Source organism: Trichosurus vulpecula, chromosome 9, assembly GCF_011100635.1.
Source record: "Trichosurus vulpecula isolate mTriVul1 chromosome 9, mTriVul1.pri, whole genome shotgun sequence".
Lineage (NCBI taxonomy): Eukaryota > Metazoa > Chordata > Mammalia > Diprotodontia > Phalangeridae > Trichosurus > Trichosurus vulpecula.
The window spans coordinates 2,187,591-2,314,315 of NC_050581.1; the positions used below are offsets into that span (position 1 = coordinate 2,187,591).

At 41.9% G+C, this 126,725-nt stretch overlaps 2 protein-coding genes across 12 annotated transcripts; one reads left to right on the plus strand and one right to left on the minus strand.

Annotated features, from left to right (window-relative positions):
* Window positions 1-41,433: 41,433 nt before the first annotated feature.
* Window positions 41,434-95,268, plus strand: NAA60 (N-alpha-acetyltransferase 60, NatF catalytic subunit). 5 transcript variants are annotated; one of them, XR_005009133.1, is made up of 8 exons: window positions 41,434-41,629; window positions 46,046-46,155; window positions 72,567-72,682; window positions 77,773-77,902; window positions 79,973-80,069; window positions 88,498-88,732; window positions 90,742-91,121; window positions 93,367-95,268. XR_005009133.1 is itself a non-coding variant. In XM_036738571.1 (8 exons), the coding sequence occupies exons 3-7, from the start codon at window positions 72,573-72,575 to the stop codon at window positions 90,896-90,898; spliced, it is 729 nt and encodes a 242-aa protein (XP_036594466.1). In that variant the 5' UTR covers window positions 41,481-41,629; window positions 46,046-46,155; window positions 72,567-72,572; the 3' UTR covers window positions 90,899-90,934; window positions 93,367-95,268. The 5 variants fall into 5 exon arrangements, 2 of the variants coding, with proteins under 2 accessions (XP_036594465.1, XP_036594466.1); XM_036738571.1 differs by having other exon boundaries at window positions 41,481-41,629; window positions 90,742-90,934; XR_005009132.1 differs by lacking the exon at window positions 46,046-46,155 and having other exon boundaries at window positions 41,441-41,629; window positions 90,742-91,158.
* A 20,266-nt stretch (window positions 95,269-115,534) lies between these two features.
* Window positions 115,535-119,886, minus strand: C9H16orf90 (chromosome 9 C16orf90 homolog). Of its 7 annotated transcripts, XR_005009090.1 has the most exons (6): window positions 119,767-119,881; window positions 118,678-119,037; window positions 117,477-117,587; window positions 116,600-117,130; window positions 116,056-116,195; window positions 115,535-115,926 (listed from the first exon to the last, which is right to left on the minus strand). XR_005009090.1 is itself a non-coding variant. In XM_036737405.1 (4 exons), the coding sequence occupies exons 1-3, from the start codon at window positions 119,810-119,812 to the stop codon at window positions 117,514-117,516; spliced, it is 480 nt and encodes a 159-aa protein (XP_036593300.1). In that variant the 5' UTR covers window positions 119,813-119,881; the 3' UTR covers window positions 116,575-117,130; window positions 117,477-117,513. The 7 variants fall into 7 exon arrangements, 3 of the variants coding, with proteins under 3 accessions (XP_036593300.1, XP_036593299.1, XP_036593298.1); XR_005009091.1 differs by lacking the exon at window positions 116,056-116,195 and having other exon boundaries at window positions 115,536-115,926; window positions 119,767-119,886; XR_005009088.1 differs by lacking the exon at window positions 117,477-117,587 and having other exon boundaries at window positions 115,541-115,926.
* Between the last annotated feature and the right edge of the window lie 6,839 nt (window positions 119,887-126,725).

Genomic DNA, 126,725 nt, shown 5'->3' on the forward strand with positions numbered 1-126,725 from the left:
CTGTCCGGGCGCATTTACCCCACTCCAGGAGAGCCACGGGCCGGAGAGAATATTGAGGAGGAAAGAGTTGATGGGCTCCGAGCCGGCCCCGTGTGCCCCTCTCCCCAGCGGCACAGCTCCAGGCCGAAAAAAACCTTCTCATCCTTCACTCACTTCCAGTGCAGAAACTTTCGATTCATACCGGCCAGCCTGGGATCTGAGATTGACATTAAACTGCTTCCCCAGCCACACACACCTATACACATAAATACATACATAAGCATGTACACGCACAGATAGATAGATAGATGGATGGATGGCAGTTTTATCCCCTTATCCCTACCCCATCCTACCCTTTTTTCCCTTCAGTTTAAAGCCCTTTTGATTAGATTTGCAAGACTCTAGGCAAATATATTCTTTCTGGCTCTTGTTAGATACATTCCATCCCAAGTCAGAAGCCCCTTACCTTATTCCAATATGTTAAGTTGTCCAGAAATCCAAAGCCAATTCTCTATCACGATCTTTTTTATTTAAATATAAAGTGTTGCAAATATAATAAAAATGACAATTCTACATAAGTTAATTTACTTATTCAGTGCCATACCAAACTACTAAATTTTTTTATAGAGCTAGAAGAAAAAATAATAACAAAGTTCATCTGGAAGAACAAAAGGTCAAGAATATCAAAAGGAATCAGTGGGGGGGAAATGTGAAGGAAGGAGGTCTAACAGTTCCAGATTTCAAACTATATTACAAAATGGTAATCATCAAAACAGTCTGATATTGGCTAAGAAATAGAGTCGTATATCAGTGGAATAGATTAGGTACATAATAGACAGTAGTGAATGGCCACAGTAATCTAGTGTTTGATAAACCCAAAGATCCAGGCTTTTGGGGTAAGAACACAACATGTAACAAAAATTGCTGGGGAAACTGGAAACTGTGGCAGAAACTAGGCACAGACCAACACCCCACACCATATACCAAGATAGAGTCAAAACGGATAAATGATTTAGACATAAACAATGATATAATAAGTAAATCAGGAAGCATGGAAAAATGTGCTTATCAGAGCTATGAATAAAGGATGAGTTTATGACCAGACAAGAGACAGAGAGGATTACAAGAAGTAAAATAGATCATTTTGATAACTTTAAAAAGCTTCTGCACAAACAAAACTAATGTAGTCAAAATTAGAAGGAAAACAGGAAACTGAGAAAAAATTTTACAGCAAGTTTCTCTGATAAAGGCCTCATTTCTCAAACATATAGGGAACTAAGCCAAATTTATAAGAATGAGAACCATTTTCCAGTAGATAAATGGTCAAAGGATATGAACTGGCAGTTTTCAGAAAAAATCAAAGCTAACAATAGTCACATGAAAAAAATGCTCTTAAACTATTACTGATTCAAGAAATGCAAGTTAAAACAACTTCGTGGTGCCACCTGACACTTATCATATGGGCTAACATGACAAAAAAGGAAAATTACAAATGGCTGGAAGAGATGTGGAAAAATTGGGACACTAACGCATTGTTGGTAGAGTTGTGAGCTAGCCTGGCCATCCTGGAGAACAATTCAGAACTATGCCCAACGAGCTATAAAAGTATGCATACAACTTTGACCCAACAATACCACTACTAGGTCCATATCCAAAAGAGATCAAATAAAAGGCGAAAGCACCTATTTTCACAAAAATATTTATAGCAACTCTTTTTGTGATGGCAAAGTATTAGAAATGGTGCAGATGTCCATCAGCTAGGGAACAAGTTGTAGCATATGACTGTAATGGAATACTATGAGAAGTGATAGGCAAGATGATTTCAGAAAAGCCTGGAAAGACTTATATGGGCTCATGCAAAGTCAAGGGAGCAGAACCAGAAAAAAATTACACACAGTAACAGCAATATTTTAAGGATGATTAACTGTGAAAGACTTAGCTACTCAGATCAAGACAATGATCCAAGATAATTCCAAATGACCCATGATGAAAAATGCTATCCTTCTACGGAGAGATGAACTCAATGCAGATTGAAGCATACTTTTTCTTACTTTATCTTTCTTTTATTTTCTTGTCTGTGTTTTCTTTTGCAACGTGGCTAATATGGGAATGTTTTGCATGACTTCACATGTATAATTGATATAGAATTGCTGTTCTTCTCAAGGAGGGGGGAGAGGTGAAAGGAAGGCAAAGAATTTGGAACTCAAAATTTTTTAAATGACTGTTAAAATTTTTTTACATGTGGTTGGGAAAGATTTAAATAAAGATGTAAATAAATAAATACAAAGTGTTTCAAAAATTTTAGTGCAGTTTTAAGCTATTCAGTATATGTATCAAATATATGACAAAGAACAAAAGAAAAGAAAACCCAGCATGTAAGCTGACAGCAAACAACCAATTATTACATGAAGATTGTATGTGTCTGAAACTTCCATCATTTTCTAATTACCTCCACCTCAAATGAAGAGTATGTTGACTTTAATGTTTTGGTGCTCAACCTAGATTCTCCCAGGTGCCACCTCCTCTAACACTCTGAAATGACTCTCTGTGTGTATTATTTACAAAATACATGTTTTCTCCATAGAATGCAAGCTCCTTGAGGGCAAGGCTGGTAAAAAATAGATCCGAATGTTAGTTGATGATTGAAACCTCATCCCCATCTCCATCCATTCATGTCGACTAGCAACCACAGGACAAGAATCAACAGGGACCATTGGTTTGAGATGCTCAGATTCAGACTTACACTGACACTAGATGTGTCCTCAGAGGAAGTACAGGGGCTTCAGGGGCACAGAAGATCCCTGAGCTCAGCAAAAGGGCAGAAAGATGTACAGTAGGAGGATAATGGAAACTTTGCAGTTCCTCTGGAGGTCTCTCCCTTGTTTTAGCACTTCTTGCTACCTAGAAAGAAAGTGAGAAGGCTCAAGCTTTGCCTAGCAGTGGACCTAGCCTATCCCTCCACACCCTCCAAACCTCTATGTTCCCCTCTTCTTCCTTTTACTTACAGAGGTAATATCTCTGCTTCAGTTGCTACCTTCCTTTGTCTTGGGTACAGCAAGCATCAGTTGCCTGTGGCAGGTTCAGAACTGAGGGAAGGAGGAGCCCTGTTATTTGTAAAACTTTTTTTTTCCCAAAGCACTTGCATGTCTATTAGCTTTTGGTAATTGATACCACCTTTTGTTTTCATCCTGAAGAGTTAACAAAGGGTAGGTACTATTATATAGTTTAGAGGAAAACTTCCTATGTTCTTTTCTCAGTTCCTTTGAAACCTGTTATTACAGCAATGAAAAACAATCTCTTCTTTAATCTTTTAAGATTTTTGTCTCCTACATCTATGTTCAGGAAACTGATGAAAGAAAAAATAGGAGGGACTGATGACTCAGGCTACTAATGTAAGAAACCAAAAAGATCTCAACAGGCTAGAATGTTAGACCGAATCTAACAAGATAAAATTTAATGAGGGTGAGTTTTAGTTCTTACACTAGAGTTCAATAAATCAACTTCACAAGTACTAGCTAGTAGTTTATCTGGAAAAATGTTGGGAGCTGTAGTTCACTGCAAGTTCAACTATGAGTCAACATTATGCTACGGCAGCCAAAAGATGAGATCTTAAGCAGCAACGAGAGTTATAGTATCCAGGACAAGGGAGGCAAGATAGTTCCAGTGTACCTGACACTGGTCAGACCTTATCAAGAACACTCTGTTCAATTCTGGATGTAACATCTTAGAAAGGTTCCAGCCTTTTCCTTTTTGAGGACATATTTCTTAAGTTCCCATTTTTCTTTCCTTTTATATCTCTTTCACATTTAGGATCAGCCCCACAATAGAACAGCCATGTAGGGAAACGTTGGAATAGGAATAGAGGTAGCGTACTGGCATTTTGTTTTAGCTAAGTCTCTTTGTTCTCAATTCTCAATCACAGTTTTAGTGATTGCTTAATTGGGTGGTGGTGCTATTCTATCTTACTACCAAAACGCTTATAATTTTTCCCCTATTCCCTTGAAAATTGTACCCTAAAATTGGGCATAGAGTGAATCATATAAGGTTCTAGGTCCTGATCTATTGTCACTCTTAGCAATGTTCATTAATTTTTTATATTCTCCAAGATGGCGGCTGGAAAGCAGGGACTAGCGTGAGCTCCCCGCCGAGTCCCTCCAAAAACCTATAAAAAATGGCTCTGAACCAATTCTAGAACTGCAGAACCCACAAAATAGCAGAGGGAAGCAGGGCTCTAGCTCAGGACAGGCTGGATGGTCTCTGGGTGAGGTCTATCCCGCACAGAGCTGGGAGCGGAGTGGAGCAGAGCCCAGCGTGGGCTGCACAGCCCAACCAGACCAGGAGCCAGGCACAGCGTGCCCTAGTGCCCTGAATCAGTGAGCTGCAGCAGTTACCAGACTTCTCAACCCACAAACACCAAATAAAACATAGAAGATTAGTGGGAAAAGCTGCGGGACTGGAGGGAGTTCGCAGTTTGGCTACCACCCCCGGGGGCAGAGGAGGTGGGGCAGCAACAGAACTACAGCTGCAGTTGTTTCTGGTCCCAGGCCCACCTGGTGGGAGGAATTAAGTGGCAGATTAGAGCAGGAGTACAGAGCGTGCTGAAGATCTAAGTCCAGTCCAGGTTGGCAGTTCTTGGGGAAGGAGGAGTGCTGGTGTGGCAGAGCTGGCACATCCCCCCAAGCTTGGAACATAGTTCTCTTAACTCCACCAGCAGTCATACCCCGCTGAAAAACTCAAGGGTCAAGTTAGTTGGCTGGGCACATGGCCAGGCAGCGAAAACACACCCAGATTCAGTCTCAGACTCTGGAATCTTTCTTTGGTGACAAAGAAGACCAAAACTTACAGCTGGAAGAAGTCAACAAAGTCAAAGAGCCTACAACAAAAGCCTCCAAGAAAAACATGAACTGGTCTCAGGCCATGGAAGAGCTCAAAAAGGATTTGGAAAAGTAAGTTAGAGAAGAAGAGGAAAAATTGGGAAGAGAAATGAGAAGGATGTAAGAAAACTATGAAAAACAAGTCAATGACTTGCTAAAGGACACCCCCCAAAAAACTGAAAAATACACTGAAAAATACAAGAAAACAACACCTTAAAAAATAGACTAACTCAAATGGCAAAAGAGCTCCAAAAAGTCAATGAGGAGAAGAATGCCTTGAAAGGCAGAATTACCCAAATGGAAAAGGAGGTCCAAAAGACCACTGAAGAAAATACTACCTTAAAAATTAGACTGGAGCAAGTGGAAGCTAGTGACTTGATGAGAAATCAGGATATTATCAAACAGAACCAAAGGAATGAAAAAATGGAAGACAATGTAAAATATCTCATTGGAAGAACCACTGACCTGGAAAATAGATGCAGGAGAGATAATTTAAAAATTATTGGACTACCTGAAAGCCATGATCAACAAAAGAGCCTAGATATCATCTTTCAAGAAATTATCAAGGAGAACTGCCCTGATATTCTAGAGCCACAGGACAAAATAGAAATTGAAAGAATCCACCGATCACCTCCTCAAATAGATCCCAAAAAGAAATCTCCTAGGAATATTGTCGCCAAATTCCAGAGCTCCCAAATCAAGGAGAAAATACTGCAAGCAGCCAGAAAGAAACAACTTGAGTATTGTGGAAACACAATCAGAATAATCCAAGATCTAGCAGCTTCTACATTAAGAGATCGAAGGGCTTGGAATACGATATTCCGGAGGTCAATGGAGCTAGGATTAAAACCAAGAATCACCTACCCAACAAAATTGAGTATAATGCTCCAAGGCAAAATATGGACTTTCAATAAAACAGAGGACTTTCAAGCTTTCTCAGTGAAAAGACCAGAGCTGAATAGAAAATTTGTCTTTCAAACACAAGAATCAAGAGAAGCATGAAAAGGTAATCAAGAAAAAGAATGAGAAAAAGAAATTGCAAGGGACTTACTAAAGTTGAACTGTTATGTTTACATTCCTACATGGAAAGATGATGTGTATGATTCATGAGACCTCAGTATTAGGGTAGCTGAAGGGAATATGCATATATATGTTTATGTGTATATATATGTATATGTGAGTGTGTATGTATATATGTATGTGTATATAATATGTATATATATATATATATACACACACACACACACACACATATATATATAGAGAGAGAGAGAGCAGGCACAGGGTGAGTTGAAGATGAAGGAAAGATATCTAAAAGAAATAAAATAAATTAAGGGATGAGAGAGGAATATATTGAGAGAGGAAGATAGGGAGAGATAGAATGGGGTAAATTATCTCGCATAAAAGTGGCAAGAAAAAGCAGTTCTGTAGGAAGGGAAGAGGGGGCAGGTGAGGGGGAATGAGTGAATCTTGCTCTCATCAGATTTGACCTGAGGAGGGAATACCATACACACTCAATTGGGTATCTTACCCCACAGGAAAAAAGGAGGAAGAAGATAAAAAAGGGGGGGATGATAGAAGGGAGGGCAGATGGGGGTGGAGGTAATCAAAAACAAACACTTTCGAAAGGGGACAGGGTCAAGGGAGAAAATTCAATAAAGGGGGATAGGTTAGGAAGGAGCAAAACATAGTGAGTCTTTCACAACATGAGTATTATGGAAGGGTTATACATTATGATATGCATGTGGCCTATGTTGAATTGCTTGACTTCTTAGGGAGGGTGGGTGGGAAGGGAAGAGGGGAGAGAATTTGGAACTCAAAGTTTTGAAAACAGATGTTCAAAAACAAACCAAAAAAAAAACAAAAAAAAATTTTTGCATGCAACTAGGAAATAAAATACACAGGCAATGGGGCGTAGAAATTTATCTTGCCCTACAAGAAAGGAAGGGAAAAGGGGATGGGAGGGGAGTGGGGTGACAGAAGGGAGGGCTGACTGGGGAACAGGGCAACCAGAATATACGCCATCTTGGAGTGGGGGGAAGGTAGAAATGGGGAGAAAATTTGTAATTCAAACTCTTGTGAAAATCAATGCTGAAAACTAAATATATTAAATAAAAATAAATAAATAAATAAAAATAAAGATAAAATAAAGAAATTTTAAAAAATTTTTTCATATTCTCATACTAAAGAACAGTGACAGTGACAGCAATTAGTGTTACCTAGTCATAATCTTTTAGGTATTACCTAGATATAATATTTTTCTTGCTTCAGAAATTCTTTGCTATGCAAAGCAAAAAATAAGATGAAGAAGATTATTATCAAAATTGTTTTTTAAAACAAATATTTTATTGATTTTTTTAAAACCTTTGCTATATTTGGAACTATGCTCAAAAGACTATAAAAGTATGCATACCTTTTGACTTAGCAATACCACTACTAGATCTGTATCCCAAAAGAGAGAAGAAACAAAAAGGAAAAGGGCCTATATGTGCAAAAATATTTATAGCAGCTGTTTTCTGATGGCAAAGAACTGGAAGTTGAGGGGATAACCATCAATTGGGAAATTTATTAAACAAATTGTGTTATGTGATTGTTATGGAATGCTATTGTTCTATAAGAAATGATGAGCAGGATGCTCTCAGAAAAACCTGGGAAGACTTACCTGAACTGATGCAAATGTACTGTGTACAAAGTAACAGCAATACTGTAAGATGATTGGCTGTGAATGACTTAGCTAATCTCAGCAATAAAACAAACCAAGACAACTGAAAAATGCTATCCATCCCCAGAGAAAGAACTGGTGCTGTCTGAACATAGATTGAAGCATATTTTTTACATTCTTTATTTTTCGTGAGGTTTTTTTTTTTGGTCTGTGTTTTCTTTCATAACATGTCTAAAATGGAAATATGTTTTACATGACTACACATGTATAACCTGTATCAAACTGCTTGCCTTCTCAATGAGGAGGGTGAGGAGGGAGGAAAGGAGAAAATTTGGACCTCAAAGTTTTAAAAACAGATGTTAAAAATGTTTTTACATATAATGGGGAAAAAATAAAATACTAAACAAAAATTTTAAAAATTAAAAAAAAGCTTTGCTATCAACAAACAGGTCTGTCATAGAGAAACAAAGAAGTCTAGTTGAGCAAAACAAATCAATACAACGGCCACAGTATTTCAACAGATGCCTCATTCTAGACCTGTATTCCACCATTTCTCTGCTAAAAAGGAGGCAAGCTTTACTACTAGTCCTCTGAAATCAAGATAGGTCACTGCAGTGTTCAGTTCTGGTGCCTTCCACTGTTGTTTTCCTTTGTGTTCCTATGGTCATTATGTAAATCCAGCCCTTGGTTCCACTTTGCATTGGTTCTTACAGATCTTCCCAAGTTTCTGTGAATTCTTAATAATATTAAGTACTTCTCACAGTCCCCACAAAAATCGCTTTTTTCATCATCCATCTTGCCAAGTTGATGAGGGTTGGGGGAAAAGCTGTTTTCATTTAAAGTGCTGTTTGTGCTTAGGTTGACATTTTCTTTCAAGTTTCAAGTTTGGCATCAGTTGGCTGAGGTCAAACTCAAACTCAAGCCCTTTGACCCCAACAGACTTGTATTAATGGCCAAATGAGATAAGCAGAAAAAAAGTAGAAGAAAGAAATTTAGCAAGATGTCATGAAAAGCCAAGAGAGATTTATTGAACTTGGAACTACATAGATTCTAGAAAAACATTTTAAATTTTACCACATAATATTAAAGAGATACAGTGCAGGAAAAGACAGCAAGAATGATGAAGACTGGGTTTATGCTCCACCTCTGATACACACTGATAAAATTTCATATCCAGATCCTCCCTGCCAAAAAATCACATTGCAAGTTCACACCTAAATAGAAGTAGTAAAAACCTGGCTTGTATATTAGCCAATCTTCAACATATTGTTCAAAGATGTAGAGGCCTTAAAATCCTTTTGAGAGCTTAAGTGTTTTGCCCAAGATTTGAACTGAGGTTCTTGTGACTCTAAATCTGAATGCTTTTTCCACTAGATCAATTTGCTTCTTTTTAAAAAAGGCCTTTTAAAAATCCTTATTTACATTACCCAGTTTGTGTTACTGTATCCTTTTGGAAGGATTAAAACTACAATTCATTTCAAATATTCTATAGCCCAGATTTTTATTCTCCACTCTTCCTACTCATGCTAGACTTTTTACATATACGCCAGCCTTCCTAAATGAGCTAGGTGACTTCTGAGATCTTTCCATCTCGAAATCTATATTCCTGTGATTATCAAATTTTTGGTTGGACCCCCATTTGAGGTTTTCTTGGCAAAGATGTTGGAGTAGTTTGCCATTTCCTTCTCCAATTCTTTTTTTTTTTTTTAACAGATGAGGAACTAAGGCAAACAGGGTTAAGGAACTTGTCCAGGGTCACACAGCTATTAAGTATCTGAGGCAAGGTTTGACCTCAAAGATGAATCTTCTGACTCCAGGCTCAGCACTCTACCCACTGCACCACCTACCTGTTTTTAAATAGTCCTCAGCAAATAAGACATTGTAACAATGATGAAGAACCTCATAGAGTAAGATGAGAGAATGAATACATATCTAATTCAGACCTGGGAGATGTAGGGGATACAAATGGGGGATGACTTATGATTCTAAGGTACCAACCATCAACTATACAAGAGAATACTCTGATGGCATAGCAATTTTTGCAGTTCAGGAGTACAGAGAAATCTGCATAAATAATACCAGATAGCAATTCTGCTCTGCAAGTTCATCATATGCGTGACTATGTAGAAAAGTGTGGAAGTCAACAGCTCTGGATATATTATATACTTGGGAGTTTTCAGTCAGATTATCTGATTTCCTTAATTTCTTAAGGTCCTTTCAAGAGACCTAGGAATTGCTGGTCCAAATTTGTGCTTTAACACTAAAATGTGGTTTCCTTTCATTTTCCCAAATACACTACATTTTACAGACTTGAACCAGGAGGGCACTACACTTCATTAAGATAAAGACAATAAACTCTTTTTCAGTGTTATTTGGAAAAGTCATATACTATGTTGTTGGACCTAGAATGTCAGCTCCATAAGGCCAAAGGCTACCCAGTCCCATATCAGAATTCACCTAACAAAGGAGTCTGCACAGAATCCAAGATCGATTTACTTAATAAATATTAACAATGAAGGAAGCTGGGAAAATTCACTGATTCTCAGACATGATTTCAACAGATACTCTGAAAAATTTCTACTTCCAGGTGAAAGACACCTTAATTTTTATAGTGTGAAACTAAGACCCACAGAGGTGGAATTGACTCGGCTATGATATGTTGATCCTGGATTAAGAACACAAGTCTCCTGACTTCTACCAGTGCTCTTCCTACTCTGACTATATGCTACTTATAACAGGTCACAGTACCTACAGAGCCCAGTTCTAGGCACACAACAACACTGAAAAAAGATTTGCTATTTTGTTTCACTCCTTCTGAAAGGATACAAACCTGGAGACTTAAAAAAAGTTTGATTCATTTTTTCAACATATGTTTACTAAGCAATAGATGCACAAAGTGCTGTTGGACGCCCTCCAAGGCCTTATGTGTCCCATTAATAATTATAATATCCAACTTATTCTATGAAATGAAAAATGATTAGCTTATACAGCACTTTAAAATTTGCAAAGCACTATACATTTGCCAGTTTATTTGATCCCCACAACCCTAGGACCTAACGCTACTACTAACCCCATTTTATGCTTACTGTGGACCAGGCACCGTGCCAAGTGCTGGTTAAGAGACTTAGCCAGGCTCCCATGACCGGTAAGTGTCTGGGGCAGCATTCTAACTAGGGGCTTCTTAACTCCAAATCTAGAGCTCCATGCATCGTGCAACCTGGCAGCCTCTCTGGGCAAGCAGGTGAGGAACAAAGTAAGGTGAGACGAACGTGTCACGTGGGAAATGCAAACAAGTCTAGGGAAGGAAAAGGCCGTCTCTCACCGCGGTGAAGAGGGGACGCGGAGACCTTCAATCTGAGACTGGAAGCTGGAAGGATACGTGAAAAACCCACAAGAAAGATCTGGGACAAAAAGAAACGAAAGGGGGCCTTTCCCAGGTAAGTCCTAGATAAACAGGTTTGGGTGCCGGAGTCTGCACGTGACTCAAAGGAAGGCTCCCGGGAGGCAGAGGAAAGCGGAGGTATAGGGAGACCTGGGGAGACAGTAGGGGACAGGACCGGACCGGACCGGACCGGGCAGAGCAGGGCAGGACAAGCCAGGACCGCCCCTCCCCCCCTGGAATTCCCCCTGAGGCCCCGCCCATTTCTGTCTGCATGACATCACTTCCTGGGGACTCCCCCTCTCGGGGCACTATTCTCCTGGGGGGGGGGGGGGGCGGGCGGCAAGAAGGCCCTAGTACGACAAGCCACCGGGAAGACAGGGAAAGAAAAGGATTTCTGTCCCAGATACCCTATCCATCTAAGGAAGGAAGCCCTGGAAAAGCCGCCACCGGCCTGAACAGTCTCCTTTCATTATTTTAGAACGAACGGGCGCGAAACTGCACAGAGGACCAAGATCGATCCGGTTCGTTCAGGTTTTTCCCTATCAGAACTCAACTGCCAGGGTGGCGGCTGAAAGTCTAGGAGGAGAAATGGGATGGGGGAAGGAGAGACCCTTCGCAGAGCAGAGAACAAATAGCTCACAGGAAGTTCATTATCTTCTAACATCAGAGAGAGGGGGGGGGAAGGGCATGCCTTCCCAAAATTACAAGGCCAAATCCCAGAACCTCTCCATTAGACATACCCTGTGAAGTCTTCACAATTATCCACGCCATACATTCATTTTTATTAAAAGTGCAGAAGTCATGTGAATAGAAAATTGCCTTAAATTACACCACAGACTTCCCTCAGCATCCACAGGGAACAATCAAAAACGTATTTGTAACCAAACAGCATTGGAAAAATACATGATAAGAGTTGAAGTTCATCAGGTCAGAACTAAAACTCTTGGACTGAGATCATGAGAATGAACATCAAGACTCCTGGTTAATAGAGAAAAAAGATTGAGAGGATGAACCGTCTCTGTCTGACTGGAAGGTCTCCCACTACATCTGGGGCCTTCTCCACTCATCCTGATCTATAGCTTGCCACTGGACCTCGATGGTTCCAGAGGAGAGAATGAAGCTAGTGACTCTGCACAGCCCTGCCTCACTTAAATTCATCACCCTCCTGGCGTCATTGGCTCTCTTCCAGAAGGAAAGACAAACAACAGCAAGGGTGTAAGGAACTCTTTTCTATCCACCCCACCTACAAACTGGGAGCTCCTTAGCTTTAAAAAATGATAGCTAATCTTATGGTTTCGATTTATTTGTTTGTTTTGATGAACTCTCACTCCCAAAGAAGAGAGAACCAGTCTCAATTTTTTCTGCCCTCAGGCTACAGTGAAGAAGTAGCAACGTTGGTGGTTTGGTGAGGGGGAAGGGGTGTCCGTAAGCCCCACTGTCTTCCCTGTTGCTTCCCTCTCATGCATGCTCAAGGGATTGAGGGCAATCCTCAATCTAAGGGTCTAAGTCCACCCCGTGGGAGGAAAAAAGATGTGGCTTGGAGGAAATGGGCGTGCTCCACAAAACAGGACCAAAAGAATACCCCTTCACTTGTTCAGTTTCCACTTAAAACTTCCAGATCCCACCGGATAGCACCACCGAGTGTCCACATGTTATTGCACCCAACTACAAAGTGCCAACGACAGAGCCTCCCACAAGCCGTCCTGGTTTTTAAGAGCAGTTGATCCATAGCAGTATTGTAAAGAACTTGCCCAGGAGGTAGGACACTAGACTGACTGAGGATCCTCCCACCAATACCTTTGACCTCCCTATAATCATTTTGGAGTTTTCACACTGCAGCAGTGGGTTCTAAGTTCTGTATAGAGACAGCCATCAGTTGGCAGCAGTTACAGTCATGGCACCATAGGACGCAGCCATGTGATCTCCCCTGAATTCTTATCTCTACATTGACTTCTTTCCTTAGAAACTCTCCATGTAATTGCTTTCTCTTTCCTCAGACTAGAAGACCCTTCACTGGAATCCTAGGCTCAGCCAAAGGGAGCAGAGTGGAACAAAAATAATTGGAAAAAGGCTTTTTTTTCTAGTGACTTTGTGTATTAAAGTCAATACATCCCCTCTTTTTTTTCAAATACATTTAAGTCAGAAGTTCCTAAAGGCAAGGGGCCATATCATATGATTTTTATAATTGTTATTACCAATGACAGTAATGATAGCTAGAACTTCTGGAATGGTTTGTAAAGTGCTTTACATGTTAACATGGGCAAGTGTCATACACACAGAAGCTGCCTAAAAACCTTCGTACTATAGTACTAGAATAGATTATTAACTTACTCACTCTACTCAGATAAATTCCAATTTCTTTCACTGACTTTTATTCAAGAAACATTCATTAAGTATCTTTTGTGTGTATGGCTGGTCTCCATTAAATGTAAGAAGACCTAGAGAAAAGGAAAGACTTAGAAGAAGCCTAAAACACATTAAGTAGATCTTTATAAGAGGTGGGGATCTCATGATAAAGCATGGATAGATAATGATCTTTACTGATGGAGGGAATAACCCACAAGAACAGATTCCAGATTCTTTCGAGTACAAACTATAACATCGCATAGAAGATAAAGAGCAGATGGTCACCAATAGGTTATTTCCCCTGAGGACAGAACAAAAGAAAATGGTTTTGAGCTGCTGGAGGAGACATTTAGCAGACCTTCCACACAGAGTTGTTAAATATTAAGGGAAATTCATAGAATAACCTTTCTTTGAAATGTTTATAACAGAAATAATCGATTTGTGAGAAATGATTTAGCAGATAATCCTTAATTTTCCTCTACTCCAAAATGGTTCTATTCTTCCCCTCCCCATTCTCCTTTATTTATACCTCCATTTTCTAAGCAAGCTTAGACAGACTATTATATTAAACCAAATGATTTATATCTCCAAATCCCTAAATGGTATTGTAGACCTTCCTCTAAGTCTTTTATTCCTTCCTAGTTCTTGTTATATTTAATAGCTACCAGAAGTCGAGCTATCTATTCGTTAGCTATGTCCACAGAAAATACTTAATAAATGTTTGTTGAATAAATGTTGGGGAAAGACATTGAAATTCATCCAAGAGAAGTAGATTGTAAATAACTTAACAATATATCCCAGCATCATAGTGCAAAAGGCTTTTAGGCATCTTTTGTAGATAAGATAAGGTATCAGGTAGAAGGGACAAGATAACATGGAAACTCACCTAGTAGTGCCACACATGCAACAGTCACTTAATAAACAAATGTAATTTGGATTTGATAACAAATGAATTTTGGAAAATAAATTTGAGTGATAACAAATATCAATTCTGATTCAGACTGAAATGTGCCATGAGCCAACAGGACTCCAATATCTAGGATTTACGCTGTAAAAAACATATCATTAGTACAGATCACATAGTTTTGTTGAGATAAGCAAGACAATCATCAGATTGTTGGAATGTCCGGCTTTAAAATTTTGATAGTTATTAAATCTCCAAATCCCTAAGTTGAGAGGAAAACTACTCAGAAAATATTCACAAATACTTAAAAAGAGTTTCCCTTGAGAAAGAAGGAATAGCACCATGAAAAATGTTAGTTATTAATCATGAGCAGTCTGGGGGGGCTCAGCAACAACAAAAACAGAAAACAGGTTCCTCTTGAGTTCCCCAGCTAAAACCAAGCATTTACCACAATGGGTTTCAGTGATTTTAGTTACCAATGTGGTATGAGTGATAGAGAGCCATCCTTGGCATCAAGACGATCTGGGTTCAGATCCCTTCACTTAACATATGTTGGTTTCTACAAACCTGGTCAGGTCACTTAACTTTTCACTATCCCAGACAATGAATGTTTTAACTTGCAGAAGAATTGCTGATCCACCACCTTTAGTAGGGGGAGTTTCCTAACTGGAAGTTTCCCTACATCAACAAGATCACAGACCCAAATTTAAAAAATGTGTATGTCTCAAACAGAATATGGATGATTGTACCAGAGTATTTTGTTGTTATTTCAGAACCTATCGGCTCAAGTTTGCCATGAAATTAATTTTCATTGGTAAATGTTTGTAAACTATGGACCCAATACTTACATCCTATTTCAGATCACACCCAACACCAAAGATAACGTGATTTAGGAGGGCCTCTTGCTACATCATGACCCGTAGCATATTTTACCGTATAGGATAAAAGGATACACCTTTGGTCGCAATAACCAAGTCTCAAAATTGTAAGCATCAGTAGCTATCTAATTCAACCTATAAATGAACAAGAACCCCTTCCTACAACAAGTAGCAGGTGATCATCTAGTCTTGCTCGAAGATATTCAGTGAGAGGGAGCCCACTACCTCCTAAGGCAGTCCATTCCAGCTGTCGTCATTCAGTCATTTTTCAGGCATGTCTGACCCTTTGTGACCCCATTTGGGGTTTTCTTGGCAAAGATACTGCAGTGGTGTTAGGGGCCGAGTTAGAGCCAAGCCCTGTCCTCCTCGGACCTCCAGGCCCAGGGGCCTGCTGAGATAGACTCGGGGCTTTGGGATGTGGGTGGAGCCAGGAGGAGGGGTCTCACCTTTGTTGCCTCCCTAGTGATTCCAGGTCTTTGCCCGGACCTGCCTGACCACATGGAACTTCCGGCTCTCTGTCTGGGCTTGCCAGAGCACGTGGAGTTTCCGGTTCTTTGCCTGGACTGCCTGACCGCAGGGAGCTTCGGGTCAGCTTGGGAAGAGAAGGGGAGGAGAGTAGGTGGAGTCGGGGCGGTCCTAGGACCCAGGTGTATTGATTTTTTACCTGTCCTTCACCCACGTAACCAAAGAATGTACCTGCGTCACTAAAGATATAAAGGTGCTGCTTGCTGAAATCAAATTCGGAGTCACTCACCATCTTTTCAGCTCCTGCCCCATTCATTGTCCGAGAGATCAGGTCCTTTGCCTAGGCAAAGGCCTGGGGCTTGGGGGGCATCCCGAGCATAGTTGCGAGGCTTCGGGAGCTCGTAACAAGTGGCGCCCAAAACGTGGGGCAATTACATGGTTAGGCCACGCCCGTGTGCACCCATGGCACCCAGGGTGCCTCCTTTGGGGAATAAGAAGGAGACGAGCAGGAGGGAAGACTACGCTGGCGCACAGCCTTGGGCCAGGTTCAACACACTCAGCGAGAAACGCTTTATCTTCTCGTCCCCGCGGACAACTCATTTTCAAAGACACAACCAAGTGTCAAAGCTGATGAGGTAGGAGGTCTATCTTCTTATCATGGGGCAGTGTGCATCCTTCACAGACTGTAAGGATTTAGAGACATTCCGTAGAATGCTTCACAAGCTTAGCAAGAAGCAAGGATGCATGATTTATTTGAGAAAAGTTAGGGGCATCACACCACAGCAGCAGCTGCAGCAAACACCATATACACTGAAGTTCCTCAAAACAAAAGTTTTACAGACTTTTGGGGCTATTGGAACAGAGCAAGAGGAGGAACTTGCAAACTTGGCAGACTTAAAGGACAAGATACCAGAAAAAAGCAACTTAGACTATGATCCAGAGGAAAGAATGAAATCTCCTTCGGCCCCTCCCTCAACTCCTCATTATAATTTCAATCCATGCATTTGGGAACTTAAAATACATTACAGGAAAGTTCGGAAGAAGCTAGTAAGGGAAAAATATCTCCTAAACAACTGGAAGAGACCAACGGGGATTTGCCCCAGATTATCTTAAGAGCAGGGTCTCCATGACCCTTAGTAAAGCATGGCACCTGGCCTCAATTTACATCAGAGGGCCAAGCACTTTGTGTATGGGATTCAAAAAATCCCCTCTGTGTCTCTGTGTCTCTGTCTCTGGGTCTCTGTGTCTTCCTCTCTGTGTGAGTGTGTAATCAGCCACCCTGTAATCTTCCTTATCTCTTTCTCTCCCTCCCTGAATCCAGGCTCTTCAGAGGAATGGGAGGGGCGGGGGAGAGAGAAAGAGAGAGAAAAATGTAGTTTTGGAAAATTGCTGGAAAATAATGCTCTTTCTTTTTCACTTCATTTCTTCAAATGTGGCCAGTTTGAGGGATCTGAAGAGAGAAAAGAAAGAAAGCGGGAACTTCTCCCTTAAAATTTAAGTGAAAATGTGTTCTAATTTGGCTTAAGATAAAGTCAGAATTTCTTATACCATTTGGCACTAAGGCAAATTCGGAATATGCGTGAATCTCTAATAAAGAGACACTCTGAGTCTTCCAGTACAAGGAGAGGGGACAAGGTACCACTGGATTCTCTTTTTTCCAGAGTCCTACTCACCTTTGACTGGCAAGTTCAAAGTTCTCACTTCCAAAAAAGTTTTAAGCTGTTGCTCATTTTAATCTTTAAGTTTTAAGGTGAAAAGTAAGCCAGCTGGGGAAAGGGAAAGCTGGGTGAGTGTGTAATTTATTTACTTGAAATGTTCAAGGTAGTTTGGGAAAGAAAGATTGAAATTGGAGATACAGAGGGTAAAAAGAAAAGAAAAAGTTAAGGTAAAAGTTTGGGAAGGAGAGAGAGACTGGTGTGGAGGAGTTTGATTGTGGGGGGTAGAGGCTGTGGCTTGGGGTCTATGTGCTTTGGGCCACCCCCTCCCCCCCCACTCCACCTTAGGAGCTGAAACTAAAAGAAACTTCTAACCTGTAGTTAATGACGAAAGGTTTTATTGTATCTCTGGGTATTTACTATAAGAAGGATTTTGATGTGTATACTCAATTAAGCTCTGTCTATGTAAGGTATGTCTGTGTTAAAAATGTTTAAATCTTACTGTTGGTCAAGGAAGCTCCCCGCCTGGGAAATTAACATAGGCAGGCTCTTTTGTTCTCAAAGGGACTTCCCGGCCCAAGGTAATTTACCTGTGGCTGAGATTTTTATCATGGATAATCCTAAGTTCCTCTTTAACTCACCTTTGTCAGTTCTGCTCAGCAACTGAAATTGTTTTAGCTTGCTCCTTTTGCTTGAAAGGAAGTGGCTCACCTCTTCAAAATTCCTTAGGTCTTTTGTTAATTCAAACCCTTTTTGTAAAAGCGGAAGAATTAGAGTCAGGGATTGGAATGCATAAGATGAAGCTTGGAGAAAGCTGGGTGCAAATAAAATTTTTCTTTTCTTTCATAAATTTATTCATGGCCAGGCAAATATTCCTAATGTGTATTTAAGATATTAATGCATTAATATATGTTATGCATGTATTTATGTATTAATGTATTAATATAGAAATACCAGAAGTCACAGGATCAACAATTCCTATGAAAAAGTTTTTCAGAAATTCCGTAATAACAAAGAATTCAGTTGTTTCAATACTTTGAAAATATAGGAGTGTGATTTTCAAGCCTGTATCATCTGAAGCTGTATTTATGTTAATCTGGAGGTTTATGGTCTAATTTGTGAATGAATCCAAATGTTTCAAGGTTATTTTGCTTTAAGTAGGAGACACATCTCATTTTAAAGCTCTCCAAATAATTTTTCTTCATGAAAGTTTAGTGACCATCCCTGTTTATATCACGATAAATTTTAAATTGTTTTTAAAACGCTCTGTAAACTCTTTTTCTATGATTTTCAGAAGGCCTGCTGAATTTCCACCTGTAAGCTAATTGGTTGCAGTTTTCTGTGAGTTATCCAAGTTCTGGGTGAGATGATATGATGCTTTTTTATGGCAGATCTCTGTAAGCAGAAATAAGCAGGTAGTGACAAAAGAGAAGTTGTAGAATATTTCTGTATTAATAGGAAAAAGTTAAATGTGGATTTGAATTCATTCCATCATCTAAAACACAAAGATAAAGTTATATGGCTCAATTCTTTCAGATCAGGCATAATTAGAGAAGAATAGGAAGATTGAAGAGAAACTGATGCAAATGTGTTAGAGCAGTAACTTATGATCTTAAGGGGAAGATTTTATGAACACGGGAGGAAATGCTTGCAAGCTATTTAAAGCTAGTTTTAAGGATGTTCCTGAAGCAATGTGAGATTATATTCATTCAATCTTGCCACTCCAAGACTTTATGGGACCATTAACTGACTGTTTTTCTGAGTCTAACTCCAGGTGTGAGCATCAAGGAAGGCTGACCCAAGATGCCAGCAGCCCTGTGAGAGGGCAAGCATGAGCTGCAGGTATGATTTCTTGGCAGAGTTGAGAGGGCAACTGTTCAGCATGTGCTGTGGAGGGACCTTTTTGACCTGATGCCTTAATTAAAACCTGGCAGTCTAAGCCTGACTCAATGCAGCTTGCAGTTTAACATGGCCTCTGCCTGGAGTTGACAGGAAGCTGGGGAAAATATGGTCCCCTTAATCTGTGTCCCTACTCTCTTGGTGGCAAATTTCTATTATCAGAAGGTTTTGTAAGCACAGTGAATATATATTAATATTAATTATGGAACATCTTAGATTACTGTAGGATTGGGATCAGTGTTTTTGTATAGGCATAAGTTAGATTTTCTCTCAGTAATGGTATGGAGACAATTAGGTCAAGGGTTTGTGAGAATATTATTTTGCTATTTGGTTAATATCAAGCTTGTCTAAAGCTTTGTTACAATTAGTAATGTTAAAAGAAGAAAGGCTTGTATATTATCCTCTAAATGCCATCAAAGAAACATGGCATGACGAAAGTTTATGACATAATATGTACTGTGTTGAAAATTGGTTATTTAATGTATTTATGTATGTACTGGAGTTTCATCCCTCTGGTGGGGAAATTAATGATGAGTAATGCAAAGTATAAGAATTTGGGTTCTGATGTGAATTTCTTAAACAGAACAATTGGTCAAGGTTCCAATTTTGAATTTGTAAAATGATCAGGGTTATAAGGATTAGAAATGGTAACTTAAAATTCTGCTAAGATTACTCTTGTAGGAGAATGGACAGAAAGCTGGTTCCTGCAAGAAGAGAAGAAGAAGAAGCCTCTGTGCTGGAGATGTCTGGAGCAGATGCCAAGAACCAGAAGACTTGATGCTCCCTGCTGGACAGCTATACGGGAAAAGACTTTGAATCTTAAAGGGACAATTACATCATTGCTTTTCCTTTTGGGTCTATGTATCTGTATTTACAAAGGGGACTGCCCTCTTTGATTTATCAATGCGTCGTTCAATCTTTCCAATGTTTACTTACAAGGGGATAGTTAAAGGACAAAATTCGGGTGTACCTGTAGTGGTGAGGTGTCAGCAAAGACAAAAAAGGGGAGTACAAGTCATTGAGTGGAATACTGATTGAGTGGAGTATTGAAGTAGCAGAACAATTATTGATTATTGATAGTTTCAAAAATTATTAGTATTTTCAAAACATTTACCCATTTCCTAATGTATTCTTGACTATTTTCCATACAGTACCTTATGTTCTTTGTTAGGTCAGAATAAGTTTTTGTCTACCTTGTGTCCTTAGGATAATGAATGCTCTGTTTAAGCCTTATTTCATAATCAGAACATTACAGCAGAAATTACCCAGGTGTTACAATTGGCCACTGAGGAAGGAGGGGCAGTGCATGAGAACTTACAACCTGACAGTGTTATAGATGACTTTCTGAGTCATTAAGACCTTTTCAACCCCCAATTGGCCTAGTCATGTTTTAGAGACTGTGGCCATTGTGGGGCCTTGCCTTTTTTGCTATGTTGTACTCCTTTAGTGACGAGTGTGTTTTTGGGGGCCCTGTATACAGCCATTGAGTCAGTACCCGTTGACTCTTGTTGCAAAACAGAAAAGGAGGAGATGTTAGGGGCCGAGTTAGAGCCAAGCCCTGTCCTCCTCGGACCTCCAGGCCCAGGGGCCTGCTGAGATAGACTCGGGGCTTTGGGATGTGGGTGGAGCCAGGAGGAGGGGTCTCACCTTTGTTGCCTCCCTAGCGATTCCAGGTCTTTGCCCGGGCCTGCCTGACCACATGGAACTTCCGGCTCTCTGTCTGGGCTTGCCAGAGCACGTGGAGTTTCCGGTTCTTTGGCTGGACTGCCTGACCACAGGGAGCTTCGGGTTAGCTCGGGAAGAGAAGGGGAGGAGAGTAGGCGGAGTCAGGGTGGTCCTAGGACCCAGGTGTATTGATTTTTTACCTGTCCTTCACCCATGTAACCAAAGAATGTACCTGTGTCACTAAAGATATAAAGGTGCTGCTTGCTGAAATGAAATTTGGAGTCATTCACCATCTTTTCGGCTCCTGCCCCATTCATTGTCTGTGAGATCAGGTCCTTTGCTTAGGCAAAGGCCTGGGGCTTGGGGGGAACCCCGAGCATAGTTGCGAGGCTTCGGGAGCTCGTAACACAGTGGTTTGCCATTTCCTTCACCAGCTTATTTTATAGATGAGGAAACTGAGACCAAAACAGGATTAAGTGACTTGTTCAGAGTTATACAGCTAGTAAGTGTCTAACGCTAGATTTGAACTCAGGAAGATTTCTTCCTGACTCTAAGGCCAGCACTCTATCCACTGCACCACCTAGCTGCCCCATTCCAATCATGGTCTATTCCAATTGTTAGGAATCAACATTTATAATGAGAGCTAATCATCACCCTCACTCTGACCCTTGAACTAAAATAGGGATCTCTCCCTACTCATTTTGAAATCCCAGTGTAAAATTAATCCAAATACCTCAAAGACTACAAAATTCAGGAGAAATCAATCCTGCCCGGTAATACCACATCCCTGAAATTTTCCTCAGGACATTCCTGCCAAGTGACCTCTGAGATGGGTATTTACACACTCCTCTAGTGAGAAAAAAGCAGTTAGATCTTCAAATAGCACTTCTGGGAAACAACGTCAGACACCAACTCAGTATTTCCATCCTCAATGTCAATCCCTACTAGTGTAGCGATTCAGAGCACAAACCAACACAGAGGTAGAAGGAGATTTTTGAAGATGAATAATTGTTTAAATAGCAATCTATGAGGAGCCATAAAGAATGAGTCTGATTTTTTTTTTCAAAAGTAGAAATGAGAAGGGCAGAGCCAAGATGGTGGCTGGAAAGCAGGGACTCGCTTAAAATCTCCTCCAGGTCCCTCCAAACACCTATAAAAAATGGCTCTGAACAAATTCTAGAGCTGCAGAACCCATGAAATAGCAGAGGGAAGCAGGGCTCCAGCCTAGGACACCCTGGATGGTCGTGGGGAAGGGTCTATTGCATGGTGCTGGAATCGGAATGCAGCCCAGCATGGGCCGTGCCTGGACCAACTAGAGTTGGGTGGAGCAGGCTTGAGGGCCCTGAATCATTGAGCTGTAGCAGTTACCAGACTTCTCAACCCACAAACACCCAAGACAACAGAGCAGGTTAGTGGAAAAACTGCTGGATCGGAGTGAGAGCCGTTGGCCCCAGCCTCAGGGGCAGCAGAGGTGGTGCAGTGTTGTGGGCAGCAGCAACAGGAAGCTCCTGTGGCTGCTTCCAGAGCTCCAATGTCAGCTGCTTCTGGCCCCAGGCCCACCCAGTGGGAGGAATTAAGTGGCAGATCAAAGCAGGAGTACAGAGCTTGCTTTTCCCTGCTTGGATCTGAGTCATGGTCTGGGTTGACAGTTCTTGGGGGAGGAGGAGCACTGCTGTGACAGAGCTTGCTGTGTAGAAGTACCTCTGAAAACAGCAGGGCAGACCCTCAAGCTTGGGACAAAGTACTCTCTACTCTACAAGCAGTGATACCCTGACAAAAAGTTCAAGGGTCAAGCAGTTGGCTGGGAACATGAACAGGCAGGGAAAATGGACTCAGACTCAGACTTTAGAATCTTTTTTGGTGACAAAGAAGATCAAAACATACAGCCAGAAGAAGTCAGCAAAGTCAAAGGGCCTACATCAAAAGCCTCCAAGAAAAACATGAATTGGTCTCAGGCCATGGAAGAGCTCAAAAAGGATTTGGAAAAGCAAGTAAGAGAAGTAGAGAAAAAATTGGGAAGAGAAATGAGAATGATGCAAGAAAATCACGAAAAACAAGTCAATGACTTGCTAAAGGAGACCCAAAAAAATACTGAAAAATATACTGAAGAAAACAACACCTTAAAAAATAGACTAACTCAAATGGCAAGAGAGCTTCAAAAAGCCAATGATGAGAAGAATGCCTTGAAAGGCAGAATTAGCCAACTGGAAAAGGAGGTCCAAAAGACCACTGAAGAAAATACTGCCTTTAAAATCAGAATGGATTTGCTCTTCTCAGAAACACAATGTGCAGAGACAGCTCCAAAGGACTCACGATGGAGAGTGCTATCTACATCCAGAGAAAGAACTATGAAGTATGAATGCAGATTGAGGCACACTTCATGCTTGCCTTTTTCTTCCCCCCCCCTTTTTTTCTCTCTTTTGTATTTGTTTTTGGGTTGTGGTTTTTTTTTTGGTTCTGTTTCTTCTTTCTCATGATTCATTCCATTGGTCATAACTCTTCTCCACAACTTGACTAATGTGTAAATTAATTCAATGTGAAGTTATACATGGAAGTTATATGGGATTCCATGCTGTCTTGGGGAGGGAGAGGGGGAGGGAGGGAAGAAAATCTGGAACTCAAAACTATGTAGAACCGTGTGTTGCAAACTAAAGAAGGAAAAAATTTTAAAAAAGGAAAAAAAATAAAAATAAAATGCAATAAGTCCCTATATTTCCTCCCCAAAAAAATTAGAATGGAGCAAGTGGAAGCTAGTGACTTTATGAGAAATCAAGAATAGATCCAGGAGAGATAATTTTAAAACTATTGGACTACCTGAAAGCCATGATCAAAAAAAGAGCCTAGATACCATCTTTCAATAAATTATCAAGGAAAACTTCCCTGATGTTCTAGAACCAGAGGGTAAAATAGAAATTGAAAGAATCCACCGATAGCCCCTTGAAAAAAGATCCCAAAAAGAAAACTCCTAGGAATATTGTAGTGAAATTCCAGAGTTCCCAGGTCAAGGAGAAAATATTGCAAACAGCCAGAAAGAAGCAATTTGAGTATTGTGGAAACATAATTGGGATAACACAAGATCTAGCAGCTTCTACATTAAGGGACTGAATGGCTTGGAATATGATATTCTGGAGGTCAAAGGATCTAGGATTAAAACCAAGAATCACCTACCCAACAAAACTGAGTATAATGCTCCAAGGCAAAATATAGACTTTCAATACAAAGAGGACTTTCCAGCTTTCTCGAAGAAAAGACCAGAGCTGAATAGAAAATTTGACTTTCAAATACAAGAATCAAGAGAAGCATGAAAAGGTAAGCAAGAAAGAGAAATCTTAAGGGACTTACTAAAGTTGAACTGTTTTGCTTACATTTCTACATGGAAAGATGATGTGTGCAATTCATGAGACCTTTCTCAGTATTAAGGTAGTTGAAGGGAATATACATATATATAGACAGAGGGCATGAAGGGATGATATCTAAAAAATAAAATTAAGAAGTGAGAGAGGAATATATTGAGAGAGGGAGAAAGGGAGAAATAAAATGGGGTAAATTATCTCACATAAAAGTGGCAAGAAAAAGCAGTTCTGTAGGAAGGGAAGAGGAGGCAGGTGAGGGGGAATGAGTGAATCTTGTTCTCATCGGATTGGACTTGAGGAGGGAATGGCATACACACTCAATTGGGTATCTTACCCCACAGGAAGGTAGGGGGAAGGGGTTAAAAAAGGGATGATAGAGGGGAGGGCAGATGGGGGAGGAGGTAGTCAAAAGCAAACACTTTTGAAAAGGGACAGGGTCAAAGGGGAAAATTGAATAAAAGGGGACAGGATAGGATGGAGGGAAATATAGTTTGTCTTTCACAGCATGACTGTTATGGAAGTGTTTTGCATAATGATACATGTGTGTGGCCTGTGTTGAATTACTTGCCTTCTTAGGGAGAGTGGGTGGGAAGGGAAGTGGGGAGAGAATTTGGAACTCAAAGTTTTAAAAGCAGATGCTCAAAAAAAGGTTGTTTTTGCATGCAACTGGAAAATAAGATATATAGGGAATGGGGCATAGAAATCTATCTTGCCCTACAAGAAAGTAAGGGAAAAGGGGATGAGGGGGAGTGGGGTGACAGAAGGGAGGGCTGACTGGGGAATGGGGCAATCAGAATCCATCTTGGAGTGGCGGGGAGGGTAGAAATGGGGAGAATATTTGTAACTCAAAATCTTGTGGAAATCAATGCTGAAAACTAAAAAAATTAATAAAATATGGAATTCAAAAAGAAAAAAAAGTAGAAATGAGAGAAATTCTGGATATTCCAAAGAAGAGACTGAATGAGGCCAGTTTAAGATAAAATTGTGAAGCAGGTGACTTTCTAGTGCCTTCGTCTAGCCAATTGGTGTCCAAATGCTGCTAGTGGCTCCATCAAAAACTGCTCTCTCCAGGAAGGATACCTCTTCCCCTAATCATTCCATCCAAACTTATTTCCTTCTCCCAAAGGCGCCCACTAGCTACGATGCCTGTAGAATTTCTGATGAACTAATTCCCATTAAGGTGTCACTGGGATATGCACCTTAATATTACTTTTCCAGAGGCATTAATGTGAGGAATCTCCATTGATGGCATTTAGGCTAGAGAAGGAAGTATTCGTAGATCATGAAACAGAGTGAATTTTAAAATTGGAAAGACTTTGAATATCACATAGTCCATAATAGAGTCCACTTTCATGTATAATCTTCTTTTTTGTGTTTTATGTAGGTGGAAATGCCCATTTTATTTGCCACAAAATTGAGGCTTTCAAATTGCGGTACTAGAGAAGACTTTTGAGAGTCTCTTGGACAGCAGGCAGATCAAATCAATCAATACTTAAATTAATTCAGGCTCTTCACCGGAAGGTCAAATGCTGAAGCTGAAATACTTTCACCACATAATGGAAAGACGGAACTCGTTGGAAGAGGCCCCGATGTTGGGAAAGACTGAAGTCAAAAGGAAAAGGGGATGGCAGAGGATGAGATGGATAGATGGTATCATGGAAACAATGAACATGAGCTCTGACAGACTTCAAGAGACAGTGGATGATACCAACGGCCTGGCATGCCATGGTCCATGGGATCACCAAGAGTCATGCACACAACGGCTGAGTAACAACAACGGTAAGAACAACGTTCCGAACAGAAAGAATCTTTTTAAAGGCTCATGTGGTCCAAACCCCTCATTTTATAAATAAGGAAACTGAGGCCCTGACTGAGGAGCTCAAGATCAATGCAAGCAGTAAATAGCAGAACCTACGTTAAAACTCAGATCTTCGGACTCCAATTTCAGTGCTCTTTTGACCCTAGGATCTGACAGCTTCAACTGACAACAGGTATAAAGAACCGGAGACACAGAGGTTGTCAAATCTCCCTCAGGAGTCAAGGAGGACACAAATTCTGCTTACCTTCAACCCAGCTGTACGTGTAAACATCATCTCTAAGTGAAAGAACTTGGGTATAGACAGCACTGAGTAAGAATAATAAAAAAGATGAAGAAGAAAATTACCAAGCACTTTAAGGTTTTGTAAAGCTCTTTACATACATTATCGAACTTTAAGAAGATTGTCAACAGGAGAGTTGTTCTTCCTTAAAGTTTTTCCACATCTACCTTCTCCCCCACCAAAAAAAAACCAAAAACAGAAAACCTCTGTCAAATTCAGAGACAATGTCAGCATTTGTTGGACTAGGAGATGTCTAAGGTCACTTCTCTGAGCCTTTGGATATCCCCCACCCCAGCTCCAACTCATCCAGGCCACCAACCAAAAACCCCACTGGGGTCCTGGAGCTCTCCTCGACTTTAGGGGTCTGAGCCTTGTCTTCCCTCGGGTCACCTGAGATCCACCTCTCTCTCTAGGTGAATTCAGATTCATGGTGCTCCTGGTGCTCCTGGTGCTCCTGGTGCTCCTGGTGCTATCTGGACCAGGACCTCCAAGAGCCTCAGCTCCACCCCGGGGAACAAGGATTTAGGACCCATCCCCGCCAGACTCTGCACGGGATCAAAGCCATCACAAAGGTTAGGACCAGCACGAGAATTAGAGAGGTGTTCATTAACCCAAAGACCACAGCTTCTAAGATAAGTCCTCAATATTCAACAAAAACTGCTGGGAAAACTGGAAAGCAGTCTGGCAGAGGCTACATAGAGACCAATATCTTATACCCTATATGCCAAGGTAAGCTCCTGATGGATACATGATTTAGACATAAAGAGTGACGCAAAAAAACAGAAAAGGAAGGAAGAAAATATGTTTCAGATTGGTGAAACAAGAGATCACAAAATGTAAAATGGACAGTTTTATTTCCAGAAAAAAGATGAACGTTTTTGTACAAACAAAACAATGTAACTACCTCAGGTTCCTCTGATAAAGGTCTCATTTCCTGAAGGCAATCTATGAATTCTTTCATTTTCTATGTTTAGAATTTCTGGGTGGTTTTCTTGTTATTTATCGCACTATAGTGTTCAAGTGTTTTGTCTTATCATGTTCTTCTGATAGACATACAACGCTTAGATTGTCTCTATGCATGCTGTCTTCCAGACAAGTACTTTTTGCTTGGGTAGCATTACTGTTTTTTGCTCTTCTTTTTGATTCTTCTTTACTTCTGTGTATTTGCATTCCCAATCTATTGTTTTCTTTTGTTTCTTTGGTGAACCTTGCCATCACAGATTCGGTTTTTCTCTGTTTCTACCTATTATTTTTTACTGTGGAGGCCATAAATTCTGCTCTCCTAATTCTAAATTCTCTTTTAAGCCACTCAAAAACAGCATATTGTGGCTTTATGTTCTCCTCCAATTCCACAAGTTCCTCTGTCTTAGCAAACGTTGGATCATTTTCCTTTGTTTTGCAGTATTTATTTAAACATGCTGAACTCATTCACTAAGTCTGGAAGCCATATTTCCTTTTGTTGTCAATATTTTCCCTGTCGATTTATCTGCTTATGTTCAAAGTTTTGGGGTTTTATTTTTTCTAAGATCTTTGGTAATTTCAGTCTTCTTGCCCTCCTTATATTCCTTTCTTGCTTACTTTCTGATTCTTTCTGCTCTGATCGTGGTTTCCTTGCGGACTAGGTCTCAAAGTATCTCAACCTTCTCCCACACTGGGCAATTAATTTATAATTCACCAGCCTAGACTTTTGAGGGGACAGAACTGGCCCCAGAAGGATGCCGAAACTTTTCCCTCAGACTTAGTGAAATGCTGCTCGCTGTCCCACTATAAACATGTACACACACGCACGCACGCACGCACGCAAGCACGCACAATATCCACAACATCCCTAGTGTTCTGCCCCACTCCCTCTTCTTCCTCAGTTCTCTGGCCCAACACTTGCAGTTCAGAGAACTACCACACTGGTGCTATGGAGGACTATGTACTAATGAAATTAATTTCTGTAGTTAGGGTTTCCAAGATTCTGGTAGGAAGGTAGTGCAGAGGGTGTGGTTGAGCTCTGTTTCAAGGCCAGACATGTGTTTTGTCCCTTTGCTACTGTTCCTTTACTCTTTTGCAGAGATCTTTTGTGGCACAGGATGCTGCAGTGGCATTGTCTGTCTCGGCCCCAGCAAGCTTCTGCAGCCTGAAGCCCAGATCTCTATGGCATTGGAAAGAGGAGGTTTTATTTGCAAACCGTTGTATTAGATCCTTGAGTTTTGTTTCAAGCCCATGTGTTGGTTCCTTGGGTTGGCTAGCGCAGCTTTGCTGCCAGTAGAGCAAGGTAGGCAGTGGGGGAAAGATGCTGATAGGCATTAGTTCATGGGTTGTTTTTTTCTTTTGGATTCTGGGTATCCTAGACCAGGGCTGTCCAACCTTGGGTTTTTATTGAAACAATAGACAATATATTTTGATTTGCCATTTTAGAGAGAGCTCTGTCGTAGCCAGGCTTCATTTACTAAAGCATTTATGTAAATTTCTATGCTTGTAGGTGGGCCACACAAATTGCACTGGGGGCCCATGCAGCCCGCAGGCCGCATTTTGGACAGCCCTGTCCTAGACCATGGAAACAGCTGACGTTGCTTTGTCTTTGGCACATAATTTCTGTTTTGGAGAAGTCTGAGGGATCATGGGAATCAGAGAAAATGTCTAGTCCCCATCTTGTTGGTCCTGTGACCTGGAATAAAGGTCTAATTTCCAACATCAATATGGAACTGATTCAAAGATGAAGCAATAAGTCATTCTGCATTTGATAAATAGTCAAAGGAAATGAAGAGAAAGTTTTGTAAGTATGAAATCTAAGCTATCAGTAGACAGATGAAGCATGTTCCCAATCAGAAATGCAAATTAAAGGGACTCTGAGATTCTACCTTACACCCATCATGTTGGCAGAGATGGCAAAAAAGGCAAATGACAATTCTGGGAGGGGCTGGGGGAAGATGGGAACACCAACGCACTGTTTTGGTTAAGTTGTAAATTGATTCAGCCGTTCTAGAAAGCAATCTGGAGCTATGTCTGAAAAAAATATCTCAATCGTCTATACGCTCTGACATAGCTCTACTACTGTTAGGCCTATACCCCAAAGGAATAAAAGAAAATGCAAAAAGACATACACATACAAATATTTATAGTAGTTCTTTTTGTGGTGGCCAAAAAAACTCCAAAGCCCACCAACCAGGAAACAAAGGGGAATGTCTGAAAAAATATGGAATATGAATATAATAGAATACTATTGTGATATAAAAAGTTATGAAAGACTGTTTTGACAAAACCTGGGAATACTTGTATGAATTGATATATAATGAAGTGAATGAAACCAGAACAATTTATGTAATAACAACACTGCAACAACAAATAACTCTGAAAGACTTAAATCTGAGCATTGTACACAGTAACAGCAAAATTAGGCAATGATCAACTTGGATAGGCTTAGCTCTTCTCAGCAATGCAGTGATCCAAGACAACTCCAAAAGACTCATGATGGAAAATGCTATCCACATCCAGAGAAAGAACTATGGAGTCTGGATGCAGATTGAAGCAGACTATTTTCACCTTTTTGTGTTTTTCCTTTCTTGTGGTTTTTACCTTTTGTTCTGATGCTTTCATAACATGACTAATGTGGAAATATGTTTAATATGATTGTATAGGCATAGCCTATACCAGATCGAATGCCCATCCTGGGGAGGGGGAAAGGGAGGGAGAGAGAAAAAAAATTTGGAACTCAAAATCTTACTGTTGAAAACTCTCTTTACATGTAATTGGAAAAAAGAAAGTGGGGGAGGGGGAAGAAGAGAGTGGGAGGAGAGAAAGTAGAAGCACCTGTTGGAGATGGTCTTTTCAAGGAGTTTAGCTACAGAGGGCTTTCTTAATTATCTCCTATTTCTTGTTATTAGCTCTCTTAATTATTTCCCATCTGTCCTATGTTTAGTTCATTTGTTGTCTCCTCCATTAGATTGTGACCTCCTTGAAGGCAGAGACTGGCTTTTGCCTCTTTCTGCATCACTAGTACTTAGCACAGTGTCTGGCCTGAAATAGGTGCTTAGTGTTGATTGATTGATTGGTTTGCGGATCAATTACAACTCAAAATCTTCAGTTAGCATTGGGAACTCAAAATCTTCAAATTAGCAAAAATTAGTAAACTTAGCCCTAGAGAGACTGTGGGGAAAAATGGGGCCAGATTGTGCACTGCTGATGGAACTCTAAATTGGTACAGCCATATATCGGAAAACAATTTGCAATCATGCAAGAAAAGATAATAATTTGTTCCTATTCTTTGATCCAGGTGCTACACCTGTGGCAGGTTGAGAACAAGAAAATACCCACTTTCTAGCAGCTTGATTTGTGAGGAAAGAAAGAGGAAAACCAAGTAAGTGCGTAAAGATTGGGGAATGACTGAACAAACAATGGCCTGAGTGCCTGGAATATCACTGAGCCTTAAGGAATGATGATAGGGAAGGTAGAGAAATATGGGAAGTGAAGCTGAGGAAAGAAAGCAGGGCCGAATGAATAAAATATGCTTCAATGTAAATAAAGATGGCACTGAGAGGCAGCCAAATCTGGGTCAAATACAAAGGAGAGTGTTAGCACCAACTTTCAAAGCTCACACATCATTGCATATGTATGTATATCCGTGTATGTATATGTGTGTGTGTGTGTGTGTGTAGATATATATGTGTGTGTGATATATATATATGTGAATATATATATATATTCATTTACACATGTAGTGTTAAGAAGCTACCAAAAATAATCTCTCTAAACTATACCGATGTAGATTGGAAAGGCTCTCAGCTTTTTACTTTATAAATTCCCTCAATTCCTGTGGCCTTCTACTCACCTTGGAGTATCCCTCCACCCCTGAGGCCCTCTTCCTCCATGCTCTTCCAAGAACTTCCATGGGGGGTGGTGGGTGGGCTGGGCCAACCATCCTTCATTCCTCTCCTGACTTTGCTTCTGACTACCCTGGACTTGCCAGAATGCTCCTTTCTCAGGCACTTTCTTCCCTTTTCTCCTGCCACTGGCCTTTTCAGCTTCCTTCTATGTGTCTTCTTTCCCTATCTGAATGTAAGTTTTCTGACAGCAGGATCTTTTTCTTTCTTTCTTTGTCTCTTTCTTCTTTCTTTCTTCCTTCCTTTCTTTCTTTCTTTCTTTCTTTCTTTCTTTCTTTCTTTCTTTCTTTCTTTCTTTCTTTCTTTCTTTCTTTCTTCCTTCCTTCCTTCCTTCCTTCCTTCCTTCCTTCCTTCCTTCCTTCCTTCCTTCCTTTCTTTCTTCCTTCCTTCCTTCCTTCCTTCCTTCCTTCCTTCCTCTCTCTTTCTTTTTCTTCCTTCCTTTCCTTTCTCTCTCTCTCTCTCTCTCTCTCTCTCTCTCTCTCTCTCTCTCTCTCTCTTTTTAATTTGCTTTTTCCTTTGTATCCCCAGTGCTTAGCCCAGTGCCTGGAACATACCAAGTACTCACTCAGTAAATGCTTTGTTGTAGTTGTAGTTATTGCACTACAAAAGAGGAGACTGTAAATTCAAGTATTACAACCTTTGTGGTACTGACAATAGTGTTTAAAAGTGGGTGCCATTGCATCTAAGATGCGAGGGTTGCTCTCTTGGAGAGTCATTAGGTGAAGAATTTCTTCATAACCACCCCCAGAGTCCCACATGCCTGCCTCTGCAGAGGCAATCAGTTTTATGTGGGTAAAGACTCAAGTGTAGGCACCACTGGCTGGTGATCACTGGCTGAACAGCTTCCCAGGCTGCTGTGGAGCTGAATCCTCTTAGGCAAGAAGTGGATAGGGTCACCGTTGTCTCCTGTCTGGGCTTATCAGACTCTCTCCAGTGGGTCTATGCCCACTTCAGAACATATAGTCTCGAACAGTCCCTAAACTCTAGGTAGTTCTTTTCCCTAGAACAAGGAAGCTACCCTCGTTCTCATTGGTGAATTAGCCATCAGTTCCACAGCCTTCTTTTCTATAAACTCTCGGAAATGTAGGCTTCAGAGTTCTCTTTTCACTCTTTCCAAGGAGAACTTCCTACCGGAAGATTACGCCAATCACTTAAAGAAAAGGGCAGGGAAAGTGGAAGCTTCCCTGTCAGAGGAGGATGATGCCCGGTAGAAGGAGCTGTTCTCTAGCTGGAGGATGTTGTCTCCCTTCAAGCTGGTCTAAACTGGCCTCGAGTGAGGCCTGGGTGTGATTCGCTCAACTTTAATGAAAAGCCTACTATGTGAATGCACTCTGCTCAGTACTGGAGAAGTCATAATAGTGATAGTGAACACTTGTATTGTACTTTGCAGTCACAAAGTGCTTTTTTCATTATTGCGTTTGAATCTCCTAACAGCCTTCCGAGTACTATTAGAACGACAAGTACTATTAATCCAATTTTGGCAGGTGAGAAACAGGTTCATAGGATCAGAGAATCAGTCTTAAAAGGGATCTCAGGTCATCTCATCCAACTCCTACTCTACTGAAAATCTCTTCTTCAGTATCCCAACCCCCAACCCCCTACCCTCCCCCAAAAGTAACCATTTTGCTTCTGCTTGATAGCTCGAGAACTTCCGGTGTCGGAATTCCCTTCAGTAAACATTAAGCACTTGCTCTGTGTAAGATGCCCTATTCCATTTATTGGTGGCATTGTATACAGGGTAAAGGAGCATGGCTAGACAGCAGTTACTAGGAGATGTACTGGAAGCCATATCAACAAGTTTGTTGAAGCAGTGAAAAAGGGCAATGTAAGTTTATCTTACATTAATGGAAAAATAATGTCCAGAAAAAGAGAAGTGTGCGGTCTCGTTGTGAGATGCTCCATAGCTCTCTCATTGGGTCCTTACAACAACCCTGGGAGGTGGGCGTCATTATTGTCTCCATTTTACAGCTGAGGAAACTGAGGCTGATAGAGGTTGACATCACATTAGCTAGTAAAACGTCTGAGGTAAAATTGGAACTCAGGTCTTCCCGACTCTAGGATGAGCACTCCATCTGCTACACCGCCTAGCTGCTTCTAGAAAATACTTGATGAGGGCAAGCTAGCTGTCTTCAGATATTTCACAAGACCACAGAATTGGAGCATCTTACAGGTGAGGAAACTGAGGCCCAGAGAGACTAAGTGATTTTGTCCAATGTAACACAAACAGTAAATGGCAGAACCATTGGCAAACTCACATTGACTCCGACTCCAGAGCTTTCTCTACTGTTTCATTGAAAAAAGTAATTGTGTGTTTTCACTGGTGAAGATGTTCTCCTTGAAAACCTCTTATAATCTGTATGCCCCCCCCACCACCATTTTTTTTAAGACTTTCTCCAGTCTTTTCACACTCTGTTCCCTATTCCTGGAAATCCTTTTCTCAGTACCTTCTTCCATTTCTACCTGTTGAAATCCTGCCCATTCTTTAATTCTCAAGTGAAAAATGATTGTTTTTTTTCTCACTCCCAGCAAAGTATTATTCTACCTTTCTCTCCTCCACCTCTTAGAAGCTGTGATTTTTTTCCCTAGTTCAGCCTCAATACTGCTTCCTATATGAGCTCTTTCCTGATCCCCAGCTGCTTGTATTCTCTTCCTCCCCAGCCCGGCTAAATGAGACTGGGGTACTGGAGGGTAGAGATGATATATAAGGGAGACACTAACTGTAACAATCAATTGATACTGAGAAAAACATACTAGAATGGGAGCTTTAGCTTGATAGCATTAGCAAATCAAATCACCTTAACCTGTCAGGGATACCCCTAGGTCCCTGAGGGAAAGATACGGCCTTATTCTTGGGAAATCAATTCATCACTGTGAGTGGGAGTTGGGGTAAGTATACCCCAGAGATGGTAAAGGCTATACTTCAGTTATGGGTTAGACTAGATAACTTCTGAGGCATCATCACACTTTGAGATCCTGTGATACATCCTCCTTGTCTAGGTCCTTATCGCCTCCCACCTGGACTGTTGCAACAGTCTCATGACCTCCTACTATCAAAAGGCAACATGGCGTAGTGGAAAAAACCATTGACTTGGATGAAAACTAGGTTTCAGTCCTAGTTCTACTGCTCAGCACTCTCCGGTCTCCACGAGGGTCAGTCCTGCTCAATGTTCAGCCTTCAAAGAGCTTCCAGTCTAGTGTGGAAGTCTTGCACGAGGTTTTGCATTTATTAATTCTGTGAATCGGAATATGACAGATGCTTTAGGGTGGGCCTCCTTAATCTGGGACCTGTGAACCTAATTTATAAAAAATATTTCGATAACCATATTTCAGTATTTTCTCGGTAATTCTATATATTTTATTTTATGCATTTAAAAACATTATTCTGAGAAGGGAGTCCATAGACTTCACCAAGACCGCTGAAGGGGTCTATGAAACACAAAAGTGCCCAAGAACCCCCACATTATTGGAATATGAAAATTCATAAAAGAAATGGCATTTTACACCTAACCAAAAAAAAGTTTTTCCTATCCATCCTTCAAGAAACATTTAAGAATCAAGGGTTGGTTCACTTTTTATTTCACTTTTGTCTTTGTATTCCCAGGATCGTAAAGGTAATCAGTGAATGGGCTTTGGGGGCGGGGCTCTCAGGGTCCTGGGGGGAGTGGCTAGGACTGGAGCCGATGGTAGGTGCCTGAGTTCTGGTCCACGTGATGACATGAAACCTGTGGTAGGCGGAGCTTGCTGAACGGTTGGAGCAGAGCTGAGAGGCGGTTGGTGAGAGCAGTTAAGAGATGAAGGAGAGAGGAAGTGGTCAGCTAGCTGGAACACAGCTTGGAGATTGCAGTGGAAGTGGCAGCAACAGCGGCAGGAGCTACAAAAAGGCAGGACTGACCCTCGTGGAGACCGGAGAGTGCTGAGCAGGGGCTTGAGGCCAGTTGGCAATCTTCTTGCTGGAGGACCCTGGCATTGACAGGGGAAGCACCAGTATGGCTTGGCTTGCTGGCATAATGTTTTTCTGCGGCTTCCTGGTCACTATTGTGAGACGAGCATACTGGTTTTGGAAGATTCTTGCCAGGATGTCGAATTGGGGACACTGGTCCATGGGTCTACTACTTTTGAGTTTCAATAAATGCTTTAACTCCTCTGCCGTCTGCTCAGGGAATTCCTTATATCCTGCAATTCTGGACCATTCAGGCATATTCTTGGTTATCTTTGAAGTCATGAATTCTGCCTTAATGATATAAGGACCTAGTGCAGTGCTTGGCACATAATAGGAGTTTAATAAATGCTTATTGATCCCATGTGTAGCCTTGTCATATTGAAATTGTTTCTTCTCTCTGCTTCTATAAGACTTACAGGTAGAGAAAGTGTGTATTAAATGCTATATGCCAGGCACTGTGCTAAATACTGGGGGTACAAAAATGAGAAAGCAAGATAGTCCCTGCACTTCAGAAGCTTATGTTCTTATGGAAGAAGTTGAGAAGTTGGAAAGGGTATGTATGAGGCAACATGATATGGAGATGGTTGGGAAATGGTGTGAAGGCCTAGTTTGGGACAAGATGAAACGAAAGCTCCCCTATTAGAACCCGGATTTCCAGGGAGCAGAGTCCAAGGTAACAGTGGGAGAGAGATAGAGATAATGTTGTGGAAATGGCAAGGAATAGATTTGGAAGCCTATAGGTGTGGAAGATGATGCAAAAGCTCATGTGTCAGGGTCCAGCTTCCCAGGACTACTATGAGGCTGTGTTGGAAAGAAGATAAAGATGGTGGCCAGAGTACAGGCAATATAATATAGAGATAAGAAGTGATAGGGAGCTCTGGAGGGGAAGTGCAGATGGTGGCTAGAATAGAGAAAGATACTGAAAATTCTGTTCTAAGTTCTGTTAATATGCTCTGGAATTATTTCTGTGGAAGAAAAATTACCTGTCCCCATATGCTGATTTATAATATACATTCAGTATTTCTATTGCTTTCTCCCTTTTGAGAAATTTGTGAACTATAACCTAATTTGCTAAAATTACATTTCCCCAGAGAACTGGGGAATGTAAAGAATCAGTGAGAAAAGAGAACCCCCTCCCACCAGAGGGCCAGTTTCCTCTGGACTGAACCCAATCCAAATGACATGCCTGGGTACTGGAAAGGGAAGAGTAAGTGCCCCAGGCCTGGTGGGTCCGGCTGAGTGGTATGAAAGGTAGACCTGTACCATCATCTCCTGGGTTGTTTCCCAGGAATCACTGGCACTTCATCACCACCTTCCCAAGCGAGAGAACTTGAGAGTGGTTTAAAATTTGTCACTGTGTTTTATTCTGTAAAACTGGCTTTCCTGTGACTTTTCCTCTCAATCATCTCCTTAGACAATTCCTGTCTTACTCCTGTCTTCTAATATTTCTCAGTTCTAGGCAGTCCTTAATGTTTCTGTCAAAGATTTTTTTCTCTTCATGTTGATTTTTCTGCACTCCCCACTTTCTTGATACCTTATAGTAGCTTCTCATTTATGTTTACCATTTAAGATCAAGATGTACATGCTGCTTGAGAGTATTTCACTAGGATGCTCTAAGTCATTTCCCTTACCTAGGTCCCTATTGTTGCACATAACCTCTTCTTTTTCCCAAATGTACACAACCATTCCATCCCTGCTATAACACCTTTTCCCAAAACTCATATACTTCCTATTATAACTTGATAAGCTTTTCTTCTTACCATTATATATCTTGAAATCCTGGAAAATATTTTAATTATCAAACTAATTAATTTAAATTACTATTATAATAAATTAAATAATTCTTAAAGTAATGTGAAAATCTGAAATAGTTTAAGAAAGAAATTTATTAGGTCAGAAAGGAAGTATGGCTCCCTCTCATCCAGGATCTGGAAGGTTGACATTACATAGGATTTAGAAAAAGGGTGCCCCCAAACAATCACACACACACACACACACACACACACACACACACACACACACACACACACACGATTAAGCAAAATTGCCGAGAGGGTAACTTGAAAGCAAGGTAGATTGAGATAGATATGTGTAACTGTAAACATTCGATAAAAATTGGGTGAGGCCAAAACATCAGGGAACTCAAAACACAAGCTTAAGTGAACCCAAAACAAGACTTGGGTGTGGGGGACCCAAAACAAGAATGCTTTGGGTGGATCCAGGATCTGAGAGAACCCAAAATACCTTGTAGCCATCTCCAGCATTCCTAGACAGTTACTGGGGCCTGAATACAGACAACTGTTAATCACCTAGGATTGGATTTATATAGTATAATAATTTTTCTGAATATAATAAATAATTTTTCCTACAATTCTTTGGGACATTCAGCTTTCCAAGCCTTCTATTTTTCAAATTATTGGACACTAAGTGCTGAACTTGCAGTTAGGAAGATCTCTGTTTGAACCCTGTTTCTGACATTTACTAGATGTGTGAAAATCATTTAACCTCTCTGAGCCTGTTTCCTCATCAACTGATAGTAATATCAGAAGCACCCACTTCATAGGGTTTATGTAAGATTCCAACAGATAATCTAAGTAAAAGTGTATAAACCTTGAAGTATCATATTGTGAGAAATGGGAGGAGGAGTTTTGTTTCCACAGAACTAAAGGTGTACTTCTCCCCCTCCCCCACCCCAGCTTTAGCAGAAACCAGGCCTCAAGGTCGGTCAGGTGAGAGGTCAGAGGCTTGTGCATGCCCATGCTTTTTGAGAAGACAGTCAGGGGAATTAGAGAGGCCAAACCCCTTGAACCAGTTCAAGCTTATCTAGGGTCTGGTCTTGGTCAAGAATCCAGGCCTACTGATTTGCATAATTTGCATATGTTAAAGAGGGAAAGTAGGGGAAGTAAAAGAATGTAGTTTAATCCTAAACTAAGACAAGGAAAATCCAATTAACTTCACTTTTGCTTCTGTATCCTTATTATCCTATCTCTATAAACTGTATAACTTAGGAAAACTATGTAAAAAATAAAGATTGTAAACTAACCATAACTCTAGCAGGAGTGGAGGGAATGGTTACACCTGCTCCTGCAGCTGTATCAGTGTGAGTATTACAGTGAGCACTACACCTGTTCTCTGGAGGAGCATAATAAAATGCCTTCTTCTGCCCACTCTGATCCTGAGTTCTTTGGGTGAGAATGGGCAGATCACATGCATCTTCCTAAGATCAACTGAAGGGAAGCAATGAGCAGTGGAAACATCCTGGGCTTACTCCTTGTCTTGGGGTATCCTGTGATCCCCACTGCTGTGTTAAGAGGGCTACCACTCCTGATTCCCTTGGGGAACCCTGTGGTCTGCACAGCCTTCTTAAGGGGACATCACTTTGGTCTTCTGGCCCTATCTTGGGAGCCTTGTGATCTTACCACCATTCTAAGGGGCCATCACTTGGGTCCTTCTAGGGTCTGACCCTAGGAAGCCCTGTGATACCCACAGATTAAGGGGGGGGGGGGCCACCACTTGGCCTTCCCCTGGGAGTCCTGTGATCTGCACAGCCTTCCTTAAGGATTATCACAGGGTTCTTCCTCAGGACTTTGGCCCTGCCTAGGAAGTCCAGTGATCCCCAAAACCGCGTTTCTCACAATATAAATCTCAATAAACATTATTTGTGCAAAATTGAAATACTTATCCCTATATTAGTGTATTTAATATTTATCTATCTGCATTACCTTTTTTTTTTTAACTGGACATATAATTAGTAAAGGAAGTTGGTTTTTCTGGGTTTTTTTTTCTCATCTGTCTTGATACTGAAAAGAAGGATAGGAATAGAAAGCAGCAGGAAATTCTTAAGTATGAGAAAACATGTGGTACAGTATTTGCAATGCAGAGAGAACCTCGAGTCATTGATAATAGGAGTGCTAAACAAAGATTTTATTGCTGTTAGGTATACTTAAGAACCAAGGGCAGAAAGTGAAAGTTGATAGTTTGACCTAGCAATTTCATCTGTCCCCAGACTAATTTTCATGCCAATTTGGAACACGCCAAGAAGCTTCCTAGGTTTCCTACGTGACGTAGGAAGATGTTTGTATGATAGTGAGGGGAACTTTGTAATCGCAGCCCCACAAGCTCCTTGATGGCTTTGTTGGGGGGAGTCACTGAAATGGTTTGAAGGGATCCAGGATGTGTGGACTAAAAGGGTTTGACCTTACATTTTAAGTACGGAAGTGTACCCAATAAGATCTCCTTTTCTTTTAAGAAACGTTAAGAATTAGTATTATGACAGTATCACGGTCAGAAGCCTTTCACCTCGCTTGAATGACAAACGTCATCAGTTCTCAATTATATTCCAAGGAAACAACGTCATGCTCTGAAGTTCTTGGTTTTATTCCTATCAAATATCTAGCTGGTTTGTAGGTTTCTATTATGAAGTTTGCAGGCCGGTCAGGCTAACTCCTTCACTAGAAATTGCTCCTGAATTCACCACGTCCATTCCCTCAGCCTTCTCATTCTGGAAGGTCCCCCATACCCAGCAGCCTTTCTTACTCCGGATGATTCTTCCGCCTCTGCAGCCTACTCCTCCTTTGATTGGCATAAATTTAGTGAATGCCCCTAAATCCACACTAGGGAGAAACACCATAAATGTAATGAATGTGGGAAAAGTTTTAGCAGCAGCTCAAATTTCATGAAGCATAAAATTTTGCAGGAAAGAAATCTTGTAAGTATGGTAAATAGGATAGCCTTGTATTATAACTCAAACATTCCTCAGAATCAGAAGCCTACATAAGAGAGATGCCATTAACAAAATGAATATGGAAAACACTTCATTATGACCTCTGTTGTTGTTAATAATTGGAGAATTCAAGATGCATGGAAATCTCGGGAATATGTAAAGTGTAGAAAAGTTCCCTTAAAGAAGAAACTCTGTACCAAGAAATCCCTATTGAAGAGAAAAGCACACAAATGGAATGTGGGAAAAGCTTCAAATGCACTTCTGGCCTTCAGCAACATCAGAGGATCATAAACAAGAAAGTCCTTTTGAATATGATGTATGGAAAAATTTTATTTGGAGCTCAGATCCTAATAGATATCAAAGAATCCATTTGAGAGATATGTTTATTAGTAAAAATGATTTTATTAAATGTGAGAAAGTCAACTACTATAAAGTCTATAGATTTTGGATCTTTCTCATTTCTTGCCCCTGAACCCTTTCTACTTGTACTCTCAGAGAGGAAAAGGTATACCCAAACTTATCAGCGAAGCCACCTGGCAACAGAACATGGAAGTCTAAGGTAGAGTGAAGACTGGTCAGTGAAGAAAGAATGCCCAGGAAGAGGTGGGGGGTTTACAGCAGAAGTCTGCAGAGGATTGAGAAGCAGATGAGAGGAAGTAGTGGTATCAAGCAGGTTTTCCAGGAGTTTGGCTGTGAAAAGAATGAGAGAAACAGAATAAGAAGATAGTGCTGTCTAGTGAAATTTAATTGTAAGGATGGGGATGACTTGGGCCTGTCTGTAGCTGTAAGGAGAGAAGCAGTGGAGAGTGAAAAAATGAAGATTAGAGAGAGAAGGGGCAATTGCCAGGGCAATTCATTCGACCCTTGGAGAGCTTGAATTCTTAGGAAGTATTTCCTTATCTTATTTCATGGAGTGAAAAAAAAATAACTGATGTGCAGAATTTATGGGAAAACCAGAGCTGCATAGGATAGGCAGGCACGGATGGGATGGGTTGTGGCCTGCATCTTGGAGGGAACTTCCAATGCATAAGACGGTATACAGTTGGGTGTGGACCTTTATAATGAGCTGACAAGTACCTCCTTGTAACTAGTCCTATTTTTGACCTTTGGGGTCAAGAACAAATCTAATCCCGGTCTCATATCTTTTACATCTTTGATGCATAAAAATAATTTTGTAAACTATCAAACTGCTACACAGATGTGAACTATTATTATAATTATCGACCAAAAGTATTTAGGCCAAGTAGCTGTTCCCCTGGGAGTAAAATGTGAGCCTTTATTATATAATTTCTTCGGTGAATAGTAAAAGCAAATTAAAAATGACCCGACGATTAACAGCCATCACTATGGTACAGCAGGTCCATCGCACTCCCCCCAGGTCTGAAGGAGCTAATGAATTCAAACCGTCATCAGCCTCCAGTGGTCACTCAACCAACACATGGCGGAACTCGGGGTTTGGACAGACTGCGTACAAAGAACTTGCTCAATAAGCAGAAGGGAGAGCGTGCGAAGCGAAAAGAGGCCGGACTGATCAATTACCACAAAGCCTCCCAGGCCGCCTTCCCCTCCCCCACCCCCCAGCTCCGGCCGTCCCGTTTCTTGTCTCGTGCACACGTGGCTCTGGCACGCAGGCAGGCAATCTGCCGTTCCCTTTCCCACTTCCAAGATGGCGGTGGCGGCAGCGACTGGGGGGGGGGCGGGATCTGGGCGGGGCCGCAGCCGCATCACGCGCCTGCCCAGTAGCCTATGGGCTTTGTCCGCTGCGCCGACGGGCGCGGGAGGCGGAAGTGTTAATTGCTCGCCGGCTTCGTCGGCCGGAGCTCCTGCCGGTTACATAACAACGCCCGCACCGGCTGTGGCTGCTTTCCCTGCGACGCCGCGTCGGCCCCAGGATGCTCTAGAAGCTCCCCCTTCCCGGCCGCCGGCTCCCCAACAAGGTGAGCTCCGCCGAGATGGTGGGGACGGTGGGGGAGGGGGCCCGGCATGGGGAAAGGGGGGAGGGACGGAAGCGGCTGGGGTGGGGGTTGGGATTGGGGGCGGAGGGCTGCCTGGGGGAGGCGGCGAGGAGGAAGGGGGGTCGGGGGCGGCTGGAGGAAGGAAGGAAAAGAGCGCATATAGGGTTAGCGCATGGGGAATTTGCGGGGAAGTGGCCGCGGGCTTCTGAGAGGTGCAAGAGGATGAGGGGAGCATGGGGGGGGGGCGGGAATTCCAGGTTGTCTAATGGGGATGGAGGCTGGGGGCCTGACTTAGGGGGGAGTCCAGCTGTTCCTTGAGATTAGTGGGGAATCATCTCCGCAGGTCGATGATAACCTTTCACCCCTCACACCTCACAAAGCGCTTTGCTCTCCCCTGTCCTGCTCTTATCCTGTAGGATTCGCATTATAGTTATTTGTGTATTAGACATAAACTCATTTAGAGCCTGAAATTGACCTCCTCTAAACTTTGTGTTAACTCTGGTGCTTAACTCAGGGTTCTGCACACAGTAGGAACTTAATAAACGTTTGTCGAATTGAACTGATTAAATGGTAGATTATTGGGGGTTGGGGACGGGGAGAGGATAAACCGCGTGAAGGTAGGTCGAGGTAATTCTGAGAGCATCCGAGCGAGCGCTGGAATCGTGGGGCTGAAAGGGCCGAGTGGGAAAGCTTGAAATGCAAGCCAAGGGTGATTGTAAACTAGGGTGGGCACTTATGTTTCTGCAGTGTCCTGAAAGTTGGGGTCTCTTCTGGAGAAAGTAAACTAGTTGTCTGTTAGTGTGAATTTAGGGGCCAGTTAAAGGTTCACGTTGGTAGCTACCACAAAAATTCAATGCCAGTCCAGCATCTGGTTTTACTGTCTTTCTGTTGAATAGAGAATGTACTTCTGTAATTGGGATGGTACAGGAGGAATAGAATACTGTACGAGTAAATTGGAACTTTTTTCAGTAAAATAAATGAATAGAATTAAAGACTTGATTACTAGAACAGATCTGACCCTTTTTTTGTGCAGGTGAGATACCTTATTAAAACTACAGTATTGAAGCGGTAGCATTGTTTGTGAAACTTAAAACTAGATGGAACTCAAACCTCGGAGATTGTAGTCCTGTTTTAGTGTTCTACCTGCCATGGGTCTGTTTCACCAGGTAATCTGTAACACTGCAGAATGAAGTGTGTTCTGGTAATGGACAGACCATGGTGAGAGGATGTTCCTTTCCAACAAGAAAACATTCTCTTTCCCAGCTCAGTATATATTTCTGCCTTTGGACATAGAGTCCCTTAGTCTTTGCATCTAATTAAAAAAAAACTTTTATTGATGCCTTTCCCTCACCTTTTCCTATCCCTCTCAGATTGAACTTTTCTGTGTAACAAGAAAAGCAATTAGGCAAAGGCACCCTATACTACAGTAAGCAAGATTTGTCGACCTTATACCTTATTAACTTGTCTTACTCCTTTCTCCTAAAATAATGTTTCTTTATTCTCTCAGACTTTTTTTTAGTTACTCAGTTTGTATTCTTTTTAGTGATCTTTGAAATTAACAGTTACAGTTATTGTATATGTTGTTCTCTTTCTGCCCAATTTTGAGATTTGCTGGAAGGGCTTGCCTGATTCCTAGAATTCTGGGTACTTACTGATGAAAGTTGTTAACTGTATTTCTAAGGGAAAAGGAGGGAGGCCTGAAGTTCATCAGAAGTTTTCTTTGTCAGTGCTTGTAAAAGATCTCAAGGAGGCATGTGGTAGAAGGCAAGAGAGAAACTTAGGCCTCAAATCAAAGTGTCGTGGAAAAATACTAAGGAGTCATACCACTGTTCTAGGTCTGGCCCTAATTAAATGTTTTGCCTCTTTGAACCTGAGTTTCCTCACCTGAAAAATAAGGGGGTTGAACGAGACCAGGGGTGGGGAACCTGTGACCTCGAGGCTTTTCACCCCAGAACTAGACTATTTGGAGGGACCTAGGTTTTCAGGCATAGAATTTCCTTGTCTTTAAGAAAATAAGAACTTTGTTCCACTATAAACATGAAAACAAAGTGTCATATAGATTTGTTTCCTCTGCCAGGTTCTCAGGCGGCATTATTTTATAAATTTCTTGTTCTCTTGGTTTTTACCAGATTTAATAGAGTAGGTTCATTCAGTTTAATGGTATTTAATCTGATATTTACAAAGAGAAAATGTAATGCCTGATGATATTGCAAATTTCAAATGTATCCATTAAGAAGGGTTCATTTATTCCAAGTGATACAGTCTGCGCTTTGATTCTTAACAGACTGGGCAGAGAAACAAATGTGACTCCCAAGACTCAGCCTGTAGAAACAACACAGCTAATGGGACATTGTTTCTGATAGAGGCATGTGAGTACTGGAAGTGTTTGAGACTTTGGAAGGGCATTGATCCAAAAGGAAATGGAAAGGAACCAGTACATAAAGGAAAAATAAAAATGTTTTAATCACATTGAACTCACTTTGAGAATACAGAGCCAGCAATAATAAGTGACATTTGTGTGGCACTGTATGTGTATTCATAGTTTACCCACATGGTTAATAGTAGAGCCTCGACTGAGGCTTAAATCTTCTGACTTCAAGTCCAGAAACTGTACTGTACGCCTTTGAGGTCGTGCAGTAAATCCATTAAAGCCCATTATGGGATTATGGAAGCTAATTGCAATACTAATTATTAGAAGCCATGAAACTGATATATCAGCTCCCCTCTCTATAGCCCTTTACAGAGGATTTCTTTGTAACAGCCCTGTGAGCTAACTATTGTGACCATCATAACACTCATTTTAATAAATGAAGAAATTAAATCTCAGAAAGACCAAGTGAATTGTCCAGGGTCACTCAGAGTTAGTAAGTGTCAGAGGTGGCACTCAAACTAGTGCTTCTGATTCAGAATCCTGGGCATTTCCCATGATACCAACCTGTCTCTTCTATCACATGAGGGATATGAAACTCAATAATATTTTCAAATGAACAGATCGCTCTCCAATAAAATGGGATTCAGAGCTGGAAGGAAATTTAATACAGCTATTCTAACCCCCTTCATTTTACAAATGTAAAAATTGAGGCAGAGAGGGGTTAAGGGACTTGCCCAAGGTTATTATAGGTAGTAAGCAGCAAAGCTAGGATTTGAACTCAGGTCCACTGACTTCAAATCTAACTCCCTGCCTTATTCTGCCAAGAAGTTACTCCTTTCTGTTACTCTCTTTCCTACATATTGACTGTACCCTGCTCTGGGATTTTGTGTTAGCTGGAGTGAAAGTAAAGAGAATGATGTTCTCTAAGAAAAGTAGTCTAAATGGTCCCCTGCTTTATTGACCTTGGAATATCTCAACAAGGATCTCAAACATAAAGACATAGAGCCCCTACCAAGTGCTGCCCTGGCTAACATCATTTTTCAATAACATTATTACTATATGGTGACCAAATCCAGCTGTCTTGAAATTTTGCAATAACATTAGATTCCAAGATGCAAGTCAGATGTTTAGTGACAGTTTGAGTGACTGCTTGAGCCTCAGTCTGTTAAGAGTTCCCATATTGCTTGCTCTTTGTCTCCGTTGTTGTCATGAAATTAGCTGCCCTCCAATGTTGTTTTGACCAAACAGCACGTTTTTATGAAGCCAATTAAAAACAGTTTGCATTGAAAACTTTATAGGCAGGTAACAAGGTCAGAGTAAGATCTAGTTTGAGTATCTCTCCTACATTGTTATAACTCCAAGGCCAAGGACTTACACCTTGAACATTGGGAGACAGGGCTCTGCAAGTAGCAAGTGCTTAATAAAGGGCTGTTGAGTATATCTCTAGAATTTGTCCATTTTTTAAAAACCCAGGTTGCAGATTTTTGGTCTGTGCCAGTTGTAACTTGACATAAATTTGGCACAGTGTTTATTTTAGACACACTCCCACACAGAAGATAGCAAATAGCTGTTCATGGTGACATCTTTGGCTATAATATATAAAAGCTGCTTAGCAACAGTATATTTATGACTGACTAGATGTGAAAAATTCTCATGCATAGTGAGAATTTACTATGGTGAAATATAGTTATGCTTAAATTAGGATTCGACTAGACTGCAAAGCATTATGCTGCTCTTGCTGAGTGCCTGGTTTTATCTGTAGTAATGATATCAACCTTCTTGCATCTTTATATATCCCAGGATAAATCTGTGCATGTAATAGTGAAAACATTTCATATGACATTGACCCCCCAAATTTCTCGTACGATTTGGTGACCACCAGTGTCTGTTTCCCAATCCATTTTTCTTTTGCTGCTACCTGTGTGCAAAGGGTAATATGCAGTCATTAATTATTACGTTTATATTAGGATAATTTTGTCTTGGATTCTGGAGTGGTAAGTAATAGAGCAAGTTGTTGGTGCTTTTAGGAGACAGAACCTTAAGCGGAGTTTGGAAGGAGGAAAACTACATGATTGGGGAAGAGTAAAAGGAAGTTCCCAAGTAGTGGCTGAGAACTTGGAGTGTTAGCATACCAAAGGTAAGTAACTGATGATAAATAAGTTTCTCAGTTATTAGAGCCCTGAGCAGAAGTTCAGTGTGTGTTGCTAAAGGCCAAGGAAGGTAGTAACAGGGACTAGTGGGGAGCCTTGAGCATATTGTAGCTGAAGAGGACCTCAGGTATCATCTAGTGCAATCCTCTCTTGTTCCAGGTGAGAGAGCAGAGACCCACAGAAGTCATTTGCTTGTAGTCACTTAGCTTGAAAGTAACAAGACTGGTACAGAGCTCAGTTCTTGGGACCCTAAGTTGAGCCTTTTCACTAAGCCACTCTTCCTCCCGATGAAACAGTCATAGGGCTAGTGATATATTTACAGGGATTACCTATGTAGCAGTTTGATACACAGTTTGGAAATGGGAGAAATTGGGGCAAGAAAACCATTTAGGAGGCTGTTATTTGTATAGCTAAGAAGAGTTGAGGACCTGAACTCGGTGCTTACCATAGTGCCTGACACATACATAGCAGGTACTCAATATATGCTAGTTGACTGACTGGCAGAACCGGCTTGGTTGTAGTAGAAGTGTAATGTGGTAAGAGAAAAATGCAAGCAATATTGCAGAGGTAGAATGCAACTGATTGGAAGTGGGTGGTCAAAGAGTAATGGTACAACCTCGAGTACCTAAGAGCAAGGCATGGTTTTGAGGAGGAGATGACTTGTTTTGAAGTGCCAGCGGGACTTGGAAGTGGAGATGTCCAGCAGGCAGCTGCAAATACTTGGCTGAAGCTTTTGACAGTTAAGCACTGGGAAAGGGGGGGGGGGACGGGGAGAGGGAAAGAAGTAGAGAGGGAGAGAGAAGAAGGGAGGGAGGGAGGGACGGAAAGAATTGAGCTTTGGAAGTCGGTGAGATCACCAAAGAAGAGGGACAATGACAGACCCTTGAGGCATATCCACATTTAAGGGGTAGGAGAGTCAAGGAGATCAGAGTAATTAGAGAAAGACAAGAAGAAAAAGAACATTGCCCTAGTTACAGAAGGCTTGAGAGGGGACAGAGAAGGTATCCTGAAGGGAAGGGGCTGGTTAAGTGTCAAATGCTGCAAAGAGTTCAGAATAAAAACTATTGAAACTGTGGAAAGGATAGTTTTAGTAGCACACACCAAGTCAAAGCAGTGAATGCAAAATAGAGATCCTCTGGCCACTGCTCATCTTGCAGATGAGGGAGCTGTAGCCTAGATTGGGGAAGGTGACTTGCCCAAAGTTAATCTTTTGCAGAACTGAGGTTCAAATGCTGGTCCTCTGACTTCCAATTCAGCATTCTTTCCAGCATACTAAGCTACCTATCAGACAAACAAACAAGTTAATCTTTCACTTACACTTATTCTATTCCATATATATATATAAATGTAGTCCTCATCACTAAAAATCAAATATTCCTTTTTATGTATCTAGGAGCAATTAGTACTTTGTATTCCAGAGCTGGGGTTGTTTGGGAAAGCATTAAGAATGGAAAACACCGTTGTGAGAGCACTTGTCAGAAATACAATTTTCACCTTGTAGATGATTTGACAAGTGCTTTTCTCTGTTGTCCTCTGAAAAGAATTCTTTTCACTGGAAGGCTAAACACTACGGTCACTGCTTCATGCCAGTGGCATTTAGTTTCACTTTAATTGGTCAGTGGTTACACTCTTCAAGGTCACCACGTAGTCCAAATATAAACTACACTTTTTCTCCTTACATCTGTCTTGTGGCATGTGATCTAATCATTTGGTTTTCAGGGCACACTTTTGTAGACATCTTTTTCTTTTTCATTGAGAACTTGTTTTAGGGATGCAGTCTATATTTAGTGTTGGCCTGTGTTCTCTATGTTGATTTCATTTTGAGAAAGAAGCTTAACAAATCACCTACAAGTAAGATGCTGTGTTAGTTCCTAGGAATATAGAGATGGAAAACAACAGTCTATTATCTCAGGAGTGTAGATTTCAGTTTCTTTTCTGCTGTGGTCAAAGTGTCTTTATATAATATTTCTTTGATTGAAGGATGCATTTTTCTCTATATGTATATACATTTTTTTTGTATAGCCTTGGACAAGTTATGGCCTCAGGGCCTTGGTTTTCTATCCCTAAAATGACAGGTTCGAACTAGGTGATATCTAAAATTTCCTCTTTAAATTTAAAATCTAAAAATTTTGTGAGTCTAAAATTTGGGAGTTTTCTTCAATGGCATCATATTCAGCCACTTTTAAATAGTGAAGCCAAGAACCACTAAGTGTGTCACAGGGCTGTTTATAGTACAGTCATATTCACTTTACCTTTTTAGGAATTTAGCTTTTGAATGTGGAACTCCCATGTAGTGTTTATCACAGTATCATGCTCAAATAGAGATAATAGAGGGCATGAATCTAGGGATCTTATTTCCTGGGGAAAGTCTCTAGGTATAGCCCACCCAAAACTGCCTTGATTACTGTGGTTCTTTTGTATCTATATTAGTTGTTGTTCAGTTGTGTCTGACTCTTTTTGACCCTGTGGGCATAACACGCCAATACTCACTATGGGCTTTTCTTTGGCAAGGATACTGGAGTGGTTTGCCATTTCCTTCTCCAGTGGATTAAGACTAACAGGGTTAAGTGACTTACCCAGAGTCACACAGCTAGTGTCTGAGGAGGGATTTGAACTCAGTTCTTCCTTACTCCAGGCCCAGCACTCTATCCACTAAACCACCTTACTTCTCTCCTTTAATACGTAATAACCAAACCCAAGTTCATTCTTAGACCTACTCCTTGCTGCCTACCTTTCTTTTCTGAGGCCAACTCTGGTACTTTGTTTCCTTTTAGAATCTTTTGGTCTCTGCAGAGACCCATTTTATTTTTAAATAAAAACAAAACTTTATTTTTTAAAAGTACACCAAAATTAGTTAACACATTAATCAATTTTAACAATAAATGAAGTGTTCCACATTCATAGCCCTTCTACCCCAGAACCATTTTAAAGAAGAAATGTATTTAAAGAAATGTATCTACCACTTTTAACTTTGTTTTGAACTGTCCTCCTATAACGTTTTAGCCTGCTTTGTGTTTTGGTGAAAACAATTAGAAACACCCGAGGGCTGTGCCTGTGTGAACCACTATGCAATATGAAAGGAGAGTCGATTGTTAACCTTTATTACATGCATTGATATGTAAGGTCTCTAAGGAGATATTGAGGGACCTGGGGATCAGTAAAGTGATTTGGCCAAAACCACATAACTTGGATTCGAACCCGGCTCTTTCAGCTCCAAGCCCAGCACTCTTTGTGCCACAACTCGAGAAGATATTTCTTAGAAAGGAATAAAGATAAACTGGTATACTTTGAAATGTAACACTGATGTTAAGCCACACCTGGGTCTTAAGCAGGCCGGTTTTTGAGGAGAAGTTTGGCTTCTATTTGGTCCAATATAGTCATTCTGCTTTTAATTTGAGAAGTAACTCCTGGTTCATGAGGAAGTTTTAAAAGGCATTTATACAAATGTATATCCCTGGGTGGTTGTTTTTTTTTTTTAAAGAACAGTTTAATCTAATAGTTTACCAAAAGATCAGGCGTTAATTTTAGCACGTTTCTACTAAACATTTACGTAGCTCTGAGGGGCATAAACTGTAATTGAGTGTGACCTAAGATAAACAGATGAACATGGCCAAGTTTGAGAAGGAAGAAGGAGGAAGATGAAGGCATCTTTTCCCTCGTCTGCTCTTTCTTTGGCTCCTGACGGGAGTTACATAGGGTTTTCTGAAATATGAGTCTGCTGTTGCCTGACTTCTTGCATTTAAACCAACAACTAGCTACAGGTATAGTTTCACTCTTTATATAGTAGCCAGGCTCACAAGCAGCAGTATAGTAGGATGCCTAAGGTTATTTGCACAACTGGTCCAAGATGAAAGAGGTCCCGAATAACTGTTTATTTCCATGGCACTTTATAACTCCCGAATGCTTAAGTATTATCATCTCCACTTTACAGATATGGAAACCCCAGCCTGAAACAGGGACCAGGGTTTATTTTCTTTTTTATTAACCCTGCAAAAAATCCACTTGTCTTGGGTACTAACCAAGAATATGGGTGACATTTATTTTGCTTTTCAGGCATTTAATTAGAGGGAGGAGAATGTGTGCTGTGTCTTTTTTTTTTTTTTTTTTTTGGTAAGATTGTCTTGACTGAATTAACTCATTTTGGGTAAGATCTTCTTGTACTCTGGGAACAGCCATAGTAGAACACTCCAACAGAGACCCCAAGTCCAGCTGTCAAATGTTAGATGTCCTTCACTAGTAGGGCATTATTCTGTCAGGAATTTGTGTACTTGGCCCACTCAGATCAACTTGCCAGTTTTCTCTGGATCCAAGCACTATCTTATTTTAACTTGATCCAAAGAGCTCTCACCCCTGCTTTTCTTCCCCTCTCCCCTCCATCTTCCCCCTTCTGCCCCGCCCATCCCCTATTTGGGTCAGGCCAACACAGTGCTCTGATTCCCTCCAGGAAGGTTCCATCACATTGGGGTGGTATGTGAAGGGTGTCCCTTTTCCATACACCCCCAGGGCTAAGAAGAGGATTGTGGTTGGCTGTTCTCATGGTGTATAATTTGAGGCATGTTGAAATGCCCCACCCCTCACCCTTACCCCTTGCCTAGAAGTATCTCAGGTGTTAAGACAGGATGTTATAGAAGAGTTTGTCATTAACCACTGTTTCTTTGAGGCAGCATGGTATAGTATAAAGAATACTGAAGTGGGTTCTAATCTGTAGTAACTCAGCCTCTGGCTTTTCCAACATAGTTGGGTCAGCAGGAAGCACTGTGGAATCAGTAGGGAAAGTTCTGGAGTAGGTTATGGGGAGAGGGCACAGGCCCAAATTTTGGAGGCTGATTGTGTTGGTAATTTTGCTAACCTCCAAGATTACATGTAGACCTCCCCAGCTTAGAATCTCTGCCTTTGTCTCTGACTTTCCAATTTCATCTCAAGTCTTTGGATGTTTGGCTTTGTGAGAAATCCAGCTATTGACAAAGCCTGACCCCAGGGTTTCTGATCATTTGTATCTCATTTTGGACCCTATGCCTCCTGCTTTAGGAGAGGGAGTCTTCCCTTCAGTCTTGGTGATGGCTTGCTTAATCAGCAATGTGGGTCATCCCACCTGTGGGAGATACAACATTTGATCTTGGGCAAGTCATTTCCTTTCTTATGTTAAAAATAAAGAGAGTAAACATGATTTCTAGGGTTTCTTCCCCCTCTCACACGCTATAATTCTTTGGTTCTTTCATTATTACAACCCAACATGTTTTCACATGAAAGCCAATGCTTCCAGTTTCCTATAGGAACTCTTTGTCAGAATTTGCCATGATGAAGTGGTTACACGTATAAAGATCCTCAGAACTACTACATCAGGAGTTCTTCATCTTTTTGGGTTCTGGACCACCCGCTTTGGCAGTCATTAAAGGAGAGCCTATGGACCCTTCCTTGGATTCATGTTCTTAAGTGCATAAAATAAAATACACAGGATTATGAAGGAAACCCATTATATTTAAATACAGTTTATCAGCCTGTTTTAGAAAAACAACTTTATGGACTCCAGGTTAAGAACCCCTGTATTAGAAGGTTTTCAAAGGGTTGGTAATATAACAGAATTAAATTGAGTGCCTTATACAGTAGTGTGGACACTATCTCTGTTTGTCTTCTGGTAGGGATACCTAAGAATGCCCAGAACCTTAGTGATCATCCACTCTAACTCTCTCATATTTTAGTTTCTTATAGCTCTTATGTATTTTTCTATTAAATTTTATTATTTTTCCAATAACGTGTAAAAATAATTTTTAACATTCATTTTTAAAAAATTTGAGTTCCAAATTATCTCTCTCCCTTCTTCGTTTGCCCCCACATTGATAAGGCAAGCAATTTGATATAGATCAGACATGTGCAGTTATGCAAAACATTTCCATATTAGTCATGTTGCAAAGGAAAACCCAGATCTAAAAAAAACCATCAAGAAAAATAAAATAAAAAAAAATGTGCTTCGATTGGTGTTTAGATTCCATCAGTTCTTTCTCTGGGGGTGGATAGCATTTTTCATCACGAATCCTTTGGAACTGTCTTGTGTCGTATCATTGAGAATAGCTAAATCATTCACAGTTGGTCATCCCATTTTATGGTGTTGCTGTTACTGTATACACTGTTCTCCTGGCTCTGCTCACTTCATTTTGCATCAGTTCCTGTAAGTCTTAGGTTTTTCTGAAACCATCCTGCTCATCATTTCTTATAGCACAGTAAAATTCACTAAAATCATATGCTGCAACTTGCTCATCCGTTCCCCAGGCGATGGGCATCCCCTCAGTTTCCAATTCTTTGCCACCACAAAAGGAGCTGCTATAAGTATTTTTGTATATATAGGTCCTTTCCCTTTTTTTTCCCCTTTTAAATCTTGTTGGGATACAGACCTAGTACTGGTATTGCTGGGTCAAAGAGTATACATGGTTTTTAAAGCCCTTTGGGCATAGTTCCAGATTGCTCTTCAACATGTTGAACTGGTTCACAACTCTACCAACAGTGCTTTAGTGTCCGAGCTTTTCCACATCCCATCCAACTTTTGTCATTTTCCTTTTTTGTCATGTTAGCCAATCTGATTAGGTGTGAGGTGGTCCTACAGAGTCATTTTAATTTGCATTTCTATAATCAATAATGGCTCAGAATATTTTTTCATATGTCTATAGATAGCTTTGATTTCTCTGTCTGAAAACTGCCTGTTCATTCCTTTGAGATTTATCAATCGGGGAATCACTCGTAGAAGTGAGACCTGTATCAGAGAAGCTCGCTGCAAAGGTTTTTTCACAATTCCCTGCTTTTCTTCTAATTTTAGTTGGTTTTATTTGTGCAAAGCCTTTTAACTTTAATATAATCAAAATTGGCCATTTTACCTCCTGTGAACCTCGCTGTCTCTGTTTAGTCATGAATTTTTCCCCTAGCCATAGATCTGACAGGTAATTTCTTCCATGCTCCACTCATTTGCTTATGATGTCACTCTTTATGTCTAAATCATGTGGCCATTTCAAGCTTATTTTGGTGTATGGTGTGAGATATTAGTCTAGACTTAGATTCTGCCAGACTTTCAAGCATGAAAGTATTTTTTAATGAAGCAATACTATTAAAACTACTAAAGTAAAAAGAGAGCAGGCCTTAGGATTTTCCTGCTTTTATCTTGAAGACCTGAGTTCAAATCCTGCCTCTGACACATTGGCTATGTAACCTGGGCAAGTTACTTAACCGCTTGGTTCTTCAGACCACCCTGTATTACTATAAGTGACCAAACAGTTTTGGATTTGCATTGGTAGAAAGTGTTATCTCTTGGGGAATTCCCTACACTTAATGAAATTCTAGGTGTGAAACTTTATCTCCCTTCTCCCCATTTTTTTGTTTTTTAGTCAACAGCTCTGGCACTTTTGCTATCCCCATTTTACAGGCAAGGAAACTGAGACTCAGAGAAATGACTTATCCAAGTGGTTAGCCCGAAGTCATATAGTGAATTAGTGGCAGAGCTGAGATTTGACCTGAGGCTCAAGTTCTTCCAGCTCTCTGTCTTTGGCTTTTCCATTTGGCATGCTGCCTTATGGGACTCTCATCCTTCAAATCTGACCGTTAATGGCTGATGCTATTTATTGAGAAAACCAGCCTGCTCCAATTATCCTTTGGTAATCATCACCGTTTCTGTCTTCTTCCATCTGATAGGAGTAGTCCACAATAACATGGCTTCCCCCCTCTCCCATTAACTCTATCTTAATATATCTCCCTCCACCAAAGAAACACCCACTAGTTGTAAGGGGGAGAAACACTTATTTTTAATGATTCACTCTGCTATGTATTCAACTGACTAAATCAGTGGTTTCAGGGGTCCCACAAGTAGGTTACTGGGAATGTTGGGTAGCTGGTTTTATTGCTAAAAAGGCGCTGAAGAATCATGAGCTTATCTTCTAAGTCCAATGTCTAGCATTGTGTTTGTGAGCAAGTCACTTAAGCCAGTCCTATTTTTCCATTACTAAGATTGTCCTATCTATTCCTGATTGGAGGAAAAGATTTTTTGGGGGGGAGATGTGCCATGTGAACTGTTAAGCGCTATCCATAGATGAGTTGTTAATAACCATTGTTTTACTGTACCTGACTGCTACCATTTGTATGAAGAATTTGGAAGCTGTTGCAAAAATTCTTCCATGAATAATGATATCCTGTTACCATTTTTATTTATGACTTCTGTTTTAATTTCCTGTATACTGTTCTTCATTTTGCTGGGATCCCATTTTAAATTGTGTCTATTAATGTGCTCTTTAAGTGTGCTGGGATGAGATTTAAGAGAAGGCTGTTTAGGTGTTCATCTTAAATCACTCCTGTTTTCTACCTTCTTAAATAAAATTTTGGATGACGTATGAGATGGCACTAAGGTAGTGTACTTGTTAATATACAGATCTTGTGAAAAGGCTGTCTTTGGATCGTATTTATAGCTAGATAATTATTATTCTGGCCCAGATAATAATCTTAACAGAAAAAATGTCGTTTTCCTTCTTTCCGTCTTACTACCTCTCCTATGGTGAATTCCAGTACCAAGATTATTATTTTATAGACGTTACCTTTCGAGTTTTTTTGGACCATCACCTTCTTGGGGCATGAGATAAAAGTTTAGAATTCATTGGTAAGAATTCATTTGTCTTACATGGTGGAGGACTTCAGTTTGAATCACAGCTCTGCCATGTTACTGCTTATGACCTTGGCACGTCCCTTCATTTCTCTGGGCCTAACAGGTAGATGGCACAGAAGAGATTTTCCTCATCTGTAAAATGAGGAGGTTGTATTAGATAATCTTCGAAGTCACTTCCAGCTCCAAGTCTGTGGACCTTTGGTCTCCTTTGCACAATACTTTGTTTTTACAAGTGGAGCTTATTTTTATTACCATAGAATTGGCTCTCTGATATTCCTGACAGTTGCTTGTCTAGTTGCTGATGGAACATCCTTCAAGATGAGACACTTGCCATCCTTGTGGGAAAGCAGACGTGCTAAGGTGCTGCTGTTGGAGCCGAGTTGATCTAATCATTGTGGAAAGCATTTTGGAACTGTTCCCCTAAAATCGCTAAACAGTGTATATATATTTTGACTGAGCAATTCCGCTATCACACATGTACTCCAAAGAGAACAAAGAGAGAGGAAAAGGACCCATACATATATACAAATTTAGAGCATCTCTTTTTGTTGTACTAAGGAACTGGGAACTGAGGAGGTATCCATCATGGGGAATAGATGAACGAATCTATGGTATAATGAATATAATGGAATACTCTAGTATTGTGTTTTGAGAAATGATAAAAGAGGCAGTTTCAGAGAAAACTGAGAAGACTTTTGTGAACCAGTGCAGCAAAGTGAGCAAGATCAGAATAGTTTATGCTATAACCATATTGTAAAGACAAGCAGTTTTGAAAGACTTAAGGACTCTAATGCCACCAACCATGATTCCAGAGGACCATTGGTGAAGCAGTGCTACCTGTGCCCAGACAAAGAAGGGATAGATTATAGTAAAAAGAAAAGTATGCTGTACATAATGGAGATCTGCATTTTCACGTGTAACCTTTTTCTCTTCTACTCTGTATATGAAAATGCTGATTTTATTTGCTGTCAAATTTGCAATAGTTAATAAACATTAAGTGCTTCCTATTTACCAGGTACTGTGCTAAGTGCCAAGGATGCAAATGTGAAAAAGAAAGCCAGTCTGTGACCTCAAGGAGCTTATAATCTGATGGAGGAAGACAACACACCAAAGGGGGTGGGAGCGGAGTCAGGAAGGTACTGGGCATGGGGGCATCATAGAGAGTTCAAGGAAATCCAAAATGAGCGCAGCTGGGTGGGAAATGTAGGAATGGGGGGCAAGGAGGGGTTCCTTTATGGTGGGATTTCATATTACTTGGGGGGTGGTGGTTGTGGATTTTTTCTGCTTTTATTTCCCTTTTGTCTTTTCTTCTAAGCTTCCTTCTTCCTTTTCCCTGTCTTTCGCTAAATTTCAGGACAGTTGTCTTCAACTTTGTAGTTGGACTTACCAAGATTGCTGCCTAATAGCATATTGGTTTCCTTCAACCTCTTCTTTTGAGGCTGAAGAGGAGAAAAGAGGGTTCAAGAGATATGTCCTAGATTATCACCTCTGCAAAGATCACTTCCAGATCTCCCTCCCTGCCCTGACCTCTCTCACAATCTTCTCCATGTCTAATTGTCTCTTACTTGGCTGTCTTACAGGCCCCTTACACTTAATGTGGCCAAAGCTGAGCTCATCTTTCCTTGAAACCTGTTCCTTCTCTTATATGTGTTGGGGGTACTTCTATCCCAGCCAACTAAGTTCAGAACCTTTCACTGATTTTTGATTCTTCCTTCTCTTTCACCTCTCATAACTAGTCATTTTCTAAGTCCCATCAGACTTCTCTCTGGCATAGTTTTGGAATCTCTCCTTTCTCTCTCTACCCCTAGTCTAGCAGAGCCCCCTTATCACCTGTCTAGACTGTTGCCACAGCTCTCACATTCTCTTCCAATCTATCTTTAATACTGGTGCAAAACTAATGTACATGGCCTGGTCATGTCACTAGATAGATAAGAAACATTCTTCAAAATTTGTTTTTGAAAATTTAATTTGCTTTTCAATGAACAAAAATCCATTTTTTCTTCCTCACTTCTCTCTCCCCATGATGGGGGGTGGGGGGAGGAAGAAAAACAAAACCTTTGTAACAAATATGTATAGTCAAGCAAAACAGATTCCCACATCGTTCATGTCTAAAAACTATGTCTCATTCTGTACCCTGAGACTATCACCTTTTTGTCAGGAGGTGAGTGGTAGACTTCTAGGTGAAGAATTTATTAAGTGTTTACTATATGTCAGGAGCTGTGCTAATCCCTGAGGGTACAGATCCAAGCAAGCAAGACAAATATAAGCTCAAGGAGCTTATATTTTAGCAGGGGAAGAAGGGGAGTTAGGAGGAGGGGTTAGATGAAGGAGGTGATGGAATCCAGAGAGTGAGTCAGGCTGGGTGTTAAATGAACATTGATGGGGACCCCATAAAATGGTCGACCAGACCAAGCACTCATTGATCAGGAGACCATACTTCAGAAAGAAGCTTTCTCCAGCATGGGAAGATAGCTGTTGAGGTCAGGTCTGGAGAATAGCCCAGATGGCATTCCCAGAAGTCTTCAGTGGCTTTCTGTTGCCTCCCAAGTAAAGTTTAGATTCTTTTGCCTGGCGTTTAAGGCCCTCCCTGCTACCTACCTTTGCAGCCTAATTCCTATTTGACCTTGTACATGCTCTACACTTCAGACTAAGCTGCTGCCCTTTGAACGTGTTCTGTGCTTTCCTACTTCTGGGAATTCTCTTATGCTGTTTCTTATGCCTGATAGTCCTTCCCTCCTTCCTCTTGGTTGAATTCGTACTTATCCTTTAAAGTTCTGTTCATGCCATCTTTTCCAATGACGCTTTCCCGATCTAATGCATTTATCATATATTTTGTATTATACTTGTTTGTGTAAATAAACTTCATGAGGCAGGGCTTCATTTCTTATTTAAATTCCAATACTTAGTATCTTTATAAAGTGGATGTTGTTAAACGTTGAACTGAATGGCCAGTGTTAAAGGCAGAGGGGATTTTAAGTGTGAGCAAACACTGGAAAGCCTGAGGGAGCACGTTAAGGGAATTTGGCCAAATCTTAAGATATATGTAGGGGTCTAGAAAGAGAGTGAGGTTAAAAAAAAAGGTAGTTTGGAGCCTGTCTTCAGCCATGCCTAACATATCTGCCCCTGATTCGGAAGTTCTATTAGAGACCTCAAGTCAAAAAGTCAGGGCAACAAATACTCATTTATTAAGCACTTACTATGTGCCAGGCCCCATGTTAAGCGCTGGAAATACAAATACAAGCAAAAAGAAAGAGAGCCCCTGCCCTCCAAGAGCTTATATTCTAAGGAGGGAAGACAGCATGTAAAAGATGGAGAAGAAAATAGCATGAAAGGTATGGAAAAGTCAGGAGAGTCAAGAGTGCAGTTGGGAGGAGGAGTAAAGAAGTAAGAATGGTTGGCCTGGAACTTTATCAAAATTGAAGTTCTGGGAGGGACTCAACAATTGAAAGAGGGGGGTCCCAGGAGCAGAGGGATCTTTCAGGATAAAAAGGCTGCCGGGATGTGGCAGAGAAGTCCACAAAGTCAGGAGTGGAACAGGGAGAGGAGTGAAGCGATGAGAATAGTTAAGAACTAGTCACCCAGGCATTGAAAGAGGATAGATTTAGAATTGGAAAGGATTGTAAAGGACAGGTAATTCAACCCCTTGATTTCATAGGTGAGGAACCTGAGACCAAGGGCCCGAAGACAAGTGATTTATACAAAGTCCCACAGTGAGTGGCAGAGGTGGAATTTGAACGCAAGTCGTCCGGCTACAAATCTAACACTCTTCCCCATTTCATAGACCTCTGAAAGTGGGTGCAAGATTCAAAGCAAGTCACTTTTCCTCCTCTCTGTATGTGGACACCTGCTGCCCACCAGATAGCTATCTTAGGACTGAATCTCTGTAGTCCCTCAAAACAGTTGGTTTCTTTTTAAGAAAAATTTTTATAATATTTTTTTTTCCCAATTACATGTAAAGACAATTTTAAATATTTATTTTGAAAAATTTTGAGTTCCAAATTTTCTCCCTCCCTGAGACAGTAATTTGATATAGGTTATACATATTAGTCATGTTTTGAAAGAAGACACAGACCCAAAGGAAAAAAAAACATGAAAAAAAGTGAAAACAGTATGCTTTGATATGCATTCAGATTCTATCGGTTCTTTCTCTGGAGATGGGTAGCATTTTTGCTCATGAGTCTTTTGGAATTGGCTTGGATCATTGTATTGCTAAGGCTAGCTAAGTCATTCACAGCTGATCCTTGTACAGTGTTGCTGTTAACTGTGTACAGTGTTCTCCTGGTTCTGTTCGTTTCACTTAGCATCAGTTTGTGTAAGTCTTTCCAGGCTGTTCTGAAATCATCCTGCTTATCATTTCTTATAGTACAGTAGTGTTCAGTTATAATCCTGTACCACAACTTGTTCAGCCATTCCCCAATTAATGGGTATTCCCTCAATTTCCAATTCTTTGCCACCAGAAAAGGAGCTGCTATAAATATTTTTGTATAAGTAGGTCCTGCCCCAACACCTTTTTAAATCTCTTTGGCATCTAAACCTAGTAGTAGTCTTTTTGGATCAAAGGGTGTGCACAGTTTTCTAGCCCTTTGGGCATAGTTCCAAATTGCTCTTCCAGAATGGCTGGATCAGTTCACAGCTCTACCAACAGTGCATTAGTGTCCCGGTTTTCCTACATCCCCTCCAACACCCATCATTTTCCTTTTCTATCATATTAGTTAATCTTATAGGTATGAGGTGGTACTTCAGTGTGGTTTTAATTTGCATTTCTCTAATCAGTAGTGACTTAGAGCTTTTTTTCCTGTCTCTACAGATAGCTTTGATTTCTTCATCTGAAAACAGCCTATTCATATCTTTTCAATGTCGTAGTTTCTCATGAAAGTCTCGAGCCTAACCCCAAGAATGACCTGTCTCTCCCATTCCTGGATACTCCTCATAGAATATGCTAAAACATTGCCTTCTGAAAGACATATTGTCTGTTTATTTCTCTTGCCTCATGAAGGACTCTTTTCCAGACTTCTTGCCCTTTGGTCTAAGCCCTTGTCTTAGAATTGATCTTTTTTAATCCTCGCTCCCTTCTAAGACCCGCCTTTGTTCAGTGGGACTTTGAGCTCTGCTTGCTGAACTTTCCTCTAATGAGTTACAGCTCATAGAATCGTAAATGGCTAAAGATGGAGTCTGCTTTATAGATATCATAAAAATAAGGACGTGAGCCCAGAGAGCCAGACTTGCCCAGAATCCTCCATTGAGTTATATTAACAAGAGCTGGACCCTGAACCCTGTTCTCTTGGTTCCTAAATGAGTACTCTGTGTACTGGACCCTCCGGCTCCCTTTCCACACATCCCATCCTATCAGTCTTCCCCATGCCCTGTTAATTTTAGACCCTCCGGCTCCCTTTCCACACATCCCATCCTATCAGTCTTCCCCATGCCCTGTTCATTTTCGGTATGTAATAACCAGCCATCAGAACTTCATGAGCATTTTTGGCCAAGTTTGGAATTGTTAACAGACTGGGCACGTAAAACCTACTGCTTTTTTTGCCTCCTTGACTGGCCCTTGGTAAAACGTGGCATTTTACTATTTTTAAATGTTCAAAGACTCTTGTCTAAATAAAGAACTGATCTCTGGAAATGTAGAGGCTTTTAATAGGGATGAGAAAGATGATCCACAAATAACCTTTGTTTAAGCCTACTGTTTTTCTTGCATATTGAATGTGGAACAGTTACTGTTTCCTTAGGTCAAAAGAGCTTGCCCCAAGGATGTAGTAAAAGTTTTTTTTCATAAAGGCTAGAAAACAGGATATGCTCACCTGTCACCAACATTACCACTGCATCAGATGTGCTCTACTGAAACATTCTGCTCAGAGCCTGCTTACTGAGTTTGTGAGTTAGCTAAGCTTCTGGTTTCTATTTTGACTGCTGCCTGGCTTTAAAATGTTTCCCTATTTACTTTTCTCTTTACCTGAGAATAGATACAGAATCATAGTGTGCACTGCTAATTCTCAGTTTCCCTCTTTCTATGAAGGTGACTGGTATCTTTCTAGTTATCCAGATTGCCAGGCTTTGGGACATCCTCAGCCTTTACCTCTCCCTCATCCCACGTTACCTCAGTCTGACTGTGTCTTGTCATTTTAGCTCCGCAACATCTCATGCATCCACCCTCTTCTCTACTCATAGCTGTCACCCTAGTTAGGGCTTCGTCACCTCTGCCTGAACTGTTGATCTCCCTGCTTAAATCTAGCCTCTTCCCACTTCAGTCCATTCACAGGGTGGCTAACGGGATTTTCCTAAAGTACGCATCCAACCATCCCACATCTGGTGCTCCCTGTTGCCTTCAGGATCAAATGTAAACTTTAATCTAGCCCCAGCCAACCTCTTCAAGGCAGAGACTATTTCATTTTCCTCTCTGTATCTCTTAACTCAGAGTGCCTGGACATACAGAGGCACTTTTAAAATGTTTGTTGAGTGATTTAGATAAAATCAAAGGCTTCGAAGAAAGCTCAGGAGTCAAGTGGCCAAACTTCTATCCAGATCCCAAATCTGTAGACTGTGTCTGTAGACTCTGATCGAGAGATAGACATCTGTGATGAGCGTAGGCACTATCTGTAGTAGTAAGATGTGCTTTTTAATAATGATAATGATAGTAATGATAATAGTAGTTAGCTTTTATATAGCACTTTAAAGTTTGCACAATGCCATTTTATGTTACCTCATGTGGTCCTTACAGCCCAGTGAAGCAGGTGTTATTATATCGATTTGACAGATGCAGAAACAGGTGGAGGGAGATTAATGCTTTTTCAGGGTCATGCAGCTAGTAAGTATCTGAGACCAGACTGGAACTCAGGTCTTCCTGACTTCTAAGTCCAGCACTCTTAGCTACCTCTTAAACTATCAGTAAGCATCCATTAATGCGTACTGTGTGCCAGGCACTGCAGTAAGCACTGGGGGTACCAAAAGAGACAAGAGACAGCCCCTGCCTTCAAGGAGCTTACAATGTAACGGGGGAGACATGCAAACAAATAGATATAGAACAAGCTATATACATGTATTAATGAAAACTTAGTGTCCCAAAGAAAGGAGTTTACAGTCATGCTGTCCTCTGTCACAGTGAGACTGCATTTGGAGAACTGTGTTTCATTCTTGAGTGCTACTTCTTTGGGAGGAGAGGGGTAATTGGGTATGTCTAGGCGAGATCAAGTGAGAGCACTTTAAACCCTGCTGTATGTGGATCGGCTGAAGGAATTAGGAGGGTTTGGTCTGGAGAAGTGATGGCTTAGAGGAGTTATATCATCCCTGTCTAGTTCAACAGATTCACCACCGACAAAGTGGAAGACAAAATAATATTTAATACAAAAATGAATAAGAAGACTGCTTTTCAAGAATGATATAAAAGGGCAGTGTTTATTGACCTCTGACATCTTTGCAGTTCTCAAATACTATGATATTTTCTCTCGTAATAACGCTTTACAACCTGAAAAGGTATAACCATTAGGAGTAGGAAAAGATGATCCATTAGGATTGAATCTCAGCTAAGTAGAAGTAGTCCTTGAGACTCTTCACTACTACTGGTCAGAGCAAGCTTGTTCTTAATGAGATTGTCCAGCAGAGTCCTACATCGAAAGAGAATGCCCCATGTCCAATGCCATTTCTAGTAAACCTTCATCATCTCCATTCCTCTGAAGAAATCACGTTCTTGTTTACAAATCAGTCTCCCAGGAACTGGTTGACCAGTTGGCAAGGCTTGATCATTCCTGTTGTGATTAATAAAAATTTGAACATTTATTAGGTACCTACTATGTGGAGAGCATACATAGGAGGAGTATAACACACACTGAGGTGTGATGAAGGAGATTATTTTAATTTTGGGTGTATGGAGGGGAGGGTGTCAAAGAGGACCTTCTGAAAGAGATGACATTTAAAGTGGCATATGCTCATTTAGTCAAGGTTGAGTAGGTTATTAGCAGGTGGAAATAATAGTTCTCAGAGGAAAAGAGCAATTCTGGGTACAGGAAATAGTGTGAGCAAAGCCTTAGTGGCAGCAGGACTTTTTATGGGGAAGAGCAGCTAGTGGAACAGAGGGACCAGACCCTGTTGCAGAGGTGCCACCCCACCTCTTGTTGCAGAGTCTGCAAATGAGATATATCAAGACCAAAAGAAATGTGTAGCTCTCTCCTGCTGGGCCCAAACCTACCGGTTTCAGTTTCCTCTAAGTTGATGACTAAAGAAATATACCACCAGTAAAGGATAAAGTTCCTGGGATTAATGTGTACAACTTGCTGAGAGGGCTAGGCCTGCAGAATAGTGCCCTGGGGCTGTGGTTAGAATTGGAAACTACTGGAACATTATGAATTCAAGAAGGCCTCCAGCTCAGCAGATCTTTGACCTTCCTGTGTTGCCTTTCCAAGATAAAAATAAGCTCAGGTTTTGGCCTCTTTTTCCTTTTCTCCAGGCTTCCTTCCTTGGATATTTTCCCCTTTGGGGTTGTTCGGAAAGCAAGACTAAATCTTACCTCCTTTCCCCTCCCCCACCAAATTCCAGTTTTTATTTTAAGTATGCCAGTGCAGTGTAATACATTATAGAGCGCAGGACTTGAAGTCAAATCCTATACCTGTTACTAGCTGTGTAATCTTGGGCAAGTCACAGAATGTCTCTCCACATTTGGTTTCCTTGTCTGTAAAATGAGGCTGATAACATTTACACGGCCTTAGAGAGTTTGTTGTGAGGAAAGCAGTTTGGAAACAACAGTAACCTGTACAGATTCATTGTTTCAGCAAGGATTCATTAAGCAGTTACTATTTGCCAGGCACTGATCAAGGCTGTAGAGATAGAAGCCTCCGTTCCTCTAGGGAAAAACACGTACATGGATAAATATAAAATCAGCCCGAAGTCCATGGAGGAGAGGGGGAGGAAGGCCTTACCTAGTCTAGTTTAGGAGGTGACACCTGAGTGGTGAGGTGAGGAAGGCGTGCTTTCCAAGCATGGAGGATATTCTAGTCAAAAGCTCCATGAGATGGAAATACTGCATATGGTGAAGTCAGTCAATAAACATTCTTAACAATAAGCTATTCTTTTGTTGTTGTTTTTCGAGGGGGGAAGGCCGGGCAATTGGGGTTAAGTGACTTGCTCAAGGTCACACAGCTAGTAAGCATGTCAAGTGTCTGAGGCCGTATTTGAACTCAAATCCTTCTGACTCCAGGGCCGGTGCTCTACTCACTGTGCCACCTAGCTGCCCCCAAAAGTTATTCTTACTAAGATTGTCTAGCAGAGTCCTAAACGGGAAGAGAGGGCCCCAATCCAATGATATTTATTTTAAATAATAGTTGTTTCCATCCTCAAAGATATCCTGTTATTGTTGACAAATGGCATTCTTGTTTACAGATCAGTCTCCCAAGAACTGGCTGATTAATTGGCATAGTATGAGCCTTCCTGCTGTAATTAATAAAAACATTGTTTATTTGACTTGAACGCTTATTAAGCACCTTCTATGTGGAGAGCCACCTACTATGTGGAAAGCCTTGTACGTGCATAAGAGGAGTATGAAATACATGGATCTGATGAAGGATGCTGTGGCAGGCATTGTGCTAATTTAGAGCAGGACATAAAAAAAGGTCCAAGTCCCTGCCCTCAAAGAGTTCACAGTCTAATGGGGGAGACATCATACAAATAATTATGTACCAACAAACTATGTTCAGGATAATCGACAGAGGAAAGGCACTAGAATTAAGAGGGATCAGGAAAGGCTTCTTGTAGGCGATAAGATTTTAGCTGGGACTTGAAGGGAGCCAGGAAGCAGAGATGAGGGAGAGCATTCCAGGTATGGGGGTCAGCCAGAGATAATGCCCAGGGGTGAGGGATGGAATGTCTTGTTCAAGTAACAGCAAGGAGTCCAGTGTCAGGCATTAAAGTGTAAGAAGACCTGAAAGATAGAGCCGGGTTCTAGGTTACGAAGGGCTCTAAATACCAAGCAGATGGTTTTGTATTTGATCTTGGAGGTAGTAGGGAGCCACTAGAGCTTCTCGAGTAGGGAGTGACATGATCAGACCTACGCTTTAGGAAAATTCCTTTGGCAGCAGAATGGAGAATGGACTGGAGTTAGGGAGGTAATTGGGGCCTGCACTAGAGTGGTGGCAAGTGGGAAGGAAAGAAAGGGCTGTGTTCAGGAGATGTTGCAAAGGTGAACTTGACAGCCCTTGGCAACAGTTTGGACATGGAGTGGGGAGAGAGCAGTAGTAATAGTGATATTATCATTAATATCAGACATAATTCAGACATTGTCTGAAACCTCAACTTTCCATTACTTCTGAAGGCAGCCCATTTTGCTTTTGGATAGTTCCACTTGTCAGAAAACTTTTCCTTATGTTGAGGCTCAGTTTGCCTTATTTGCAGCTTTTATTTATTGCATTTTTCATATGAAACGATTGTGAGCTTTTGCAGCCCTATTGTCCTCTTTTGGGTACTGTCTAATTTATCAGCATCCCTCTAAAATGTGTTCTCCACAACTAGCCATGGTATCCTAGATGTGCTGGGGACAGTGGAATTAGCATCTTCTCTTCTACAGGTGTGCCCCAGGAGTCTGTCCTGCATTGTTCTGACACACTGTTGTCAGTGATTTGGACAAAAGCACGGATAGCATGCTAACTGGACTTGCATGTGACAAGTTAGGAGGGATGGCTAGGGCTGCAGATGACAGGTCTGAAAACAACTTTAGTGGGTTAAAGTGGTGAGCTGATAACGCTAATAAGATGAAATTTTTAAAAATTTATTTATTTAATTTATTTAATATATTTAGTTTTCAGCATTGATTTTCACAAGAGTTTGAATTACAAATTTTCTCCACATTTCTACCCTCCCTCCCACTCCAAGATGGCGTATATTCTGGTTGCCCCGTTCCCCAGTCAGCCCTCCCTTCTGTTACCCCACTACCCTCCCATCCCCCTTTGCCTTCTTCTGTTGTAGGGCAAGATAAATTTCTACGCCCCATTGACTGTGTGTCTTATTTCCTAGTTGCATGCAAAAACTTTTTTTTTTTAACATCTGTGTTTAAAACTTGGAGTTCCAAATTCTCTCCCCTCTTCCCTTCCCACCCACCCTCCTGAAGAAGGCAAGCAATTCAACATAGGCCACATGCATATCATTATGTAAAACCCTTCCACAAACTTATGTTGTGAAAGACTAACTATATTTTGCTCCTTCCTAACCTATCCCCCTTTATTGAATTTTCTCTCTTGACCCTGTCCCTTTTCGAAAGTGTTTGTTTTTGATTACCTCCTTCCCTTATCTGCCCTCCCTTCTATCATCCCCCCTTTTTTATCTTCTTCCTCCTTCTTTCCTGTGGGGTAAGATACCCAATTGAATGTGTATGTTATTCCCTCCTTACGTCAAATCTGATGAGAGCAAGATTCACTCATTCCCCCTCACCTGCCTCCTCTTCCCTTCCTACAGAACTGCTTTTTCTTGCCACTTTTATGTGAGATAATTTACCCCATTCTATCTCTCCCTTTCTCCCTCTCTCAATATATTCCTCTCTCATCCCTTAATTTGATTTTATTTTTTTTAGATATCATCCCTTCATATTCAACTCACCCTGTGCCCTCTGTCTATGTAGATACACACACACACACACACACACACACACATATATGCATATTCCCTTCAGCTACCCTAATACTGAGGTCTCATGAATCATACATATCATCTTTTCATGTAGGAATGTAAACAGAACAGTTCAACTTCAGTAAGTCCCTTGTGATTTCTTTTTTCTTGTTTACATTTTCATGCTTCTCTTGATTCTTGTGTTTGAAAGTCAGATTTTCTATTCAGCTCTGGTCTTTTCACTGAGAAAGCTTGAAAGTCCTCTATTTTATTGAAAGTCCATATTTTGCCTTGGAGCATGATACTCAGTTTTGCTGGGTAGGTGATTCTTGGTTTTAATCCTAGCTCCATTGACCTCCGGAATATCGTATTCCAAGCCCTTTGATCTCTTAATGTAGAAGCTGCTAGATCTTGTGTTATTCTGATTGTGTTTCCACAATACTCAAATTGTTTCTTTCTGGCTGCTTGCAGTATTTTCTCCTTGACCTGGGAGCTCTGGAATTTGGCGGCAATATTCCTAGGAGTTTTCTTTTGGGGATCTATTTGAGGAGGCGATCAGTGGATTCTTTCAGTTTCTATTTTGCCCTGTGGCTCTAGAATATCAGGGCAGTTCTCCTTGATAATTTCTTGAAAGATGATATCTAGGCTCTTTTGTTGATCATGGCTTTCAGGTAGTCCAATAATTTTTAAATTATCTCTCCTGGATCTATTTTCCAGGTCAGTGGATTTTCCAATGAGATATTTCACGTTGTCTTCCACTTTTTCATTCCTTTGGTTCTGTTTGATAATATCTTGATTTCTCATCAAGTCACTAGCTTCCACTTGCTCCAATGTAATTTTTAAGGTAGTATTTTCTTCAGTGGTCTTTTGGACCTCCTTTTCCGTTTGGCTAATTCTGCCTTTCAAGGCATCCTTCTCCTCATTGGCTTTTTGGAGCTCTTTTGCCATTTGAGTTAGTCTATTTTTTAAGGTGTTGTTTTCTTCAGTATTTTTTTGGGTCTCCTTTAGCAAGTCATTGACTTGTTTTTCATGGTTTTCTCGCATCCTTCTCATTTCTCTTCCCAATTTTTCCTCTACTTCTCTAACTTGCTTTTCCAAATCTTTTTTGAGCTCTTCCATGGCCTGAGACCAGTTCATGTTTTTCTTGGAGGCTTTTGTTGTAGGCTCTTTGACTTTGTTGACTTCTTCTGGCTGTATGTTTTGGTCTTCTTTGTCACCAAAGAAAGATTCCCAAGTCTGAGACAGAATCTGAGTCCGTTTTCGCTGCCTGGCCATGTTCCCATCCAACTTACTTGACCCTTGAGTTTTTTGTCAGAGTATGACTGCTTGTAGAGTAAAGGTACTTTGTTCCAAGCTTGAGGGGATGCGCTGTTGTTTTCAGAGCTATTTCTGTACAGCCAGCTCTGCCACACCAGCACTCCTCCTTCCCCAAGAACTGCCAACCCAGATTGGACTCAGATCTTCAGCAGGCTCTGCACTCCTGCTGTGATCCGCCACTTAATTCCTCCCACTAGGTGGGCCTGGGGCCAGAAGCAACTGCAGCTGTAGTTCTGTAGCTTCGCCACCTCCACTGCTCCCCGCAACTCCCGCCCCCCTCCCTCCCCCCCCCCCCCCCCCCCCCCCCCCGGCAGTGGCCAAACTGCAAACTCCTTTCACTCTGTCCCCTGCAGCTTTTCCCACTAACCTTCTCTGTTGCCTTTGGTGTTTGTGGGTTGAGAAGTCCGGTAACTGCCACAGCTCACTGATTCAGGGTGCTAGGGCCTGTTCTGCCCGGCTTCTGGTCTGGTTGGTCCACTCGGCCCACTCTGGGCTCCACTCCCCTCCGCTCCTAGCTCTGTTCATGATAGACCTCACCCAGTGACCATTCAGGCTGCCCTGGGCTGGAGCCCTGCTTCCCTCTGCTATCTTGTGGGTTCTGCAGTTCTAGAATTTGTTCAGAGCCATTTTTTATAGGTTTCTGGAGGGACTTGGCAGGGAGCTCATGCAAGTCCCTGCTTTCCAGCCACCATCTTTCAATAAGATGAAATTTAATAAGCATAAAAGTCTTATACTTTGGGTTCACAAGTACAAGATATGGGTGTGCAGCTGGGTGGTGAAGGAGATTGGAAGGTTTTAATAGATTGAAAGACCAATGAGAGCCAACAGTGGCTGTGATTTTAGGCTGCATTAAGAGAAGCATAATGTCCAGGAATAGGGCTTCTGGCCAGCGTGGGTCTGGTTTTGTTTGTTTTTTCACTGACCTAGTGGATCATTTGTGGGCTTTGAGGACCAGAACAAGGCCAAAGGCTTTACGGTGAGGACCGCTGGCCGCTGAATAGTGATAAAGAGTAGCTGTTGACTTCTATAAACTAGGTGTACAGAAACAGCTTTCTGACAGCTCAGCCTTAATTACCTTAGATACTTTTGTGCTCTTTTTAGACTGTGAAAAGTCCAAGTCTTAGTAACAGGAGCAGCTTCTAGAGGGCATTGATTTGAATGGCGGCAGTCTCTTTCCTTTCTTCTTCAGAAAACTTTATAAATGACCAAATCAGTTGTTCAGGGGTTTGTGAGCTCCAAACACATCACTTATGGGAATCTGAAGGGGAAAGACGAGGGCTTAGGCGAGTGTGTTTGAGCTGATGGAAAAGAGTAACGTCAGCCTGGTCAGAGGGAACGAGATTAGTCAATAGACGCAGAAAAGGCATCCTTACAATATTGGTATGTGAGAGTGGGCTAGTCCTTAGGGACCAATGAGAGACGTAAAGTAAGTGAAAAGAAAAGGCACAAAAGGGTTACTAGCATGGTAGTAGGAATGGAGTTTTCATGGGAAATAGTAACAAGCCTTGACGTTGATGTGGTGCTTGGATTGGCAGAGCAATCTGTGGGTGCGGGGGGTTATTATCCCCATTTCACAGATGAGGAAATAGAGGCTCAGAAACTGAGGTCACATAACTAGAAAGTGATAGAGCCTGAATTCAAACCTCAGTCATTCTCCCTGCAATCCTCCAGCAAGCAAGCAAAGGAGAAGCCTTACCCACTGTGGTTAAGTGCAGAGCTGAAAGAGGCAAGTGCAGTTGCCCATTTTGGTTCCCAAAGGTTTCTCATTCTGAAGCTTCTTAGTTGCTTTGCTGCCATAAGTAAAGGGTCGGCAAGCATTGAAGAATAGAAGTTTGTGGAATGAAATCACCTATTTTCCTTAAGTTGGGCCACAGGACTCTTTCCTTTGTGGCCTTGCGTCTCAGACTTTTTGTAAGAAAATGGAAGAGTTGGTGGGGCTAGGCTGGTGGGATTTTTTTTTTTCTTTTTAATGGAGTAGTTGGTCATTTCCCCCTTGGTGCTTTCTCATGTGTGCAGTAATCTGGTGACTCTTTGCTGTTCCCCATGCCTTGCCTATCTTCCTTCCAAGTCTCAGCTACAATCCTACCTTCTGCAAGACTTTCCCAGTCCCCCTTAATGCTAGTGCCTTTCCTCTTGAGATTATCTCCAGTTTATCCTACATATAGTTCATTTATTCCTCGTTGTTTATCTCCCCCTATTTAACTATAACTATGAGCTCCTCGAGAGCATTAACTCTTACCTTCTTTACCCTTGTGCTTAGTTAGCACATTGCCTGGCACATAGTAGGAGCTTAATGAATGCTTGTTGACTTAACTTGTTTGTAATGCATCTGATGACTTTCTCTCGTTGGGGATTCTATTGCTGGCTGTGAGATTGGGTACATAGGTCAAATGGCTTGCCTCTTGTGTCATATGCCAGAGTTTCTGAAGTGATGTGGCATGGTGGAAAGGACTCACAAGACCTAACTTCAAGTCTGACTTCTAACAGTTATTAGCTGTTTAACTGCAGGCAAATCCCTTACCTCTGAGCCTCCATCTCTTCCTCTAGGTAATAGGGAGGCTAATTCTTTCACCTCCAAACCCATGAGATTGTTGGAAGGAATAGGTTGAGTGCAGCATGGTAGTGGTGGGGGGAGGGGAAGCCAGAGGACCTGGGTTCATATCCCACTGCTTGTGTGGCCTTGGGGGGGTGGGGTCGGGGCTCAGTTACCTCTTCTGTAAATTCTTACTTCTGTAAGTAGGACAAGTTACCTTGTTTTTACTCTGAATACATTCTCTATTCCCTTGCTTGCATACATGTCGCTCTGTCTGATGGAATGGAAGCTTCTTCAGGGTGAGGACCACTCAAGTTTTTGTCTCTGCATTCCCGGCACCTAGCTGCTCTGGCTTGTAGTTGCTGCTTAACCAAAGCTTGTTCATTGACTGACTGGATGGGCTCTGAGGTCCCTTTCCACTCTAGCTCTGTCAGCCTGTGTTTTGGAAGCTGTTATGGGCTTGTGGACCTAAGAATAACAGATCGAAAACTGCATTTCCAAATGCTTGCCATAGCAAAGTGGAACATGAACTTGGTTAGTTATGTGATAAACAGATGGTTTTGATATTTTGCGTTGAGGGGTGTGGTTTAATGGGGAATTTATTTGACTGAGCTGAAAGTCTCACCTCTCTCATTTATTAGCTTTGTGACTTTCTCAGCTAGTAGCCCACCCACCCTACTCCTTCCCTGGGATAGAGCACTGGATGAGAATGGGGGGAGGGGCAAAAAGTTATCTAGATTGGTTGAAATGGACATTTTGTGAAATAGAAGTGGAATAGAAAAGACTGGACAGCTAGATTGGAAGTAGGTTGAGGAGGGCCCTGAGTGCCAAGGTCAAGAATTTTTGCTTTATTCCATGAGTTATGAGGAATCAGTAAAGGTTTGTGAGAGAGAATGTTTTCTGTAAGTCTCCCACCTAACTTTCTTGCCTTGTCCTTTCTGGTAAAAGGGAAGGAAGATCCACATTCTAACTTTGGTTAGAACAACACAGCATCCTGCTTTATGTAACAACATAGGGGTGGCTGCTTCATGACTGACCCAGATTACGTGGACTTCACTGATTGAAAGCATTTGATGTTAACTCGGGAAAGTAGTCTAACTTGGGAGAGTGGTATTTGTTTTCCATGGAAAATTCTGATTGAGTGCCCTCACCCCTAGTTGTCAAAGTTGAGATCTTGGGACCAAAAGACGCCCCCCCCCCCGCCCCCAAACACTGACGTACTGGACAGAAATCAGTATTTTAAAATATAAAATCAGCTCTAATTCACTTGGAAATCCTGCAAGTACAGTCCCTCTCTCCTGCCCGGGACTGTTGTGCTGGCTTTGAAGTCGCTGCTGTTTGTCTGAGCCATGGAGAGCTGAGTGCTTCTCTTCCCAGCAGTCACTGTGTTGGCAGCAGCCTGGAAAGGATTCGTGCTCTTCAGAACTTGACAGGCTTCTGGACTTTCGTGGCTGCTTCTTGTTGTCCTTCAGCCTTATTGTAAAATAGAACTAGATTAGAGGTGGATCTGGAGGACACTCACCTGTCCTTAACTAATTCTACATGTAACAGAGGAGGTTCCAGGAGTACCATCTTGATACTGGTGAATAAAAGCCACACCCTCAAAATGAGAACCTTGTGAAAGAAAAGTATGTTTACAAGTGTATACTTAAAAGAGCATTCGTTGTTAAAAGACCTGGTTTTGAATCGGAACTTTGCCATATCTGTGTGTGTGTGTGTGTGTGTGTGTGTGTATGTGTATACACAATCATAATCAATAATCAATAAACCTTTATTAAGTATCAGGCACTCTGTGTGTATATGCATGTACATGTCTATGTATGTATGTGTATATAAATATAATATATGTATACAAATATAATATATGTATAACAGATTCTAGGGCACACTCAGGTTTTAGATAAGCCAGCCTTGGGGGCGATGGGACGTAGTCTTTATTCACACCAGTATGCCATCTAGAAATGGGAACTAAAGCTAGCCAGGACTTTTATTTGGGATAAATAAAATTACTAGAAAAGACCATTGTTCCCAGCCCCTATAATAGTGAGACAGAACACTGAACCGGGCCCTAGGAGGTAGAAGATCTGAATTCCAGTCCTACCACTCACTGGCTTTGTGACTCTGAGCAATTTTAGTCCAAAGCCTCGGTTTCCTCATCTGTAAAATGGAGATGATATCCACCCTTTCTATTTCTCAGGGTAATCAAAAGGGGTAAATAGATATGAGGTTGTTTAAAAAGTCTTAAAGAAAACAAGGTGGGGAAGAGTCAAGTAGCAGTATTATGCACTGGGTTCTCCCCTTCCTAATGTATTGCCCTTTAATTCTAGGCGTGAATGACAGAGGAAGTACCCTCCAGTGCACTTAGTGAGGTCAACCTACGTCTTCTTTGCCACGATGACATAGACACAGTGAAGCAACTCTGTGGTGACTGGTTCCCAATTGAGTAAGTAAAATCTGAATTTATAACCCCATTCTTAAATTAGAAGGAATTTGGGAGACACACAACACTATAACAAGCCTCAGATTGAAGAGCATAGAATGTCAGGGCCAGCAGGGACCTTAGAGATCACCTAGTTCAGAAGTTCTTGGCCTGTTTTGAGTCCTGAGCTGCTTGGCAGGCTAGCGGACAAACCTGCAGACCTCTTCTCAGAACAGTGTTTGAAAATGCCAAAAAAAAAATAAAAGTGTGATTACAAAGGAAACCAATTACACTGAATTGAACTTGTCAGAAATTTTTTTTAAAGCAAAAAATTTCACAGACCTCAGGTTAAGAACCCCTGATCTAGCCCAACCCCTCATTTTTCAGAAGGGGAAGCTGAGTTCTGGAGAAGTGATTCAACTCCTAATCACATGACTAATTAGGGCACAACTGAGAGTTAAACCCAGTTTTCCCAACTCCTCAGTCCACTCTTTTGAGATATTTGTAAAGTACTTTAGCACGGTGCTTCACACATAGTAGGTGCTTAATAAATGTTTATCTTCACCTTTGTTGCCCTTTTCCCCTGCCCTATATTGTATCCCTTAAAAGTTTTCTAAGAGAAATACCCACACCCACACCCACCCCTAGTTATGCTTCTGGGACCCCTGACTAAAGCCAAGTGGTGCCAGTGCTTTGAGAATCAGGAAAGGCTTTGTGGAGAAGGGGCTAATGAACTGAGTCTTGGTGGTTGGGAAGATCTGTGGGGGAAGCCTAGGCATTCCAGGTGTGGGTAGTAGTGTACACAAAGGTCTGAAAGAGTTTGAGCTGCACCCGGAGCAATGTATCATACAGGCTAGTTTGTTCGTAGCATAGTCACGCAATGCCAGCTTGAAGACATTTAAGTATCTTTTGAATCATCTCTTTCCAGTAACTCTCCGAAACCTTTCCTTGACTCTGACTCACTCTCGACGGGGTGCTGTACCTACATTCCTCAGATAGCTCTCATTCCCATCTACCTAGAAAGGGCATGTGCCCAGGGCCAGCCAGTGCCTACATTTCGCTGCCAAACTGCTTCCCCAGTTCTTCAGCGTTGGGCTGTCTTTATACAAAGTCCTCTAAAGAAGCAGCAGGCATGTAATTCCCTCACAATTCATCTAGCTCAAGGACAGGCTGTTTCTTGCTTCTCATTCCCATTCCCCATGCCCCCTGTGTCACAAATTTGGGACAGTTATTCAGCAGTGAGTTTATCTAACAAAACCCAGCATTTGTTAAGCACCTGTCAAGGGCACATTCTTTAGGGAATGACAAAAGATATCAAAGCTTGCATTTTTTTTTTATCTGCAGTCTCCTGTACCTGTGGTATAGAGACAGATTCTTTAGAGATAGTGACAGTCATATAACTTGGGTGTGGAGGGTGTGACAGGCACAGAAACTCTTTAACAATCTAATTACCTGATACTGCAATATAGGCCTTACTCAGAGGCAGGTGGTGATATAATGGCATGTTCCCTATTAAATTCTAGAAGAGCTATTTATTAAGAGCCTGCTATGTAGGTAGCACCATGCTAGTACCTGGGGAGATGAGAAGCATAGATGAGACACAGTCCCTGGCCTCGTAGAGTTTACATTCTGTTAGGGAAGATAGGGCACATATACAGATGACTATGAAATAGATTAATAAATGGGAACTATAGAAAAGATGTGAGTAAAGTGGTAGGTAAGATTTGACAAGGTGGCATTTGAACCAGGACTTGAACAACAAGTAGGCTTTTAGCAGGCAGAGATAGGGAATGGAGGGCATCCTGGATATTAGGATTGTAGAGGCAGGAAAGCCTACACACGTCCAGGTGGAAGACAGTAAATAGTACAGTTTGGAGGAACAAAGTAGTGTAAGATAAAACTGGAAAGGTGTTGTGCTGCTGTGTTATGGGGGACTGACCATGAATACCTAACCAAGGGGTTTGGGTTGCGTTCAGTAGACAAGGAGGCTGAAGAGTTTGAACCATGAGACATAATCAGAGCTATGCCAAATTAACCTGGCAACTTTGTGAAGGCCGATTTGGAGAGGACCAGATGGGCTAGACGTGAAAATTAACACCACTAATGAACCCAGAATTACGTCCATAGCAAAACTTAGTATGTGCTATGTGGAAACATATTTAAAACCTCCCTGTTAGTAAGATTGAATATATTAAAAAATACTGTATCTCCAAAGCTCTTTCTAAAATCCTTGGAGAAGTCTCTTTGAAAGTTGGATGATAGTCAGTAGGCAGTAAAATGTACCTCTTTGTGTTAGGCACTGTGCTAAACACTGGGGATATAAATAGATGGAAAAAGACAGTTCTTGCCCTCAAGGAGCTTACAATCTAAAGGAAGAAGACAACACAAAAGTAATGAGAGGAAGCAGCTAAGTGGTTCAGTGGATAGAGTGCCTGTGGAGTAAGGAAGACCTGAATTCAAATCTGGCCTCAGACAGTAGCTGTGTGACCCTGGGTAACTGTTTGCCTCAGTTCCCTCATTTGTAACATGAGCTGGAGAAGGAAATGGCAAACCGTTCTAGTATCTTTGCCAAGAAAACCGTAAATGGGGTTGCAAAGAGTCGGACCCAACTGAAATGACTTAACAGCAAGAACGACAACGCCTGAGACATACCTGGATTATTGTATTAAAAAACCAGTTAGCTGAGAGAGCAGAAGAGCCCGTTATGGTGTTTAGTATTTCTAAGAGCATTTAATTTAATAGAGTGAAATGCCACCTTCAGAGCTCTCCAACTATACATCTTCTATGCATATAGCAAAATTGTTCAAAGCTCCACAGAAGCTGCTATAATAAGAAAGAACCTTACTCGGTGGCGCCCCCTACCCCCAATTATTAATGTCAGGGAAGCCATGACTAAGGGAGGACCAAGGTCTTCTCCACTGTTAGTCATGGAGGAGATATAGCTCAAAGTCCAAAGGGATGAGAGAGATTGCCTCTAAGGGGTGAGGTCCTCCAGATGCTCCTGTTTGTAAATATTGTGCTAGGTGCACCAAACCCTAAAACATTGCAGAACCTCCCACACTGGATCTGTAACTGCTCAAAAGAATTTGGCCTAGCCACGAATCAAGTGAGTAAAGGGTACCTACGGTCCAGATTCTGATATGCAGCTCAGTAGAGAGACTTTAGTTTGTATATCAGTGTGGTGGAGGTTGTGGTGGTTGGAGGGGGGGATGTTTTGTGAGGGAGGTCCATGTTGTTTGTGTTGTATGTGAGTATATCTTGGACAGATAATATAAATGGACAATGAGTTGGGCCCAGATTTAAACAGGAAGAGGAAATGGGTTAGATTGCTTTCAGAAAATTGCGTAGATTCTTTAATAGTACCAAACTGCTCCAAGAAACAAAGGCTTACCTTTTAAAAAAATATTTTGTTAATATATTTATTACTATAATCCATCCCATCTCTGCTCCCTCCGTATAGCCATCCTTTATAACAAAGAATAAAAGAGAAAAAGGGGAAAAAAGGCACCTCAGCAAAATGAACCAATATATCCACTGAGTTTGACAATCTATGCACTATACAGCACCCCTAGTCCCCACCTCTTCAAAGAGAGGTGTGTTTTTTGTCTTTTCTTCAGGTCTGAGCTGGGTCATTATAGCTGTGTTGTTAATGTTCTTTCATTTTTATGTTGTAGTCATTGGGTATGTTGTTTTCCTGGTATTTTCTTCATTCTGTGCCAGTTCATTTCTCTGAATCCTTCACGAACAAAGTTTCTTGCCATTCAGTAATGTCACATTACATTCATGTAACACTGGTGTTAGGCCGATAGTTGTGTTATATTGTAGTGTCTAAAGAATAAAAATGAGTCTCACAGAATGCAGTGGAAAAACACCCAGTGGGGGTGAGCAGGCTGTGATATATAACAAATAAGAAACTTCAGAGAAGAACTGGAGTAAGGATGTCACCCAAAAAGTGGATAATGAAAAAAATGGACTGGACTGTTAGCGGACAGTCCCAGAGCTGCAATGTTGACTCAGGTTGGGTTTGCTTCTTCTGGGAGAGGACACATACAAGAATCACATGCAGCATGGGCAGGTGTGGTTGTGTGGCGGGAGCCACTTCAGTGAGATCACAAATCCATTCAAATATTTTGAGTATGGGGCCCAGTAACGGAGTAGAAAGGAGGTCCGGCAACAGATATTGAACTGTTATTGAGAGTGATCTAAGAACATCATTGACTGGGCAGCTGATTGAATGTGGGATGTTTAGGTATGGAGTAAGTGAAAGGCACAGGAAAATTTTTGACCATCTAATTTAGCAAGACTCGATAAATCAGCATAATCCTTATTTAAAAGTACTAGGGAGAAATAATAACGTATTTCCCTAATGAGCATACTGTATATTATCTTAAAATATTCACTAGTCAGTAAGCATTTATTACACATCTGCTGTGTGCCAGGCACTGTGCTAAGCACCAGGGATACAAAGAAAGGCAAAAGACAGTCCCTGCCCTCAATGAGCTAATAGTCTAACGGGGGGACACAACGTTGTATGCAAACTATGTACAAACAAGAGATATTCAAGATGAATTGGAAATAATCTCAGAGAAAAGGCACTAGTAGACTTCAGAAAGGCTTCTTGTATAAGATGGGATTTTAGCTGATACTTGAAGGAAGCTAGGGAAGCCAGGAGTCAGAGAATAAGGAGGGAGAAAATTCCAAGCACGAGAGAGAGCCCAAAAAGTGCCCAGAGTAGGGAGATGGTGTGTCTTGTGTGAGGTATAGCCAAGAAGCCACTGTCACTGGATCACAAAGTAGATGGGGAGTATATAGTGTAAGAAGACTGCAAAAGTTTGGGGGGGGGATGCAGTTTATAAAGAGCCTTGAAAGTTTAACAGACAATTTCGTAATTGATTCTGGAGGTTATTGGGAGCCTGTGGAGTTTATTGACTGGGGGGTGGGAGGGGGGGAGGTGACCTGTGCTTTTAGATTACTTTGGCGGGTAAGTGGAGGACGGACCGGAGTGGGGAGAGCCTTGTGGCAGGCAGATGCACCAGCAAGTTATTGCAGTAGTCTGGGCGGGAGGGTGCGGACCTGCCAGCACCACTGATCTCTTTGATGGGCTCTCTTGCTAGGTACCCTGACTCATGGTATCGTGACATCACTTCAAATAAGAAATTTTTTTCCCTTGCTGCAACTTACAGAGGAGCCATTGTGGGCATGATAGTTGCTGAAATAAAAAGTAGGACAAAGGTACACAAAGAGGTAAGTAGAAAATATGTTTGACCTTCAGAAAATCCATTTTTCTGTTTTGTCCAGTAGTGGGGGAGCATGGAGCTGGGTGGGGAGAACGCATCTTCCATTCTCTTAGTAACACTGTCAGGAGCTGCTATCATTAGAAGATTCCATCACTTGGTGGCTGCCTGCTGGTGATGAGACCTGGCACTTCGCTGAACTGACCCTAGTGCCAGCCCATATTTGAAGCCTTCCTAGTTTGCTAGGATCTATCAGAGTTAGAGCTTTTGTGGCAGAGGGTTACAGAACTGAGTCATCCCGTCCCCGTCCCCCATCCCCCGCCCACCACACACACAACTCTGTTAAAGACAGAAGTGTCAAGAAGGAAAAATGTTGATTTTTCCTCTTTCTGCCTTTGTATGTATGGACAGGGTCAGGAAAGATTCCAACAGAATCATTGTTCGCTGCTGTTGCAGCTGGCCTCCCGTGGTCTGAGGAATCAGATTAGAATTTGCAGAGTTTGATGTCAATTTTTTTTCTGTTTTAGATTCAGTAGATATCATTGACCCCTTGGGGGTATCTGCCTGTGTTTCTGGATGCCCGGGTCTTAATGGTCAGGATGTACTAGAATAAACAGTCAGTGATATTTTTAAGACATGAATTTTTTTTGTGATTTTGCCTCTTGCATTAAACTCTCTTGTCTTGTCCACCATGTTAGCCTGTCTCCATTCTCTGACATATTGAATCCCAGATCCTAGGCCCTCCAGGAAGATTTCCTTTGTTGTCCTTTTTTTAAAAAATTTCCTTTTAAAATTCGATTTTCATCCTGACCTGAACAGACACCAAATAAAATGTTCCTGTTCATTTGACGCCCTTCATTATTTATTTTTGTAATTATTCTATTTCTATGTTGGTTGTTTGTGTTGTTTCCTTTTTAAATAATTCAGATCTTGAGCCGTTATTTGTTCTTCACCATAGGTAGTAGTTGGTTCAGAGGTGAACTGTTAATATCTTACATTCGCATAGTGTTTTATGGTACAGGAATCATACCTTGCAGGCGTCATTATTTCCATTGTACTTGTGGGAAACTGAGACTCATTGAGGTTAAGTGATTCTAAGGGCTGGAGCTAGGGGTCCCCCTAGTACAAATCCATGGTCTCTCTACCACACCTTGTAGCTTCTGTAGTCACCCAAGCAGCACTTGTGTGTTGTCGGTGCAGATTTTGAAAGGAAATCGCCTCTGAGCGAGACCAGGAATTTAAATTGTAAGACATTGAAGAAATATGATCATCAGTGTAGCATTCTGGTCCCTCCAGATGGCCTCCTCATAAGTTTGAATGCAGAATAGGTGTGAATCACAAGATGGATTCATAAGCGAATCTAGTATCTGTCTGAATTATTTACAACCAAGAACAAACAGCTAGCATTTTCCTGTCCACATTTTTCTGTTTAAAAAGGAAAGAGAAGAGTTCCTCTTTTCCTAACAAACACAAGGACTGCTCTAATGGATTGTCATCTTGGTTGTCCCAGCCTCGTGTCTGGTTTCTGACCCCAGGAGACCAACGTCTTATGTAAGGTCATAGTTGTTTTCCTGACATCATAATCCTGTGAATGGCAGGGTGATGGAGTGGGAAGAGCACTTGGCCTGGAGTCAGGAGAGACCTGTGTTCAGATTCTGCCACTGGTACTTACTGGTACTTTCTAGTGGCTCTAGAAGTCACCTGACCCCCTGAGGCCAAGTTTCCCCCTCTGTAAAATGGGGATGATGCTGTTTGCACCATGGACAGGGCTTTACAGGCCTTTGCGCACCTCAGGGCACCAAAGAAATGTGAATTAGTGGTGCTGTAGCCATGCTTTATGACTGTAGAGCTCTTTACAATTTATAAGGTACTTTCTTCAAAACAGTCCTTTAAGGTGGGTGGTGAAAATTTTAATATAGCATCTTACAGCTGAGAAAGCTGAAACTTTTCCCGGGGTTTCACAGACAGTATCAAAGCCAGGATTTGAACCCAAGTATCCTCTTATTCTATATCCAGTTCCCATTACTTGAATGTCTGGATGCAGGATTAACCTAACTTTTTCTTTTTAAATTCTTTACAGGACGGAGATATTCTAGCCTCAAACTTCTCTGTTGATACACAGGTCGCGTACATCTTAAGTCTAGGAGTGGTAAAAGAATTCAGAAAGCATGGAATAGGTAAGGCTGGTCAGAGCGCCCTCTCCGGGTGAGTGGGGCATGTACTGGGATCTCGTTCTGCTTTTTCTTTCCCATTGAGTTCAAAATATGAATGTGGAAAAGACAAAGTCAGAAACTGAACGTCACCACCAGGAAGCGCATTTGGAACCAATTGCTCATACTCCTCTTGCGCTTTAAGGGTTACAGAGCTCTTTAATGACAATAACCCTGTCAGAGGGTAGGTACCGTAAGTATTCTTATTTTACAAATGAGGGAAGGGAAGCTCACATCGGAGACACCATTTGCCTGTTGTCACGGCTGAGGGCGTTGAACCCAGGTCTTCTGACTCCAAGTCTCATTGTCTTTCCACGACATCCCACAGCATCTCCCAGAGGAAAAGGAATAGAAGTTGGTGTGTAGTTTTGTTTAATTGTTACATAGAATGTTAAGAGCAAGAAGGGACCTTAGAGATTGGTGAAGATATCACAGGATCCTCCATCTAGATAGCGGAAGGGGCCTCAGAGGCCATCTAGTCTAACCTTCTCACTTTATAGATGAGGAAACTGAGGCCCGGGAAAGCTTAGTAACGTGCCAAAGGTCACACAGGTAGCATCAGAGATAGGACTTGAACCCATGTCTTCTAACATCAGAGCCGATGCTCTTTTCGTCATAGCCTGCCGGCTTTAGAAGTGGACTGATCAAGACCCTCCAGAGACCCACTGGGAGAGTTAGCATTGGAGCCCAGGGTCAGTCCCTTATTCTTTCTCCTGTTTTTTCCTCCAGTGTTTTATGCACTTTTTAAACATTTTATTAATGCCTTTTGTTTTCCATCCCATTCATTTCTGAATGTATTCTAGCCATTCCATCCCTCTGCCCATCAAAGATACAGGAAAAGAAACAGCACTTTAACAAAACCAGCCTGATGGCATGGGTCGTATTCCACACCAATAGCCTCCTCCTACGTCTCCAGTAAAATGTGCAAGTTTTAGAGCCTAGCCTTGGACATTATGATTATATGGCATTTACTTTAATTTTATGGACTGTTCAGTCATTGGTTATTTTTTTCCCTGGTTCTCCCTACTTCACTCTGCATCTTGATGTGTCTTCCCAGGTTTCTCTGGATTTTTCAAGTTCATTATTTCATTTGATAGAGCAGTATTTTACTCCATTTATGTACCTCCAACTCACTTAGTTATTCCCCAGCCAGTGAACACTTTTATTTCCAATTTGTTATTACTGTTCCACGCATTTTGGTATATACAGTGCCTCTCTGTCTCTCTCTGACCTTCTCGGCATATAGGTCTATTGGTAGAATCTCCAATTCAAATTAGCATAATTCTAAATTGCTTTCCAAACTAGTTCAGCCAGTTCACAGCTCCACCAACAATGCGCTAACATGCCTGTCTTCTTCAATACCACTTCACCAAACTACGGTACAGGTAGGAGTTTGATGGAACATCTGAATTAATATACTGTAATACAATTGCTACACCTTCCAGCCAGGGGATGCTATTTTGGTTTATTGTTTCCATGTTGTTCCAGTGTTGTGTTCGTGCTGTATTTGTAGCCAACAGCAGAGGATTTTTCAGAGTTTTACAGTGGTAGTACTTGGTGTGGACGCAATGTTATGACTATGCCTTCTGCTACTCCAGTGCTTTGTAATAGGCTATTAATAAAGTTAGAAATGAAAAATAGTATTTAAAACATCATGTTTTAATCTCATTAAATATTTTATGAATAATTTGATTTCAAAGAAAAAGAAAAGGAATGGAAGCCTCTAAAGTAAAACTGATTGGACCATGGAACCCAGTGTTATAAGAGATGTTCTGATAGATTTCCCGTCCTCTACCCCTTCCCAGCTCCTTGCTAGTCTGACTTTAGCAGGCACCATTCTGGTTTAATTTTCAAATCCCAGGTTGGAATTTTAATGTGATTTTTCCCCCCTAGCATGATGCTGGTAGTACTGTGGAATAAGCTTCATGTATTTAAAAGGTTACCTCAGTTAATCATCAGGTGCTAAAGCTGCCACATGGGTTTGCTTACCCAAAAAGGAATTAGCCATCTATCTGGAAAAGTTTAGCAATGCTTCACAATTGGAAAAATGCAACCCCTTAGCTACATAGCAAGTTTCATATGACTTTGACCCATATTGCATTTTGCTGGGGTTTTTGTGTCTTGGGTCCTCTATGATCCTTCTTTGAGAATTGTACTTTGCTTGATACCAAGAGCTATGACATAATCTACTCCCATCCTCCTATTAGGCCTCAATTGAGGAGATAAATATGTGAGACTTTTTTTTCAAGTGTGCTCGAAAAATTAATCTTGTTACTTCAGAAGTCCCACTTCATCCATTGAAAAGAAAGCCAACAATCCAGGCAGTAAATAAGTGCCAAGTAAATACAGATGGGAGAAATCTCTTTGGGCAGGGATTATCAGGCCTCTGCAGACAGTAAACATTTGTTAAGTGCCTCCTACCTGTCAGACATCTGGCGCTGGAGATGACAAAGAAAAGCAGAAGGTGACTGCCCTTGCTGCAAGAAGGGGAAATGATATGTGAATAACTGTGTACAAACAGGCTCTATATGGGATAAATTGGAGATAATCAACAGACAGAAGGCTTTAAAGAGGCTTGGGAAAGGCTTCTTGTAGGAGAAGGTGGGATTTTAGCCGGGATTCGAAGGCATCCAGGAAAGCCAAGAGGCAGAGATAAGGAGGGAGAGAATTCTAGACATGGCGGAGAGCCAGTGGAAATGCTTGGAGTCAGAAGTTGGGGTGTTGTGTGAGGAGGAGCAGGTAGGCCAGCGTCATTGAATGGGTGAGTCCACGGGTGAGACTGGAAAGGCAGAGTCAGTTATGAAGGACTCAGAAGATCATACAAAGAATTTTAGATTTGCTCCTGGAGGTGACTGACGCATACGTTTATGTAGCATTTCCTGTGTGCCAAGCACTTTATAACTATTACCTCATTTGATCTTCACAGAAACCCTGGGAGGCAGGTACCCATTTTACAGTTGAGGAAGCTGAGGCAAACATTTAGTGACTTACCCAGGGTCACACAGATAGGAAGGATCTGAGGCCAGGAAATGGGGAACAGTGTAGCTCATGCAGGGAGGGATAAGAGGACAAAGCATTAGAAGTCTTCGTGTGGATGAAGAACAGGGTTTAGGGTTGAGAGAGCGATGGAACAACAACAGATTGTGATCAGAAAGTGAATTTTGGAGTTCATGAACTTGGAAGTGGTATGTTTGTGGATGATGACAAGGTCAAGGGTATGACCAGCTTTGTATCCGTGGGATGAAGAAGCAGGCCATGGGGAATGAGAGGTCAGGGTGTTTGAGGGAGTATATTCAAGTCCTTTAGTATAGAGCAGGAGTTGGGGAGGAGAGAAAGACTGTGAGCCAGGCACCGAACTCAATGAGGAAAAAGCTGGAGTGTCTTAGAGGTCATGATGGGGATTGTTGCTGAGTTGTTTCAGTTGTGTCCAACTCTTCATGACCCCATTTGGAGTTTTCTTGACAAGGTACTGGAGTGGTTGGCCATTTCCTTCTCCGGCTCATTTTACAGATGAAGAAGAAACAGGCAAATAGGGTGAAGTGACTTGTCCAGGGTCACATAGGTAGTACGTGTCTGAGGCTAGATTTGAATCCAGGAAGATGAGTCTTCCTAACTCCAGGCCCAGCCCTCTATCCAATGCCTCTCTGACTCCAAAGTCAGATCTACCCTTCAGAAAATTCACCCTGATGACTGTGTGGAGAGTGGATTATAGTAGGAAGAGGCTTCTGCAGTTGCCCGGGAGAGAGATGCCGCAAGGCTGAACTAGGGTCGTGACTTAGAGATGGAGAGATGGGGACTTAGCCAAGACAGAAATTAGGAGATTTGGTGACTAATTGGATGTAGGAGGCGGGGGACTTTGAGGTGTTGAGGATGACCTCTACCCGCTAATTCTAGAGCCTTCCTGTGAATATGGCATTTTCTTCCCCAGATAGTCTCAGTAGTCTGGTGGGAATAATATTATAATCATAATTATTTCTCTGGTACCTGTTACAGAGTACTTTCTTTGTGTGAGGTAAATAAAATGTGAAGACTTCACAGGGAAGATATGTATTTATACATATCTATATCTATACTAAGAAATGTTTAAAAATCAAGACATAGGGAGATAGGGAAGTGGAAAAATTCTGAGGCCGTGAGAGTCTGATGGCTCAGCCTCTGGGGAAGTTTACCCTGAAACTTTTTGTTCTTTCTTCTGGTTCTGGTTTAAAGATTTGCTCAGTAAGAATAGGGTCACTGTGACCTGCTTTCCTTTACTGTAAAAGTACTGTAGAAGAATGGAGAGGGTCTCCCCCTCCCCTTATCCTGTTCTCCTTCTTTAGATTTGTAGCTGTCACCTCAGTTGTAATCATTAACTAAGGGAATGGGAATTGGAGTTTCTGTGCCTCGATTTCCCGGTTCTTTGTCTAGCTTTCGTGCTCAGATTGTAAGCCCGCCTCCCAGCCAATGGTGAGAAGGGTCAGAGGTGGGCGGGAATTCTCTTGTGTTAGGTATAATTATTGGTGCTTTGTCCCTTGTAAAGCATCTCCTTTGCTGGTTCTGCTCTGTGCCAGCAGAGGATGCCCTATTCTCGAGAATGGAATAAAATTGATTTCTGTTCTCACCCTGAGATGGCTCCTTATTATAAATTAACTTTTCATTGGTGAGGGTCTTTCATCCCGCACATTTACAAACTCCTAAGAGAGAAGCAGTGTAAGTCATGTTATTTTTTTTTTTCCCAGTTTTACAGATGAGGAAACAGACTGCAGGGGGAGTGGGGGCAGGGGTGGGGTGGGGAGGGAGGAGTAGCGTGGCCAAGGCTATTTATTTTGAAATTGATGTAAGCTATACTTAAACAGTTCTCGTCCTTTCTCCTTTTACTCATAGCTCGAGGCTGTCTTTTCAGATTAAGCCCATTCATTTTCCATTCCATCAGTAAAACTACCCTCTCACCTTCCCACCCACTGAATCAACAAATGTTAGGTGTGAGAAACTATGCTAGGCCCCACTGTCGTCCTCCATTCTCCTCCCTTTTTATAACCAATAGGTTTATCTGTGTTTTGGGTACATGTTAGTATCCTATTTCTATTAAATTGTAAATACTTTTAGGATGAGAATTGTAGCTTGTCTTTAATAGGCTCCCATAAACCTCCATTACAACACCATCCCCTGTCTACACCCTAAATATGTCTCTTATAATTGGCCTCGAGTATGGTAGGTCAGTTGACACATTCAGCAGGTCATCTGAAAATTAGAGCTAAGACTATGCTACCTTCAATATTATTTTTAAGTATATAAATGGTAAATGAGCAAAAATATCTGAAACTTAAGATTTTTACACTTTCTCCTCCACACATCTCTTGTATGCATAATACATCTTTTCTTTCTACTTCTGTCTGATTTTCAAAAAGAGTTGACAACAGAAAGAATAATGATTTTCTCACATCTGTGAATTTCCACAACTGAAGTGAAGCCATCTAGATAATTGTTTCTGCAGAGACCAAAATAGAGAATGAGCAGCCCTATTTAAAAAATGTATCTCTATGTTTTGCTCTTAGTATGAGGTAAATGGCATAGTGGATAGAGAATTGGCCTTGGAAATTACTGTTTAGCTAGAGAGATAATGGGCAGTTAGATAGCATAGTGGAGAGTCAGGATCTGGAGTCAGAAAGACTCATCTGCCTGAGTTCATATCTGGCCTCAGATGCTTACTAGCTGGGTGACTCTGGGCAGATCACTTAACTCAGTTTCCTTATCTGTAAAATGAGCTGGAGAAGGAAATAGCAGACCCCTCCAAGTACCCAAGAAAATCCCAAATGAGGTCACAACCAAACTGAAACGACACAACAAAGAGTGACAGTGCTGATGCATATAAAACAGTCAGCAAACAGGTGCTGAATTGTGTAGAACTTTGTGCAGTAGGAATTCAGAAAAAGGAGAGAGATGGGCGCATGAAGGTGGTCACAGAAGTACGGTGTCATGTAGGACAGTGCCTGGAACATCTTTGGTACTTGATAGCTTGTGACAGCAATGGGTGAGCCCAGAGTCAGAAGATTGAGGCCTTTAATTCTTAATGGGCAAATCCCTTACCTCTTTGTGCATCTCTCCTGTGAAATGAGGAGGTTAGATGAGACGGGGTCCCTAAGCTCTGATGTTCTTGGAGTCTGAGTAGGAGAGGCTTAAGTTGACCTTGAAAGATAGACAGGGATTTGGAAGGACAGAGAAAAAGAGGAGGTGCTTTGGGCAAGGGCAGCATCATTAGATTGAAATGGGAGTGAGCTCAGTATATATAAGGAACAGTGGAAAGACAAGTTTGCAGTGTGGGAACTTGTTTTGCTGGCCTGTGTATTTATGGGAGTTTTGTTTCTTTTTTTAGTTTGTTTCAGTGGGGAGAGTAGTGAGAGGAATAGATTATGAATGCATGTAAAGATTAATAAATGTATTTAAAGAAAAAAAGGCTAGTTTGGCTAGTGTTATAAATGCTCCTTGGGGTGATAAAGGTAGATAACACAGGCTAAGGGCAAGTAATAGAGAATGGTGGAAGGGAATGAGAGGAGTTAAGACGTGTGGGGGCAGCTGTGATAAATCTGTTCGAGCTGAGGGATCTTTTTAAAAATTACAGTCATTAACATAATAGGAGTTGCATATTTTCTGAACTGTGGTTTATTTCGAGCGAGGTTCTTGAATTTCACAAGTAGATGTAAATTTCATATTCATTCTTTAAGTGAGGTCCAGTCCCAGTATTTCAGATGACCAGATAGTCTCTCCCCCTTCAATGCAGGCTCCATCCTACCCTAGAAAATGATTATCTGTAATTATATTTTCTAAATCTATCTTCTCTAGCCATAGACTGTTTGAGCCAATAACTTATTTATTTAGACTCATTTGACATTGACCCAAGTTAGTTTGTAACTATAGAGAACATAATAAATTTAGAAAGTCTAGACTAATTTTAGACAAGTTGAACTCAGTAGAATTTTAAATTCAGCCAAGTTCGTGCTTCTGAAATAATTGGATTGCTTGTTGTAGAAACAAACTTCAGACTTCAGGAATTTTAGTGCCTTGTGGATATTGTCATGTTAACACTTTATACCCACAGAGGGTTCCAGTGAAGGAGTCTGTTTTCATTCAGCAAACACTCTTGAAGTACTGTGTGCCAGGCATTGCTCTGGGGACTGAGGGTACAGAGATGATAATGAAACAGCCCCTGCCCTCAAAGAGCTGACATTCTGTGATAGGCAACATGCCTACAGTGCCCTTCTTCCTCACCTTGGCCTCTTGGTTTACCTGACTTCCTTCAACTCTCAGCCCAAATCTCACCTTCTGCAAGAGGCTTGTCCTCTTTTTCCTGATCCTCCTCCCTGACAGTGCCTTCCGTTTACACTGTATCTCTCTTCTGCACACATTGTCTCTCCCGTTAGACTGTGAGTCCCTTACGGGCAGAGACCAGAGACTGTGTTTTTACCTTTCTTTGCATCCCCAGCACTTACTGCCACATAGGAAGGGCTTGATAAATGCTTGAAGATGGTAATGATGATGACGAAGTACTTCCTGTGTAAAGAGCATGGTAGGAGCTTCCAGAGGGAATTTACAATGATAATTAAGATATGCTCCTTCCTTGCATGGAGTTTATAATCTAGTAGGTGTGAGATTTGATGTGTTTATAGAGTGCATTACTACTGTCTCACATTTACTGTATACAGTTGTCCCTTCCACATTGAGGGGGTCAGCGCCTCCGCAATCCGGAAAATCCGAGTAAAGTTTTTTGGCGCTCCCTTTGTACCAGAGAAGTCTGAATTCTTATGGTATTAAAAGATAAAATGTGTTAATATTAGGCAATACTGTACATATATTTTATGCGTTTCTGAGTTTCTGAACTTTTTTTTGTGTTGATGTGGCTTCTGCAAAACTCCCAGAAAAATTCCCATTTAATTTCTTATGCTGACCCCGGATATATCCAAACCATACTGGGGAAGGTCTCGACGTGGGAGGGATGACTGTATCGCATTTTATAATTTACAAAATGCATTTCTCACAACCACCCTCTGAGCTAGGGAGTATAAGTGTATAACGAGGAAATTAAACGGGAAGTAGATGACAGGATTGCCTCAAGTCACATGGCTAAAAGTAGTGGAGCTGCCATTTGAACCCAGGTGCTTTGTTCTTTCCTCTGTGCCCATGGGCTTTGTAGAAGGTTACAGCAGTATAAGGTGAGACTGTAAGACGTGCAAGAGAGGAGTAGAGTGTGCCGTGAGATCAGGTGAGCGATATTACTTGGGAGGAGGCTTCAAGGAAGAGCTGATTGATGTCTGGGCTGGCCTTGAGCAATGGGGAGGATTGAGGGTACTTTCTGTGGTTATTCTCTTGGTCCATTTTATGTAACAGCCCCCCTTCCCCCTTCTCTCTCTTTCTTTGCTAGGTTCCCTTTTACTTGAAAGCCTAAAGGATCACATATCTACTACGGCTCAAGACCACTGCAAAGCCATCTACCTGCACGTCCTCACCACTAACAACACAGCAATAAATTTCTATGAAAATAGAGACTTTAAGCAACACCACTATCTGCCCTATTATTACTCCATAAGAGGGGTCCTCAAAGATGGCTTCACCTATGTGCTCTACATCAATGGGGGACATCCTCCTTGGACAATTTTATATCCTTTGCTTTTGTTCACAGAGGTTTTGCTTGTGATCTCTCTTGTAGTGCCAGAGGTGGAAGGGTGGCAGCCTCCTTTAGATCACTGTCAGCAAGCCAGCGACAAGGTGGCTACAGTATGTTAGCATTTGTCCTAAACCAGTTCATATTCCAAGGGAATCTTGGGGCATCATGATCTGGAGCGACTCCAGAGTCAGAAGACTTGAGTCCAAATTTTGCCTCTGACACTGTCTTTGTAACCTTGGGCAAGTTACTCGGCCTCATTTGTCTGATTCGTGACATGAAGGGGTTAGACTGGACAGTCTACAAAGGCCCTTCCACCTCTGGGCCTGCGATCTTTGAACCAGCTACGCATTGAAGAGGTAGCAAAGGGTAAAAGCATCCTGGGTTTGACGTTTAAAAACAAACAAACAAACCGGGATTCCTGTCCTTCGCTCGTCATTTCTGACCGTGTGACCCTCTGAGCCTCAGTGTCCGCATCCGGACAATGGGGGCAAGGATAGTTGCCCTGCCGACCTCGCAAACTATTAGGAAAATCAAATGAGAACGTCTGTGAGCTTTGTAAAGCGCGGCGTGAATGTGATCCTTTTAAAAACCAAACCCCAAAGCCCGGATCCTCACGGTCCCAAGTAAGAGTGTGTTTCTGCCGTCTCCACCTAGACTTAAGCTGGCTCCTCCTCCTTTATGGACAGATGGGACATGAGTTGAGAGTGCTACTTCCTTTCTCACTCTTTGCAGGCCCCTTTCATAGGAAGCTGAGAGAGGTTTCCCGGTAGTAATACTGTTTAGTATGTTCATGTGAGCAAGCCATGCTCATCCGTCAACAAGTGTTTTTATCAAGTGCCATCTGTGTGCCAGTACCGTCCTAGGCACTGGGGATGCAAAGACAAAAAACGGAACAGTGCCTTCCCTCAAGGAACTTACATTCCACTTAAATGACAAGAGATTACCAAGCCTTTCTGCTCTCCGGGAAAACTAGCCAAAAGATTGATTCTCTACACTTTATGCTAGGAATAGACATCCCCGTGATGCATGAACCCCCTCTGAACTGTGGTATATGTATGTGTCTTAGAACTGGTCAACGGACGTGTCTGTTGGGTGCCAGTTTTACTGTGCTGGGCACCCAAGATAGAAAGACAAAGGTGAAACAGCGTCCCCTCAGAGAACTTACCATGTACTTAAAAGATGAGAGTTTAGTCATTCTGCTATTCAAGAAAACTAACCCAAAAGTTGATTCCCTACAACCTATTCTAAAAAGGGACTTCTTTATGACTGTTAACGTTCTTTGAACTGAAGTGTATGTATATATGTGTGTTAGAATCAGTCAACAAGCATTTGTTAAGTGCCTCCTGTATGCAGGCATTGTGCTTGGTACTGGGGATATGAAGATGAAGGTGAGACAGGACCTGTCCTCAGTCAAGAAGCTTACGTTATAATGGACATCTGAAGACCATTTGAAGAATTTTCTTGGAATATAGTAGAAAGAACCCTGAATTTGGTCTCCACTCATACAGATACTCCAGGCCTCTTTTTCTAACACTGTGAAATGAGGGCATTGGACTAGATGAGCCCTTCCAACTGTAAAATCCAGTGATCCTATGTCTAAGGGTTCTCTGATTTGTATGTAATTCCTGGAATCTCTCCAGGCTGTTATGTCACCTGAGGCTCTGCCCCCTCTCTGCCAGTCCGTGTCCCACCAGCTGTCTGTTGGCATGTATATATCATACACATTTTCTAATTGGGTGAAAAGATTCTGTGCCCAAGCACTGCTTCTTTTGTTCCTTTGTAACTGCAGAAGCTCTTGGATATATAGCTCAAGTTAAATGGAGAGTGCATAGACTTCCAGGGAGGATTTTGTGCTGTCCATAATCCTGTGCGTTGGCAAATATGGTGGTACTGAAATGGCTGTTGAAGTAGGGTATCTTTCTTTGAGGGGCAGGGGAAGGTGGGGGGATTTGTTTTGTTTTGAAAGTCACTTGGAGATGATATTCCTTAACTGAATCCCACTGACTACATTCAGCACATCGGGTCTGCATTAGCCAACCTGAGCCCGTGTTCAATTCCACAGCGGATTTATCGCCAGGCCCAGAGTCTTCTGTGCAGCCTTCTGCCGTGGTCAAGCATTTCTGCCAAGAGTGGCATCGAGTATAGCAGAGCCATGTGATTTGGTCAGAAGGCCCTTCCCAGAAGCCACCAAGAGGTGCCTGAGTATCTAATTACCTTCACCTGAGAGCCTCGCCTCTGCACCTCTATAAACCAGCCCTGTGGGACGGGCTCTAAAGGTGGAGCTGCCACCTGTTGGGTTGTCAACCCAAGCTGCTGTTCAGTGAGCCTTTGGGAGCCTGGGGTCAGCAGACCAGGGATGATGACGGAGAGGCACATGGAGAGTTAGTTGACTTTGTGTTCTTGCCTTTGTCTATATGGGTATGTTGGAAATGAAAGGTTTGAGCGGGGAGTAGAAAACAAATTAGGATCAAGTCACTAAAAGGCTTCAGGGATCAGTGACTTGATCTTTGTGGGTATTTTCCCTGCTGATACAAATGGTTTAGTCAGTGACACTTCATGAAAACACTCTGAGAAAATAAAGTTCCTTACCTGGTGGCCAGCCCAGTGATGGACTTCTCTAAACTTTTGGTCCTTGGACAAAAGCTAGAGTCTGTTGCCAGGTCCACCCTCAAAATCGGAACTGCCGTAGCTTGAGCTCTATTGGCATAACTTTCGAAGGACTAAGGTCACTTCTGTGCAGCAGCTAAGTGGACTTTAGTGGACACCTAACTTGCAAGGCGTTGGTTTTTTTTTTAATACCTATTCAACAAGAGGCAGTCAAGCATAGGAGACAAAGGGCTGGCCTTTGTAGTTGGGAAGATTTGGCCGGCCTGTGACACATAGTGGCTGTGTGACCATGACCGAGTCACTTAACCTCCTTCAGAGAATAAATTACAGACAAAATGCTTCTCCATATTGGTGTAGGGAGTTTCCATGCCAGGAGTTCCCATACATGGATGAATCCATGGCCGGGCCCAGATCAAAAAGGCCCACAAAAACCCTTAAATAATACGTTTGGGGCCTTGTTAAATTGAACTATGATGGTGGAGGAGAACTGGACCATTAAGCTTCTCCTTTTGTCATTGAGTCATTTCAATAGTGTCTGACTATTTGTGCCGCCATTTGGGGCATTTTGTAAAGGGCTGGGAAGGGTACGCTGTTGTTGGTGTCATTAATGTGGTTCGATACAGGACATTGATGATAATGGAAAGAAGACAGAAGGAAATAATTGTAAGAGAAGCCACAATAGAATTCTGTTTGTAAGAGAAATACAAGTGAAATGGAATCGGAGGAAAGAGAGATGTGGTCAGAGGATCTCAGGGAAAGGCTTGATGGAGAAACTGGCATGTGAGCTGAGCTAAGAGAGAGAAGCCCGGAGACGTTACCACGCTTCTGCCTTTAAAACCACAGTGTTCAGTGTCGTGTGACTACAAATTGTACTTTCTCCCCAGACTGTGCTCCTTAGGTAACCTGAGTGTGGTGTGTCCTCTCTACGATGAAAATGATGACGAGAGCGGCGATGATAAGGATGAATGAAGCCTCTGAGACCCCTTACAGCTTGAGCTCTGTGGTCTTAGAATCTTGATTTGAATTGAAAAAAATAATTAAAAACCTTTCCACTCCAGGAAGTACTCATTTCTAGGCTAAATTTTGGGCAGTTTTTCTAGTATATATATGCTGATTGTTTTCCTTCAGAGTTCTGATTTTTGGAATCTAGGGGAGAGGTGCTGTATTAGGGCCACGTACTCTATATGCAGTAGCTTTCTCATTGATTTAGATTTTTCTTAAGCCCTGAATCAGGGTTTGCTTTGGTTCTTTTTTTAGGTAGCTAGCTAATGGGATTGCTGTTTCTCAAATGCATAATTACCGAGGACTCCTAAATAGAGTAGGGAAGCCAAGTTTGAATACATGGTGGTTTTTGCTGGCAATAGGACTGAGACAGAAATGAACCTGACCATTGGAAAGTTCTGTCTGAAAAAGTCGGTGTGCATTTACTATGTCGTGGTCCTTTGTTAGGTATACAGGAGAAATAAAAATTTTTTAATGACAGCTTCAACTTTCATTGGGCTTATGTTCTACTGAGGATGTGGCCTTCTGCTTGTTTCTTACAATGGTATCCCTGGTACCAGGGAATTTGAGGGAGGTACAGGGTCCCTACCTGCATGGCCTAATGAGTAGAGAAACCAAGGCTTAAACTTACCAAGTACTTTGTTCACTATGACCCTGTAAGAGACATAACACCTTGTAACGTCCCTGTTTTTATATGTGAGGAAACAGGCTCAGAGAGCTGGAAGGGCCTAGAGACGGTCCCTCTAGTCTTACTGCCTAATTTTGTAAATGACCCACTCAGAGTCACATGGATCCTTTGACACTGTGCCCTCCTCCCCCCTCCCAATCCAGCATTCTTTATGATGCACCTTAATTCCTGGCTAAGCCCAAGGGGCTCCTCAGGCTCATACAGTGTGTAGGTTGATATTCAGACGAACTCTCCCTGCTGCACCGTGCACAGTACTGGGGCTGGGAAGTGGAGGGACAGTCCTGCTGACGCCTTCATCATCATCATCTTTTCTCTTTGGTTTTGAACAGGTATTTTGTACCTCCTGCTCCTGAAGCCATTTACTTCTGCACTGATGCTGCTAACCCTTGCTCCCATGAGTGCTCCAGATCTCGCTAGCAAATCTACCCTCTGTGGACTAGATGGGGATTTGGCCTGACTTATTGTGACGCCCCCTGTTCCCCTCTCCTGGAAACAGGAGGATGTGAGTAGATTTTCTCCTTTCGTACCCAGGACCTCATAGCTGAAGAGAGGAGCCCCTCCCCTACCTGCTGTACCCTCCACCCTCATACTCCTGCTGGCTGGCATGAACTGTCCACATGACCGCCACTCCTTCATTCTGAGTAAACTAGCTTGGCCTTGAGGAGAATGTAGCTTCAGAACAATAGAGCAAGTGATTAAGGGAAGGCCAAAGGCCCTCTGGGAGCATGAAATAACCAAGGCCAGCTGATAGCCGAGGCTCAGCGCAGAAGGCTAGGTCAGAAGCCACTCTTGCCTCATCCTTTGAGGACTGTCAAGATATATGGGCACAGAACCTTTGGCATTGTCCCCCGGAACAGACTGTCATGTCAGATGGCCCGGCTTCTCCAGCAAAGTGGACTCCTGATGACCTTGGTATAGGGTGGCTCGATAGCAAGGGTTCATTCCCTGGTTCACCTTGAAGACATACTCTCTAATTCCCTTCTGCCTTGGATTTTGCTCAACACTGAAGAGAGAGATCAGAATTCCTATTTCATAATGAAATACATTGTCTGCCTCAGCTGAACTGGACCTAGGGGTGGGAAGGATGAGAGCTCTGCAGTACTCCCGAGATCAAGCCTAGGATTTTTCCCTGTCTAGATGATTCCCATACCTGAGCCTCCTCAACCATCAACTATAACAGAGCCACCATGATTTCTCTTTGTATAGAAAGTTATGAACATGGATCCCAATATCTGGCTCCTCCATGCAGTCCGTGTAAGCGGCCCTGGTCCTAGGGGGACAGAGCCATGTGCCTTGTAGTTTTCAGCCCCAATGGAGAAGGTTTTGTCTTCCTCGGGATTCACTGAGGGGAGGAGACCATGGCAGTAGCTCAGCTGTTTCAGTTCTGTGAAGTGTGCTTGCAGCATGAGATCTGTCCTTGCCATCATGTTCAGTTGTCTCCTGGCCCCTAATGACCCCTGTAGTTTCTGAGGTACAGTGTAGTACCAGCCTCCAAGAGTACCCAGTGTCCAGTGTTAAAAGCAGCCATTCTTACAAACCTCTAAACCTGAGTTGGGGAGGGGGGGAAAATCCAAACCTCCTTCCCTGCCCCACACGAATCGAATCTTCCCTAAATCTCTTTTAGACTTTTTTAATCTGTAGGACTTTTCCAGGATCCTAGGGCAATCAGCCACCATCTTCTAGTCCTAGTGATGGACCCGCCCACCCTGGTGGTGGCCTCCTGGGGAGGTACAATAGTTAGAGAAACCTCGAAATTAAGGGGGAGCCCCTTGGGCTGGACAAGCATTTACTGTTTTGTGCGTCCTTCATCAGTTGATGGTTTGTATTGCTCTCACCCTCTTGTCCCTTGGGGGTGGGCAAGCATCATAAAGTACTTGATTTTAAAAGAAATTAAGGGCAGTGGTGATACCGTTGGTACAAGAGGGGTTAGGTTTCCTCCTAAATAAGTTTTGACAGCTTCGATGCCGGCCAGTGCTGAGGCCCCAGTGTGGTCTTATATTTAATGATAAAATAAAGATGTTCGTCTGATTTTGTTTTCTGTGCTGAGGGGTGGGGAGAACTTTTCCAGATCTGAAGCGTCTGGACATGCAGTGCTCAAGCTAAAAACAACTTGCTGTGGCCCCTCAGCACCCCTTTCTCCCATAATCACTGTAGTGTCCGACTTGTTGTTAAATGGATTGTAGTGTTTTGTCTTATTAGAAAAACAACAACAGAATAAAACCTTAATCGAATCCAGTCTGAGCTTCATCTTAGAAATCCTGCGGCTTTGCCTCTTTGCCGCCTCATCGCTCTTGGGAATTTGCACTAATGGTGGTAGGGAGGGATATAGAGCTGGAAGGGGCCTCAGAGACCATCCATTTTATAGCTTTGGAAACCACAGCCCAAGGAGGTGTTGGAACCGAGACCCTCCGAGTCTGACTCCGGCTCTTTCCAGGACTTTACTGCTGCCTGTCTACATCAGAATCCTGTTGGTCAAAACCAACCCTCTCGGTTTTACAGATGAGGAAACTGAAGCCAAAGAGGCCTGCATAGCTAACTAGTGACAATTCTGGGACTTGAACCCAAGTCTTATGATTCCTAAAGCCAGCGCCCTCTCTGTGATACTACACTGTTCCCCACTGGGCCGTAGAAATGGCATTATTAGTTACAGTTCTGCTAAAATAACTGTGGCAGCGATGATAGCCTGTTCAGCGAAGTGGGGAAAGGCAGGAATTCGGTGAGATCTTCAAGATTGTATCTAGTTCATACTGCTCATTTAATAGCCCTGTGGAGGCAAGGTGACTTCCCCAAGGTCACATAGTATAAGCTGCAGAGTCAGAATTTGAAGCCAAATCCAGTGTTTTTCCAATACACCCTGAAGAGATGGACAATGGAGACACCAGCTGATCCTGAAACAGTCTCCTTGTTAAAGTTTCAAGGGGAAGAGGCCTTTGGCCATCTCTAGAAATTCATCCCCTCCCCTTCTTCCTCAGAGTCTGCCAGCAGTGGTGTGGCTAAGTAATTGACCCTCTAGTCCAGGAGTTCTTGACCTGGGCTCCATGAGCTGTTTTAAAAAAATATAATATATATATAATATAATCAGTTTCCCTTGCAATCCTATGCTTATTATTTTACGTCTGTAAAAATGTTCTGAGAAAGGGTCCCCAAGTTCCACTGAAAAGAGTCCGTGACACACAAATGGGTAAGAGCCCCTGCTGCAGTCATTGCTTCCCTGGGAAGGCTTCGTGTCACAGAGCTGCAGCGGAGGTGAAGGTTCTGCTGTCTGAGGGGGGCGCTGCCCCAGGAATGTTTTCCCCAGTATTCTGCATGTTTCACTGAGGCAGGGCTGGGAGCCAGTGATTTTCTTCCAGTAAATAGTATGCATGTGTACGTAAAATCACCCATGTCTGTGTAGCACTCATCTTCTTCAGAGCCCTTTTATGTGTACTGTATTAACCTGAATATGAAACATCTCCAAATATATAGCTTCTAAAATGATGGGGCAGCTAGATGGTGCAGAGAATAGAGTGCTAGGGCTGGAGTCAGGAAAACTCATCTTCCTGAGCTCAAATGTGGCCTCAGACACTTAGTGTGTGACCCTGGGCAAGTCATTTCACCCTGTTTGCCTCAAGTTCTTCATGTTAAATGATCTATAGTAGGAAATAGCAAACTGCTCTGGTATCTTTGCCAAAAAAAACCCAAACAAACCCAGATGGGGTCATAAAGAGTCGGACTCAAATGAAACAACCGCAGCCACCTAAAATGATTTTTAAAAGGAAAGAATGTATACCCTGTAAGGTTACATCAATTCTGGACTTCCTCAAGCCTGATACAGATCAAGTTAATGAGAAAACTTGGGGGTCTCTTCAGACCCGGTGGTGTTGCGTCACTCAATCCTCATGATGACTGTGACGCTGTTAGAGATAAGGAGTACTAGCACTGAGTTCGCAGTCAAAGGTTTTCCCAAAGACACCCAATGATTGAATGACAAGAACCTCCTCGACTCCTAGTCCCCATTTTATTCCACATGGCCGTGCTATAGCAGCCAGTGTCCTCAACTGGACCCTGGCTGAAACCTGCGTGTTCCACGATGGTCATAAGAAAACCTTAAGTAGAATAGGGGAATGTAGACACAAGGTCTTTGGGCTTTGGGAATTAAGTTAGATGATTTTTCAGGAGACTACACACTTTGGTTGAACCTGGGGTGACGATTACAGGAGAATAAAGTAGGATAGTGAGAATGCCCAAACCCCCACATCACAGAGCCGCTGTAAGGATGAAGGGAGAATTGTTTGTAACCAGAAAGTGCGCAGAATTGTGAATTCCTTCGGAATGAACCATCCAAGAAAAATAGGGAGCTAGTAAGGGAACACTTAGAAGCTGCCTTAGGTTGTTCATACCACTGCAGACAGGTAAACGAAGTCTTTCCCAGGGTAATGAGAGATAGCTAGAGAGAGACAGACGAAGCATGTGTTGTGTCTACTATGTGTCAGATACCGTGCTAAGTGCTGGAGTTACAAATATGGCAAGAGACAGTCACTGCCTTAAGGGAGCTTACCTTCTAATGGGAAAAGGCAACAACATAAAGGTTCCGGAAGTGGAGAGGGGAAGAAAAGGAAGAAGAGTAATGGGGGAGAGGCAGTGTGGGGAACAGAGGGATGTGGAGTCCAGGCAAGGGGGAGGTGAGACACGGCTGGGTTCCCTTCCAAAATGGGAAAGTAGGATTTCTTAGGATGGCACTGCAGCAGGTGAGGAGGAGGGGAATGAAAGAACCAGTGGAGGTGATCGATGAGACACTGACAGTGATCTTTGAAAGGCTGTAGATGGAACAAGTGCCTTAAGATTAAAGGAAGGAAAATGTGCAGCTTTTCAGAGAAATACTGGAAAACAGGGCCAGTGGACTTGACTTTGAATGTTGGCAAGATTCTAGAATATGTTATTAAAGGGATGGCTATTCAACATCTAGAAAGCCATCATGGTTTTGCCAGAATATTTTGTGCTATTTTTACAGGTCATGCCCAAGTAACCTCATTTCATTATTTTACAAGGTTATTAGAATGAAAGGTCTGGAAGTGAATGATAAAGCGCTTATGTGCTTATCATGTGGCAGACACGACAATCAGTGCTAGAAATACAAATACAAAAATGAGATAGTCCCTGCTTCCCAGGAGCGCACATTCTAACGGGGAGATAGTGCAAATAGAGGTGGCCGGGGAGTGAATTTTGGTCTGGGAAATCGCAGGGGGTGGTGACTTCGTATTGTTGTTGCTTGTCCTTAGTTCTTGAAGAGGACGTTAGGAAGGTGATGCCATGCAAGTGAAGGAGGGCTGTGCAAAGTCAGCAGCCTCACTTTCTCTTCGAGAGCCATCTGGGTCCAGTGGCAAGATATAGATTAGAACAACTGGAGATGGCAGCCGATAGATAGATGGTAGACATAGCATAATGCCTAGATTTGTTTAAATTGCTGTTTGTTTCTATATCAGGCTAGTTTCTAAATATATTACTTCTTACCTCCTTTTCTCAGTAAACCATCTTTTATAACATATTTTTAGAGAGAAAGGGGGGCAGGAAGAAGCAGTTCAGCAAAATCAGCTAACAGATTGACCAGATCTGACAACACATACAGCATTCTACACCCATAGTTTCCTACGTCTTCAACAAAGGGAGGGAGATGCATTTCTTCAAGCTATTCCATTACAGTTTGCAACATTCAATTTCATTTTATCCTTTCCATTTATATTATCACATATATATTTGGGATTCAGCTTACTTCCCTTTGTATCAGTCTATATAAGCCTTCCTGTGTTCATCTGGATTCTTCAGCGTGAACAGCAGATGCGTTTTTGTTGGATGAACACACCAACAAAGGTTGTTTCCTTACCTCTGCCCCAGATAAAGTGAGTAGTCTACACTGGTGATACGACAGCTGGGTCGAATGAGCATATTCAGCATGATAAATCATGAAGTGACATCTTCTTGCTCTTTTAGTTCAGTTTCCTTTATTTAGTTCAGTGCCTTTCAGTTGTTTGGTCCCACTCCAGTCTATGCAGTCCTGTTCAGAAACTAGAAGAATCTGATGTGAAGTTCCACCTAGCTACAAAAATGAAGGCTTCCCTTTATCTGGTAATTTAGTTCTACCCTTCTTTCTTTTTCTATCAATTAAGTAGCAAACTGGGAGCAGAGCCAAGATGGTGGTGGGAAAGCAGGGACTTGCTTAAGCTGTCCCCCAAATCCCTCCAAACACATGTAAAAAATGGCTCTGAACAAATTCTAGAGCTGCAGAACCCACGAAATAGCAGAGGGAAGCAGGTCTCCAGCCCAGGACAGCCTGGATGGTCACTGGGAAGGGTCTATCGCATGGTGCTGGGAGCAGAGCGCAACCCAGTGTGGGCTGTACCAGGACAGATCAGACTGGGAGTCATCCAGCTGGAACAGGCCTTAGGGCCATGAATCATTGAGCTGTGGCAGTTACTAGACTTCTCAACCCACAATCGCCAAAGACAATGGAGCAGGTCAGTGGGAAAACTGCTGGATAGAGTTAGAGAGCAGTCCGGCCCCAACCCTGCGGGTGGTGGAGGTGGTGCTGTAGTGGTGGCGGCAGCAGCAGGAGGCTCCTGTGACTGCTTCCAGAGCTTCAGCATCAGCTGCTTCCAGAGTCCCTGGCTTACATAGTGGGAGGAATTAAGTGGCAGATCATAGCAGGAGTGCAAGGAGCTCTTTGCTGGCACAGAGGCAGTTCTTTTGCTTAGCCCTGCTTGGATCTGGGTCACAGTCCTGGTTGGCAGTTCTTGGGGGAGGAGGAGCACTGCTGTGGCAGAGCTTGTGGTGACAGTGGAGTAGAAGTAGTTCTGAAAACAGCAGTGTTTGGACCCTAAAGCTTGGGACAAAGTTCTCTCTACAAGCAGTCATATATCCTGACAAAAAGCCCAAGGGTCAAGTAGTTGGCTGGGAACAAGGCCAGGCAGTGGAAAAAGGACTCAGACTCAGACTTTAGAATCATTTTTTTGGTGACAAAGAAGATCAAAACATACAGCCAGAAGTCAACAAAGTTATAGAGCCTACATCAAAAGCCTCCAAGAAAAATATGAATTGGTCTGAATTGGCCATAGAAGAGCTCAAAAAGGATTTGGAAAAGCAAGTAAGAGAAGTAGAGGAAAAATTGGGAAGAGAAATGAGAGTGATGCAAGAAAATCACAAAAAACAAGGCAATGACTTGCTAAAGGAGACCCAAAAAAATGCTGAAGAAAATAATACCTTAAAAACAGACTAACCCAAATGTCAAAAGAGCTCCACAAAGCCAATGAGAAGAATGCCTTGAAAGGCAGAATTACCCAAATGGAAAAGGAGGTCCAAAAGACCACTGAAGAAAATACCACCTTAAAAATTAGATTGGAGCAAGTGGAAGCTAGTGACTTTACGAGAAACCAAGATATAAAACAGAACCAAAGGAATGAAAAAATGGAAGACAATGTCAAACATCTCATTGGAAAAACTACTGACCTTGAAAATAGATGCAGGAGAGATAATTTAAAAATTATTGGACTACCTGAAAGGATGATCAAAAAAAGAGCCTAGACATCATCTTTCAAGAAATTTTCAAGGAAAACTGCTCTGATCTTCTAGAACCAGAAGGTAAAATAGAAATTGAAAGAATCCACTGATCACCTCCTGAAAAAGATCCCAAAAAGAAAACTCCTAGGAATACTGTAGTGAAATTCCAGATTTCCCAGGTCAAGGAGAAAATATTGCAAGCAGCCAGAAAGAAACAATTTGAGTATGGTGGAAACACAATCAGGATAATACAAGATCTAGCAGCTTCTACATTAAGGGATCAAAGGGCTTGGAATGTGATATTCCAGAGGTCAAAGGAGCTAGGATTAAAACCAAGAATCACCTACCCAGCAAAACTGAGTATCATGCTCCAAGGCAAAATATGGACTTTCAATAAAATAGAGGACTTTCCAGCTTTCTCGAATAGCTGAATAGAAAATTTGACTTTCAAATACAAGAATCAAGAGACGCATGAAAAGGTAAACAAGAAAGAGAATTCATAAGGGACTTACGAAAGGTGAACTGTTTTGTTTACATTCCTACATGGAAAGATGATGTGTGTAATTCATGAGACTTTTCTCAGTATTAGGGTAGTTGAAGGGAATATATAGGCACATATATAGGGCACAGGGTGAGTTGAATATGAAGGGATGATATCTAAAAAAGTAAAATAAAATTAAGGGGTGAGAAAGGAATATATTGAGAGAGGGAGAATGCGAGAGATAGAATGGGGTAATTTATCTCACATAAAAGTGGCAAGAAAATCAGTTCTGTTGGAAGGGAACAGGGGGCAGGTGAGGGGGAATGAGTGAATCTTGCTGTAATCGGATTTGACTTGTGGAGGGAATAACATACACACTCCATTGGGTATCTTACTCCACAGGAAAGTAGGGAAAAGGGGATAAAAAGGGGGGGATGATAGAAGGGAGGGCAAGATAGGAGGAAGAAGGAATCAAAAGCAAACACTTTTGAAAAGGGACAGGGTATATCATTAAGGCAGAATTCATGATTTCAAAGAAAATCATGAATATGCCTGAATGGTCCAGAGTTGCAGGATATAAGGAACTCTCTAAGTAGAAGGCAGAGGAGTTAAAGCATTTATTGAAACTCAAAAGTGTTGACCCACAGACCAGTGTCCCCAATTCGATATCCTGGTGAGAACCTTCCAAAACCAATATGCCCATCTCACAACAGTGACCAGGTGATTACAGAAAAATATGGCAGCAAGCCAAGCCATACTAGTTCTTCCTTCCCCCCCAATGCTAGGGCCCTCCAGTAAGAAGATTACCCACTGGCCTCAAGCCCTTGCTCAGCACTCTCCGGTCTGCACAAGGGTCAGTCCTATGTTCAGTAGTGCCTGCTGCCGCCACCGCTGCTTCTGCTTTCTCCTGCCTTCACTACGTCTCAATCACCAAGCTGTGTTTTCTCCCCCCATACAGTCACCAGACGTCATCCCGTCAACCAGAATGCCATCCGAGCAACCAGACCTCAGGCACCTACCATTGGCTCCAGTCCCAGCCACTCCCCCTAGGACCCTGAGGGCCCCGCCTGACAGCCATTCAAATGGCTGGGAAAGATTTTCTCATTCCCTGATTCCTTTTACATTTGGCCCCAAGATCTTTCACATCCATTACATAGGCAACTTGTGTCTAAATAGGTACAAAATCTTTTTCTCTCCCTTTTTTTTTCAAGTACAATAGAATCCCCTCCGAATGAACACATCACATCTGCAAAATACTTAACATAACATCTCATCATCAGTGGCCACATGGCTCACTTGTTGGCCCCTAGATCTTTGTATCTATTACATAGGTCAATGGGAAACTGGTGTCAATAGTACCATAACAATAAAACAACACAACAAGGATGATACAAAATAAGTACACAGAACAGTGTCATCACAGGGTGAAGGGAGAAAATTGGATAAAGGGGGACAGGTTAGGAGGGAGGTAAATATAGTGAGTCTTTCACAACATGAGTATTGTGGAAGTGTTTTACATAACGATACAGGTGTGACCTATGTTGAATTGCTTGCCTTCCTAGGGAGGGTGGGTGGGAAGGGAAGAGGGGAAAAAATTTGGAACTCAAAGTTTTAAAAGCAGATGTTCAAAAAAAAAAAGTTGTTTTTGCATGCACCTGGGAAATAAGATATACAGGCAACGGGGCATAGAAATCTATCCTGCCCTACAAGACAGTAAGGGGACAGGGGATGGGGGGAGTGCGGTGACAGAAGGGAGGACTGACCGGGGAATGAGGCAATCAGAATATATGCCATCTTGGAGTAGGGGGGAGGGTAGAAATGGGGAGAAAATTTGTATCTCAAAATCTTGTGGAAATCAATGTTGAAAACTAAAATATTAAATAATAAAATATGAAAAAAAGAATATCAAAAAAATTAAGTATCAAACTAAACTCCCCTTTTCTCTTTTATACTTCAACTTTTGTTCATTAGTTTTTAAAATTTCATTTTCTATGGCTTTCTAAAAAAGATTTCTTACTCTTATTTTCTTCATTATTTGTCTTCCCTTTCTGTCTGTTCTAGATTTTTTTTCTTTGATTTATGGTCCTTAGACTTTCTTTAGTCTCTATATTACTTATGGAATTAAAATTTCTAAGGTACCTATTTTGGCTTCCTTCATTATTGCCTTATAAATCTTGCCTCAGGTCCACTTTCTCCTGTTGTGGCTCCATCCTTAGAAATACCAGTTCCTACAGGTGATAGAAAGAAGACTGTACCATGGCAGGAATTTTCCTATATCCCTAATTGTGTGGTTTCACATTAACCTTTGCCCTCCCCATGGTCATTTCCCCCCATTTGCCTTGAAATCTCTTCCCTGGGTTTATGCCCTCCCACCCTTCTGAGTGTCAGTTACCCCAGGAACTCTATTTCCCATCCTCCTGGGGTAAAAGGAGCAATCCCTCTATGCACCACACCCCTAGAGATTATAGTCATCATAAGGTCTCCATCTTCCTTTGTAGACTATCTATCTCTCTTCTGTCATGGGAACATTCATTGGTGGTGCCCCTTCCACCTACTGATTTTCCCTTTTTTCAATCCCTCCCTATGCCTCCTCACCTATCTGTAGTTTCTTTTCTTCCGAGATTACAAAATTTATTTTCCCTTCATCATTAGTCTTTGACTTAATTAAGGTACATCACATATTCCCCCTCTTATCTTCTTCCTCCCATCCCCACTTTCATGTGCCCTCCCAATCTCTAATTTACTCCTATAAAACACATTGATTCACTCATAGGCTTAGCATCATGAGGTTGAGTGCATGATGTTTTAGGCCTGTTTCTCCACCATAACTTGCTTGTCTTCTTTCACCCTTGTCTCCTGTGTGCATTTAGAAAGAAATCTCCTAATCTTGTAAATCTCTATTGTGATTTTATTGTTGTTATATTTGGTTATCTTTCTTGCATACCTGTTGTTTGATATGTTTGAAAAGCAAATACTTTTATCAGGTCTGGTTTTCTTTTTAGGAATGTTTTTGAATGCCTTTTTTTTTCCTTTAATGGTCAGTCTCTAGATTATGTGGTATGTCTCCTTGGGTTGCTTCTTGAACTCCTTTGCTTTCTAGAACACACTATCCCCTTGCCTACTGCAGTTTCTGATGGGTGTAAAATAGTTTTAGGTTATTCAAATTTCCTTCCCTTCATAGTTGTAGGTCTTTATCCTGGCTGATTGCAAAATTTGTTGTTTGTCATTGGAAATGTTAAATTTAACCACTATGTGTCTTGGAGTTTGCAGTATAAATTTTATTTTGTTGTTTTTTTCTGGAGGCAATCCGTGGAGTCTTTTGATTGACACTTTGTTTTGTGGGTTCAAAAGTTCTGGACAATTTTCTTGCATCACTTCTTGCATTATGATATTCAGGTTTTTGGCTTGTGTTTTTCTGAGAAACCTATAATTCTTACATTGTTTCTATCCATCCTGTTTTCCAGATCAATATGTCCTGCTTGTACAGAGGGCATGTTTTCTTTTAATGTTATCTTTGCCTCTCTTTTTCTAGATTGTCCTTCATTTCTGTGTATTTGCATTCCCACTAAGCTATTCTTTTATTTTTTTTGATGAGACTTACCACGGTGGTTTCAAGTTTTTCTATTCTGCCAATTATTTCAGCTGTGCAGGCCATAGTTTCTGCTTTCACAATACTTACTTCTCTTTGAAACCACTCAGGAGTGTCCTGTTGTGAGTACGTACTCTTGGGAATCCTCTGCCTCATCAAGTGTTGATTAATTTCCTTTGTCTTGCAATATTTATTCATACATGTCTGAACTTTTTGTCTTCTGTAGAGGTCATATTTATTTCTGTTATTAATATCTTCCCTATAATTTTATGTGCTTATGCTCAAAGTCTTCAACTGAGGTTTCTTCCTCCTGAGATTTTTGGTCATTCCATTCCCCCTCCTCCTTTATATTGCTTTCTTGTGTGCTTTCTGACTACTTCCTCTTTGATTTTGTTTTCCCTTGGGTCTAGACTTTAGACCACGGGTGGGGAACCTATGGCCTCAAGGTAGCCCTCTAGGTCCTCAAGTGAGGCCCTTCGACTGAATCCGGACCTCACAGAACAAATCCCCTTAAATAAAAGGATTTGTTCTATAAAACTTGGACTTGGTCAAAAGGCTGCACCCGAGGACCTAGAGGGCCACATGTGACCCCAAGGCCTCAGGTTCCCCACCCCTGCTCTAGATCTGAAAGTTGTTTCAGCCTTCTCCCATGCTGGGCAATTCATATTTCACTGGCCTCAGTCTCTGCCCCAAGTGAGTTGGGGTGGGAGGAGGAGGGGGAGGAGGGGATGGTGGGGGAAGGGTGCAGAACTGCTCCAGCTGGGTGCTGGGCTTTCTTCCTCATTTCTCTAGCTGAGCTCTGTCGCAGCAGAAAGAACTCTGCTGCTCCAGCCAGGGCAGACTTCCACCTCTTGATTTTTCATGGTACTGGGAGGAGGGAACTGGTAAAGTTGAGTTCTGTTGAGTTTGTGGATCAACTTATATAGCCATACTGCTGGAATGTGGTGGACAGTAAAGGAAGGAGTGTTGAATGAGTGAGTTAGAGGTTAGGGACTAGCCTTCTCTGGCTGTTACTTCATTAACATTCTTGGTGTCCTGGATTGTAGAGGTAGCGGAAACTGCTTTCTCTCTTGTGCATAATTTTTATTTTGGAGAGGCTGAAAAGGGTGTGAAAATAAGAGAAAATATCTAATTCTTCATCTTGTTGGTCATGCCCAGTTATTATTTATTAATCTTTCAGTGTGTCGATATCCTCATCTGTCCAGCAGAATGCCAGTTATGAAGATTTAGCAAAATGGTGGCTGGCTGTGTAAGTGCTTTGGAAGGTTAGGAGCTATATGTAAGTTGTTAGCTACTTTTAATGTCTCATTTTCTAGGACTTTCAGTGGTTTTTAGACTTATGTTCTGGTTAAGTTTTAGTACAAGGCTTCTTTGGGCTGCTAATACTAATTTGGGATTTTTTGACTAGAACATGGTACTGATAAAGCCAAGGTCATAGGTTCAGTCCTTGCCTAGGTGAAGTAGCATTGCTCAGGGAGAAACTGTTTTGAAAGACAAAAATTCCTCTCTCACAGATAGATTAATCTTTCTGGGAAATATCTGCAATTTGTCACAAAAACAACCATAGAAGAATATGGGGATGGCACAATAGAACCTATCCCCACAGCTGGAGAGAAAATGTAAAAGCTCCTTGATGGAGGACAGCAGCGCATGGTCCTAAGAATCAGAACAAGTTTGGAACTTTGTCAACCATTTACCAAAGGTTTAGTCCAAAGAAACAAACAGAATCAGTTTCCCCCTTAGCTGAAAGTTTGTCCTATGAACAAACAGAATGGGGTCCCCCTTTACCAAAAGTTTGTTCGAGAACAAACAGAATAGGGTTCACCTTACCAAAGGTTTGAACAAGGAACAAACAGAGTTGGGCTGTATGTGTGCTTTAGCATGCTTATTTATTCTTATTAAGCCAGAGAATCATGCATGACAGAGTCAGAAAATAATTCTGAACTCAGAGGTAAACAAGCTGAAGGAGACCCTTTGTACACTTAGAGCAATCCCAACTCAGGATGTCCATGTCAACCAAAATTATAATCTCCATATGTGTTAAACATAATATGAGAAAGGAATTTATTCATGAGATAGGTTGTAAATACAATAAGAGAATGTCAAGGTGTCAGATGAAATTGTAGATCCAGGATGTCTGTGCTTCTTTTATCATTAACATGACATAATATAACATAAGAAAAGTCTCATTATTCAGGATAGTGTCTGGTTCAAGGCTCCTTGTCCTTGGTAGTCATAAACAGAAGAATGCTCCTGTCAGCTTCATCTGGCCTTGTAGTTGCTGGCACAGGAAGGGGCATTTTGGGTTCACTCAGAGAGCAAAGCAAAGCATGTCTGTCCTGCCAGAACACACAAGGTATTATGGTAGGTTAAGCTCAGAGTGGGCCAAAAATGTCTTTTTCCTGATTGGCCAGTCCAAGTTTTAGGCCTTTCTCAGGTGATGGGGGGCTCAAAATGCTTCACAAGTTGTATTTAATTTAAGGATGATAATACTGTTGTTGATCTAAGTATCTTGGAAACAAATTAAAACCCCCTTAGTAATCTCAACTTGAGTTTTAATAGAGGCAGGGCTTGTGGGGGCTCCATATAGTGAGGGAGTTGGACTAGATTATCTCTGGGGGTTCCATATGGCTCTAACATTCTATGTTTTAAGGTTCTTTACAACTCAGATGTTTTATATACTAAGGAGCAGCTCTCAAATGCTGGTGAATAATCCACATTGGAATGTGAGAAAGGTGTAAGCAGATTATTTTTCAGGCTTGCTCAATGTGTCACCAGGGACACAGGGGTCCAGGTGCCAGAGGGCAATTATTGGGCAAGTGCTAACTTGCCCTGGGTGGAGTTTAGGAAGTGCTGAAGTAAATTGGCCTTGTCATTAGAGAGGCAAATTATACTTCCTCACCAACTCGCTCAGATTTGTTTAGGGTTTCTGGGAGTTCTGGGAGCCAAGCTTGGTTATATCAGCTTTGCTCCCAGCAGCCAAAGGAATTATGTGTCAGAATTGGACTGGAACCCAGGCGTTCTGACTCCAATCGCAGTAGTTGTTCCATTATACTACATTACTTCTAATTATCCTATTCCTGTTCATGTCTGACAAAGATGAGTAGGAGAGAGCAGTCCCAGGACAGGTGTAAGGGTGCTCTCCAGTAGAGTCCCATGGGCAGAAGTACAGCTTCTATACAAACAACCTCTGCAGAGTTTAGGATTGTGCAGCCAACCTTACACCTAAGATGAGGGAGGACACAGTTGTGGCCTATCACTATACTGCAATGTGCTTGGAGATCCTTGCTCATTAAAGAAGTTTTAGTGTCGCCGGATATTAGTAAACATGGTATCTTACGCCACATACAATCTGCATTTGGTAACCACTTCAATTACTAAACCTTTGAAACTTGCAGAAGGTCTTCCTTTTACTGATAATTAATGCTGATTGGGCCCTTGGGCTCATTACTCCTATGGCTCTGGTTTGTATGGGGAAAATGGAAAGCAAACCAGAGAAGCAAACTTTGCCAGCTGCCCTTTTTGTCTCCACTTTAAATGAGAATAAATGGAAAGCTGGCCTCTGAGACAGGAAGACTTGAATTTAATTCTTCCCTCTGACACATACTCATTGTTGACTCTGGGCAGCGCACAGTGAGTCAGGCAACTCCCCAGGTGACTGGATTACTGGGACATTGCCCTATCTGCAAGTGGCAAGAGTTTCCACTTCAGGGAACTCCCCATACCAGTGAAATCACAATTCTGAACCAATCACTTTATTTTTTAGACTTATTTTTTTTCAGTTAACCAAAATCTGCCTTTTCTCTCTCCTAATTCTGCCTCTCTCCTCATTGAAAAAGAAAAAGCCCTGTATAGTCAAGCAAAATACATTCTCACATTGGCTATATCCATGTTGTGTGTGTGTATATACACATATACTGTCGAGCTGAAAGTTTGGTTAAAGGAGGCACAACAGGCTGGGTGATATGTAAATCCATATTGTTTATTCCCTTAAAGCTAGTGGATACATACATATATGGGGCCAGATAAAATCTGACTGCCTGAACAGAAGAATGAGAAGGTTTAAACATTTTTAGAATAGTCGCAACTCAGCATGTCTGTGTTACTCAATTTTATGATCTCTATGTATGTTTAACTATGATACAAGAAAAGGACTTTTCTAAATTGAATAGGTAGTAAATACAATAAGAGAAGAGAGTTGACAACTACAATCCAGCATTTCTTTGTTTAATTTACCATTAACATTCCATCCCATAGTATATGCCCATAAAATATTAAGCAAGATAGTTTCTCAGGTTAAGGGTCTCATCCTTAATGGCCAATAGACAGAGGAAAGAAAGTTCTTAAGTCAGCCCGATCTGGCCTTGTTGACATAGGAAGAGGTATTCTCTGAGTTTACTCAGAGAACAAAGAGGTTGTTGGGTTCAGACTCTTCTGGTTATTCAGTTCAGGCTCTGATCCTTGTTGAAGTTACTATTTTGATATTAAATGATTATCAATATGTATATGAATATACATATGTGTATAAAACATATACACATATATGATATGTATTCACAAATAAAACTGTATATGCATGTATGTGTCCCAATTTGCTCTGTATATTCATCATGAATCTTCTGCAATCAGAAATGTGGACCAACCAATCACTTTAAATACTATCCTAGTATCCCCTACATTGTTTTTACTGCTGAGGAGGATGTTTATTTTGTGGTTCATAAGGCACTTGATTTGATATTTTCATTTGTGGAAGTTATATTTCTTTTAGAAAATTGACATTCCCCCAGCGCAGGATTTGACTCAAAAATGTTTTGATCAAATCCTTGATCTGTGATCACAAACTATATTAATAGAGATATAATGGCCCGATTGAGGGCCGTGCTTCTCATGTCCTAATCAGACCACATCTGTAGTATTATGTCCAAGCTGCAGCATGTCCAGAAGAAGATGACTAGGACAATGGGAGGACTCAATATCATGTCTTGTAGGTTTAAAATAGGTGCGCATGCTCCCTCAACGGTGCCTCGAACTCTCTCAAGCTGACTGTCCAATTGCTGGACAGGATCTTCTGGGCAAGAAGCTCTGCTGCTAGATGCTATGGTCAATGGCTGGAAGGAAGTGAGAAAAGCCCCTTTTCTCCTTCTCCCTTCAAGAAGTAAACAGCTGGAGCAGCTAGGTACCACAGTGGATAGAGCAGGACGGTCCACTTGAGTTCAAATCTGGCCTCAGACACTTGACACTTACTAGCAGTGTGACCCTGGGCAAGTCACTTAACCCTGATTGCCTTGCCAAAGGAAAACAAAAATAGAAACAAAGAAGTAAACAGCTGAATTCTTTAACAATTGCTGGAACCTGCCCTGTCTCCTCTCAAAGACAGGCCCACTTATGAATAGTCTTGTCTGATTTGCATATTCATACTTGTCTCCAAGAGGTATTCATACCTCTTTGTAAAGGATAATAGGGTGTTGACACATTGTTAACACCTTATCAACAACTTATTATGTATGGTTAAATTCAGGGACTACCTCAAACTCAGGTGGGGGAGGACCAAATCCTTCTTGATACAGTGGAAGGACCTAGGTATGATTGACCTGGAGAAGACTTAGGGGGAATGTGATAGCTGTTTTCAAATATCTGTTATGGGGATGTGTGGGACAAACCACAGGCTCAAAATAAACAAAAACAGAGGTGTCTCGGTTTTCTCAAGGTAGAAACAAAACAGAAGCTTTATTTGATCAAGTCTCGCGAGAATTGGGCATCTCCCACTACCAGGGTGGGATGGTAGTGCAGAGAGGCAAGGGGGAGAAGGCAAGCAAGGGGATATATAACCTTGTACAAACAATTCTAAGAAATTCCACCCCTAGAGGCTGGACCCCTGTCCCTATTTGCTGGGACAGGTGGCCTCACAATCTATCCCAGAATAAGTTTATCCAATACTAGCACAGAAACTACAGAATTACCTTATAGGGAAATCTCAATGTTAAGATGACGGCATGCGAGTAGGCTAGGGGAGGGGGAGAGGGGGAGACCACCTGATTTCCCCGAAATCATATGATTTACAGGAAAACGAAACTTAGGCCTAGTGAGGTCTACATCCTAACTAAATTTGTACTATCTGAGTATTACCTTGCTTGATTTATTCATGGGAAGCTTTCACAAACAATCTTGTGTCCCACACAGGGATAAGGCATATGACTTGGTTGTCTTGACCCAGAGGGTAAAACTAGAACCAGTGGATGGAAGGTACAAGGAGGTATATTTTTGGTTCAGCATAATGTTTGAGGATCATGGAGAATGAGAAAAGAAAGAGAGGAGAGGTCTCAAATTTTTTTTTTTTAAAAGAGGCAGCAGTCGAGTCTGTAAATTCATGGCCGTTGACCTGAAGCTTTGATTGAAGTACACTGGTGTGTGATTCCAGCAAGGTTATAGGATGACAATTATGAATATCGAGAAAAGGAAGCTATGACCATAGGGTTGCATAAGAATAGGTCATGCCAGCTATTGACAAAACTGTAGCACTGTTTCCAAGATGACTACTTTTTTCCCCCTAACGGAGCAGGAGAGGGTTTAAAATGCTTTAGAGATAAACATTTATGCTGAGCAGAAGTATTTGCTTTCAAGGAGTACTTTTATTCTTCCCAAAAAATTTGAAAATAAACTTAAAAAAACCCAATAACAATAAACAGGAGGTTGTGCGAGGTGATTTCCTTTCTTTACATAGTAACCTACCTGGTAGATCAAGAGGTTACCATAAAATTTACCTAGATTTTATCAAAGCACTGGATGGTCTCTCAAGCAATTCTTGTAGTGGAGGTATCTAGGCTGGGCATTTGAAACTGGTTGACTTGCTAGACCTACTGTGTTGGTAAGCAGAATGGGCTCTTAGCACTTAGTTCAACAAGTGCCCTTGAAGAGTTTGGCTTTGTTTCTTTTGAGTAATTCACTGTATTTCATTGAGTCTTACTAAGTGCTAAGCCCCAGGCTCTAACCTCTATTAGGTGTTAACCTAACCTATGTGGATGTGAACCTCCCAGGGTCCTAAGGGGAGGGGCTAACTCAAGAGCCAATCATAGCAGCCTAAGTTCTGGTCATTCAGATGACGTTTGATGATGTCTGAAGCCCTAGCAGTAGAGAGGACAGGGCCATTTGTGAAGGGCTCTCACTTGTGCTGGTATGCTGATGCAGAGACTCCAGGCACCTGTAGCTAGGGGCCCTCCACCTTGTAACCCGGATGCTGAGACTTTGTTAAACTCTGGTAACTATGTATTGTATTGGGATTTGAATCAGACAAGGTCTATCTGTTGATGTTTGTAATTTGTTTGTATTTGTTCTGAAGTTCAGGGTACTGGCTCTTTCCCCTGAACTAAGTGAATGATATTTGTATGCTGAATTAAAGTAAGCTTGTCAACCCCTTAACATAGCTTTCCTTAGTTAAGCAGATCAAAAGAACCTGTGCTTTTGCAGTGTGCTGGTAGCGTGCTTGTTGTCAGGGTTGTGTTGGTCTTACACCCCCACAACAGCTGCTAGCTGGATTGTTGAAACACCTATACAGCCATGACCAACTAAAAAGGAGGTTTTACAAGGAGTGCCCCAGGGATCTGCCCTTTTATCAGCACTTAGCACAGTGCCTGACACAGAGTAGGCAGTTACTAAATGCCTGCTGAATGACCCTTCTAACATTTAAAACAATTACTTGGATAAAGAAATAGCAAACTTATGAGATCTACAGAAGACACAAAACTGGGAGGACAGGTAGTACATTAGATGATAAGAGTCATGATTCCAAAAGACCTCAATGGTCTAAAAAGTTGGAACAAACTGAATAAGATAGAATTTAACGGGAATAAGTGCAGTACTACATTTGAGTTAAAAAAAATCAACTCCCCTAGTACAAGTTGTGTGGGGGTGGGAGGGAAGGGGGAAAAGAATGTGGCTAGATAGCAATTCTACTGAAAAAAAAGATCTCAGAGTTTTAAGAGAATACAAATTGAATATGAATCAACTTTGCATTATGCCATCCAAAAAAAAGCTAATTTCAATCTTAAACTTAGTTAAAAGAGGTCTAATGTCCAACACTAGGGAGGTGACAGTCCCACTGTACTCTGTCCTGGTCAGTCCACATCTGAAGTATGTTTGGGCACTACATTTTAGGAGAGACATTGCTTAATTGGAGTCATTGGGTCTCTCTGTGTGTGAATTACTTCCCTTCATGCATTCTTTATCATAACCAAACTGGTCTACTTGGTGCTCACCAAATTTGGTATTCTATCTCCTGCCTCCATAACTTTGTGCAGGCTATTCTCAATTCCTGAAATTTTATATATACATATATACATATATACATATACACACACACACACACACACACACATACATATATATACATACCCACACATATGTGTATATATATATATATATATATAATGTGTGTGTATGTATATGTATGTATGTATGTGCATATCTAGGTATATATACTTCCTTCAAGGCTCTGCTCAGGTGCCAAATCTTCCATGAAGCCTTTCCTGATCCTCCTGGTATTAATGCTCTCTCTTCAAATTATCTTGTATTTACTTATGTTTATGTGTATCCCCAGGGAGAATGTAAGCTCCTTGAAGGCAGGGACTTTTTACTTTGTATAAAATATCATCTTTGAAAAAAATATTAGAAGGGTCAAAGGAAGATCCATGGGACATTCCATTCAAAACCTTTTTACATTAGCATAAAACCTGAAAGGTCTGGAGATCATGCCCTATGAAAATCATTTGCAGAAATTTGAGACACTATCGTCAGGATTTAGGGGGACATGATGGCGGTCTTCAAGCATTTGACTGTCAGATGGAATGGACTTGTCTGCTTGGCCCAAGAGGGCAGACTTAGCAGCAGCGGGTAGAAGTTGTGAAGAGGAAAATGTTGACTTGATACAGAGAAAAACTTGCTAAAAATCCAAATTATCTAAACGTGGAATGGGCTGCTTATGTGGTGGTGGGTTTCTCTTCACACAGTGTCATCAAGCAAAGTCTGGATGACCATTTGTAAAGTATGTTATCAACTAGATTCTTGTCCAAATCTGAGATTCCGTGGTAAGACCTTTCTAATAGGACCTGCCTAGAATTCTCTGGCAATGACACAGACTGCCTTGTGAGGTGTCAGGTCTATCAGCACTGGAGATACTTGTATCTAGCTTAGAGAACTATTGTGAGCTTCATGTGAGTTCATTTATGTAAAGCCTTTACAAACTTTAAAGCTTCCTATAAAATTAATATAGCCAAGCCTAATATCTATGATGGCATTTATACAAGACTTCAAAGTTTGCAAAGCATTTAGAAATATATTTTATCCTCACAACAACTTTGTGAGGTGCTATTATCCCTATTTTAAAGATGAGGATACTGAGGCAGCCAGAGGGCGACTCTTCCTAACTCTAGGTCCAGGATTTTATCTACTGCAATACCAAGGTGCCTCAATTTCTTGAGATTTGGTGGAGGGGCTTCCCACTTAGCGATTAATCTCATACTAGATAAATCTTGGAATTCCCTATTAATCCAAAGATTCTATGATTCTAAGATACCCTAGTATGCCATAGACTTAGTTAATCATGTGTTTGCAATCTAAGACTTCTGGCTGTGTAGAAGTAAATCTTCAGAGGGTATAAGGCTGCCATATTTTAGAGGTGCCAGTCAGGCCAGCATGTGTATCTATTGCTGGAGTCCTACTTGATTTGACTATTTTACTAAAGAGTTGGAAATACTCAGAATCCTGCCCCCCGCCCCCATCCTGGCACACCATCCCTGTTGCTCCCAAAGTGCTGTGTTTCTCGAGCCCCAATTTTTTTTAATGTTTTATTGATGTTTTATAAAAGTTACTTCCACTTCCCAACGGCGTTTCTCCCCATCATCAATAGAACCCTCCATTTTAACAACTAAGTACAGTTAAACAAAACAAGTCAACACATCGGCCCTGCCTCACAATGGATCGTTAATTCTGTACCCTTGATTCAACTACTTATGTCCAAGGTCAGCACCCAGTTTCCTTCCCTTTTTGGAAGGTAGATTTCTGGATGCCTGCCCAAGATTTATTTTATTTTTTATTTTTTGAGGGGGGAAGGCAGGACAATTGCGGTTAAGTGACTTGCCCAAGGTCACACACTAATAAGTGTGTCAAGTGTCTGAGGCTGGATTTGAACTCAGGTCCCAGGGTTGGTGCTCTACTCACTGTGCCATCTAGCTGCCCTCCAAGATTTCTTTGGGGGAATGGTTTGAGGCAAGAGTTTTAACTCCTTAAGAGCAGGGATTTTTTTTTCATCTTTATATCCACATCACCTAGCACAGGGCTTAGCATATAAACGGCACTGAAACGCTTGTTGAAATTTCTCTAAATACACATTTCAGTACCTTGGAGAGGCACTATGGTATGATGAGAACGCAAGCTCTGGACTGGGAGTAAGACCTGAATTCGAATCCTAATTCTGCTCTTGACTATGAATCACATTTTCTAGGTTTCCCTCAGCTTTCTACTCTGTCCATTAAGGAGTCTGGACTCATTGATCTACAAGTTCCCTTCCTGCTTTGACATTCTATGACGGTTTCCTCCCAGCCCTGCTCTGAGACACTTCAGCTTCTCCTCTGTCCTGATCCCTCCATCCTCATCCACACTGCTCCCTCAGGACAGCAGAGCCTAACAAAGGAGGCAGGTACTTGGAGCCAACAAACTCCTGGTCCTTCCCTCTCCCCTAACACCTGGCAGGAAAGACTCTGGGTTTGGCTGATGGGGGCAGGCTCCCCTGCTTGTGATCCTGTGTCCACCCAATTTCTATTAACTGGTGAACATTTTTACCAGGTAGGGGAAATCTGACTAGAGGCTTAGGAAAATGAGAGAGAAGAGTTAAAACAGCAGCTCTAAGGCTGGAATTTAAGACACTTTAGTAGGCATGTGGGGGAGATATTTGAAGACAGAGGAACCTCATACAACACAGTTTGCTACAAATTCCACCTAATTCAAGTGTCCTTGGCAAGAAGACTAATTTCCAAGGTGGCACATTGGGTATTACTCCTGTTAGCCCACCTCACTCAAATAGCTCTCAAGAGTCTGGTGCCCAGCAGGCCATCCATGTTGGTAGGGTAGAGTTGGAGACAGGAGGACACCCCATATATCCTTGTTCACAGAAGCTGCTGAGTAGCCCCAATTAAGGTAGGTAGAATTCCAGAGAGGAGTAATGCCCATATCCTTTTAACTTGACCCTTTTTCTGGGTAGATGGAGTGTTGGCATATGACACCTGCAGGCATCACCTCCTGTCAGGGAGAGAGATGCAAGGATACCCTAAACCCCAACCTGAACCCCACAAAGGACCCAGCAGGCAATCCTCCCCTTCCCTCAGGCCTTGTCTGTGCTCCCAGCCCATCCCTGCCTCCCGCCCTTACACAGCTTGCTTGTTGCTAATATATGTGGCTAAAGAAGAGGTTGCAGCAGATTTTCCCTTTCCCATTCACAGCAGCTTCTTCCTATTGGGGATCAATGGAAGCCCGAGCCCCCAGCATTGACCGACCAACTGGAGCCAAGCCTGAGAGAGGGATCACAGAGTTAGAGCCAAAAGGCGGCTTGAAGGCCATTTAGTACAACCTCCTCACTTTACACTTAAGAGCAGTCCAGAAAAATTAAGAGAAGATGTGCCCAGGGTCACACAGGGAGTGTCAGAGATGGGACTTAAACCCAGGTCTTTCCAATGTCACATCTAGTACTCCATGCACTGTGAGCCGCTGTCTCATTAAGGGATTAGTATGTAGGCAGAATGGGATTGGAGACCTGCCTAACAATGTAGCCTATTAGAGAAGACAGGGGTGACCCTGACCCCAATACCCCAGCCCCTCATATTTGTTGGTTATCTCCCTGGGCCTTCTGGGAATGTCCTTTTGTAAACCTGGGCAGGAGGCAGGGGCCTAGAGGCAGACTTGAGGATGGACAGACCTCTCCCTTTATTCAGATGTAGGACCTGCTGGTTCCCAGGCCTGCTTGACTGGGATTATCTGCCTTCGACACCATTTCCGAGGCAATAGAGTATGTAATGTGTGCCCGGGCTGCTTGGACCACCGCCCCTGCTTCTCCTTTCTCCGACCCTCAGGCGAGAACCTCTTCCCTCTCCTCTCACTTCCCTGAGACCCCAGTCGGACTTCCCTCCGAGGGAACTTCCTCAGCTGTCTTGGCATCCCGGAGGGCTGCTTGCCAGGGGGATCTTGGAGAGTCTGGAGGGAGGCTGTTCTCCCGGGGACCTGTAGCCTCAGGCCATTCCCTCCACCTGCCCCCAGAGCTGGGGAAACCAGCCCCGCTGCCTGGGACCGCCCTATGGCCTCTTCTGGGCCCCGGGCCGGGTCCTCTTGCACATAGGACATGTTGACTCCTCTAAGGCTCCCCAAGACCTCTTGGGCCTGAAGCCTGAGCCCTCGGGTGGCCGGGGCTGGGAGAGGGCACCCTTGGTTGGGTCGGTGCTGGAGCTGGAAGCTGAGGAAAAGGGGAAAGAAACAAGTCAATAATTTAGAATGTGTGGTATTGGGGGGAGGAATGAAAATGGGGGCACACAGCTCAGCCTATAACTCCCACTGTAGATCAATGGACAATCCCAATATTCTATACAAACATGAGTTTCTGTACACCTACTCCCCACCCCCACCCCGGGAGTCGGGACGACCTAAGGGATGAGCTGAAGTCCAAAGAAGCTAAGGGGCTTGGTCAAGGGTCTTCTCACTTTTGAGCCAAGGCTTTTTATCTATGCCATAATATTTCCTGGTCCTAACCCACACAAGGTCATACTTCTTCCTGAGTTAGGCAAGGACACAATGCTCTTTACCTGGGGTCTAGGGGAAAGAATTATGGGTCTCTTAGGCTCAGATCTGCTCAGGCCATGGTTGGGAGGTCACAAGGAGGTCACAAGAGGAAAAAGGCCTGGGACCTTGGGTGTCTACAGGGGGGACAAGGAAGGTTATCAAAAACCTAGAGAGAGGGATTGAAATGTTCTCAGCCACATTCAGTTACTCACATACACAGCCAGCACATACACATGGCCCTAGCTTCCTATCCACAGACATAAACCACCAGCACCCTTATATATTCTCATACATTTCTTGGAATACATTTACATATTACATATATAATTATAAATTATATATAATATACATGTTTGTCTATATGTAGTAAAATGTAACTATATAAATTCAATATATGTATGTATGTAATATACACGTGTATTATGATATACATACATCTTGACACCCATGCTTTTCACATGCCTAAACATACATATACAAATACTACAAATTATCCCCATATGCACCTCCAACCAACACTTCACATTAATACGCTCAGTTATCTCCCACATTCTCGACACAGATTCACATCTAGTGTCTATCTCTACCACATACATCTTCATCCAGTTATACACACACACATACATACACAGAGTGTTACACCCAGTCAAATACATACATATATCCAGGTATCAACATATATCCAGTCATCCCCAATACCCTCACTCTCCTATATATTCAACCACTACTCTTCTATGCCTATATACCCAGCAACACCTACACCCACACACCCAGCCATCCACATAGCATCCTGTCAACTCTTCCCCCTGCCCTGCATAAATGTGTATGCCCTTGTCCCTACAAAATTACTGCCTCTTCTCTGTCCCACTCTGATCCATGACCCTGGGCACACAAGAGGATTTCTCTGCTCCATGATCTGACTGGTCTAGCCTAAATGGAGTATGAGAGAGAGGGAAGAGGGATAGCAATTGGATTTACCAATACTTGAGCTGCTCAGACCTCAGTGAATCCTTGCTAATCCTTCTCTTATGAGATTCTACCTCATACACTGCCAGTTCTCCAAGCTGTGCCACAGGAGCAGCTTTATGATGAGAAGATACCTACCCTCCTTAAGCCCTACCTTTAACACCCTGCTCCCTGGGATTGCTCCTGTCTTGGCTGGGCTGGGGCACCCTTCCTGCTTTCCTGGAGTTCTGTTCCTGGCCCTGTTACGTGCATCCTCACCTGTACTCCCTAGGTTCTCCCTGGGTGGTTGGGGACCTGGTGAATCCAGGGGGTGGCTGGTAGAGCTCAGAGGGCCAGGAAGATCGAGGGCCCATGCCCCGCCCTTGAGCAGGGGCCCCACCCGTGGGAGGCAGCCCCCTGCCATTAGCCTCCCCAGCCAGTGGCTCTCGCACTGGCCGGCAGGTTGCATGCTGCTGGGCAGATAGAGTGCCAGGCTTCGAAGGTGACGAAGACGGAAGTTCTTGGGCTTGCTGCCTGGTGGGCTGGGGCACTGCTGCCTCCGGGCCCCCAGGCCCCCCTCGTAGATGTTGGGGGGAGTGTCGGCGCTGCCTGGGCAGCCCAAAGTCAGGCTCACTGCATCTATGGTGAAAACACAGACACCCTTGAGAGGGGGAGGGGGGATGCTCTGGGGGAGATACCCAGGAGAACCAGCCAACTTTCTCTTCCAGCTAATGCCCTGGGTCCCCCTTTCTTTCCTTTTGTTTAGGTTCAATCTAAATAAACCTGAGTTCATTATTGTCTTGTTGGGTCTCAGGTTTCCTTCTGTCAAGTGGTGTTATTCATCTCTGTATGGGTAGGGAAGCCCTACTCCCATTTTCAGAAAACTCTGAAGACAAAAAGAATGAAGACCTTTGGTGATAGGATGGTTTGAGCCCTTTGGAGACCAAGAGGTTCAAGTCTTTGCTCATCACTTAGAGGTCCATTCAAACTGGAAAGAGTTCTCTTTGGAACTACTGGACAGTGGGATAGCTACTGGGAAGAAAATCCCTAGGGGACAGTCTTGAAGCTTTCAGTGCTTTCCATTCCATCCCTCCCCATCTTAGAGATGGATGTGGTTTAGGGAGTATGATTATTTTGGTACCAGTTTAGAGGTAATGAAACTGGTCCAGAAAAAAGTGATTTGACCAGCCTCTAGCCACCAGAATACCCTCCTCTCTTGATAAGTAGCCTACTCCTCAGCATTGGTGGGCTTGCATCTAGCATCATTATCATGCTGATGGCCTTGGAGGATGGGAGGGATTTCTCTTTTTTACCTCTTCTGCTCATCTCCCCCTTTCCCAACCTCCTATATCCTTGCCAGTACAATACCTTCTCTTATTCGCAGCTCAGAGAAAGCACAGACCAAAGCCTCCATTGAGGTCCAGTGTGGCTAGCTGGAGAAGCTGCCAGGGCTCCAACACCTTGGGTCCTCTCAAAATATCCTGGCCTAAAGTCTGAGGCTGCATGGCAACCCTGCTGAATAGCTTTGTGATGTCATAACTGGGAATACCATCCTTTCTTCCCCTGGCTGTCAGGAAGGGCCAGGGAGAGGAAAAGGTAATAGAGATGTTATTGAGCACCTCTTGCTGCCAGACTTACCCTCACTGATCCAAGCTTAGACTTGATCTAGAGTCTAGATGCAGAATGTATCTAGTGCCAAAGATGAAAAAACACTGCTAGGAGTCAGGGGAGCTAGTTTGTGATTCTGATTTGGACACCACGGATCATAGACATCAGGAGATTTTGAGCTGAAAAGGATTTTAAAGATCATCTGGTCCAACCCCCTCATTTACAAATGAGGAAAGTGATTTTAAGTCACTTGCTCCCAATAGTCACACAGGTGGTAAGAGCTCCAGAACTAGGAGTTGAACCCAGGTTCCAAAGCCAGTGTTTTTTCTAAACATTATCATGCTAACTAGCTGGGTAACCATAGGTAAGTCACAATTACCTCTCTAGCCTCAGTTTTCTTATCTGCAAAATGGGGACAATAAGCCTAATGTCTCCTCCGCCTGACATCCCTTCAATTGTAGATAAAGACAATCGCCATGCCTAGTTCTTCCCTTCTTGACATTCCCTCCCCAGCAACCCTGGGAAAATCACCTACTCTTTCCAGGCCTCAGTTTCCTCATTTGAACTAGCTGAATGACCTCGAAGGTCTTTTCCAGCTCTAGATCTATGATTAACCTTGACTACTATGACTGTGATCTTTTTAGGCAAACTTATCTTAGTTTCCTAAGAGAGATTTTTTTTTAGAATTTTAACATTTAGAGCTAGAATGGATTTTAGAGGTCATCTAGTCCAAGTCTCTAATTTTATAGGTGCAAGGTAACTGAGGGCCAGATACATTAGGCAACATTCCCCAGATCACATATGCAGTAGGCAGTAGAGTCAAGATTTGAATCCAGAACACTCTATTTAAAATCCAGTGTCTATTGCCATTACATCAGGATTGTGTCCCTACTAAGTTTTCTCTTCCCCATGTTAAATATTCCTTGTATCTTCAATTTGATCCACATGATTTCAAGCCCCTTCGCTTTCCTCTGTATGAGTTCCAGATTGTTAATGTCTTTCTAGAAAAGGAGCCAAGGAAGAGGAAGGACTAGAAAGGAGAACAAGAGCTCAGCCACATGATGTTTCTCCTTAGTTGCCAAAGGGATGCTCCAAGAAGTTCTGAGACTTCCAGCTAGATTGCTGCCTTTCTCAGAAGAGATAGGGTGGCACCCAGTGATCTCCACTCTATCCCTTATGCCTCCCCAAGTCACCTTGTATTGCATGTATGTAGGTTTAGAGCTGGATGTTGTATCCCACCCAATCCATGCAAAATAGAAACTCACTGAAGATCTATTTGGCCAAGACTTTTGTCTTGGTTTTGTATTCTTAGCACCTAAACCGCATAAAACATAGTAATGGTAAATAATTGAATGCTGTAAATGGTAAGCCCTCACTTAAAAAAACCCAAGCTGAAAAACCCCACAATATACAACGATGTTAAATTAAAGGGGGGAAGAGAGGGTACTCAGTTTATAGAAGGACTTGGCTGAAAGATCACTGAATAGATTGCTCAGTAGGTACTTTTGCTTCTCTTGGAATGCCCTTTTTGTTCCACCCCTCCCCCCCATTAAGTTCCCCTCCCTTCTCCAAAGCTTATTTTAAAATGCCAAGACCTTTCCCCATGCTACTCCCAGAAACATAAACAGCACACTCCTATCATTTTCCCCCAGGGGAATGACATTAAATACTCAATTCTTTTTTTTTGTTGTTGTTCTTTTTTTGGAGGGGGGAAGGCAGGGCAATTGGGATTAAATGACTTGCCCAAGGTCACACAGCTAGTAAGTTGTAGCCAGAATGGACTTTGTTTTCTTTGAATGACTCAGCTCGCCTCGTTGAGCTTCCCTGGACGCTGGGGCTTGCTCTTCCAGGGCAGGACCAGAGCTTCCTGTGTGATGAGTCATGGCGCTGGCTGAGGGGAGGTATGTTAACGTGGTCTACACTGGGGGAGGGGCCAAGTCAAGAACCAATCGGCCCTGGTCGTTGAGGCGGCGCTTGATGATGTCAAAAACTCTATAAGAGGGGAGAGGACGGCTTGAAGATCCTCCTTTCCTTTTCCAGTTGGAGCCAGAGACGCCTACAGCCGAAGCTGAGCTGCCGGTAGCAGAGCTGACTGGAGGCTAGTGGGTAATCTTTTTACCGTAGAGGGGAAGCATGTATACGATTTTGCCTTATACCATCTCGCTTCTCTGTGGCCTCCTGGTTACCCTTGTGAGGCGGACTTATTGGGCCTGGAAGCTTTGGATGAAAGTATCAAAATGGGGACGCTGGTTTGTGGGCTTGTTATTGTGGAGTGTAAATACATGCTTTAGTTCTCCTGCCTTCTGCCTAGAGAATTCCTTATATCCTTCGGTTCCGGACCTTTTAGGCACATATGAGATTCTCTTTGAAATCATAAATTCTGCCTTCCTAATATAGAAGTGTGTCAAGTGTCTGAGGCCAGATTTGAACTCAAGTCCTCCTGACTCCAGGGTTGGTGCTCTACTCACTGTGCCACCTAGCTGCCCCTAAATGCTTAACTCTTAAACAGAGCTGAAGCAAATGTAAAAGTTTATCTTTCAAACAAGGAAAGCATTTTTTTTTTCAGTTTGAGTTTTGAAGCCTATTATCCACCTAGTGCCACTATTAACTCTTTTTCTCCAGTTTGGAAAGAAAGAGGCTTGTTTAATCAGAAAGAGAATGTTTTCTCTTGCCACTGCATTTCTGCTGTGAATGATTCAGAAGTAAATTGTCGAAATGAATTAGAAGCTAAGTCACCTACAGGATTTGGAATAGACTGAATTTGCCATCTCTTTAAAAATCACATTGGTAATGGTAAAGTTTTACCTAACAAGGTGAAAAAATGCCTGTACACTTTTAAAGTTTCAATTTTAATCAAGAAAAGAATAAAATTATTGCAATAGATTTCAGTTGTATGAGAAAACTTCTGAAAATGGAAAATAAAGATGTGAGGGACAGAAAAAGGAAGAATGAAGAAAATTGTAATATTGAACCAGTGTAGAGAGATATGCAACTTGGAAGGTTATAGGCCTTTAATCAAAGTCCAAAGAAAGAAAGGGGAAACCACTTAAACTGACACAAGCATGGGATGTAACACTCAATTAGAGGACAATATGAAGCATGAGCTTTAATCTCCCCCAAAGGACAGAGGACAGAACTAGTGATTTTTACCCAAGTTGGTTCAATAGAAAGTCCTCAGTTTTATCAACTCTCAAAATATTGAGTAAAGTCCCAAAGAAAAGCCTAGGATTTAGTAGAATATTGCAGAAAAGTTTAAGAAAGCTTTAGATCTTACTTAGATAATAGGAGAATAGAAAGATTTCCATGCCTGAAAATTTGTGGACTTTGCTTGGAGAAATGCTTGTTTTCTTCTTAGAAAGTTAAAGCTAGTTTTGATTTTTAATTACTTTATACTAGTTTCTAAATGCAACTAGTATAGAATACAAAATTGGTAGATGAAATGATTTTTCCCTGTAAGAATTCAGAAATACATTTGACTGGGTCAATGTTATTTAGTAGCAATGAGTACTGTTTTACATCTATGTTTTAAATCTATGGTATTGTTTTAAAATGTTACTGTTATGCTTATAATTTCTCCCACTATAATTTTGGGAAACCATTTCTACAAGAAATGCTGTTATTTTATAACATCTCTGGAGGTTTTGGCAGAGTGCCCTTCTTGAGTTAAAGGCTGTCTTTTATGTTCAAATGGTTATGCTCTGGTTGTTGAGAGTTAACTTGTTACCTTGGGAAGTCTCACTGTCTATGAGATCTTGCAATCCTGGTAAGATCAACTCTATGGAGGAGAAAAAGGAGCTACTTGGAAAGGGCAGGTAAATATATTCTTCTGTGAATTTCCCCCTGAGACTAGGGATAATTACCTTATTGAGCTTCTAAGCTCCTCCCCCAATACCACTACAGTCAAGGTGGAGGACAATTAAAGCTTGCTTATAATATAGAAATGGTTTATCCGATGAATTGTCTGACTACTCATTATGGAAATTATGAAATACCCGGAATAATGTGTATTTAAGTTTCATCTTTGAGTCAACTTAAAATTGACAGACCACAGTTTAAAAAGTTTTTTTTTTCACTTTAAGGGTTAATGTACAATAGTATGTTAATAGTTTTGGTTGTTTTTTTTTTTTTTTTTTTTTGTTACTTTAGGGATTAATATACAATAGTGAGGAGGCAGCTAGATGGCTCAGTGGATAGCATACTGGGCCTTGCAGTCAGGAAGACATGAGTTCAAATGTGACTTCAGCCACTCATTAGCAGTGTGACCCTGGACAAATCACTTAACCTTTGTTTGCCTTAATCCACTGGAGAAGGAAGTGGCAAGACATTCTAGTATCTTTGCCAAGAAAATCTCATGTGGAAGTCTTAATAAATCAGACACAAATAACAACAAACAACAACAAATCCAATAACAGCCAGTTTTTTCTACGTATTTACTGTATTACCCCATGTATAAGATGCACATTAATTTTGGGGCCCAAAATTTGAAAAAAAATGTATTTCATAAAGTGATTGAACTCAAGTTTTATTCATCATAAAATTCATACAATAATACAATGAAATTCAAAGACCTTCTGCTCATAGCTTTCAGGCATCTTTTGGGCAAGTTTGGTGCGTGTACGCATGCTTAGTCCATTCCGTTTCATGAACCTGAGGCACCACAATTGTGTCCTCCTTTGAAATTAGTAACTTCTTTTTCATCACCAGTTCTTCTTGCCTCATGCTGAACCATTTTTGTGGACACGGGAATTCCAATTGCCCTTTGCTTTTCAATCCATATCTTCAATTCCCTCTCTAAATCAGGTCATTTGCTGACCTGCCTTGCCTCTCATGGCTTTCTTCTGCCATAATGTTTTCAGTAGGGTTTCTTCTCCCCATAGCCAGTCTTGGATTGTTTTCTCAGTTGGAGGAGAACCAAACTTATGTTCAGCAGCACGATTTCCATTCACTTTTGCAAACTGGATCACTTTTAACTTGAATTCGGTACTGTATGAAAATCTTTCCTGAGTCATTTCTGGGCAGAATGTGGCAAAACGTAACCTAATATACCAGTAACAAATGCGAAACAATGAGTGCAAAGACAACAAGTGCGAAAAAGCAGGAAATGCAAGTAAAAAAATCTACAACCACTATATGACACACCCAGTTTTTAGACCCCAAATTTTTCAAAAACAAAAAAAGTGTGCATCTTATACATGGGGAAATATGGTACTTTCTATATAAAAGTCCAGAATGTGAATATCTTTTTAATTTATTCTAAATTGCTTTTTATATCAGAAAGTGTTTTAACTAAAAAAGAAAAATAAAATAATGAATTGCTTTTGGGAAAAGCTTGTGTGTACTTAATAAGTACTGAAGATAAATGGTTTTTTAATTGCTATTTCTTGTTATTGCACTATGAAAAACAACTATGTCCTACTCTAAACTGTACTCAGTGGAACTTACTACGTGAGATGGAACAAAACATCTTGGGACTAATTTGATTTGCTCTGAGTTTTGAATTCAGGAACAATAGTTTGTTAAGTTGGAACTTCACTCTTCTTTTTAAAATATTTTATTATTTTTCCCAATTACATGAAAAAACAACTTTTAACATTCTTTTTTTAATTTTTGACTAAAAACCACGAAATAAGTAAAGTGAAAAATAGTCTTCTTCAGTCTGCATTCAGACTCCATCAGCTTGTCCTCTGGAGGTGAGCAGCAGTTTTATCATGAATCCTTTGGAATTGTCTTGGGTCACTATATTACTGAGAACAACTAAGCCATCCACAGCTAATATCACTGTTACTGTGTACAACGTTCACTTAATTTTTGTGAGTTCTTTTGTCTGTGTTTTCTTTTATAACATGACTAATATATAAATGTTTTGCACGATAGCACGTTATAACCTATATCAAATTTCATACTGTCTGGGAGGGAGGGGAAGAAGAGAGGGAGAGAATTTGGAACTCAAAATTTTTTTAAAAGAATGTTTAAAATTGTTTTCACATGTAATTGGGAAAAATGATAAAATATCATTCAAACAAAAGAAGAGAGAGGGGAAGATGGAAGGAAAGTGAGTCAGGTGCTGACCTCTGTGAGCAAGGAAGGAGATGGCCAGGGGATTGGTACACTACAGCTACCATAATTTTACTGACAGACAAGTTTAATTATGTGGACTTCAAAAAAAGACTTACTAAGAAGGCAAAAAGGAGAACTTCAAAGTGACAATGGGAACAGAGAGTGTTCCAACTTCCTTTCCAGGACCGGTGTGACATGGAATATGAAACAAGGTACCACTAGTGTGCTACAGATGATAGCCAAGGACATAGTGCCATCAGAGGAGGAGCCAGGTCTTGGCAAAAAGTAATGGCCATCCTAAAAAATGGAAAGAGAGAGGTCCAGGATGAACGGGAGTTTGTTCACTACAGAACGGGAATTCCAGAGGACACAGTAGAAGGAGTGGGCAGGGTTGGACTGGGACATGAGTGGGGCTGAATTGAGGGGGACAGAGATATGAAATAACATAGGGGCTGGGAGGAAGGAATGGTTTTCTAATAAATGACTGCTGATTAAGTTTTATGGAGGTGGGGAGAAACAGAAGACAAGGGTGGTAGATAGAAAGAGTCTCTCAGTCTTCAAGGAGTATTGTAGAGAAAGTTGGGGAGGGGAGGTTCCTGGATCTGTACCTTTACCTGGGAGACTGGTGGAAGGTGCAAGTGTGGTCAGGGGTTGGCCCAGGG

What these genes read in the sequence shown, in the direction of transcription:
- NAA60 (XM_036738570.1), top strand. Translation starts at nt 72,573, where the DNA reads ATGACAGAGGAAGTACCCTCCAGTGCACTTAGTGAGGTCAACCTACGT. An exon ending in GGTGACTGGTTCCCAATTGA is followed by an intron (nt 72,683 to 77,772) that starts GTAAGTAAAATC and finishes CTCTCTTGCTAG; the next exon opens with GTACCCTGACTCATGGTATC. An exon ending in GGACAAAGGTACACAAAGAG is followed by an intron (nt 77,903 to 79,972) that starts GTAAGTAGAAAA and finishes AATTCTTTACAG; the next exon opens with GACGGAGATATTCTAGCCTC.
- C9H16orf90 (XM_036737403.1), bottom strand. Translation starts at nt 119,812, where the DNA reads ATGGAGGCTTTGGTCTGTGCTTTCTCTGAGCTGCGAATAAGAGAAG. An exon ending in TGAGCTGCGAATAAGAGAAG is followed by an intron (nt 119,060 to 119,766) that starts GTATTGTACTGG and finishes CCCCCTCTCAAG; the next exon opens with GGTGTCTGTGTTTTCACCAT. An exon ending in GGAGAACCTAGGGAGTACAG is followed by an intron (nt 117,131 to 118,677) that starts GTGAGGATGCAC and finishes CCTTTTCCTCAG; the next exon opens with CTTCCAGCTCCAGCACCGAC.